The sequence below is a fragment of the Pseudonaja textilis genome, chromosome 3 (genome assembly GCF_049901715.1).
Source record: "Pseudonaja textilis isolate UNSWEBS1 chromosome 3, rPseTex1.2, whole genome shotgun sequence".
Taxonomy (NCBI): domain Eukaryota; kingdom Metazoa; phylum Chordata; class Lepidosauria; order Squamata; family Elapidae; genus Pseudonaja; species Pseudonaja textilis.
The window spans coordinates 183,380,556-183,524,734 of record NC_141992.1 but is presented as its reverse complement, the minus strand read 5'-3'; the positions used below and the strand labels follow the sequence as shown (position 1 = coordinate 183,524,734).

Sequence of the window (144,179 nt, the reverse complement as noted above, 5' to 3'; positions counted from 1 at the left end):
GACTTGTCTACTTTAACTCCCAAAAATCCTGACTGAAGAATTCTGGGAGTTGAAGTCCACAAGTCTTAAAGTTGCCAAGTTTGGAGATCCCTGGTCTAGATCAGTGTAGCGCATGTTGGCGAGGGAATACTGAGAGTTGACATCCACCCATCTTAAAGTTCCCAAAGTTGAGAAACACCAGTTTGGACTGTTATTCACCCTGGCATCTCTACATTTGGGAGCAGCAAAGGAAAGAAATGACAATGCAGTCATTATGCAGAATTTCCCTTTTATCTATCTATGGATCTCAATGAAGAGGGGAAGAAGCTGCATGTTGGAAGCAAGTAAGAAGCCCCAAACTCTGCAGGCTTCTAGCTTTTCAGCAGGAAAACTAGATTTGCAAACTTTGTGTTGCGTGATAGCCATGCTGGAAATAAATTGGCTTAGCTAGTGAACAGAGCTGAGGTTGTAGGATCAGAGAGTGTGCTGTTCATCCTGGAGCCATGCCAACATTTTCTGTGATGAAGCCATATAACTTTCAGAGTTCCTAGCTAATTCTGAGAGCAAGAAAACAATAGATTTGAATGCCTACAGTTGGGAAAAAAATGATACAAGCAAAAGGATTCCTTGTGAAGATTTTATTCTTAAGAATGTCAAAGCTAAATGATCCCGAGGCTATTAATTTTTAAAACAAACAGATTCATTATTTCAAAAATGTAGTGCTTCATCTGTGCAGCGAGTATGATTATACGTGTGACAGCTAGAATATATTTACTAGGTTATTGCTGTAAGGCTTATGAAGGACTGTAAATATGGCAATTATTAAAAAAACAAAGCAGTAAAATTCTAGTTGTTTCTAAATCTTTTTTCTTCCTAGGTGACTCTCTGAATTGAAATTTAGATGCTATCACAGTTGAGTTGTACTTATTATTATTTAAAATCAGACTTAGACAAAATCTGATATGAACCTACCAAATGAAATGCTTCAAGGTGTGAATTAATTTCCAGTCTTGGATGCTACAGAGAAACTTCAATGGAAGGCTGTGTTCCAGGATGGTCTGTAGGTCAGACACCCCTTTCCAGAGTTTGTTTCTCAACAAAAATGCCAACATTCAGCCCTTCAATCAATAAAAGTTAGGAATATAGCTTCCTGTATCCACAACACTTTCTTCAAATGGAAAAAAAAAATGGTGCCACCCACAATTGAGAGATGCTCTAAATTCTTTTGAATCATCAGCCTTTCCTCTGTAGCTCTCAATCTACTTAGCCTGGTGATGGTGAATCTATGACAGGCCTGCCACATGTGACACACATCATGTCATTTTTGATGATATGCCTATAAGTTGTTGGAAGATTTATCCTTCTGGGTTCAGTTCCAAGTGGGGAAAAAGACACTGGGAACATAGAGGCTGTTTGGAAGGTTTAAGGGTGGATGAGACCACGTGGTTTGGAGCTCCAATGAAGGAAGGATGATCACATGCTTCAAGGTGAAGGAAGAGATCAAGAAGAAAGAGGAGGGCTGAAAGTGCCTGGTTTTATACCCTCTGTTGGGATTTGAATTTGAGCTTATATTCTGATTGGTTGTCAGACTCCCATGCAGGGGCAACTCTGTAGGCTGTCCTCAGTCCTAGGCTTGGTTGAGCCTTGCTAGATGATAATGTAATGAAAGGGCTTTTGGCAATTCCTATAGCTCTACCTGGAGATCTTTGTGATGTAAAATATTCTCTTCCAGGCCTTAATGGCCCACCCATTAACAAAAATGTGTGTGTGGGGGTGAGCTTCTGCTTCTGTGGTGAGTTTCTGCTTCTGCGTTTCTACTTCTCTTTTTAGGAGAAATATTCTGCCATTTTAGTATTTCCAAGGATATTTCATTTTTCTAGGAGATGGGTGGGTTGTAACTTCCAACGAAGTCACATGAGAATGTGATTATATGTGTGACAGTATATTCTCATGTGGTTCTGGACTCTTCGGAAGTCATACAAGCAGCCCTGATCTCACACAGTCTCTGGACCCCCCCCAAATTGTCATAAGAACATTCTTGCACAATTTTTGGAGGCAACAAGGCTGCACAAGGTGTGATCCCATGTGCCCTTTGGAACCTCTGAAAGTCATGCAGGGGGGCCCAGCTCTCGTGCAGCCTCTAAAACCTCCTAAAATCACACAAGAATGTTCTTGCACCATTTTTGAAAGCTCCAGAGGCAGCACAAGAATATGGCGTGGTCTCTGGATCCTCTGGAAGTCATGCAAGAGATTGGCAGGGGTTGCCAACCTTTTGGACCTCAGGGATCACCAAACTCATAATTTTAAATCCTGTGGCCCAGAGACCCTGGGAAAATCCCAAAAAAGTCTGCAGGAAAATCCCCCATCCCGTTTTCCTACCAATCGATTGCTCTTTATTTGGGATCACAAGATATTGTCCCCAGCTCCGTTCTCAGGGGGAGGGAGAGAGAAAGAGACTTTTGGCTTCATGAAAGGAAAGCAGCAGAAGCAGCACAAGTCTTTCTTTCTCTCCCCCAAACTCCGCCAGATGTCTTTGCCAGCACAGCCTCTTGGAGCAGGATGCCTTGCAGTGTCCCAAAGACTCAATTCTGGTGGAGTTTGGGAGAGAGAAAGAAAGAGTTTTGCTGCTTTCCTTGAGTGCAGCCAAAAGCAGAAGAAGGAAGAAGTGGAAAGAAGCAGCCCAGTGGCCAGGCCAGGCACGTGGGACAAGTGGGGCAAGTCCCCCCTGTTATGTCCTGAGGACTCTAGGAGTTCTCACTCAGGTCCATTCACTTTGCGGGGGCGTTTTCCCCTTCACCCATTGGTTGGTCCTCCCCAGCAGCCAGCTATAAAAGCAGGCTGCGGGGTCCAACCAGTTGCTGATCGCTGCGAGCCAGTTCCAGGCGTGGCAAGCACGGTCAGCCCTTTATTGTTATAATAAAGTATTGTTGCACTCATGCTCTGGTTCAGCCTCTCTTTTCCCAAACTTAACACTGGCGACGAGGATGGGATGGCTACCAGAAGCACCATGCAACCGCTGAGTCACTAGCCGCCGATCCGCAGCCAGAGAGAGCGATCGGCCGGCGATAAGAGCAACGCTGATCCGCAGCCAGAGAGAGCGGTCAGCAAGCAAAAAGAGCAAACAAAAAGAGCGAACGCTGTTCCGCCGACAGAGAAAGCGGCCAGCAAGCAATAGAAGCGAACACTGATCCGCAGCCAGAGAGAGCGGTCAGATCGAAAGTTAGAAGCGTCTGTAGCCGCTTGTTAGCCCAGCTACAGGGAAAGTGAAGCGCTGCGAGCCGCAGCCGCTCATTGTTTAGGCGCGAAATTCAAACGGCTGTCATTTGAATTTCAAACCTAAAAGGCACAGCACAGCGCTGTAGTCAAGTCACTGACGCCCACACAGGCGCGAATTTAAATGCCACCAACGGCTGACGGCCAAACGTGGCTAACCCAGAGAGAGAGAGAGGATTGCAAAAAGCCTCTCCAGAGCTGAAATCACTTGCCTGCCACAGGCACTAGAACATTTTCCTGCTGCCCCAGAGAGATTTTTTCCACAGGTTGTTCTACCGGTCCCATCACCATGAACTCCAATCCAGTCTTCCCAGCATTCAAACCGGATGAGGAGAAGTGGGAATCATACAAGAACCGTTTTAACCATTATATCGATGCAATTGGGCTTGCTGATGCTGGAGAACATCGGAAAAATCGTATTTCCTGATCTACTGTGGAGCCATCGTCTTCGATACTGCCACAGCCCTCGTGGCTCCACGTGAGTTGAAAACGTTCCTTGGTCAGAGCTACTTGAAATCCTCACTAACCACTATTCTCCCAGGCCCTCACAGATTGCCAGGAGATTCACCTTCCGTATGAGGAAGCAAGCGGACAAGGAAACCATTAATCAGTATATGGCCGCTCTCAGAACAGCAGCATTGCATTGTGGGTTTGGAACCTACCTGGAGGACATGCTCCTCGATCAACTAGTCTGCGGGGTCAAGGACCTACACCTTCAAAGGCGCCTCCTCGCGAAAAAAGACCTCAATCTCGCACAAGCAGTCGAGGAGGCCTTAGCAGCAGAATTGGCAGCGCACTCAGCCACCGAAATCCATGGCCCGACTGCCAAGCTGACATTAATCCCAGTCCACTCCGAGGAGGTGGTAGCAGAGGAATCCCTGAGTGATGAAAACGATGTCCACCGCCTCTCAAACGACAGACGGCCGCAGGTAGGAGCCAAACAAGAAAACATCGGTCCACCCAAGCACATCACCCTGTGCCTAGCCTGTGGTGGATCTCATCTGAGGGCCACCTGCAAGTTTAAAGGAGCCACCTGCAATAACTGCCATAAAAGGGGGCACATCGCGAGAGTCTGCCAAGCTCCCCAAGGCTCAACACAAAGGCACCCCCCCGTCTCACACTCGGGGCCGCAGAGGCAAGTATTGAACTGTCGCACACATCACCGTGCCAAACACACTTGCCACACTGTTAGTAAAATCTCTCTCTCCGTTTACTTAGAAGGTAAACCGTGCCGCATGGAGGTTGACACAGGGTCAGCGCTCTCAATTATCTCGTGGAACACCCTCAAGAGGCTCCAGCCCAGCCTATCTACTAGCCGGCTCCAGAAGTGCCAGTTTAGCCTGAAGGACTACCAAGGGAGGACCATTCCTGTGATCGGCAGAGGCAAGTTCCTTGTCAGTTTTAAAGATTTTAAAGGTCACCTACCTCTAGTGGTAGTTAACGGCAATCTCCCTACCTTATTGGGGCTCGATTGGTTTCCCCATCTCGGCCTAGGGCTAACAGGAGTCCATGCTGTCTCAACCTCAGACACTGACTCCTTATTCGCTGATTACTCAGATGTATTCAGCGAGGAGCTGGGGTGTTATAACGGTACCCCAATATCGTTCTCAGTCGACCCCCAGGCAGTCCCAATCAGGCTAAAACCGCGTAGGGTCCCATTCGCTATTCGGCCAAAACTAGATGCTGAATTGGATAAACTATTAAAACAAGGGGTCATTGAGCCAACAGATTTCGCCAAATGGGAGACGCCCATTGTCACACCCCCTCAAAAAAGACGGTAGCCTGAGAATTTGCTCGGACTACAAGACCACAATCAATAAGTTTCTACAAGTTAGCGCTTACCTAGTGCCCGTCATTCAGCATTTATTACACACTTTTGAACCTGGCAGCATTTTTGCCAAATTGGACATGTCTCAAGCGTATCAACAGTTCCCTGTTGACAACCAAACAGCGGAACTCCAGACCATTGTCACTCACAGGGGTGCTTTCAGATGCAAGTGTCTCCAATTTGGCGTAAGTGTTGCCCCAGGTATCTTTCAATCCCTCATGGAGCGGATTTTACAGGGCCTCCCTGGAGTAGTACCCTACTTCGACGACATCTTGGTCTCGGCCAGGGACAGACCCCAACTCTTCCAGAGAGTTCGAGCAGTGTTAGAGAGGTTCAGACAGCATGGCCTCAAATTGAAAAAAAGAAAAATGCGCCATTGCCACTAGACAGGTGGACTTTCTGGGTTATAAAATTGACGCCTCAGGCATTCACCCCCTGGAGTCCAAGGTTAAGGCAATTCACGAGGCACCCACTCCAACCTCCAAAACGGAACTACAGGCCTTCTTGGGGCTATTAAACTTTTACGCGTCTTTCTTGCCCCATAAAGCATCAGTAGCTGAACCCCTACACAGATTACTGGATAAAAAGTCACCTTGGCACTGGGGGCACAAAGAAGACCATGCTTTTCACGCCGTGAAATCACTACTCACGTCAGAGGCGGTACTTATTCAATTCGACCCAAACCTTCCTTTAGTGCTGGCAGCAGACACACACCCCTTTGGAATTGGGGCAGTATTAAGCCACAGGCTTCCCAATGGCGCCGAGGCTCCCATTGCCTTTTTCTCCAGAACGCTCTCCGCAACAGAGCGTAATTACAGCCAGATCGATAAGGAAGCTCTAGCAGCTGTTGCAGCAGTGAAAAAATTTCACGAATTTCTTTTTGGCCATTTCTTCGAGCTGGTCACAGACCACAAGCCCCTCCTGGGTCTACTAGCTGGGGACAAACAGACCCCTCAAGTCCTTTCCCCTAGGATGACGAGATGGACCCTCTTCCTAGCAGCCTACTCCTACAGACTCATACACCGGCCAGGTAAAACATTGTCCCACGCTGACGCTCTCAGCCGCTGTCCCTTGCCGGCCCCGGCTGAAGACCCTGCGCCTGTCCACGCTATTTTCGAGGTAACACAATTGGACCTCCCCATCACTGCCCTTGACATTGCTGCTAAAACCAAGGCAGACCAAACGCTCGCCCAGGTGCTCGACTGGGTGAGGAGGGGGTGGCCGGGTGGCAATGTTGAAAACAAATTCTCACCTTTCAAGACCCGCATGCAGGAACTGTCCAGTTTGCAGGGCTGTCTACTGTGGGGCACTCGAGTGGTCATCCCGACCTTACTGCGTACCCGAGTCCTGGAGGCGTTGCACGAGGGACACCCTGGCATCGTGAGAATGAAGGCGTTAGCACGCAGCTACGTATGGTGGCCGGGCCTCGACGAGGACATCGCTAGATGGGTAAGCTCCTGCAACCCCTGCCAGGAATCCCGTCCAGCTCCTCCTATTGCCACCCCTACTAAATGGGAGAGCGCCAGCGCTCCGTGGTCCAGAATTCACATCGACCTGGCCGGCCCCTTGCATGGGAAGATGTTCCTAGTGGTCGTGGATGCCTATTCTAAATGGATTGACGTTGCACAGCTATCCACGACCACCACACAAGCAATCACCAACGTGTTAACACGCCTGTTTGTTACACACGGGCTACCCGACTCCATTGTCTCCGACAATGGCCTGCAGTTCGCATCAAACGAGTTCAGCCGTTTCGCTGCCAACCTGGGTATCCGCCACATTTTCACAGCCCCATTTCATCCTGCCAGTAACGGATTGGCTGAAAGGGCCGTCAGGACCACTAAAGAAGCCCTGGCTAGGTTCAGTAAGGATGACTGGCACCACAAACTCTCCCGTTTCCTGATGAGCCAGCATTCAACTCCATGTTCAGTCACCAACAAGTCCCCAGCTGAGCTCCTGATGGGTAGGCACCTGAGGACTGTATTGGACAGACTTCATCCACAATACTGCCCTGACTCTCCCCTCGCTTCCACATCGGGGGTTAGACATTTTATATTACAGGAGCCAGTATTCGCGAGGAACTTCACCGGTGACCCCCTGTGGATCCCGGGCGAGATCGTGGCCATCACCGGACCAAGGTCGTATCGGGTCAGACTAGAGGACGGCCGGGTCTGGAGAAGGCACCTGGACCAGCTGCGTAGGCGCCTCAGCACCCACACTAGCAGGGACCCAGAATCACAAAGCGATGGGGGGTCTCAGCATCAACCCCACATCCACATCCTTCCGGGCGACCAGTACACACCAACAGTCATTCCGGAAAGCCCGAGCACGGACAGCGGCGCCCTGACGGTGGACCAGCCCGATCCAGTCTACGAGAGCACGTCCCCAGTGACCAACCCTACGAGTCCCGGGCCTGCCCGAACCGAGGGGCACGTTGGTGACACTTACCCGGCTCTGCCTTCCCAGACAGACTCTGAACGGACAGTCAGCGTTCCAGAGCTGCGCCGTTCCAGGCGCCAACATAAACCTCCTGCCTACCTCAAAGACTATGCGTGTTCGCATCTGGGGGGAAGGGGTGTTATGTCCTGAGGACTCTAGGAGTTCTCACTCAGGTCCATTCACTTTGCGGGGGCGTTTTCCCCTTCACCCATTGGTTGGTCCTCCCCAGCAGCCAGCTATAAAAGCAGGCTGCGGGGTCCAACCAGTTGCTGATCGCTGCGAGCCAGTTCCAGGCGTGGCAAGCACGGTCAGCCCTTTATTGTTATAATAAAGTATTGTTGCACTCATGCTCTGGTTCAGCCTCTCTTTTCCCAAACTTAACACCCCCGCTGCCCTTTCTCTCCTCCCCTCACTACCTTGTGTTGTTTGCAATGCAAGCGACACAAGCCTTGTGTTCCGCACAGCCTGGATTAATTGTTTTGGGGGGTGCTTTGGGGGTGACATTTCTCTGTGGACCACCACAATTTTCTCAGGACCACCAGTGGTCCCCGGCCCACTGATTGTCAACCACTGTTCTAGAGCCTCCAAAAAGCAGGAGAAAACAGTTTGTAGTTTCTCACACTTTTCAGAGGCTGTAATGTCATGTGAGAGCATTGTGCAAAGTTCTTAGGCCCCATGCAACTTGGAGCTGCTTTGAATAGGCATTTTTAGAGATAAAGACAAATAGCAAAATACTTACAATTATGTAAGAATTTATTTATTACCTATCAGCAGAGTCAAGTTAGACATTCTATGAATTTTTGACATGCCAAACCCAGAAAGGTCGCCATAGCAGGAGCCAAGATGGAAGCATGCAAGACACACATAAAAACAGCCTGATTGCTCCATCTTGGTCTCCATCTTAATATTTTCAACTATTCCATGCAGACATCCCCGCCCTTTACTAATTGCAACCCCCAACCAAAAACTTAATTATGTGTTTTAGATCTAGAGATCATCTGACTTCAAAATGATCCGGGTTGGCTTACTTCTACAGAAGAACAATAAAAGAATTAGCATCAAAACAAAGGAAACCCCATGTGCCTGGACATCATAACCTCTCTAACAAAATCATCAACACAAATATTGGTTTATCAGATTTAGAGACTGTCTGCCCTGGACTTTAGATTGCAGACTGGCCGGAATGGGTCAGAGAGAAGATAGAAAAGAAAGGTAGAACAAGATCTGACCACAACTCCTCTTTGGCTTTCTCTGTCCATAAACTATAAGGTCAATTTACTCTACTGAGTTGATCCCAGGTGGGGATGATGCGTGTTTAGGCAAATATTTGGGGATCCTAAGTTGGAAAAATCAGCTTTAAAGTGATTTATACCTTTTGGCAGGCATCCATTTCCCTCTGGGGATTATGTATGTACGTATTTGCTTTGTGGCAATTTGTCACATGAAAGAAAGCAGGTTCTTGCTTGAATGTTTTATGTCACTGGATAATAAGCATCCTGCTTTATTGATCTTCCCAAAGAAATTCAGTTAAAGCTGGAATGCAACACACCCTTTCATGGAAGTAAATCTCAGCAAATCGAAGAGGCACTACTTGTGAGTTAATTTCATTATGTTTCGAGAGAGAGAGAAATCTTTTTTCAGTCAACTCTGCTAAGAAACTAGCTAATAAAATGATTGTAACTCCCCCCTCCCTTTCTCTGTAGAAATATAGAATAGTTTTTCAAAATTTATTTAAGAACAAAACCTAACCAAAAAGAAGGCAGCATTCATTCATGATTAAATAATATATTTGTCTCAACTTTCAGGATTCAAAGTAGAATTCAATTTGTTGACCTTCATTAGACAGAAATCAAATAGTAATGCATTAGAAACCTAGCCATGGATGTGAGTTATATAAGTAAACCTTAGTAGAAATTAGAAAACTGATCTGTGATTCTTAAGTTCCCAAGATGGAAATTCTTTTCCACCCAGGACTATGTAATCAGCATCTGGGCTACAAAGCTCTTCATTCATTGTTAGATGTCTATGGAGATTCTCACTCATCCAGGTCATAGTTGCCTCAAATGTGCCTTTTTTTTCCCAAAAGACAACTGGACTGTTAGAGGAGGAGAAGGAGGACCATTGTAGAACTATCTCCTGTCTACAAGGCAGTCATTTCAGCAGTTCCAAAAAGATTTCCCTATCTTTTCTTTTATGTATACGGAGAGCATTTGCACCAAGACAAATTCCTTATGTGTCCAATCACACTTGGCCAATAAAGAATTCCTATTCTATTCTATTCTTTTGCACTTTGATCCAAGTAACCTTGAGGCACAGAAAGGGCTAGGATTCTACCGGTTCTGACCAGTTCTATAGAACCCCTTGTTAACTTTCTAAGCAATTCTGATAGTTAGAAGAAATCTCCTTTTGTTTTTATCCACCTTATTACATTCTTGGCAATATGACTAGACTTACTGTCTTCAAAGGAGATTTTTCTTTTTACTTTCTTAAAGGGGAAGGGTTATTTTAAGCTTTTTACACTGCTGTTGGGAGGAGATACTCCCCTGGATATACTTCCTGCCATGTGTAACAGTCGGCACTTTGAAGAAATAATTGAATAACCGGAAAGGAGCTTTTAATGACGCTAAACAAACTGTTGTAAGTCAAGGACTACCTGTATTGTAGAACTGTGTTAAAACTATTTATTGATATGTACTGTACATGGGTCTGAAATCAATATTTAAGACTTGTATTAATTTGAGGATTCTTTGTGTTTGCTTATTTAAGATTCAGATTCTATACCTTTAGAAAAACAACTAATATCAACATAGAAAGAGAGAATGAAAAAGAGCTTTTATTTTGGCTGTCTTATTAGTAGATTCCTTGAATTATTTATGTTGAACATGCCCGGCACTGCAAACAATCAATGCAAGTCATTTCAGCAAGTTTTATCCAAATAAATCTTCAGCAAGGATTTTTTAGCTAATAGCCTGCATAACAACAGGCATAGTTGCAAAACTTTTGGCTTCATTTTCATAACTCTACAGAAAGAGAATTATACATTTCTACTTCATTCTTGCGAATGCTGGCTGTCCTCAAATGGAAAAAAAAAAAACCTTATGCCTACCATTCAAAATACTGACTAATTCAAAATAACTTGTTTTTAAATGGATCTATTCATTCAATATAAGGGACGCGGTGGCTCAGTGGGTAAAATGTTGGACTTGTTGATCGAAAGGTCGGCAGGTCAGCAGTTTGAATCCTTAGTGCCGCGTAATGGGGTAAGCTCCCATTACTTGTCCCAGCTTCTGCCAACCTAGCGGTTCGAAAGCATGTAAAAATGCAAGTAGAAAAATTGGGACCGCTTTAGTGGAAAAATAACAGTGTTCTGTGTACCTTTGGTGTTTAGTCCTGCCAGCCACATGACCACGGAGATGTCTTCGGACAGCGCTGGCTCTCAGCTTTGAAACGGAGATGAGTACCGCCCCCTAGAGTCAGGAACAACTAGCACATATGTGTGAGGGGAACCTTTCCTTTACCTTTTATTCATCCAATTTTTACTGTTTTGCTTAACATCCTAACCTTTGGGAAAGGGTTAACAAAAGCACCAGAAATGGCTCCTTTTCTGGCTATTGTAAATTTCACTTCAGAACCTAGCTCTTCCCAGAGACTTGAAAATTACTGAAACAGTTTATAGCAAACCTTTGCAACCTTAAGGACCAGAACTGGTGATGTGCCAAGGCTTTGAAACCCACTTTTAATTTAATTTGTTTCATTTATTAAAATGTATGTATACATCCACCCATTTCAAATCTAGCAAATTTAATCCTAGCAAATTTGTTTCACTCAGAAGCAGATTACCAACTTGAATATCCAGACCTTACTGTTTCCCCATTGACGATCATGGAAGAATGAACAAACAATTGTAACTTTTTTCTTTCATACCTGGATGGCATTTATAGCCTCTTTTGATGGAGCCTCACTAATGCAGACCAAGAAAAAATGGAAATCTTCTGTTGGTATGAGTCTGTGACTCTGCATGCAAATAATTTTTATGTTAGAAAATACATATTAGAAAAAGAATCTGCCTATAACAGGTGAAACCTGGCAAATTCAAACAAAGGAAATCAAAAGTTTGTGCATAGGACCAACATTTCTAATTTGAAGGTATTTAAAAAAAGATTTGCTTCCCTGATGTTTAATGGGCAATTTATATGAACATGACATTTATCTTTGAGGTGTCATGACAGAATTTTGCAAAATGTCAGAGAGATATACAGATTGTGTGCAAAACCTTTGATTTTTTTTTTAGAGGGAGGAATAAACGAACTCCACTTTTGTGCTCCTATACGCATTCAGGTCTAGAGATAAATGTTTTGATTACATTGAATAAATACATAGTGCACCTATGCATACAGGTAATCCTTGAGATGCAACCACAATTGCGAACAGAATTTCCATTGCTAAGCAAGGTGGTTATTTAAGTGCGTTGTGCTTGATTTTATGATTTTTTTTGGCCCTTTTGTTATGTGAATCACTGCAGCTCTTAAAAGAATCATCTGATCTTAACTAAATCTATTTTTTCCCATTAGCTTTGTTTGTCCCAGGGGTGGGATTCTGACCCGTCCTATAGAACCTCTTCTTAAATTTCTAAGCAGAAGAAATCTTTTTTTTCCCCCACCCTTATTACATTCTTGGCAGTATGCCGAGACTTACTGTCTCCAAAGGAGTTTTTTTTTGTTTCTTGATACTTTCTTAAAGGGGAAAGGTTGTTTTAAGCTTTTTACACTGCTGTTGGGAGGAAATACTCCCCTGGGCATGCAATGATCAGCACTAGTTTGAAGAAATAATTGAACAATGAAGCAGAGTTGGGGAAAGAAGCTTTTTAATGACAAGGAACTAAGATGAGTGACATTCAGCAAGGTTTCTTGGCTAGCTAGAAAGACTGACACTCAAATGTGAGTTTACATACCCTTTCTGAGTTTTGGTCTAAAACTGGTTTTTGGTGAAGTTTAATTCTGTGGTTGATGACGTTTAATCCTGCATTTATTGATAGGATAATTTTTCCTATTCAGCTTTGTTTGGAAGGAAAAAGATTAATCTCTGTTCCTGAAAGAAACTGGGTTGAGAAAGCTAGCTAGTTCCTGTGTCTATTTGTTCTGGTAATTGGTTTAACAGGCAACAGCTACTGTTGTGATTTAATTATTTGTATTGTGTTTGAATTTTTTCCTGCCTCATGGTTTCTTTTTCTATCTGGGGAGGGGAGTCTTCCTTCACTGCTTTAGTGGTATCTGGCACTGTCCTTTTGGGGTGTACTTCCAAGAAGCAGGATGCAAGCTTGGCACTGATTTTTTACTGCCTTTCCTGGGGGCATGTGACATTTACTTAAATCTAGATGATTTCCTTAGGATATCTTGTGAGGTGAATGAGACCAGCTGGTATCTTTAAGTGATGTAAATGGATCTAAGGATTGCTTTTCCTGGGTGTGCTCTTTCTGGAGAGCTTAAATGATCTCTGGGTTTCACTTTATGTGCAAGAGTTGACTGATGATAGTTATCACTGCATTTTAACTATTTTAATTCCTCAAGGTGCCTGATTTGGCACCCTGCCTGATTTGTAACTCCAGCATTCAGGTATTTTTAATCTAATGATTGGTATTTAGGGTAGCTTTTTGCAAGCAAAGAAGCTTTTTGTATTTTTGTACAGGTAATCTTTGACTTAACAGTTCATTTAGTGACCATTCAAAGTTACAATGGCACTATGACTTATGACCGTTTTTCACACTTACGACCATTGCAGCATCCCCACTGTCATGAGAGGAGAAGTGCATCTTGACGTGAGTGATGTCAAGTTGGCCACACCCACCCAGTCACATGACCACCAAGCCACGCCAACTAAGCCACACCTACCGTTTGTTAAAAAATTTAAATCCCACACCTGATTTGTCTCCTCTTCCTATTTTGCTTTCCAAGACAAAAATAAGTCCAGAAGTGAAGGCATGGAAAGAAGCTGCGAGAGGGAAGGAAAGAAATAAGTAAGTAATTGAAAAATCTCCATTTGGAACTGTCTGTATAAAACATATATTATGTATACAGATAGTCCTTGACTTACAGCAGTTCATTTGGTGACTGTTCAAAATTATAACAGCACTGAAAAATGTGATTTATGACCAGGGGTGGAATTATCCCGGTGTAGCAAACAGTTTGCTAATTGCACGCTTTGTGCACAGCGTGCACAGGTATCGCAATTACTTACATTCAATGTTACTTCAGGGAAATAACATAGCTGAGGCATGGCGATCCGCTCTGCCACGTGAATCAGCTCAGCAAATATAGGTGAGTACAGCGCAGGGGCAGGCAGGCAGGTCCACATGATTGTCGGATAGAACCGGTTTGGAGCCAGCTGATCATCCCAGCTAGGAGTTAGCCCGAACCGGTCCAAACTGGGAGAACCCCATCCCTGCTTTTGACTGTTTTTCACTGAAAAATGTGACTGATGACTGGTTGAGACCTTTGCAGCATCTTTATGATCATGTGATCAATATTTGGATGCTTGGAAACTGATTCATATTTTTAAAGGTTTTGTATTTATTTTAACACAAACATTAACACAACCTTTAATAATTAATTAATAATTAATCTCTAATATACAAGAAGTTAATATTGAAACAAGTACTTGGGTGGACCACAATCCAGTATGGATTAAATGGCAAGGACAAAGAAAACGATCTAGATGAACTTTGAATAATACAATAGTGAAAGAAAAAGAATTTACACAAAAGATGGAAAAAGAATTGGCTTTTTTCTTCAAAGAAAATAACAAGGAGGACACCTCACTAGAAAACATATGGGATACTATTAAGGCCTATGCCAGGACTGATAATAGACTGTTATGTCTCCTCTTGGAAATTCAAACGAACAAACAGAAAGCAGCTGTTTCACAATCAAATCAAACTGAAGGAAATAACAAGATAACGGCTGGCAGAAACTGTTAGGACTCCCCTTCGAAATTCAAACAAACAGAGAGCTCTTTGCAGTAACGTCCTCATTCAAAATAGTCATTTTGTTCCTGGCGAAAGGCACCAGCTCAGCTGTGTCCTTTTATACCCATTAAGGCAACGTGCTAATTAACTGGCTTGCCCTTCAGATTAACGTTTCCTGGTTCTGACGTCAATCCACGATCTAACAGTCATCAGAGTCAAAACTCCCAACAGGACCGATCCTTCCAATCACAACACTAGACTATATGAGAAAAAGAAATATAATAAAAAGACGAATGCGACAGATATTAGAGGAATACTACAAGAAACATGAAGGGGACTTACAAAGATATCCACAAAAAAAGGATATCAAAAAAGCAAATGGACGTAGTTAAATACAAAATGGAGTTGATGGAATAAGAATAGTTAGCTCAAAAAATTAGGAGTGCCAAAATGAAAATGCAAATAAACCGGGTAGATGGTTGGCGTATAAATTGAAAAAAGGGAGAGAAATGAAAAAGATAATACAATTAATAGATGATCAAGGAAAGATCTGTAATGGAAATGATGAAAAGAAAAAGATAGTACAGAAATATTATGAAAAATTATACAAGCAGGAGAATATTGATGAAGAAAAAGTTAAACAATATTTGCAAAGAACTGAGCTACCCCAAATACCTGAAGATATCAAAATAGAAGGGAAAATAACAATGATGGAATTAACTGAGGCATTAAAGAGACAAAATACTGGAAAGGCACCAGGCCCAGATGGGTTACCAGCAGAATTTTACAAGACTCTACAGGAATCTCTAAGTATCCTAATGCTTGAAGTGATAAATGAAGTCTTGTCAAAAAACTAAAATACCCAATTCATAGACAGAGGCTTATATTACTCTCATACCAAAAGAGGACCCTGACCTACAACAAATTATAAACTTTAAACCTATCTCCCTGCAGAAACTGGTTCATATTTATAGCCGTTGCTGTGTCCCAAGATCCTGTAATCATCATTTGCAATCCTCTGACAAGAAAAATCAATAGGGAAGCCAGCTTCACTTAACAACCGGGTTACTAACTTATCAACTGAAGTGATTCACTGAGCAACAGTGGCAAGAAAGGTTGTAAAATGGGGCAAAACTCAACAAATGTCTCACTTAACAAAAGAAATGTTGTGCTCAACTGTGGTCATAAGTCAAGGACTACCCTATAGTTTGTTAAGCTGAGGATACTGTATATATTACATATCACATTGAAATAGAAAATAACTGTATGTATATTTGGAAACTTCCTTTTTTCACCCTTCGATGCCTTCATGCATCTTGTCCTATCTAACTCCCCTAAGCTTAATTTTAAATAATTGATAGGAGCTTAATTAGGCACTCAAGTGAGTGAAGATCAGATCTATATTTTCTACACCTAAGGCTACTTCTTAGGTATATCCATAGCAGAAAAAGAAATACACTGGTGTGTATTTAGCCGGCGTGAGGCTTTCAGCCATCATTCTTGTATATTCAGATGCTGAACAGAAGAATGATCCTGTAGAGCTATCTGACCCAGATGTTCTTCTAAAATCTTTTAAAGGTAAAAGTAGAGTTTAAGTCTGATTATTTTCAAAAGAACAAGTGAACCTCTGGAAAGAAGGGGTTTTTGTTTTCCTGACCTTTCCAATTGCGTTAGATGTGCCTATACATTTTAATCAGTATCAGATGAGCTGCAGAAGGACCATGCTGAAGCCCCTGGAATCCATCCCATCCACTTGCCGGAGAAGTCAGCAGACACAAAATACAAAGCAGCCACTCGAGTGAACTTTGCAAGCTGTAACACATCTGGATGCATTAGTGCTGCCTGGTTTCTGAAATATGTCCAATGTTATTAAAAGCAGTACGATTTTATGCTTCCAGGGTATGTCAGTGTACTGATAACCACAATTCTCGCAAGCCTCATAATCATTTTTCATTTTGGATGGTAAAGAAAGTACCATTTACATATTATCCAAAGGTTAGTGACAGCACTATGTGCTAGTTTTTCCCTCAGATTTAATCATATCTGGAATCTGCAGCATGTAGGATGCCAGCAGCCTGCAGATGAAATGCTGTTGTTTCACATCCTTATTTCTGCTACCTGCCAGAAGTGTGTGTGTGAGAGAGCTAATTTAATTTAAAAGGTTTATCTGCAGACATATTTCACTGTTTTACATATGATGAATGGAACCATTTGCCTTCTGGCTTCCTTTTGTTGAAGTTTCTGAGTAAAAAAAAAAAATCCACTGGGATAACATGAATCAAAGGCTGGGTACAAAAATCATTCAGTCCATTAGTATAAAAGGATGTGGAGAAGACTTAACAAATTACCCATTTTGTAAGCAATACACTATTTAAAAAAGAAAACAAAAAACAGTAATTCCAGGACCTCTTCCCCTTCATGCAGGGGTGGGATTCTACCAGTTTGCACCTATTCGCTAGAACCGGTTGTTAACATTCTAAGCAGTTCAGAGAACCAGTTGTTAGAAGAAATTATTGGCCTAATCCTGTAAGGAAGGCAGGAAGGAAACATTCTGGTGTTGCTTACAGAAACTGCCTTTCTGTTAACCCTTATTACATTCTTGGCAGGACTAGACTTCCTGTCTCAGGAACAACTCTGGGTTTTTTTTTTCCCCCTCCTTTGCTGGTACCTTGCTTATGTGGAGTGACCATTTAAAGTTACAATGGCACTGAAAAAAGTGACTTATGTCCATTTACGACTGTTGCAGCATCCTCACAGTCATGAGAGGCCAGGCAAGGAGATGCTTGCCTTGATGTGATATTGAGTTAGCCACACCCAGCCAATAACATGACCACCAAGCCATGTCCATCCAGTCACAAAACCACCAAGCCACACCCACCACCTAAGCCATACCCACAGAACCGGTTGTTAAAATTTTTGAATCCCACCCCTGCCTTCATGGAATGTGCTTAAATTAGAGGTTAGACTATGAGTACTGATAATGTGCGAGGGGAACCTTTACCTTTTTACTGATGATATTACCTAGTTTGATAATGAAATGTCTGCAAGGAACTACCAAGCTAAACTGTCTTGCTTAGCAGCAGACGTTTGGCCTCAATTGTGGTTGTAAGTGGAGGACTACCTGTATTTTAGATTGACAAGCTGTCAAATTATTATTTTTTTAAATGAGTAATTACCTTTTGCTTTCCTCTTTGCTTCACTTCTTCTTGCCCACTGCTACTCAATTCTCTGGCCTGGAGTATGGCAGAACATCCCCACTCTTCAACTTTTAGGCTAGAAGTTTCTTCTCTCCCTCCCTCTCTCCCTCTCCCTCCCTCCCACCTCTCTCTCCTTACTTCTGTGCAGAAATGAACTTCGTTAATACTTCGTCTTTCCCAGAGTGTGGCAGACAGAGTCTTGTGTATGGGCATGCATGGAGCTTAGAGAGAATATTGAGCTTGACATTGCAATGAGATAGTAGGAAATCTGTGATGAATTTGCTTGCAGGTTTTAAGAAGGAAAAAACCAGCTGTGGCATATAAATTTTTTTTACATAAAATGTTTTACCAATGGCATATCCCACCATCAAAATTAGCAAAAAGGTACCCAAAATTATCCCCTAAATACTGGAAATGCAACAAAGAAATCGGAACATACTACCACATATGGTGGAAATGTGAAAAAGTCCAAATATATTGGCTGAAAATCAGAAACTGGTTAGAAGTGATGTGTAAAATTAAAATAGAGTTCAGACCCAAAATTTTTCTATTGGGAATCAATGTGGGGAAATATAATAAAGAGATAATATACCTAATAGTTCATGTCACCACTGCTGCGAGATTAGCTCTTGCCCAAAGATGGAAAGGAAATGATGTGCCAGAAGAGATGGAAATAATTAGAAAAATTTGGTCATGTGCTGAAATGGATAGAGTAACTCGAGAATTAAAAGATAAGACTGAATCTGACTATTACAAAATTTGGGAGAAGTTTTACTACTGGTTTACAATAGAAAGGAGTAATTGTATTAACGATGATTAACATTTATGTACTTAGGTAAATTTGTATTTTTTGTTATGTATGCACCATGTTCATTGTTTTTAAATGTTTTTCTGTTTGTTATTCATTAATAAAATTAAATTTTTTAAAAAGTGATCACCAATACAAGCAGTGGTGGGATTCAAAAAATTTTTGCCACTGGTTCTATGGGCATAGCTTGGTGGGCGTGGCAGGGGAAGGATACTGTAAAATCTCCAATCAGAGGTGGTATTTGCTGGTTCTCCGAACTACTCAAATTTTCTGCTCTGTCAGAATCTGCTGAATACCACCTGTGGATACAAGCCATTTTTCTGAAATGGGTGTAATTTTTTGCATACAGACAAAATAGATCTACAGAGGACACTATAACCATCACTCTTCACACTGCTCTGACTCTTCTAGAATAGCAGGGGGTTATGTGAGGATGCTTTTTGTGGATTTTAGTTCTGCGTTTAACACAATTCTTCCACATAGACTAGTGTCTAAACTTCTGGACCTTGGGCTTTCTAATTCAATCTGCCTTTGGATTATGGATTTTCTGTCTGGCCACTCACAGAGGGTCAGATTAGGTAATCATACCTCTTCAGACCTTATTCTTAACACTGGTACACTGCAGGGTTGCGTGTTGAGTCCCTTACTCTATACTATTTATGTGCATGACTGCATTCCCACTCATGCTAGTAATACTATTGCTAAATTTTCAGATGATACAACAGTGGTGGGACTTATCTCCAGGGGGGATGAGTCTACCTACTGAGATGAGGTGGACAGGTTGCTTTCATGGTGTGGAGACAACAACTTGGTCCTCAACACCATTAAGACCAAGGAGCTTATAGTGGATTATAGAAGGAATAGATCAGACATCCAGCCCTTGCTTATCAATGGAGACTGAATGGAGCAAGTGACCAGTTTTAAGTTTCTGGGTATTACCCTAAAAAAGGACCTGACCTGGGGTGCCCACATTGCAGCCTTGGTCAAAAGGGCCCAGCAGAGATTATACTACCTGGGACTTTTCAGAAAATAACTGAATAAAAAACTGCTGGTGATCTACCGCTGCACCATAGAGAGCATTTTAACATACTGCACCTCTGTATGTTTTGCCAATTGCACAGTGGCAGATAGGAAAGCACTCCAGAGGGTTAATGTCATTGCCCAGAAGATCATTGGTTGCCCTCTCCCTTCTTTTGGAAAAGCTTTATAGCTCCCGCTGCCTTAAGAACGTTCAGAACATTCTCAAAGATCCATATAATCATGGGCACCCTTTTTTTGAACTATTACCATCTGGCAGATGGTACAGAATAATAAAAACAAGGACAAATAGGCTGAAAAACAGCTTCTATCCCAGGGCAGTAGCTCTTTTGAATTTTGCTGTATGATGCAGTGTTGGTGTGGGGTCAGGGGTTTCCGGTTCAATGTGTAAAGGGTGAAGGATGTTTGTTTGTGTTTATTTTCATAGTCAGGGTCATGATGTGCACTGAAGATGGTGTTTGATTTCATTGTACGAGGTGACAATAAAATAATCTAAACTAAATTTATTTACTGCAAATAAGTCAAATGATATTGTTGCTATTATTTTTAACAGCTTTCTAAGTTATCCTCCCATCTTTCCTAAGATCAAATTTGGGATGGCTCTTTAGGCCACTCTAAAAGCAGTGACCACATTTGAAAGATGATGCAAACACTTCATTTTTCTTTCAGCTGAAACTCCTGGGGAGACATCAAATTCTTTTGAATACATCATTCCCCCAACTGAGTTAAGCAGAAATCTTATTAATCCTCAATGAACATTTTGTTATGAGACTGAACTTAAATATGCAATCCAATCTTCATTTTTTTTTCTGAATTAGTAAAAGGATGCATTTTGGAGTCTAGATTTGGTCTCCTAAACAGTTTATTAGTCTGGATTTCCAAAGAAGCTTAGGTCTTTTGATTCTAGAGCTGCTGACATATCAATTTCATTTCTCAGCCTCTGAATTTCCATATTTAAATCCAGCAGAGTTTTGGCAAGTTTCCGGTTCTGGAACTTCATCTCAAGCTACAAAGAAACAAAAGACAGTAACTGCTTTCAACAGATGATCACCATCCAGAACAGCTTAATTAGAAGCAGAAATCAGCCTTGCTTCTGTTTCTGGTCAAAATTTAGTCCTGAAACATTTGTAAGCAAACTTATATCAAAGAACATTCAGGCAAGCACAGAATGTATTTTTCACACAGCACTATAAACCAGAATAAATTGTTTCAGATTCCACATGTAAGGGGAGGGCTTCGCAATGCTTTATAGCCCTCTCTAAGTTTACAGAATCAGCATATTGCCCCCAACAATCTGGGTCCTCATTTTATCGACCTGGGAAGGATGGAAGGCTGCTGGGTCAACCTTGAGCCAATGAGAATCGAACTACAGAACTGCAGGCAGCCAGCAAGCAGCAGAAATAGCCCGCAGTATTGCATTCTAACCACTGTGCCCTGGATAACATTGCAGAACGCTCTGGTGAGGGCTAGTTTGCCTCCTATGGTGCACTTTAGATAGCGCGCAAGCGTGAACAGAATGGATTGGCAATTATTGGCAGCCAAGCAACTACTTTGTATTAATACTGTACTCTCCTGGCTAATGTAACACTGCCGTATGCTAAGTAAATAATAATACTTATGCATCTCAAGTGGTTCTGATCCAGATTTTGAGCACCTTTGATTTCAAAGGTGGCTGAGAACCATTGGTGACCAGCTAACAAAATGGTGAAATAATTGATGATTATAGAACTGTCTTTGCTTCATTCATGGAACTCTAGCATACTACCCAGAATATTTTGGAACCAAACCAGTCTCTGAGAACAAAGAATGAAACACAAGAAAAATAAGGCATAATTTGGCATTTTAAAAGACATTTGAAAGTGCTTTGATTCAAGCGTGAGTAAAAGATTAAACTGGTTGTTTGGAAACTGGGTGATATTTCAAGTAGAAGTAAAAACATGGTCTGTCAAGGAGCTAGGTAAGATAAAAAAAACTTGGCAATATCTAGATGTGTTTTAACAATGATGCCAATTAGTTGGTAAACACACCACTGCTTCTCTAGCATTGTCTTTGTTGTATTTTTAAAAAAATGGCATCAGAAGAATGTATAGATTTTTCCCAAACCAGAGATCATTCTGAGGAGTTATAATTGCAATTTATATTTTGACTTGATAACACAGCAGGAAGAAATACCATTATCAATCTTGTTTCAGACACCTGAATATGACCATAATAATATAATCTCAAAATGATTTCAGTTTAATACGCCAACTTAGAACCCAAACAGGGAACCGTACACTGCTACAAAGTCAAACCTGGGTGAAACTTAATTGTCTTCCCCACATAACTCATGTACTTTTTAATCACAGCAGCTTCTTCTGTGCATCACATCAATATATTTCTTTCATGATTTGACTCCACTTCTCTCTGAATGATTTTTTTTCCAGTGGATCAGACAGCTCTAAGAGATCCTGTTTCTAACCACCCAAGATTCTTTGTGTCCCTCTTCCCTCGTTATATTTTTCTTGTTTTGTTAGGTTTTTGGGGTGGGTGGGGTGGGGGAAGTGAATTGACAAGCATGGATGCTGATAATGATATAAAGGCTTCATATCATCATCATCATCATCATCATCATCATGGATAAGGCAGCAAGGAGAAGAGCAAGTAACTTCATCCTTTGGCCAAAAAGGGTTATTGTTTCATCGCTGGTGTTAATTTTCTTTCCCCATCCTTTAGTTACAACAGAAGGAGGGACCATACGATTTGTACAATGCTTAGAAAAGGTTCAGAAGTTTGTAAGAACAAAACAAGTATAATGGACAACTTAGGGCTACAGTTCACCCCCTTCATATTCCCAAAGGAGGGTGTCTCTTGCCCATATCACTTACCAATTCTATGCGAAGCCAGGCTATGCCCTTCTCCATGTGGCCCCAGTGTAGATGCTGAGTGGGCACAGCTCTTCTGCCACGGCCCGTATCTTCAACAGGTCTAGACAACACAGGAGTAATTGCTACCCCTGTCATCTGCCCTTGGAAAGCTTGGAGCAGCCTCTGTTTTATGTCCTCCAGCAAAAAGCTGGAGAACATATCTTCATTCTCTTCTGGCTTCATTGAGCAAGGGTGGGATGGAAAGAAGTGGTGTGGCGCAGCCAAGCTTCAAGAGATCTCTGCCAGCCTCTCTCCCACACTCTCCCTTGTGCTTATTGTTTCCTAGCCTTGAGCCGCTCTGGCTCTTATGTACAGAAAGCCCATCCTCTTCTCCCCTCCCCTTCTTGTATATCATTCCAAAGAAAGTGGGAGAGAAGTGGGGGGTAGACTGGGGTAAAGAGCAAAATGTCTCCCTCTGGGAATCAATCTCTCTTCTTTCTTTCTTTCTTTCTCTCTCCCTCCCCACCTCTTTCATTCATGCTGCATTGGAAGGAAAGAAACAATCTAGGCCTTTCATTCCTGCAGTGCAATGATACAATTTATTCTTCTTGGATGGATTAGTCTCATTTCCATCTTGCATTTCAGCCAGCTCATCTGCATACTTTACCATAACTGTAGTCATAACACAGCAAGGTAATTCTCAGATCAAACCTGCTCAAACCCAAGGAAAAATCCATACACCAGTAAATACAAAATTAGTTTGCCCAAATCTAATTTTCAACAGTTTGGTCTTTGAACACCCAGAGAAAATGGAAAATTCTGAGTTCTGAGACCTAGACATTCAAGTTTCCTTAGAGTGAAATATTTCCATCGAAGTTCATCTGTAAACCATGTGTTCTTAATTTCCAAAACAATGTCATTCATAATTAAAACTATTGTATATATATCGACACTTTTGTGGTAGCGATCCTGTCTTTGGCAAGTTAGAAATCACATCAATTTAGAAGCATGCTCGGCATTTAGATACCACAAATCTGGGTGCAGAATACTTTATGCCACAAAGTCAATGGGGCTTTGAAGTCTGGATCTAATTTGACATCCCTTCCCTTAATCCAGATTCATGCACATATATGTATCTGTATCAAGCCAATTTGATTGGGTGATTAAGCATACTTGGTTTTTAAAGAAAGTGAATTGGAGAAAAAAACGTACATTTTTGAACTGTCTCCTATTTGCAAAAACAAGTAAACAAGACTATATGCATGCCCTGTCTCCTCCATGTTTTAAAATAGACCAAATTGTAATACCCCCCCACCAACGTCCTGCAGTTTACAACTTAGAAGACCATAAAATAAAACTGTAGGAACTGGTCATACTCTTTGCCTATTTTCAAGGGCACCCACAGATAAACTGGAATTAATGTAAAAGCTGATAAGCACACAAGCTCAATTATTATGCAACCAACCAAGGCTGAGAATGAAAGGTCAAACCTTACAAGACAAGGATGCAAGATTTTTTATTGTGGAAATGACCTGAAGATAATGTATCAGACTTTAAATTGGAAGAAAAGAAGGGAACAAATTGTAGCAGCTCTTCAGAAAATCTTTATTAAGGTGGGGTGGGTTCTTTTTTCTTCTTTCAGCTGGTGGTGGGTTTATCTTGCTTTTGCTGTGCGTGAGAGGGAAAAGGAAGTCAGAAACTTGTGTAACGTTTCTACTGAATGGCTCTTTTTTTTTAAAAAAAAAGGCTAGACAAAGTGAAGATTGAATCACACCTATCTCTCCACCCAGAATCTTTCAGCTCTACTGGATTATAATGTCCATCATTTGCCATGATAGGTATTGTATTCCAACAATATTTTAAGGGCCCCTGGTTGACCAAGGCTGGATTTGTATTTATTTTGAAATATCTTTTTTATAAATTTTATTTGTACATTTTTCTTTAACATAAATTAAAGATTAACATTAATAAACTGTGTATTGTCTGGGTCAATTTACTTGCACATATCAATAACAGTAACAATATTTACTTGTATACGGTGGTATTCTTCTAACTTCTAATTTCTACCTTCATTGTCTAAACATTTTTAAAACAAATCCCATGTTAAAAATATTCTGTATCTTCTTTATCCTTTATCTTTAAGGTTAATATTTAATGTGAAATATTGAGTTGGCCTTATGCGAAGCTTTTCATATATTCAGTTTTTCTAGGACTCTGGACTTCATTTTTGTTATCTGCTATGGCGTGTCAAAAGATCTGTGTAAAGGGTTCCGCATGATCGTTTACAGAAGATTCATTTAGCTCCAGCCTATCAGTTACATATCGCAAGAAAATAAAAAATCTACAGAGTTTATAAAGCTTTTGGTTGTGTTAAGAGATAAATTTAAAAATAGTTGGTATAATTTCAAAAGATGGAAGTGTTAAGTGAGAAGTTAGGGAAGAATACTGACTTTTTATGATTTTGCTTTGGATGTACCTGATTGCACCAAACATGGCACAAACATCCCCGGGCAAATATTTCTTTCTGCCCTGAGATTCACATCACTTAATATCCAGACTGATGGTTGAGAGGTGTTTAAATCATCTTTAGTTGTACCAGTATCATAAGAATATGTTCAGCCTTATTCTGACACCATCCAGCATAAGTACAAACAGGTTGTCAAGGACCTAGAATTTGATTGCATTCATCCGTGCCAGTGATGGGATTCAATTTTTTTACTACTGGTTCTGTGGGCGTGGCTTGGTGGGCATGGCAGGAAAAGGATACTGTAGAATCCCCATTCCCTCCCCACTCCTGGGAGAAGGATACTGCAAAATCCCCATTTCCTCCCCACCTCACTAACCTGCTTTCCAGCTCCGTTCTCCTGTGCAGGGCAACCACAGAAGACCCAGCCAATCAGCTGGGACTCGAGAGACAGAGAATAGATGGGGGTGGGGCTAGTCAGAGGTGAGATTTGCCAGTTCTCCAAACTACTCAAAATTTCTGCTACTGGTTCTCCAGAACTGGTCAGAACCTGCTGAATAGCACCTCTGATTGGTGCCACTGTACCTTGGAAAAGTGCTAGCCAAGTGGGGATTCCCATGGGACTATGGAGCCTGTTAAATGGTTGCACTGTGTATACATTTTGATTGCACCACTCTATATGTTTTGTTATTGTAGTTTTTTTAAATTTTAGAATCAGAATCAGAAGAGCTGAAAAGATCTAGTTACAGCTCCCTCCTCAAGCAGGATATCCTATAGCATTTCAGACAAGTGACTGTCCAGTCTCTTCTTCAAAACCTCCAGTGATGATCCACCCATAATGTCTGAAGGCAAGCTGTTCCAGTGGTTAATTGTCCTCACTGTTTGGAAGTTTCCAGGTTGCTTCTCTCCTTGATTACTTTCCGCCCATTATTTCTTTTTTTAAAATATTTTTTTTAATTTTTAAAACAAACATAGACAAACAAAACATAAAAACATCAAGCCATCTTCCATATATATACATACAGTGTGCCGGATGGTTTACAAATTGTTTTGTGCTTCCATTTCGTAGTCTTCAATTACAACCACATTGTATATAATCTTGTATTTTCAATCAAATATTAAATACATTAATAACATTATTAATCAATCATTTGACTATACTTTTATTCATTCATGCTTTACGAAAAAATCATATTTACTTAATTTGTTTCATAACAGTTCATATTATCATCCCAAATCTATCCTAGAATCATTTTGTAAATATAATAAGAAAAAAATACATCTTTATATATTTAGTATTTTCTAAAAGTATACATATTTCATTACTATATTTTATTGTCTAACCATTGACAGAATAGACCCCAAATTTTATAAAATTGTTTATCCTCTTGTTCTCTAATTTCAAATGTCAATCTACTCATTTCAGCACATTCCAATATTTTCTTAATGATTTCCTCCTGTGATGGTGTTTTCTCATTTTTCCAGTTTTTAGCAAATACAATCCTAGCTGCTGTTAATACATTTACAATCAGGTATTTCAAGTCTTTACTATATATTTCAAGTAAAATTCCCAATAAAAATATCTCTGGTTTCAAATCTATATGTTTTTTTTTGTCATTTTTTCCAACCACGTGTGGATTTTAGTATTTTTTAGCATCTGCACAAGTCCATCACATATGGTAATATGAGCCAGGTATCTGATGACATTTCCAACATTTTTCGGATTTATTCTTGAACATTCTTGCTATTCTTGTCAGGGGAAAATGCCACCTGTAAAACATCTTATACAAATTTTCTTTATATGCTGTTGACATTGTCATTTTTTAATTTTGAGACCACAATTTTGGCCATTTCTCAAGATCAATCCCATATCCAAAATTCTTCCCCCAAGCAATCGTAGTTTCTTTAACTTGTTCTTCTTCTAGTTTAATTTCCAATAAATATCCATACAATTTTTTAATCACCTTTTCATCAGTACCTGTCAAAATCTTATCTAAATCTGTCAATTTATCATAGAAACTTTGTTTTAGAATCTTTATCATACCTTGAATGTATTTGCGCATATGAAAACCAATTCATCTTTATACCTTGTTCCTCTAGCTTTTGTATAGATTTAAGTTCACCCCTTCCATTCAATATTTCACCATATCTAACTATTCTTTTTATCTATTATAGGATAAGAAAATGCTTCAATAGTTGATAGCCATACTGAAATTTTCAAATAACATTGTCTTTTAATCTTCTCCGTTTAACCACAGAGACTCCCGTATGTCTTCTAAAGTACCCGTTTTAGTTCCTTTATACCATGAAAAAGCATGCCATCCCAACAACAGATCATGTCCTTCTAATGTCAACAATCTAGTATTTCTTAGTGTTATCCATTCCTTAACCCACATCAAATTTATAGCTTGATAATACAACTCCCAATTAGGCAAACCAAATCCTCCTCTTGTTCTAGCATCTTACAAGTTTTAACTTTATTCTCGCTTTCTTACCTTGCCATATATATTTCAACACAATTTTATTTAAATCTTCAAAGTAGTCTTTTCCAAGCCTAATTGGAATTGTTTGAAACAAATATAAAATTCTGGGTAATATATTCATCTTGATTGTTGATATTCTTCCTATTAATGACAGTTGTAAATTTTTCCATTTCTCCAAATCTAGCACTATCTGCTGTTTAAGTTTGATATAATTGTTCTCTTTTAGTGTACTGCATCTTGCTGTCAAGTATATCCCCAAGTACTTGATCTTATTCGTGACCTGAATTTTCAATAGGTCTGCCAGTTCTTCCTTTTGTCTTGATAGCATATTCTTTGTCAAGATCGCCCATTATTTCTTGTCTTGCCCTCTGGAAAATAAATTGACCTACTCCTCTTTGTGCCAGCCTCTCAAATATTGGAATACCGCTAGCATGTCCCCCACAATCCTTTTTTTCTCTAGGCTAGCCAAACCTAAAACCTGCAACTGTTCTTCATGTTTTAATTTCCAGGCCTTTAATCATCATAGTTGCTCTTTTTTCCATTTGTTTCCCAAAGTCTTAACATCTTTTTTGTAATGTGGTGATCAAAACTGGATGCAGTATTCCAGGAGAGATCTTACTAATACTTCACGTGATTTTAAATTGGTTTCATGCTTCTATTTTGTGATTATTTGTTTCTGTTCTAATTGTGTATGCCACCGAGAGTTATAAATTTTATGTGTGTGCCCAATAGCTAAGTTGCAAGAAGTCCTGGGATCTCAGAACCAGTGTGGAGTACTATCAAGGTTGGGGATGTTGTGGCGATTGTGTGGAAGATGTGGAAGGGGTGCTGCAGAACAAGCATGCTAAGGAGTACAAGATCCCTGAGAGAAAAAGCAGCAGGCATGGTTTGCAATCTTCCCTGGTGGCTTCTGCATTGACTTGACATATAGGAAGCCACCAGGAAAGGTTGCAAATGACAATCACATGACCCTGGGATGCTATAACTGTGAACTGGTTGCCAAATGCTTGGATCACAATCACATGACCATGGGGTTATTGTTACAGCCAGAACTTTGAGGACTGATAAGTAGCATTTGTTCAGAGCAATGTCAACAGTTACTGAATGAGTGGTTATTAACCAAGGACTACCTGTGTGTGTGAACACACACAAAAATATGTCCACATCCCTGGCTAGAATAGCTCTAACAATACCACAAACATTTTTATACATTCCTTCATAAACACATGGAACCAACAATGGTAAATCACATTAAATATTCCCTTTAAACTCCCCTATGCTCTACTTTGTACATATATTACATTTAGCAAACTTACACTCAAAGAAACATTCTATAACTAAAGTTGAATCATTATTCAAATCTATGTTGCTCCATCATTCCACCAACCATCCTTTATTCATTTTATTAGCATAATTGCAGCATTTGTTAGCATTCTACCAGGCAATAAATTTTGTTCCAAGCACTCTTCCATATTCTCATTTCTTATCCCCACATTTTATACATCAAATTTAGAGGCAAGCTATTTTAGAATCTGTTCCTGGTGTTCCAAATGTTACCATGGAAATTGTGATCATAATCATACTGTTTTTGTTTCTTGTTGTAATGTATAAATTTTCATTAAGGTCAGATTTATTTGTTTTGGATCCCATGTCCTTAGACAATGGCTAGCAAAGCAAAAATATGAAAATTAATTGTAATCTATTGTTAGATGTATTCTCATTAGGATGTTGAGTGCTTATGGATATTAGTTCATTAAAGATTTGCAATGAATCAGAAAATTCATCTGTTGGCATTGAAAATGCTTATGAAATTAAGTTTGGTACTGAAATTAATTGGGAGCTATGAATGAAGAGATATTAATAAGCTAAATCTGAGTTTCATTTTCTACAATAGATATCAGCAATGTTACACTATGGATATATTTTCATCTTATTAGATTAGCAAAGGACTGTGAGACCCAGGATAAATCTCTCCAAAGTTAAACAATATGGGCTGCAGCTGAGAAAACTCTTTAAAATTCTAAATCGCTGCTTTTGATTGTAGAGTGGAATTGTATTAAATGTCTCAACTGCAATCCACATTATTTAATTGGTACAGCATAATTGTACAACTGGTTATTCATTGTATATTTCCTAGATTATACACAATACTATTATATATTAATACTATGATCATTTTATAAATTCCATTTTACTAAGAAATTTTACAGTAATAAAGCTGAGTAATAACTAAGAATGCTTCATCTTACGGGTCTCAAATATCTTTAAATATTTTTGTTGCAATGGATACCAGTTTTATTGTGCTGGATGCATCTAAATAACTGTCATAAGATCTTTTGTGTTTTTGAACAGTTAGCCTTGGAAGCAACTACAGAAGGAAACTTACATCATACACAGGGGGTTTAGCAAGTTAGTGTCTGCATGTGTGTAACACATTACACCCAATATCAGCCTAAATTAAAACAGGTGAGCCAGTCCAAATACCGGCAACTTCCTCCTGACTAAAATGGACATTTTTTAAAATGAAAGTACTTTTCTGATTACCTATTTAATTAAGGGCAAATGTAAGCATCTGCATTCTCTCCATTCAACATTAATATCCCGCCCCCACTTGTCAGATGTACTGCAGTCCCAAGTAATCTCCATTGCAGTAAGTTTATGGAACTGCTTTTTCCAAAAGGCAACTGGACTTTTTTTTCTTTGAAAACATTTCGCTTCTCATCCAAGAAACTTCTTCAGTTCTAGCTTCTTGGATGAAAAGTGAAACTTTTTCAAAGAACCCCCCCCCCCAAAAAAACAACAACAACAACAACTGGAAAAAGCACTTCTGTACAACCATGATCTTGATGATTGAGAATCTCCATAAACTTTATTGGAGGTTTCGATCATAATTATCCTCGATTCAGAAGCAGAAAAAACAGAATGAGGCAACCTACTGGGAAACACAGCCCAGGCACCTCATATTAGAAATTAGTATCATTCATCATAAGCACTTCAAACAATTGCTTATTTAGCTACAGATTTCGCAGTTGTTTATTGAATAACAAAAGCTTCAACTTTTAAATCCACAAGCAACTTTGCAATCCTGCGCAAATATGTCTGAAAATAATTTCATTCAACTTATTGTATTTGGCTAGGTTGCTTTATTAGCCTCGTACAAACCTGCACGCCCCGTAATGAAATGTTTAATGCAAAATATTTTTCTAATGCAAAAATCCCGTGCTTTTTTCTTGCTTCCAGGGAACACGGAACACAGTAACAATAAAAAAATATATGTTATATTTGCGAATATCCGCGAATTCTCTCCACACAACACCCCCCTCCCCGCGGCAAGCAATTATAAGCATCACGGGACTCAACAACTCCAACTCTCGCCCGCTCGCGTGCCGCTTTACGAGAGCGCTAGTTCCGCCCATGACTGACGGCCCTTGCTCCATTCTCAGCCAATCCGACGCCGAAAGCATTTTCTCTTCTTTTTCATTGGCCAGCGTCGATCCTGCGACTGGTGCGTGCTGCCTATGCCTTGTGTGTGGCTTCTCCCGCCCCACCCTCCACCCGTCTTCGAGCAGGAGAACGTGCACGCCCTGACGCCGGCGCAGGCGCACCACGGCCCATCTACCTCCTCTTCCTTTTTTTTTTTTTTTTAACGATAAACATCCTGCCGAATTTTGAACGGCTGGTTTGGGCGGCAGGAAGAGGAACGGCCGCCATCTTGTTTGTTTGAGTGGCTCGGAGGCAAGGGGGGTGGGAGAATCCGCGGGCGGGAGGTAGCGGCCTCGGCGGTTCTCCGAGGCGCTTGGAGCCCCGTTCCTCAGGCAGCTACGCAGGACTCGAGGTGAGAGCTGGAAGGGCTGGGGATGGGTGGGAAGAGAACGTGGGGGGGCGGGGGGGCGCAGCTCCCATAGCAGCCGGAGCGAGGCTAGGCCTCGACCTGGGTCTAATTGTGCTCCCCCCCACTCCGGGCTCCTGCTCACTGCGAAAAGGTTGAGGGGAGAACGGCTCTTTAATGGCTTTTGACCGGAGCTTGAGAGGGAGGTCCCCCTGCTTCGGGAGCTGGGCTTTTCTTTGCCCTCTGGTGGTTTTTTTAAGCCTCTCTGTTCCGGGACTTCGCCTGCTTTCGAAATAAAGCGATGGCTGACCGAGAAAAGGCTGCTTTATCCTTAAGCTTTAACTCTTCCTTAAAAACGAAACTGGAATGACACCCCTGCGCCCCCCAAAAAAAGAGAACTTGTGAAATTAAGACTGTAGTTTGAGGAGAGCCTCCTGAAATGTTTCTCCCAGTTATTCTTTTGCCCCAGGAAATCCATTGTTTCCCCGCGATTGCAGGCTTCAAAAGCGAAAGCCTGGGGAATCCCGTGCGCGATCAAGGAGCCTTTCCCGGCTCATGTTGTGTCAGTTTATTTGCATGTGTGAATGCCCTCGGGATCCTGCGGAAAAGCTCTTTGAGTTGTGTGTTAAGTTGCAAGACGAAATTGACCTCTCCGGGAGGGTTGGGTTATTTTCTGGTGTTTCACTTAGGAGACTTTAACCCCTTTAATTTAAATTAACTAATTTCGTTGTATACATGATGTACAATGACAATAAAGGCTTTGAACATTGTTTTTTTTTTTAAAAAGGATTGACTCGTTCTTTGACGGATGTAGAGCATTCAAAGGAGGGCTAAGAGTCCTTTGACTAACTTTTGGTTTGGGCTACTGCTCGGGAAATTGAAATAAATATTCGGGCTTGGCTTAGTACCCTATAAAACTGAGCCTTGAAGCCTAGTTTCTTAAGGGGTGGATTTGTTTGGAGAGCAACTTGTCAGAGAAACCCTCAGGGTGTAGGGGAGTCGTGTCAAGTTGGTATCTTGTGTCAGGAATGCGTTTGGAAAAGTTGAGCTCCACTCCGAGATTTTGTAGACATGAAAGCATTAGGGGTAAAAGTGGTATAAATAGACTTGAAAAGGACAAATTTTACATGGAGTTTAATGGCTGAGGAAGTAGAACATGAAAGGTGTCAACTGCTGCAGTGGAGACAGGCATTTAACAAGACAGTTATGGCCCTAGAGAAAGCCCTCTTTACTGTCATTGCCAAATAAAAATGTGCATGCTTTAGTTTAGAGAACAGGATGATTCTCCCAAATTATTAAGAGACATTGAATGAGTCAACATGATAGGGATTAAGATGGTGAATGTGCACTGAGGAAAGCAAGGTTCAACTCCTTCCATAGCCTCTAGTAGTTTCTGTTTGGTGACATCTTTTAGAGGTGAAAAAAGAGGATGGAGTCCTGTTTACTGGCTTGAGTTTCTGGAGAGAAGGGAAGATACAAATAAATGAAGTGAGAGACTCTTAAATGTACCCTGTCTGCTTTGGCCTTTGCAGTCGTCTAGCTTTCTAGGAACATGGTTATAGAGGTAGATCATTAACACAAGTATAGCACAAATGCAGTATGCGCTCTAGTCAGTAGCCTAGCTGCAGTAGTCTGTATCCATTATAGCTTCCAGACTATTTCCAAGGGTATCTCAATCAAATGCATAAATTGCAGCCAGTAAGCTGGCTAGGAATCTAGTTTGACTTCTACACTGTTCAAGGTTGGTCCTAGTATTAAAAGAATCATCTATGACTATGTCTTCAAGAAAGAAGATGGGCTTAGGAGCACCTCCAAACTAGAGGTGAACCCCACTTTTACAATCTAGGGGGAAAAGTAATTGATAACTTCATTGGCAAACCTCTTCCTCTAAAGGTAGAAAATAATGAAAGATAAACACTTACAGTTAGGCTACAGTTAGTTAAATTGTATTATCTGTGGACTTCTGAGCCCAGTATCACACATAGTATTCCAAAGAAAATTTATTTGGTGAGCCTTCATGAATCCCTTTAAACAACCTCTTGGGTTTTAGAATGTATTAATTGTGGAGAGAATTATTTAAAAAATCCAGGCTTCTGTTTGAATATATGTACATGCTCACCTTTCTTTTCTGTGCATGTATTCTATCTTATGTAAAAGAATACAAGCGGAATAAATAACTAGAAGCCATCCTTTTAAGAAATAATTTCTTTGCCCAGTGAAATATAGTACTCTATTTGCTTTAGTTCTGCCAACAAATTCAGAAATTCTCCAGGGAATTTCAGTAACTTGGAATTATAAAAGTACAGTCCAATACTGCCCATGTGTAAGTGAGATACTTTTTCAGGTAATGAAGGCTAAATTCTATCTGTTCATGCTTCCGTGGAATATATATATAAAAATGCTGCAGAGACCACAGTGGCATCTTATCATTTGCCCAACATGTTACCATCTTACTAGGATTCATTACCAATTTAAACTTTGTACAGGTAGTCCTCAATTTACAACAGTTCATTTAGTGACTGTTCAAAGTTACATTATTGAAAAAAGTGACTTATGACTGTTTTTTACACTTATGATCATTGCAGCATCCACATGTTTAAAATTCAGATGCTTGACAACTGATTCATATTTATGATGGTTACAATGTCCAAGTGATCACCTTTTGCAGCCTTCTGATGAGCAAAGCCAATGGGCAAACCAGTTTCACTTAAGAACCTTGTTACTGATTTACCACCTGCAGTTATTCCCTTAAGAACTGTGGCAAGAAAAGTCATAAAATGGGACAAAAATCACTTAACAAATGTTTCACTTAGCAACATAAATTCTGGGCTCAATTGTGGTCATAAGTTGAGGACTACCTGTACTGTATTTATTTATTCCATAACAGATAAGCCGAGGTGAATGACATCTCTCTCTTAATGATTTCATCTGTTTCAGATAGATACTAACCAGCACTAAAGTCAGGATAATATATTGAGGTATCTATGTCAGACTGACCAGGAGATCAATTTACAAATTTCCAATGCTCTTTGGAAGCTGTCTGCAAATAGGAGAAGACCATAGTGCTGTCCCAATTGTTTAGGAATATTTACAACAAGAAAAAATGGTTTATAGGTTTCTCACTTAACTGTTGCCATTTAAACTACTAGGAAGAAAATGGATTAGAATTTCTTAAGTGCTTTGCAAGTTTTTCAAAACAGTCTCTGAGGACTGAAAACCTTTCTGGAATAGCTAATACTAATCCTTATATGATTTGAAGGAGCTCTGTTAAGTATAAATATTTGCAGATGCAGTGAAGGTAGTAATGTTCTGCTGTCTTCACTGCTGTGCAGAGAGTGTGATTATCTATTGTAACATGTGCACAGCCAGCTTTGCTGGTAGTTTTATATCCATCATCTGATCTGATTCACTACTTAAAGGTCTTTGGAAAGCCAGGAGAGAGAATGGTTTGTTCATCTTTTCATGCTTCACTATTCTAAAATCACCTAGTTTACCTGTTGAAAATTCTCAGTACAGAATTCATCAAATTCTCTTGAGTTTCCAACACTATACGACTTTATTATTGTGAAATCGCTTTGACCAGTAAATTGGCTCATATCCAGAGTACCTGTTTCTCCTTTGAGCAGACAAGGATATTCCTGCTGTTAGTCAGACAGTTTCTAATTGTACTAGCCTCAAGACCCAAAGCCTAAGCATAAATTATTAAAATCACCCAGAACAATTGTATTCAAATCTTGGTTTGAGGGTAGACTGGGCAATTGTGTCCTATTGTCCCAGTGAAGTAATGTTATTTAGCATTTAAAAATGCAAATATTGTCAATAAGGCTGTACAGAATCAGTTCTGTGCTCAAACTGTTTTAACCTTTTGGAGACTTTTTGACTTTGAAACAGTTATGTTTAAAACACTTTCAAAATGATCAAAGACATATCAAGATCACAAAACAACATTTCTGAGGTGGTTTATACTACTGGACACCAGTGACTGGACTACTGGACACCAATGAGCCTGCTTGGTGCTGTCAGAGACAAGCAAGCAATGTCAATAAGAACTGCCTTCAACTCCCATGGAAATAGAATAATTATAATAAATGTTAATCTTGTATTAAATAGTTACCTGTTTTGATTTGTTAATATTACCAAGGTAGTGTTAATACATAGAATCCAATGAGAAACTGATCCTATGGAAGATAGATGAGGAAGAAAGTGGGATTTAAAAAGATAATTGGATAAGATCAAAGAAGAAAGAAACCCTAAAACAATTTGTCAGGGTATTCACTATAATACTTAAGAGGGAATGTGGAAATAGTGGTTGTTGCATTGGCCATGTTGAATGAATGGAATCAGTCAGTGCTTCATAAAGGCCCAAATTGAATGGCAACATGTTTCCATTTTAGTCTCATATTTGGTAGTGTGAAGTTGAACTGAAATAAAGAGATTGTCTGCCAGAGTTTCATGTCTTAGAAGCCAGAATCAGGGAGGGAGAATTTTTGGAGAGGTGCAGCAAAGTAGAAAATGCAATGGTGTGAAATGAATATACCATGTAACAGTAACATAGGTGGGACACATGTGGCAAATACACTTTAGGTCTGGATTTTGCCTTGAAGCAGGTGAGAGAGAATCGGTTTGTCAGGGACATTTTAATCAGTCACCTCTCATCCTTGTGAGTATGAAATTGATCTGTGCCAACAATCTCCCCAGGGAAGATGCACCAATTAACAGAAGCACAGAAACAAGGGGAAGTGGCTGTTCTTTGAGAAACAACCAATCTTGTTTCTCGATAGGATTATGCTTCTTTGCAAAGAACAGATCTGCAATCTTAGATATCCCTAGATGTGTGGCTTTTTCTAGAAGAGCAGGTGGAAACCATTCATAGGGGTTTTGACTGATGATAGTCGTACTCTTGTTATCTATCAATTGGATAATTATATAGTACATATAGCTGACCTTGAAGGCCACCTGGAAACTTCAGCTTGTGCTTAATGAAGCTGCTGTTCTGCTTATGAGTTGGACCTTTTACAATCACAGTATGCATCTTTTTCTAAGTTCAAAATAGAATATCTTTTAAAAGTATCCACATTAGTATGGTCATATGTAGTGGGCACCTTATTTTTAGTGATTCCCTTTGAATGATCAGAGTGGCTCTCTTAATATATTCTAAGGATGTTGGGGGATAAAAGGGGTCCTGAAGCCTTTGAGCTGTCTGGATCCAGACTTGGTGGCTTTTATTCCTCTGGCCTGTGGCAGGCAGATTATGGTAGTTGAGAAGGCCATGGTTAAGTGTGAATGAGAATGTGTGTGTGAATGGGAGAGAAAGAGCAAATAAATACGTTGTAGCCAGTAAAGGTTTGCTGTTATTTTAGATTCTTTGGGTCTCCATGTGTTCTAAAGAACATGTTGTACCTCAGTGTTTGGCTGGAAATGATTTGAGTGTGGCTGTTTGCCAGGGCTGTGAGTGGGTGAGACCATAAGCCAAACCTGAGCATGCATTTAATACCTACCTATATTATGTATGAAATATTTTACTAGAATTACTGTGCATTTCTGTGACATGTTGTACTTTTTTTAACAGGTTCTGCATAGAGTGTTGGCACAATGTTTTATGCTCACTTTGTCCTGAGCAAACGAGGGCCGCTAGCTAAAATATGGCTGGCGGCCCATTGGGACAAAAAGCTAACCAAAGCCCATGTGTTTGAATGCAATTTGGAAAGTAGCGTAGAGAGCATCATCTCACCTAAGGTATACTTTTTATGATTACATTTTGTGGTATATGAGAAATTGGTATAAAAACATACATTCATCCAAATGGTGCATTACTGAATTATTTTGTCAGTATTATCACTATATAAATCCAGGATTTAGTTGGGAATTGTAAACAAATGCCTATATTTGAGTGTTTGGACTAAGATATGAATGAAACAGTGTATTGCTGTTTATCTCCTTCCTACATTGAGAAATTACATTGCACCGACAATGAGTACCATTATGTTACCATGGTTAGATGTTGTATGGTTTCCTATGCAGATTTTAACAGACATACATAAAGCAAGAAACTGACTTGTTTTATTTTATTTTTAGAACTCTGAGAATAAAGCTCCATATTGAATCACATATGGTGTTAACAATTTTTACTAAATAAAGCATGATCTAGAATAATAGAAACTGACTTCTTTAATAGTAGTTATTATAAGTCACCTCATTATTTTCTGAAATCTTCAGTAAAGGATTGGGGTGAATATATAAAGTTTGTACTTTTAGATTATGCTAAAATTAATAAGTAAGCAATAAAAGAGACCATCCATCCTCCCGCCCACATAAAGTTTTCTTAACTTTTTCTTTGATGCAGTTTTGTTTAACTTTATTTCTCTGTGAAGCAGATTACCAATATTGATTTATTTGCATGGGTTAAAAGTTTCTGAAACAGCCAGTAAATTTATATAATTATTATATAAAAATTCTTGCCAAAGATCACCAACAATATGGTCAATGCAGTCTCTGTGCTATGGTCAGGCTTGAATCTTGACTGAAAGAGGTCCACTTTCCATGTTCCTTCAGAGCAGTAAACCTTCTCAATAACATTTTATATCTCTGATTTATATTGTTTGATATCTCTGCTCTATAAGGAAGGAACAATGCCATTTTTATGGATCTTTGTTAGTGTTTTGAAAGGCTCTGAAGCCTGGCTATTTCCCCAGTCATTTGGCTCAGGAGATTAAGTGAATTCTGCTAGTAATGTGGGGAGTGGTCTAACCAGGTTTAAATCATCCTGCAGTATATACTGCAATGGTGATTTTAATCTGTACGCTGCCCAGAGTCAATGGTTTAAATTTATTTAAACTATTTAAAGGGATGGACACCTCTTTAAATAGTTTAAATAAATTTATGTTTCGAAAGCTGGTTTGGAGTAGTGGTTTAAGGTGCTGGCCTAACAATCAAGAGACAGTTCTAGCCATCTCTTGGACATGAAAGCTGGCTGGGTAACTGGGCCAGTTGCTTTCTCTTCCAGATGTGTTGTGGGCAGAATAGACCCACAACACATCTGGAACAGAAAGTGACTCTTCCAGATATTAACAGTGTTGGCCTCCTTGAAGTGGGTGTGAAAAATAAAAAAAAATAATATTGATAGACAACTAAATAAATTTTAATTTAAAGTCATTTCATAGTTTTCAATATGTCTGATGTTGCAAAGTGCTTATTTGATAAATTGAATGGCAATAAAAGAAATTACATGTTTTAAGTTACAACTTTAAATAGGATATGAGGATTTAAGGAATTACCTAATTTGTTTCTCAATTACAATTATAAATAATTTTTCAGGTGAAGATGGCGCTTCGAACTTCAGGACACCTTTTATTGGGAGTTGTTAGAATCTATCACAGGAAAGCTAAATACCTCCTTGCAGATTGTAATGAGGCATTCATTAAGATTAAGATGGCTTTCCGTCCAGGTATTTGATGCATATTTTTTTATACAGCTGTCACTAGTTCATAAACAGTATAATTTTGTTTACTTTACAGTGTTTTAAATATAACAGAATATGTACCCCCCCCCCCCAATTATTTTGACTGTTACAATGACAGTTGTAATATGATTGGACCTAACTGGGCCTTAACAATTATTTTGGAATAGTTGTGCTTAATGTGGTTTCTTTGAATCCAATTTGATATTGCCATGTAAAGTTAGGGTGTTCAATTTCTAATCTTTAAAATCAGTTTTATCACCAAGTACACTCTAGGTACAATGCCTGAATCCTATACTACTTCATTGAATGGTTTATTGTGAAAACATATGCTGCAGTTAATGTGATCTTAAGAGTACCAAGGTATTTTCTTTAAAAATGTTACCTTAAGAGCATGTAATTTTTTTTTAGGTGTGGTTGATTTGCCTGAGGAAAATAGAGAAGCTGCTTACAATGCTATCACTTTGCCTGAAGAATTTCATGATTTTGATCAACCTTTGCCAGATTTAGAGTAAGCATTTATTTTCTGATTCTAAGATAATTATCCATTCCACTGATTAGAAAAAAGGTTGTTTCTGCTCTTTTGAAAGATAGACTGTAATAATACACCTGTGTGAGTTTTGTAATCTGTGTGGATTTTAAAATATTAAGCCATATTTCTTTTTCATGACTTTATTTAACTGAAGATTAATATCTAGTTTTCATCTGGAAAGTTTTCTAATTTGAAATCTTTATGTGTTTTGAAAGTGATATCGATGTGGCTCAACAATTTAGTTTGAACCAAAGCAGAGTGGAAGAAATTACAATGCGAGAAGAAGTGGGAAACATCAGCATACTTCAGGAAAATGATTTTGGTAAAGCATGCATGTTTTAAATAAGATTTATGCTTAGTTTCTTATATTTTCACAAAAACACTTGATATAGATGTTATGATGTATAGGTAAGTCCTTGACTTAGACCAATCGTTTAGTGATCAGTAGAGTTACACAGACTTACCTGAGGGGTATCTACAACCTAAATTTGAAGTTGCAATGATTTGGGGGGGAGGGGTTGCACAGTCACAGGACCATACTTTGGGTGCTTGGCAGCTGGACCACATTTACGACCATTTGCAGTATCCCACATCACGCGATCACATTTACTTCCAGTTTTCTACAAAACTGGTTGATAGTAAACCATGGTTTCCTTAATGACTGCAGTGGAAAAGTTGTAAAAGCTTTATGACCAAGCTCCATTATGCTTATAACACAAGGACTACCTGTACAAATAAAAATAATACCTCGGTATTTTAATAAATCATAAATGAATACAGCTTTTTTTTCTCCTTGATTTGAGGAATGCTTATAAAGTGCTGAGGATCTTGAACAATTAAACTTCACAGTGAAAGTTCATTTAATGGCCTATTTCTGGGAGCAGCATTTGATTATTCCTGAATGTTCATTAAATACAAAAAATGACATTACAACAATTACCTTTAATGCCATCATTATGCATATGAGGCAAAACATGCCATTAGCATCAATATACTTCAGTTATATAATGTTGTTACTCAAATGTGTAAATCAATATAAATGTTGGGATTTGCATATTTATACTTTATGTAAATAGTGTTAAACATATTTGTCATAAAGTTAAGATAAAATTGCCTTGCAAACTTTATGACAGACAGACAATTTCACATGCTCAAATGAAAATTTACTCTTATCAGATTTGAAATCTCCTACATAGAGATCTATTAAGTTGAGGTTTAAGAGTTTATTCCAGCGGAAACTGCATACAGTATTCATTTGATCAATTTTTTCTATTCACAAGTAATGTTTGTATCTCTTTATAGTCAATGTAATTGTATGAAAATAATATATTTAAAGCATTCATTCTCTATTTTTAATCTAAAATTTCACAAAGCAAGAAGATATAATTAAAAGCAGTGGTCAGGGTCTTGTTAATGTGTTTAATGATCCATCTGTTTTTAAAACAATCCATAAATATAGTGCCTCACCAAGCATGGGCAATTTTCATTATTCTGCATCTTTTAAGGAGTTACTAATCAATGAGCTTATTACAGAATCTCTGCAATAAGGTTTTAATCAGAATCTAAAGTGATAAATTCACAATGTTACAATCTTTCTCTGGAAACAAAAGCTTGCACATCTTCCAAATATGCATATTCTAATGGCAATATCAGTGTTCTCATAATTGTGCATTAGAAGTAATCTATTATTTCATAAGCACGGGTTGGAGAAAAAAATTCAGTGTCAATATGAATAATTTATTAACCTTGGGAATATATTTTATAAGACTACTACATTAGTGAAACCACTGGAATAAAGAATATTTATGAAACATGAGTAATGAACTGAAGAAGATAATATCTTAAATATTGAATGTTGCAATTCATAAAAAATATTATGTATACTAATTAAAAATTAGAGCAACATAATGTTGCATTTAAAATAATATAGAACAGGTAATTGAAGATACCTGTTGTTTTTTTCCTCTTAATTTTAAAGGAGACTTTGGCATGGATGATCGTGAAATGATGAGAGAAGGTAGTGCTTTTCCAGATGACATGCTGGTAAGCTCTAGTACTTCAAACCTTCTGCTGGAGCCAGAGCAGAGCACCAGTCATCTTAATGAAAAATCTAATCACTTGGAATATGAAGACCAATACAAGGATGATTTTGGAGAGGGAAATGATGGTGGAATCCTGGGTATGTAATCAATTTGTATCTTGCCATAAAGCACCTCTTCCAAGGTCATGGTTAATTTGAACCATAAGCCAACAGATGTAGGTTGAAGTTAGTCATTGACTACCTGTACAGTAATGGCTATGAATTTAGTAAAAAGGTTCTAACTAAAGATGTAGGATTTTTTTCTCACGGGGCAACATAGCTTTTTACATCTATATCAATAAAGGCAACTATGGCAAGTGGGACTGTTGGAACTACTGTCATAAGTTGATGTATCATGTGACATCATACTTTACCAGTGTCACTTAGCCATGGAGTTCATAGTCCCAATTGCCATTAGTAAGTGAGAACTATCTGTAAGGAGGAGGACTTCTTTTTTTAAACAAATTTTATTCAGTTTTTCACATTAAAAACAAAAATCTCTTTTTGTGGACAACATATTTCCGGATCATCACCTTTACATACAAATATGACAGCAATTATATGCATACTTAATTCTATTATTACCTTTTCCATTCCAAATTTTCAGTAAGGAGAGAAACAAACACATTCTAGTCTCATTAATCTTAATTGAAACATCTTTTTGTTTCATTTCAATTATTTCAAATATAATCCTTTAATATTTATTTTAAAAATAAAAATAAACAATATGTGTTTGCCTAATAATAATAATGATAATAAAAAAGTTACCAATGTCTCTCCTTGCTTTTAATAGTCTATATTAACTTATTAATTTAGTTGGTTCTTTAGTCTGTCATATTCCCTTTCCATTAGACATTCTTTTTATAAATTCTAGATTAATACAAATTTTAACACTAAAAACAAAACAAAACCTATAGGTTTCCCCCCTTTTACTGTTTTGAGTGTGACACCTCAATGATTAAAATATACCTTTATTTCCTCATCTTGATTCCCAATAAACCATTATTTTTAAGAAGTTACAATAATAATCATTACATCTTTTCATTTGGATTCTGCAGCATATTTCCCCCCTTTGATTTTTAATAAGAGTTATCAGTATCTATATTACCCTATTTTCTAAATATTTTTAATTGCAGAAATATTCTTATTACCCCTTGTCACCCTGCAGAATCCTCTTTTTAATTATCTCTGAAAAAACAATTTCTTTCCAACATTTTACTATTTCCGTATTTCTTTATTTCATGCACCTGTTTCTTACTGCTTTTCCTCCCTCTCTTTTCCCATTATCTTTTTTCATTCCAGTTTATATCCCTCTCTTAATATCTTTCTTTCCCCTTTTCTGCTGGGTCTTTCTGCCTTTCCTGACTTCACAGGTATTCCCCCTTTTGATTGCCTTCTTAAATTTCAACTTTTTAACCTTCCTCCTCTCCCCACTTCTTTGTAGTGTTCTTTGTGTTAATTGTCTATTTAAAGTTTCTTCTCCTTGAATTGACGACGACTCCTCTGAAGCTCTTTCTTGTTCTTCAATTGCCATTTCCATTTTTTCTAACACAGAGCAAAGTGATTCGCCTCTTTCCTGTAGTAATTCTCTCATATTTTTAAGTTCCATTTTTAATTCCCAAAGAGATATCATTACACACTCTTATATTTTATGATTGTTAAAGTCCACAAAAAAACAACAACACACTTTTATTTTCCTTCTTTCTTCTTTCAATTTTCTAAAGTTCTCAGTTATTCCAGCCGAGGGTCTATTTCAAAAACATCAATCAATCCCACAGTCAGTCTTTCCTTGCTTTTTCTTTATTCTGGTTCTGCTTTTACTGTCTAAGATTCTTACTTTGTTTCAATATTTCTTTAATGTTATATCCACACAAGTTCATTCAGAAACAGGATGCTTTCCCTTTTGTTTGAGCTCATGTTTTTATCAAAAGGTGGCACTCTCCATAATACAAAGTCTTCACCTTTCCCCCCTATTTTTTTATTTAGGGTTTTTCGAACCTCAATATTCCAGCACAGTCCAGTCTCCAATTTGTAAACTTTATTATTATTATTTTTTGACAATCTTAAGTCCAGCTTTATTTTATGCCTGTTTATTCCCAAAATATTTTAGTCCAATTTAGTTAAATCTTTAGTTCCAGCTTCTTCCTTTCCCGGTTCGAAGCCCCGCTTAGCTGTCAAAAATATTTTCTTTTTTTTTCCCCCTGTCCCTTTGTAATTTTGCCGCTCACTTTTCTTTTCTTAAAAATTCCATGTTACCTTAACCCCAGGGTACTTTTGTTTAGTTGTATTGCCCAGTTGTCCTGGTTCAGATGTTATCCACCTCTTTCTTCCCTCCTGCACAAATCTTAATCCAGCTGAGTCCTCCTCTTCGGGGTGGCCATTTTAAACCACCGCTGCAGTCGTCTTCGGAGGAAGGAGGACTTTTTATGTTTCCCCTGACATTCCCAGGTCTCCATATAAGATACGCAGGGACATGCTCTTATATAGCCATTTAAACTTCTTTCAGTATTAATTTGTCATAATAGAATACCTACTAACCACTACCTGTCTATCACCAATTGTATGTATAAATGTTTTTTATATTCATTGTAAAACAAAAATCACCCATCCTCTTTGATATGTATTCATTCTTCTGCATTGAATATGAATGAAAATATTTTGGCTTAAACTACATATTTCAAACAAATAGACCCATTTCCATGAAGAATGAACAAGGGAGAAACCACACTTCCACCAAACCTAACAGGAAAAGCCTATTATGTATAAATAAGCAGCAAACTCCACACTCACTTGCTCTGAAGTTATCTAGTTGTGTAATGTAATGTCTACAAATAAGCTCAGAGAGCACCAAGAACTTCATGGTTGTTGATAGTCTGTTGAAAAAGTTCCATTTTTTAATGCTGTTGTAGCAAAGATAGTCTTATATTTTGATAAAATATTTATGCTTCTAACCTTAATTTCTTGATTTGTTGTTTCAGTTGACAAACTTCTCAGCAACACTGAAGAAGGAATATTCGATGACCCACCTGCGCTTTCAGAAGTGGGAGTAATGTTGCCGGAGCAACCGCCCCATGATGATATGGATGATGATGATAATGCCTCAAGTGAATATTTAAATAGTTGTATTTTGTTTTTGAAAAAGCTCTGAATGATAGCATTTCATGGATGGAATGGCATACTTGACAGACTTACATTTTCTATATCATTAATATTGTGGCAGTAATTGCTAAAGGACTATAGGCAAGACAAAATCAATCAAGGCTGAGTGATTAAAAGTTGGTACCTTCCTAGGCAGGGATTAATTTCCCTCTTTTTCTCCCATCTTGATTGATTTTCATGACCAATATTTCATTAGTGAAAAATGGTACTTGCCAATTGCTCCCCTTTCCTTAGTCACCATCCTAGCCCCAGTCACATTTCTTCCTATTATTGCCTAGCCTATGCACGTTTCAACAGCATGTGAATATGGGGAACAATGTGATATCAGAACAAATGGTGTGTTTGTGAAGCATTTTGCTTATAATTTAAACCATCCCATATTTGTAGAGGCTGAGTCAACCTTGAGCCTAGTGAGATTCGAACTGCCAACTTGCAGGCACCCGGCAGTCAGCAGAAGTAGCCTGCAATGCTGCATTCTAATCACTAAGCCACCATGACTCATTTTAGTCAGGAAGGACCAAGAGAGGGACTCTAACCCATGGAAGATCATTTTGGTGGCTCTGACTTGTATTTTATATTGTGGCTCTAAAATACTTTCAAAAACTTACTTCATTCTCTAATTCACAGTGGGAGGACCAGATAGCCCAGACTCTGCAGATCCAGTGGAACCCTTGCCAACCATGACTGATCAGACAACACTGGTTCCAAATGAAGAAGAAGCATTTGCTTTAGAGCCCATTGATATCACTGGTAAATTTTAATTGTTTGGTTTATGTAATATGCCTACTATTGGCACTGCTATTGCCTTTTTACCACAGGAAAATCTTCAGCTTTTCTGATGGCTTAATTTTCATAAAAGATCAGCCTTTGTGTTTTAAGTAGATCCACCTGTAAAAGTAAATCATGTATATGTGCACACATAGAACCTTCTTGTGGCTTTATATTTGATATTATTTAATCACTTGATAGTGATAGAGCTTTAATTTTTTTCTGTTTTTAATTCGTCTTATGCCATATCCATCATCAGACGTTGACTATCATGTTGGCGATCCTACATGATCAACAACGTCCGATGATGGATATGGCACAAGAAGAATTATAAATAGAAAACTTCAAAGCTCTATCACTACCAAATGATTAAATATATATTTTTAAATTAAAGATATTTTTAATTTGTAATTGCAATTAAGTAGTAAAGATGATACTTGATATCTGATGACAAAATAACTACAATTAATGAGGAAAGTATTAAGTAAGGTTCCAGGATATTGTCTCACACACACTGGCCAGCTTTCACCTTCCACATAAGCTCAGTATTGAAGGAAAGCTTGTAACATAAATTGCAACTTGGTACATCTCAGTTATACTTTAACTGAGATTGATTGAATAGATTGTCAGCAGATCTATAAATCTTTTCTAGCCATTGATAAATTGGGGGGTAATAGAGTCTAATCAGCATTGGCTGATTAGCATTTGCTTTCATGGCCAAGGTCATGGGTTCCTGGTCTCTTGCTTTCTAGCCTTAGCCACTAGACCAAATGCTATTTTAAAACTGCATCTGGAAATTGTTTAAAATAAAAAGATTGCTTGTGAAGTAGTAAAACCTTTTAATTACAGTCCTCTCTGGTCCATATTGTTCCAGTTAGATGCACATTTTATAATGTTCTTTACATCATTATAAAGGACTTGTGGTCTTCTTGATTTCAAGAATACAGTGTGCTTTTCTGAATATATGATTTCCCACTTCAAGATTAATTCTACTCTTGGGTGACTTGTAGGGATAATCTCATTCCCAAGGTTGTAGTTCTATTTTTTAAATGTAATTTTAGTAAGAGTTTTTTTTCCACAAGTAGAAAATAAATTGAAAAAAGTTTGAGCTTGTAGTTCTTTAGATGGTCTCACTGAAGCTTCTAACAAATATGTTACATAGTCTAACCATAATTGTGGGAGTATATTCTTTTCTGAATATTATAACACAATCATTCTTAAGTTAAAAACATTTTAAGCAGATTGTTCCTTTGTATATAAATTGTAACATAGTTGTAAAATAAACTAAAATAATACTGTAATTTAATTATCAATAAGCACATTGTTGTAATATCCAGTGTCTAATACATTTCCCCCTAAATAGTTAAAGAAACCAAAGCAAAGAGGAAGAGAAAGCTGATTGTAGACAGTGTGAAAGAATTGGACAGCAAGACCATCAGAGCCCAACTAAGTGATTATTCTGACATTGTCACCACACTGGATTTGGCACCTCCTACTAAGAAATTAATGATGTGGAAAGAGACTGGAGGTGTTGAAAAACTTTTCTCTCTTCCCGCTCAACCTCTTTGGAATAACAGGCTGCTGAAGGTGAGTTGAATTAAATGTTGGAAAATTTATAATGAATAGTTATTGCAAATAATCTTAAATTGTTACCAATTTAGTGGTAAATTGGTAAACCAGAGGTGTCAAACTCTATTTCATTGAGGGCTGTATCAGATGGGTTTGGTCTGGGGGGGATAGAGGGCGTGGCCAGGTTGGATGTGGCCAGCTCAATGTCAGTAGTATTAGGCGCTCCTGTGACGGTCGGACCTCTGTTTTCACTGGGAGAGGGTTGCAGGAGACCACAGCTGAAAAAGGAGCTGGGGTGGGGGCATGTGACCCTCTCAAGCTCCGTTTTCACTGGCAGATGCACTGTGGGCTGGTTCTTCACTGTTTCCATATCTGGACTGCGGTCCTTGAGTTTGACACCCCTGTGGTAAACCATTCTTTACCAATTTAGTGTAAATAGTGGTATAATGAATAGTTATTGCAAATAATCGTAAACTATCCTTTACTACTTTGGTCACCTAAGATATGTCAGAACAGCAATTCCTAGAACTGCCCCAAAAGTATAAGAAGGTTTGGACCACATCAGTTTGGGATAGGCTGCCAGAAATGAGGCATTGTTCTTCTTCACATTTATAGAATGTGAAATCTCTAAGGACTGTTACCAGTTTACATGAAAGAGAGAGGTGAGCAATATATACAAAACAAAGGGATAGAAATGAAAAATCCATAAATTAATGAAAACACAGAATAAAATAAAATTAAACTAAACGAGACTCAAACTAGGTTGAAGGCTGAAATGCCCTCCTAAGTTCCAGCTGGATTCTCCCTGGAAAGCCATACCAAAAGACTGGCACAGCTAATAAAAAGCTATACCAAACCTCAGTGCCCCTCAGCTTCCTAAAGTGAGGCATCTCTAATCTATAGTAATTAACTTCATATAGGTGCATGTGAGCCTATTACTCATTTTAGTATGTAGATGGATATAGTCTGATGCTAGACTAACTTTGAACAGCCTGAATTAGATAATGAAGCAGTGTTTCTCAATTAAAAATATAATTTACTTCTTTTTTTTAATTTGAAGCTTTTTACTCGCTGTCTTACACCTCTTGTACCAGAAGATCTTAGAAAGAGGAGGAAAGGTGGGGAAGCTGATAATCTGGATGAATTCCTTAAAGATTTTGAGAATCCAGAAGTACCCCGAGAAGACCAGCAACGCAACGTTATAGGTTTGTGTCTTTAATAGCTTGGTTTTTGACTGTTCAGTAAATGCATTTAAAAAGCTATGCAGCTTAATGTTCAAATTGTGTACTTCATGTGCATTGCTAAGAAGAATTTGTTTTTTTGTCAAGATAGAAAGGATTGCCAGCATTGAGAAAAATAGTAACACGTCCATGTTTATTTTGCAATAGATGAACCCATTTTAGAAGAGCCGAGTCGCCTGCAGGAATCCATGATGGAAGGCAGTAGGACCAATTTAGATGAATCAGTCATGCCACCACCTCCACCTCAGACAGGTGTAAAGCGAAAGGCTGTACAAGTGGAACCAGAACCTGTTCTCCCTGTGAGTAAAAGAACGTATTTGATATATAGATACATTGCTGAATAATAAAGGATAATGCTTATCTCTGTAATGACTTCAGAGCAATACCAAATGTCATAAGGAAATGACATAGGTCCATTTGGGGGTCATTTATCCAATTTCCAGTAGTGTAAACTGGCACAAGTAGATAACATTTCAGCAGTTTCACTGGTTATTGCTTATCCTTTCATTGATTAATATTCCTGATAATCAGAAAAAAACAACAAAAACATATCACTTTATAGTGCCTTGCTCGGTGGTTTTAACAAAATATCAGGGTATATTAGTATATTATATTCTGTTTAACTGATTTTAAGTAAATGCTGTTTTAAGTACATGCTCTCCTTGGCAATATCAAATTTTCTTCCCCAATGAAATTGAACATTAGGGAGGATGCAAGGAAAATTCTTGAACATATTTTAATAAATGGATATATCTACTCTAGATATTAATATAAAGGAAATAGGTTATATGTGAGGGTTTTGAAAAACCATGTTTTTAAATAAGGTGTTACTAAGACTGGTTTTAATCATTAAACTCGAATGTTTCTCTCATCAGCCCCAACCATTACAACAGATAGAAATGCCCCCAGTGGAATTGCCTCCAGAAGAACCCCAGAATATATGTCAACTAATTCCAGAACTAGAGCTTTTGCCTGAAAAAGAAAAAGAAAAAGAGAAGGAAAAGGAGGAGGAAGAGGAGGAGGAGGTAAGTATTGATCTATAGTAGTCAATAATCTCTTAGTGACTTTATGGTTCAAGTACTGCAATGAACACTATGTGAGGCTGCCTTTGAGACCCACTCAGAAGCTTCAACTGGTCCTGAATGCAGTGATGGATGGATGGAAGGAAGGAGATTGAGACATTGTTGGATACTCTGTAATAATTCAGTGTCTCTACATACTTTTTGGTTACAAAATATTGTACTAATTTATTTTTTCATTAGACTTTAACAATTCATGAAAATGATCTTGTTCATGAATGTTATTTTTCCATATTGCTTTCATGAATATAAAAGATAACATTTCAAAATTTATTCAATTGCATTTATAGGAAGTGTTTAAACTGTTATAGTTGTGGGCACTTCTCTGTAAGTACCTTGTTAGCTAATATTTTTCTAATAGCCTTTCCTGTTTCTGTACTCAGATTTAATATATAGGGACTTGTTTTGTCCACCATGAAAGACTGATTTACATCTTTGAGTTTGCAGTTAAGTTCAAGAGTGTATTATCTGCTACTCATTAATCCTATCTATATTCAGGATTTCACTACTTTCTACATTGACTCTGTCTAAACAATTTGGTATTCACAACCTGTATAATTTTTCCTGAGCCTGGGCATATGGACTTCAACACCCAGAAATCTGACCAAGGCACACTTGTTTGGGAATTCTGGGAATTTTTAGTTGTCCAGAATATGTAAGCTGGAGAAAACTGATTTATATTAAATTCAGAATTTTTGAATGAAAACGTGAATCCCTTGTAGTTGCATTTACTAATTGCTGCTCTCACTCACTTTGGAAGAGGTTTTTTTTTTTTAACCTTGAGCTTCCCATAGTGGCCAGTCAATTGTATGTAATGAGCAAGTTAGGTGAACATAAGAACCACAAAATTCCTACTTTTGTAGTATCCTTATGTAACTTCCTGGGGGAAATGTTCTTTTTTTCTAATCTTGAGCATTGTTTTAAGACAGAAATTTAATTTGAGTCTGTTCTTCAATGCAATTCATTTCAGGAGGAAGATGGTACTGGAGGTGACCAGGATCAGGAGGAACGACGATGGAACAAGAGAACACAACAGATGCTTCATGGTCTTCAGGTATTAATTCATTTTTGATAATGTGTGAGAGGTACTTATTGACTATCATTTGTCTGCTAATGAACTTATATTTTTCTTCTGTGGCTAACAAGATGCTTTCAGGCAGCCCATAACAAAACACAGAGACATTAACCCTTACTGGGGCTCTGTTTTGAACACATGGAACTCTGGATATAGTTAGAAAAACTGGTCTGAAACCCCGAAGGGCCACTGCTGAGGTAGATAAACCAATAATTGGATTTTAAAAATTCCTTGTGTGTCCCCTGCAGTAATTATTGTAGGAAATTTAATATGAAGAAGTAATCCCTAATTAAGTCAGGAACACAAATCTCTCTGATTTTAGACATTTTTAAATCAATCAATTCAGACTGCCCAGATACTTGGCAACAGTGATTGGCAGCTACTTGGATTCAGAGTGGAAAAGTGTTTCAGGGGCTTATATGTAGATTTAGTATTGTGCTGGTATCTCCTTAAAAAGCCATGGCTGCACATCTTTACTCATTAAGGCTCCAGTGAGGATTTTCTTATATTTTTCTGTATTGAACTTGTGAATGCCTCTTACGTGGAAGTAGCATTGTTTATCCTAATTTGAGAGTGTGTTTGGTTCTAGTGTGTTTTTCTTAATTCAATAAAGGTTTTCACAATCTCTTTCACTAAATGTCTTTCACTAAATATCTTTGTCTCCTGAAAATCTAAGCCAGGGGTGTCCCACCTTGGCAACTTTAAGACCTGTGGCCTTCAACTCCCAGAATTCCCCACCCAGCTATGTTGATTGGGAAGTTGAAGTGCACAGGTCTTAAAATAGCCAATGTTGGACTCCTCAATCTAAGCTTTGCGGGCTGTAACTGGGTGCAGGAACTCTTCCAGTAATAAACATAAATTCTCTTGTGATTGCTTGGCATTAGCAAACATTTAGAATGAGAGTTAGAAATTATAATGGTTAACTATTTTGTATTTTCAGAGAGCCCTTGCCAAGACTGGAGCAAAATCTATCAGTTTGCTTGAGTTGTGTCGGAATACAAACCGCAAACAAGCAGCAGCAAAATTCTACAGTTTTTTGGTACTGAAAAAGCAACAAGCTATCGAGTTGACACAGGAAGAACCATATAGTGATATCATTGCAAGTCCTGGTCCCAGATTCCATATTATTTGAATAGTTGGCTTACTGTATAGTTAGCATCATTAGTTCTCACATTGTACTATGTGCAGGACCCATAAGGGAAGAAATTTAGATTTCATTGTCAATGTACAGTAATTGATTTTTTTGTGTCTGGGGAAGGGTTTCTATTTTACCACTTTTGCATTTCTAGTAACTTTTCTGCACTGGATGACTTGAATTCCAGCACAGAGATGAGAAAATACTCAAGGATCTTCATGAAAAGTTTTTTTTAAAAAAAAAACCTAGTTCAAAGCAGTTTTGTGCAATAATGGTAAATCTAACTAGGACTAATAATTTTTTTTCCAATATATTAATAAACCAGAATATTATTTTAATTAACACCAGAAGACCCAATAATGGCCAACTTTTTATTTCATGACTGATTTGCCAAATAGACCTAACATTCTGAGCTTTTTTCCCCTGTGTGAGTTATTTTTGCCTGCCCTTTGTTTGCATCAGTGTTGGTCATCTTCCTACTACCAAATGGTGGTTTTTGGAGCTGCCATGGTGAATGTCAGTGCCTAGTAGTCAGGAGTCCTTGCTGTGCCATGTTTTCTATAGAGTAATTGAAGCAGCTCTAGGACTTAAATGCAAATGGGTACCCATAGGGAAAAAAGTGGGTTTTTTTAAAAAAATTTGGGGCTTCATGTGCAAAACATTTCTGGTAGTAGATGTTACATTCCTTTTCAGAGTGGTCCACCCCTGGCATCAGGTAGCTGTGAGGGCAGGTTAGTTTGATGAAGCTTTTCCTCACTTGAAATTAAACCTCTTTAAGCATTTACCTTTCTTAGGAGATTGTATGTACATGAAATGTCATACATTTAGATTATAAGTAATTTGGTTTTTGGAAAGTGATAACTAGGTGGGTCTCGAGTCTGAGCAAGATAAAATTGTATAAATTAATAATTATGTGGGATAGCATTGGGCCTAAAAAGACAGCAGGCTTCAGATGTATATTTTAGAAGCAGGTAAACTTGCATTTATTAAAAGTAATCTTGTTGTGTAATAAGTATTAATAGACCTGGCTACCTTTACAGCTTTTGTAATGGGATGTTTTCCAATAATGGACACTGAATAGCTTTTCAAACAACCCCATTTGGTTTTTTACTATTTTTTTAAAATAAAGACTTTATTATTATAACTAGAATCAGGCCAAACCAGAAATCATGTGAATGTGGATGGATAGATGTTAACATTTCTTAGCAAAATTTAAAAAAAATTAAAGGTTCTGATTTTAAATGTTGGCACTTTTGTGAAATGATTAAACGTTTGAGACTGAGATTCAGTATATGCCCAAGTGTAAAATTATGTGAATGTTTTAAAATTTGCGGTGTTTAATAACGCTTGAGAAATGATAATTGTATAAAATAGCTACTGCAACTTTATTTTTGACATGATGTGCCTGTACAACCATGATTTTCTCCCTTTGTACAAAGAGACATTGTAGATAACCTGAATGTTTGATTATAGAGAAGGTCATTAGTTTCTTGTTAAAGATTGTTAGTCCATTTTTGTTACTTTTCAAGGTTAATATTCTTGAAAATAGTTGCTGTTATGTATAACTTTTCTAATAAAAATTGTGTTAAGCCATTATATAGTGCCAGTTTCTCTAGTATTTGGTTATATTGTGGGAAGTAATCTCCATATTAGCTAATAAGCAGTTAAAAGTGTTCTGAAAAGCTAAGTTATCAAGGCATATATGCTGGAAGCAACACAATACATTAATTAGACAAATGAACTTTAGCAAAATTCAAGCAAAAATTATCAGAATGGGGAGCCTATATGTTTCCTGGTGTTCCTAAACTACAGCCCAAAATCATGTTGATTGGGAATCCTATGCAATGTAGCCCAATATCTGGAAGTCCATAAGTACTCCACCTCAGATTATAATGGAAATAAAACAAAGAATTTGCTATCACTATGATAACCTATAATTTAGAAATCAAATTTGACGGTATATTAAAAGCACAATGCATTAATTTGCACATACAGAAGGATAGCAGCTTTATTTATTTCAGTCTTTGCGGATAGGAGCCTATCAGCATGGCCCATCTTGCCTTGGGAATTTTTGTTCACTCTTGCAAAAGTGCTCCAAATCTGTCAGATTGGTAGGGCATCTCCTGTGCATAGTCCTCTTCAGGTCATCCCAAGATTTTCAATTGGATCAGATGCAGACTCATTCCAAAACTTTGATCTTTTTCAAAACAAGCCAATCTTTTGTTGGTTTGGAGGCATGCTTTGAATTGCCATGTTCAAAGCTTAAATTCCTCTTTAGTATTTTAAGCAGAGGACTGAAGGTTTTATGCCAAAACTAACTGATATTTGGAGCTGTTCATAATTCCCACCTTGACTGAAACTCCAGTTTCAGCTAAAGAAAGCAAGCCCCAAAAGATAATGTTGCTACCAACAAGTTTTACTGTGGGTGAACTTTTGGTGATGTGTAGCGGTGTTTTTGTGTTAAATGTATGAATTACGGCCAAAGAGTTTAAACTTGGTTTCATTAGACAACATATTTTCCCACATGCTTTTGTCAGATTTGATGTAGGGTTTTGCAAAATTTAGCCTGGCTTGGATGTTCATCTTTGTAAGAAAAGATTTCCAGCTAGCTACCCTACCACATAGCTGAGATATGAAAAATATAATCCAGATAACAGATAATCAGAGTTGGAAGGGACCTTGTAGTCATCTAGTCCAACCCCCTGCCCAAGCAGGATACCCTACACCAGTGGCCCCCAACCTTTTTTGTGCCACGGCCCGGTACCGGCATCACAAAATGATCCGCGGCCCGGTACCAGCATCAGCATGCATGACAAGGCAAGGCGAGCCGAGCGACCGGCCGGCCAGCCATCCCCCACTTCTCCCCACCACCTTCAATTCCTCCTTTGTACCTTTGTCGATGGGCTTCGCTTTGGGACAGCTTCAGGACGGTCGCTCGGCTCGCCTTGCCTTGGGTGCTGAAAGAATCCTCGCGCCTTAGTTTCGTTTGAAGCCCCCCCGCTTCGATGAAACTAAGGCGCGAGGATTCCTTCAGGACCCAAACGCCGCTTTCCAACCGGAAAAGCTCACCTGGAAGCACTTTCTCGTCAAACAAGATGGTGGCGCCCAGCAAACCGGTGGCCCGGTAGGAAATGTTCAAATTCCCCCCCCCTCCCCCATTTCGCATGTTTTAAACTAGGCCTAAATTTGGGGGGAGGGGCTTAATTTCATTTTATGCCTAGAAAACATGCTGGGTCTTCCTATTTGGGGGTGTGTGTATTGTTGGAGAAACATGGTATATATATTTCAACTGCCATTTTAAAAGATGTACACAATTTCTTTGAAATGAGATGCCATAAACATTGTGAAGAGTTCTTTCCACTTATGGCACCAGCATGAAAACTATTATTTTTTTAGAAAACAAAGTATGATTTATTTTTCAAACAGAATTAACTACATATCCAAAATCTGCAAAATAGAAATGCACATCAACTATTCAGAATAATGTTAGGCTTTCATATCTTGGACAGCTACAGTCATAGTGTCTGATTTCCTTTTACTGCGCTTCCGTTTTCCCTTTTTCTTCGATGTGGAAGACTGTTGGGATTCTTCAGATTTTCTCTTTTTCTTCAGACAGCTGAGAGGATTTGGCCCAGCAGCCCTTTTCCGCTTTCTTCTTTTGGGTTCTGAAGTTTTCACAAGACCTTTTTTCTCTTTCAGAAATGTAATGGTCTGTTTGTGGTGCTCCGGAATAAGCTGGTTTATGTGCATTGCTTGTACTGAATCCAAAGATTTGGCAGAAGGCTTGTCCAGAACCATTGTATTCTGAATTATAAATAGCAGAGGGATTCCAGGCCTTTTCTTTATTTTTGTGGCCAGGTGCTGGTCCTATTTTTTAAAGTAAAACACAAAACAAAGAGTCTGTTGCAAGATGTAGGTGAGTGCAGACTACACAATACAGTTCACAGAACAATAAAAAAACTCTAATTATATTCCCTCAGCCCATGATTTGCTAAAATGTAATTAAACTTTTTGAAATATATAATTAGCCTAATATTGTAAGTGTAACAGCTGTAAAGTTAGCTATCACTGTATGTAAAGGTAACACAAGTAGGACAGAAAATTATCTTAACAATTAAAGATAAGTAGTTAGGAAGTAGTGAATTCACTGCAAGAGGATTTTTTTCTTGAAATCTGAAAAAAGTCTAATGACACAGTTATTCAAGGTTATGTATAAGAAAATGAATATTTTTAGTGCAGGTCATAGATAGGACATTTTATTCACATATGTTCAGGTTAAAATAAATTTACCTGTGTAGCTATAAAATAATGATGTGGATTACCATCCTCAACCATGGACAATAGGCAGTCTGAACCACTCACTGGATTTTTTAAATGAGAGCAGTTGCGAAGTTGAAATCTCTGTGCAATTAGTTTTGCACCATACAACTGTTTCCCCAAGCATTCCAATTCTTTTAACACACATCTAAAAGAGAAATATGGTAAGAAAAAGAAGCACAAAACTTTATTTTGTATTTTTAAGAAGCCTAATTACACAAGTCTACATCTACAAACAAATCTGCTCATAAATGGCAGATGCCAATATCTTTTTGGAATTCAGGTGGAATCCAACTAATTCCAAGTAAAACATCCAAATCATGACGCACGATTGTGGGGATGCCACAACTGCAAGGCTTGGCGATAAATCTTGTTCAACATCACTGTAACTTTGAATAGTTGCTGAACAAGTGATCATTAAGCAATGACTACCTCTATTTCTTATACTTAAGATGGGATGGAATTTCTTAAAATATATACGGAGGAAGTTAAATATATTCCCAAGAAATTAAATCCTTATGTATCCACTGAGGCAGAAATACATCAAGAAATGAAAAAAAAATCAAATATGATTTCATTATGTTATCTATTTCATCTGCTTTTGGTTTCTTTTATTGTTTATACATGTTTTTTATTCTTGGATTATGAACTTCCTAGAGTTTGATTTAAGATGAGTAGCATGTAAATATTTAAAAAAAGAACATGTACCAATGAACACTATTTGGATTTACAAGTTGCTCAAGCCCAGTGGATGTCAAGTAATTGATATGAAATGAAAGTGTTACATAGTATGTAGCACAGTAACATAAAATGGATACTATCCATTGATCACTGGGTGACTTTGGGCCAATCACCCTCTTTCAACCCAAAATATCTCACAGGATTGTTAGGAACAAAGCATTTTGTTCTGAGGAAAATGGGAGCAAGGGAGTGTTTACATCAGCTTGAGCCCCTAAATGGAGGCATACTGCATATGCAATAAAAACATTCAAAGTATCACCCACTCCCAATATGCCTCACAATGTAGGATGGAGCAGTAAGAAATAATTGAGCAGAGACTTCCATGTGATGGTGAGGATGGGTAGATGTCAAAACAGACAAGATGGAAGTAGCGTCAAGAAGCAAGTCCCATTGGTTTGCACAACTTGCATCCTGATAATGCTTCCACATGCTTGCTTGAGATTTATCCTTAACATAGGCACCTTTGCTATTAACATCTAAGTTGAGGACTATCTGTAATCCAAACGACCCTCCCCAAACGGGACTGGCGCTGAATCAGCGCATGATTCCCACCCCACCCCCCACCCTTTCGCTGCCTCACAGGGACTTCTGAGAGTGGCCCCCCACGTCATTAACCGTTGCCGGCAACTACTGTCCTGCCCCTGCCGCGCGGATCTCTCCCATCAGCCAATCCCAGGCCACGCTGCTTGAAAGAGAGCTCGCGCGGTCCTACCGGCCGGCCATCTACCTACCCAAGGAACAGAGCGCGCCTGCGCAGTTTTACATCGCCTCTCGCGCTCCCGTCAGTTCTCCCTGGCAGCCAATCGAGGCGCGCTCCCCTCAACTCTCTCCCCCCCCCCTCACCGCGTCGTGCAGAGTGTCGTGGCTCCGGCCAGGTAACCCGGCAACTGCTCGCGTATCTGGATCTTGTTGCGCAGCGCAGCCTGGCAGAAGGTGCCGTCCAGCAGCACCTGGAAAGGTTCTCGGAAACCAAAATTGTGCTTGTAGAAGCCCATGTTCTTCTTGGCATGCTTCTGCCGGGTGACCTTCATAACAGAAGCCGAAGGAGAGTACAGAACAACACCTCACGAAAGCAGGCAGCTACTTCTCTTCCTTTAATCGGAAGTTTGGTTGGTTCGTTTAACGGAAGAAGAGACCTCTCTGACGCATGCGCAGTGTGTTCCTGCCTGAAACACGTGGGCAATAATTCTGAAAACAAGATCCAGGCTGCCAACATTCGGATTGAAGCTGCTGGGCGCAGAAAGTTGTAAAGTGCTCATTTAAAAAATCAGCAATGCAGTTCATATTCAATAAAATAAATGTTTAAAAAGTGTAGCTTTCTGTTGGTAATATAAGCAGGGCAATTATTCATTCTGTTGTACGTTATTGCCGCAGGCAATTGGGAGCAGATACATTATCTAAAACTGGGCTATTAAGTTGGCTCTGACATTGCAAAGCTAACAGTGATATCCGTTAGATTCATTTCTGAATGCCTCCCTTCTTGCAGCAAAAGCAAATCTTGTGCACTTCCAAAACGAATAAAATAATTATAGCCATGCTAGAAGAGAATTCGGGGACTTGCAATCTCAATATACGGAGAAGGACCAAATTTGCTGTGTGTGGGATTTAAAGGGCTTGAAGTTTTTCCTTAGTTCATAATCACTTTTAAAAGGCTCAGAGGACTGCTGGTCGAATGAACTACCGGAATTGTGTAAAGGAAACGTCGTACTCGATCCAAATCGATTGATTGGAGCGCCATTAAGGGATTTTTCCACTCTTAGCGACCCACATAGGCAAGATTTTCTCGCATCCTGCACTGAATAACATTACCCATTTGTGAGGCGCAGCCCGATCATATCGCGTCTTTTACTGAGAAATCAGCACGGGCCCTCCTATCCAAAGGCCGGTTTAAACTGACTTTTGGGCTTCTTGCAAGCGGAACCTTATGTTCCAGGGTCGTGTTTCCAGTCCGTTACCCGGACAATACAGCGCGGCGCAACGAACCCCCTCCCCCCCGCCTTTTCCCTTCCCGGACGGTGTGCTCGCTGCTTCTTTTCGCCATGGCGTCTCGTAAGGAAGGAAGCGGAGCCGGTCCTTCCGCAGTCGTTAGCGGGAAAGCCAAAGGCAAACCGGGTCCGGGGGACTCGGCGGTGAAGCAAGTACAGATCGACGGGCTGGTGAGCGAAAGGAGAATCCTGGCAGGGATGGAGATGGGCTAGTCGATTGTTTTTTTTCCCCAGCCATCCGCTTCAGCATCCTGCTTCGGTAGCCCCATTTAACTCTGGTGAATAGGCAACAAGAGCCCTTCTTTACACACGGTTCCTTGAGAGAGGGAGGAAGGGAGAGAGAGAGAAAGAGAGGAAGGGAGAGAGAGGGAGAGACAGAGAGAGAAAGCGGGAGGGAGAGAGATGAAATAAAAAAGAGGGCTGTGAAAATATCTACAGACCCCTCACATCCTGGACATAAATTGTTTCAACTTCTGCCCTCGAAACCAGGCTATAGGGCACTGCACACCAGAACAACTAGACACAAGGACAGTTTTCCCTGAATACCATCACTCTGGTAAATAACTAATTCCCACAATGCTGTCAAACTATTTACTAAGACTATTACTATTATTCTTCTCATCCTTCCTAGTACCTATCTCTTCCCACTTATGACTATAACCATGTTGCTTGTATCTCTACCATTTATATTGTTTTATTTGTCTCCTAATATGATTTGATTGCTTATTAGTAACCTATGACTATCACTAAGTGTTGTATTTTATGATTCTTGATGAATGTATTTTATTTTTTCTTTATGTATACTTTATGTATACATACGCACCAAAGACAAATTCCTTGTGTGTCCAATCACACTTGGCCAATAAAGAATTATATCTATGTGACAATCCAGTACTTGCTTAAACTGCAGAATTCAGCCATTGCACCAAGACTATAAATGCGGTGTGCTTGTTTAATGTTGTAGCCGTGTGAAGAAGATCGGTTGGTTATTAAACTTGGTCTGCGCAACACAGAACAGTCCCAAAGGTGTCCCAGAAAATTATTGCTGAGATCCCACAACTTTCAGATTTTATAAAAGCCCATTTCCATTTCTTCCAAAAGCTTACAATCAGGAAATGTAAATAACTGTATTTGTTTGATTATAACCTTTCATTTATTTAAAAATTCAGGAGAGGGTATATGAGGATATGTATGGAGATTCTCAGTCATCCACATCATAGTTGTCCCAAAGGTGCTTTTTCAAGAGGCAACTCGACTTTCTGGAAGGCATTTCGCTTCTCATCCAGGAAGCTTCTTCAGCCCTGACTGGATGGTGGGGAATGGAAGGATTTAGACTCCGTGCAGGCATCAAAGTCCACATTTTTGACAGAGGGGACCATCAATTTGAAAGAGGAGTCAAAGGGTCCGTCTATGTCAAAATTGAACAGCCTTCTCTCAACAGAAGGGGAGAGATATGACATCATCTATCTCCAGTCTACAACACATTCTTTTGTGAGTAGTTGGGGCCACCTGGAAGTTTATCTTTAGAAGCTTTTTGGATGAGAAGTGAAACGTCTTCAAAGAAAAAGAAGAAAGTCCAGTTGCCTCTTGAATTAAAGCACCTTTGGGATAACCATGACCTGGATGACTGAGAATCGCCATAGGCATTTAACATAGAGCAGCATTTTTCAACCGTTGATGACTTTAAGGTGGGCGGACTTCAACTCCCAGAATTCCCCAGCCAGTGGCAAGTGATGTGTGAACTCAGTTATAATTTACTTGGCAAACTAGGATAAAACATATCTTCTCATGAAGTCAGGCAAAAGATTTATAAAATTATAGAAGAGACCTTGGAGGTCGTCTAGTCTAATTCCATGCCCAAGACAGGTGTCCTTATACCATCTCTGTAAATAACATAACACTTAGACTTATATACCACTTCACAGTGCTTTACAGCCCTCTCAAATTTACAGTGTCAGCATATTACCCCCCAAAATACATTTTACTGACCTTAGAAGGCTGAGTCAACCTTCAGCTGATGAGACAGGAACTGCTGAACTGTTGGCAGTCAGCAGAATTAGCTTGCAATACTGCATTCTAACCACTTCACCTCCCTGGCTTAAATGGATGTCCAATATTTTCTTGAAAACCTCCAGTGATGGAGCACCTATCAACACCTGGAGACAAACTGTAAAAAGCTGTTCCATTAAGCTGTTGCTTGATGGTTTTCACTATCAAGAAATTCCTCTTTATTTGCAGTTTGGATCTCCCTCTGACAAGTTTTCATCAATTGCTTCTTGTCCTAACTTCAGGTTCTATGGAGTAGAAATCATTGTCCTTTTCCCTGTGGCAGCCCTTGGAAAGTCTTCTCTTCATTAAGCTAAGACATACCCAGTCCTTGACTGTTCTTCACATAATTTAGCTTCCAGGCCCATGTGATTGCAGATTGGGGCCCAGTAATCAGTATGTCGAATCGGTGTCATAAATTATGTTTTCAGGGTCCATTGTATCTTTGAATGGTTGGTAAACAACCAGTCATAAGCCAAGGACCTACCTGTACTGATTAGACTGATGAAGTAATGCTCTCTTGTCAATGATAAACAGTTTTAGTGGTCAGGACATAACAGACAGAATCTTTCAGGGCGAGATCTCTAGATGGTTTTCTACATTATTTCCCCACAAGTGACTTGAGCACTTTTTAGAGTCATCAAGCTATCATTGTGCTAAAAAAAACCCAGAAATACTGAGAACAGATTTTAAATCACATCAGTGATGGCTGGATTGTGCTATGAAGATGCTGTGGTCATTAGTGTTCAAACTGCCATAGTTGGCATGCACATTGTTGTAACATTGAAGGCAGTTCAGCAGGTTGTAAAGGCCTATTTGTCTACATTTGCCTTATATCGGATGAGAATCTTGGATTATTGTATGGGGGATGATTATAGGTTATAATGATTGATTTGATTCTAAACTTAATCTCCTTTTATTATAGCTCATCATACTTGTCTATTTAACTGTACTTTTATGGTGCATTACTGTAAAATATTGCTTTGCGTATATATAAGCTGCCATTAGCATTTGACTCTAAAAAGCAGCCTATAAATATTTTAGATAGATTACTGCAGCATATTCATGTTTCATTGAAACACTGATTTTGTGTTGGACGTGAACTAAATCTTAAGATGTGTGTTCTTCAGCCTTTATGATGATATTTATTTGCTTGAGTTAATAAACGAAGAGAAATCCTTTTGTTGTGGGGAATTTAAAATTTAGAGCAGAAATCCCCAATCCCTGTGTCCCAGACAGGTATTGGTCTATGGTCCATTGTGAACTGGGCTATGCAAGTGGTGGGTGAATCTTCATTTGTGTGAATTTTCATTTGCACATGTGTGGGATCTGGGTTGTGCGTAAAACTATCTCCCGACAATCCAGTCCATGGAACTAGAAGATTAGGGACTGCTGATTTAGAGGACATCTAGACTGGGGAATCCTGGTTTAGGACCATATAGGAAAGAGAGTTGAAGATAGAAATTAAAAAGACATGCTGCTTCATCGTAACACAATATTTTGGCAACTATTTCAAAGTTTAGGCTGCTGTTAGGTTTAAAGAAAAATAGATGGGATACTCATATTTAAGATTCATAAAGTGTATGCTTCAGATACAGTCACTTGCTTTTATTCCCCTTCAGACCAATAATTTCCAAAGATCAAATATGTGTATCAGATTTATTATTCCTGTGTTCAGGCTCTCATCTCTAAATTTAAAATGAAATTCAGCTAGAGTCCATTTGAAAAATGGCTTGTGGAAGAATGGTAAGGTAAACTTATGTCACTTAGGTGACTTTTTGAAATAGTTACATATGGAGCTCCTGGGAACCTGGAGAGTCATGTTTTAATGGGCATGAATACTGAATCTGGCATTTCAGGAGTATAAGAGATAGCAGCTACTGATGGCTGAAATTCTAATTCTTCCTTATTCCTGAAATATTGCGTGTATCTTCATTAGATGGTAAAGCAGAAGCTTGGTGACTCGAAGAGATATCAGTACTAATGCTTATGTCTCTTGGGTGATATAATTGCTCTATCTTGGCAGTTTTGGATATCAGTTATACTTTTTACTCAGACTTTTTCAACCTTGGGAAGTTTAAGATATATGAACTTCAACTCTCAAAATTTCTAAAGCCTTTCTGAGGAATTCTGGGATTTGTAGTCAATACATCTTAAAGTTCTCAAGGTTGAGAAACACTACTTTTAACTTATTGCTGAATTTTTTAGCCCAGCAATAAGTTAAAAGTACTGTTTCTAATTGAAGAAACTCAGTTTCTTCTAAAAAAAAAAGCCAATCGGTCATGTGATAAAATTTCAGATGCTTGGCAACTGGCATGTATTAATGACAGTTGCAATGTCCTGCAACAAGCAAAGTCAATGCGGAAGCCAGATTCAATTAACAACCGTGTTACTAACTTAAGAACTGCAGTGATTCATTTAACAACTGTGGCAAGAAAGATCGTAAAATGGGGCAAAATTCATTTAACAACTGTCTCACTTAGCAACAGAGGTTTGGGGCTCGATTGTGGTCATAAGTCAAGGGTTACCTGTATAGATATTCTGAAAACTATAGGTTGCTCAGGTGGGTTGTATGCATCCCTCAGCTTTGTGATAAAAAGACTTTTTGTTGTAAACTATTTTTCCTCCAGATATACGCAAAGTTACTTTATGATGGAAGGTCTCTGTTCCAAGAGAGGAATGTCATGTTTTGTCCTAAGAAGTTCTGATCTGGTGGTGAAACTATTAGTAGTTCAGTGCTACCGATAAGTTATCAATTTTGACAACCTGTCAAGTTATCCGAACCACCATGTGGAAAATAGGCTAGAGTTGTCTGACAATGGCCTATTTGTCAGCTTAATTTAAGGCACATTCTTAAGGTTAAAATGGTGGAGTGCGATAATTGCATATTCAACCAGTAGTTAGAAATATCCCAGTACGGTAAATATTTGTTAGATATTTTAAACAGCAATGCAAAAGAAGTACACATTCTGAACTCTACTAACTCAAAGTAACAAATTAAAAAAAGCAGTCAAAAAAGATTTTCTAGTTCAACTGGAAGTTCTTCATCCCACTGTTCTGACTCAACCTCCCACTAAACGTGTTGCTGGGACTGATTGGGACTATAAGTGAGAGCTATAACTGGTTTCTTAGAAAGGTGAACCACTCTCCATCACTGGATGGCTTCAGACAGAGCCTGAAAGTCATGTGTGTGTTGTTAATCTGAATAGCTGCTGGGCGGGGGGTGGGGGTGGGGGTAGAGAGCATAGGGCTTGAAGACCTGATAGCTCTTTCCAGCTAAGTGATTCTATGATTGCAGAAATCTCTGGTGGCTTCCATCTGGTGGCATCAGGTCAGACAAAGCTGCTATTACCTTGTTCATTTTGATGACTGTGTAGATAATGATACTGAATACTCATTTTCGTAGCAGCTCAAAGAACTAATTTCCCAGGGCTCAGGTTCCAGAAACATTTCTGTAAGGGGCCTTCACAGTTTCTGTAAGGATTACTCTTGCACTATGACGGTGACTTTTCTCATTTTCTCATCTTAAAGTTAAAAAAAATGTCATCTTTGCCTATTAAAATCTACAAGAGATTGCTTAATGAAACAACTTCTCTTTTATGATTAGTCAAGCAGAAACTTTGTCTCTGAATTGCTGGAGTAAAAACTTTGTGATTGGGTTATTTTGGAATGCTTCTCTCATCCCGATCGATTTTGGGTCTTTCTGAGCCTAAATTCCATTTAGATAACATGTTGATTTTTTTAACCTATGTAGACCATTCCCCCAAACCATGTTTGTGTGTAAAAAGCAAAATCTCTCCCCATAGATGTTAGTAGGTGAACTGATACTAGAGTTCCTCTTAATATCAATTTTGGAAGTGCTGGAGTATTTGCTATCTCTTATCTACTAGGTCCACTGGATGATGTTGATTGGACTGTACCAGGTTGACTACTCTAAATGTACAAAATGACAAATTTGAATGGATGTTTGCCAAATAGCACTTCAGTGGACTAAGGGGAGGGGTGTGGGAAGGTTTGCAGAAATGGAAATAAATATTTAAAAAAAAAACTTCGGAAAGAAAAGTCTAAGGGAAACCTGTTAAAAGCCATCAGGTGAATGGATGCTGTTTGAATAAAGAATGCTCTTTGATTATTCTGAATGGATGAAAAATGGAAAACAGAATGCTTTGGACATCACTTAGCTCTTGAGTAGGAATGTTTAGCAGCAGCAGATTTATTTCCAGTTTCCACGTTAGAGTTTTTTTCCTTTTTAATAATAATGTTAAATTTTTTTATTCTAATAAAAAATAAAAAATAAAGAGAAGCTGCAATAAAGGAATACAAAAACAATAGAAAAGAAACAACAAATAAGATAATAAAGAAAAAGAAAAGAAATATATGAATAAATTATTCATCACAAATATAAACAATTTTAATAACTTATCAACTTCTCTGAAAATATACCAATTTCTTTCCATATCCCATCTCTTATTTATAAACAAATCTATGAAATATTGTCATTTCTATCCTGGTATCAGCAAAAATTACCAGAAATATATCTATTTTGACCTTGATCAAATAAGCTAATTTTATATTTTTTTCCTTTTACTTCTAATTTTTAGTCTCTTCAAATATCGTCGTTGAACTTGTTTTCATTTTTTAATATTTTCTCATGACATTTTTTCAAAAATTTAACAGGCATCTGTTGTAAAGCCAATATAGGAAATTTTTGGCTTGTTATCTAGTTACTAAGATCTTTTGTATGTCCAGTGTAACATATTTTTCCATGATAGTTTTGACCTTGTCAAGTGGAACATGTTCTTCTATCATATCTTTTAAATACAATCCATCTATACAGGCATACACTATTAAAATTAACTTCTGGGTTCATTATTGAAAAATATCTTTTAATATGCCCAGTTTTAAACTATTTTGCTTTGTACTATAATTGTAAGTCAAGTTTAAAGTTTCTTCTTTTTTAATTGTAATCTTTAGTTCCCTCTAGTGCCCAATTTTTTAAAATCTTTTTCCTGTTTTTTAAATAATTCAAATTAAAAGCATTTTCCCATGGGAAAGATTCTTTATAATTAATTCCAAAATCTTATTTCAAATTTATCTGTACCCCTTAGTTCATTTGTAGCTTTCTAAAATCAGAGTTTTAAAGACCCTTCTGCTGTTATTCATAGGTGGATAGATGGATAGATGTGTGTGTGTCTACCTGCCTATATACACACACAAGCATTACATACATATTTGTAGTTAAAACTTCAGCAAGGATTGAAGAAAACTCACCTGATGTTGTAAACCTGTTCAGCCAAAAGTTTCTAATCGCTAAAAGGCAGTTAACAAGCAATTTTCAAAAGTGATTAGAAAATAATATGTGAAAACCTAGTGTACTTTTAATGGTGCCATCCATAGTTTGAGCAAGGCAGTTATTCCTTTGTCTTCTAGAGCTCTAAATCAACAGAGAAAACTATCTTGTGATGTCCTCATGAGAAGCAGCTGTATCGAACATTTGTGGGTGATCTCAAATTCTCTCCTTGTCCAGAGAGGAATTATTGAAGAACTGATGTACTTGCTGGCTCTTCATGCCGCTGTTGTTGTCATTTCTGTTTTTCACTGAGCTGTCCTCGGTCCACCATTACTTCCCCAGAAATGCCCTAGCAATTTTTTTCCAATACATATATGCAGAGATAAGTTCATCTGATGCCATAGCAACATTTCTGTGGTCTTTAAACACTAATTACATTTGGTTTTTTGGTTTTCCATGTGAATAAAAGACTGTTACTGGCCTGTTTGATAAGAGGTTGTTTTACCCATGAATAAATGTCTTATTGCTACTTGTGAAGGCTGGGTCAGAACAGGATGTAATGTTCAATTCATACCTAAACAAGGGTTGTTGGCTTTTCCTGAAACAGTTATTGGAAAACAGACTGTTAGATGAACTAGGCCTCCCATCTGAAATGAAATTGTCCTGATTTCACATGTATATTTCAGGTGGTGCTGAAGATCATCAAGCATTATCACGAAGAAGGCCAAGGCAACGAAGTGGTTCAGGGTGTGTTACTAGGCTTGGTGGTGGATGACAGACTTGAAATCACCAACTGCTTCCCATTCCCTCAGCATACAGAAGACGATGCTGACTTTGATGAAGGTAAATCGTTGAAGATAACCTGTGTACAAAAATAGTAAACAGTTCCTTGCCTTGTAAATGCCAGGTCTCGTGGCCAATGGCACATTTCTTTCTCCCCGTAATATTGTTGCTGAACTGTACCTATATATCTGGTCATCGATCGTAATAAAAGGATTTTGACCTGATAGGTCCAGTTATATACAGATAATTATTGTGATTCCCTACTCCGAGAATGTAGCGTTCAGACTGAATTCTTGGAGCCCATTTTTAGCTAATCCGTTCTCTACAGGTAATCCTTGAGTTACGAATGGAGCCTGCCAATTACATTTGTAACTGGAGGATTCCTTGGAATGAATCACGTTAAATGAACATGCCTGCCTTCGCCCATGCATTTACTAATTGTTTGCACGGGTCATTAAGTGCATGAGGTATCTCAAGATGGGGAAGAGCGTGGGTGGGTGGGCTAGTGAGTCTGACCACCCAAGGCTTCCCCCAACTCACATATCTCATGCTTCTCCCCCCCCTCCCCCAAATCCTGCCTGACTGGATCCACTTATCTTTTGAAGATCTTGAATGAACTGTCTCCCCTCCCTCCAGCCTCTCTGCCACGGTTTCACCTTGTACAAAAGCTTACCGAAGCCTAGAGGGAGATTGCATCCCTCTGGGCTCCAGTCATCTTTGCAAAAAGCCCTTCCAGCCAGAAACGGAGCCGTGCTAAAAATGGAGCCGGGTAGAGACTTGGCAGCGGTTCTTTTTGATGTGGCTCTTGTTTTGGCAACAAGGGCTTTTTGCAAAGACGATCAGAGCCCAGAGGGAGATTGTATCTCTGTAGGCTCTGATTGTCTTTGCAAAAAAGCTTTTGCTGGCGAGAATGGAGCCCTGGAGGAACGCACCCCTGCAGGCTTTGTCAAGGAAATGGCAAATGGAAGGAAGGCCTGAAGAACTGGAGCCTTCCCTCCATTTTTCAAAGCCTTTTGTCACATATCTTGTTCAGGCCTCAATTTGCAGAGAACAGAGGCCTCTAAAATAGTGCAAGATCATGCAAGGGGGTATGTTGTAACTTCAGACGGTCGCTAAGTGAACTGTTGTAACTCGATTACCTGTATTGAGACTTGACTTTCTTCGCAGGTCTGAGAATGAAACATGTAGAAGAATCCAGTAATTTTCTTGGGTGGTAGTGCTGTTGTTTTGGTCCTTTCTAAACAGGTTTCTTTTTCCTTTTGAGCAGTCCCTTTCAATTCCTCTCAGCAGTGATCTTATTTCATTGCTTTAGGTGAGAAACCAACTGCTTGATTAGCACCCATTTTCTATTACAGAAAATGAGTAAAGGTCTTACAATATTACGTATAGACTGATGAGTCATGACACTGGCATATTTGCTGTTGGTGTTATTAACTCCTAGGGTTGCTAGCAGCTTTTAGTCTAATTTTACCAGCTTTCTGGAAGTGATCCACTTGGATTTCTGGCAGGAACATTTTTTCCTCATCTCTGAAAAACCTGGCTGAGTTTTCTTTGACAAGCAAAGAAAAAGGAATAATGATCAAGTAAGGGATCTGCGGTTATGTTAACTTTGCTTTGGCAATATAATGCAGGAAGATTCTAGGATTCAGCCTAACATGAGCTCTACTGAAGAAGATTGAAAAGCCACCAATTGCTAGAAGAGATATGTGGCAGGGAAATTTAATAAACCTCTCAGAATCCTGCCAAGTTCTGTTGAGATTTGCAAATCTCTCCTCCCTCTCTCTCCCATAGCTCTTCAAAACATCAGTAGTGGTGGATGGACCTGATCACTTGTGGGTACAAATACTTTATGGTGATAATTCGATAATTGAAATTCCATGTGTGTGCGACTCAGGCTACCCTTTAAAGAAAGGATTGTGAAGTTCGAATCTAAATGGAGATCAATCTTTACAAGGGAAAACCTCTACCATTTGGTATTTTATTTTAGGCACTATAGTGTCAAAGCTAAATATCTTTTAGAAATGATTATTGACACAAAACATCTAATTATACTCTGTGAATGCAATCCAGTTCAAACAAGGCAACTTGACATGATTATTTAAGGTAATACTTCCAATTTCAATACTTCAGAAGAGTCCTAGAAGAAATTGCATTTGCAGCTTTTCTCCTTAAAAAAATGTCCTGAGACTGTCTGTGAGCAGTTGGAAATCACTGGAAAAAGTTGACACTTTTATTTTCAGAATGTAAATATTTATATAATAATCCCTGTAAGAAACATTTTTATGGCACTTAAACTCAGCCTCCTTGTTCAGCTATAACCCAGAATGGCATCCACCTAATGATAGTATCCACACTGCAATTTTGCAGCATAAATAAAATTTCCAGCAACAACACGAACATGTTAAAATTATGATAGCATGTCTATTTGAGGAAAAGGAATCCTTCAACTTTTATCAAGAACAGTTGAAAACTCTAGTCCTTCTAAAGATGTCATAGCCATACTTTTGTTACTCTCTGAATCCAATATTTTTCTTTTTTCCAAAAAAGGAGAAATTTCTTTGTCTGATTTCAATCTATGGGTGATGAAACCCATTTTTTGGCCTGCAAAGGCTGCAGAGGCTTCCCTCAAGCCTCTGGGAGACTGAAAAAGGCCTCAAATGTTTAAAATCAGCTGTGAGGCACACTGAGGTAAATTTGCCTGGGGCTTGCGTGCCCACACAGATGGCTGTGCGTATCACCTGTGGTATGCGTGCCATAGGTTCGCCATCATGAATCTAGATCATATATTTTTTTACCTATTTTTGTGAATGTGCAATACTTATTTCATCTTCCTTCCAGTTTTGTCACATATGTAGGCTTTTATGAATATGTATATTTCCAAGCAGCCTGCATCTGTACCACAGATTTTGCCATGAAATGGGAAAAACGTAGCTAAGAACAGGCGCTCATAGAATGATTTGACTAAAACTTGAGGGACACCTGACTAGAAAGTGTAGTGAATGCTTCCCTGCCAACAGTGGTGGGCTGCTGCCGGTTTCCACCGGCTCGCCCGTGCTGGTAGTTATGACCACTGGCTGGGCCTGCCTTGGTGCTATCCTGTCCTATATATCTTGTTCGCTCTCCCCACCCACACAGCCCATCGGCTTTCTGCGCCTCGCCCGCTCTACTTACCACAGCTGCCGCATGCAGGAAATCCCTGTGTTTTTGCAGCTGCGCACACTCACATTTTTGGCGAATGTATGCCAAAAATTCAGAAAATATCCATCTTGGCTGCTGTCGTATCCACACATATATACACAGACAAAAAGAGACCTCTTCTCCAGACTCTCATCTGGATGCCTTTTTCTGGACCCTCTAAAAGCCATGCAAGAAAGCCAAGCATTCCTGTGCGATTTTCAAAGGCTCCAGTGGGCTTCTCCAGAAATTGCACAAAAGGACCCTGCTCTTGCGGAGTTCCTGGAATCTCTGGAAATCACACAAAAGTTCTCTCACAATTTTCAGAGTCCTAGTGGATGATCATTTAAATATGAGCCAGTAATGTGCTGCAGCTGCCCAAAAAGCCAACACAGTTCTAGGCTGCATAAACAGAGGGATGGAATCAAGATCACGTGAAGTGTTAATACCACTTTATAATGCCTGGGTAAGGCCACACTTGGAGAACTGCATCCAGTTTTAGTTGCCACGATGTAAAAAAGATGTTGAAACTCTAGAAAGAGTACAGAGAAGAGCAAAAAGATGATCAAGGGACTGGAGGCTAAAACATATAAAGAATGGTTGCTGGAATTAGGTATGTCTATTTTGATGAAAAGAAGGACCAGGGTTGACATGATAGCAGTATTCCAATATTTGAGGGGCTGCCACAACGAAGAGCTACTCTCCAAAGCACCTGAGGGCAGGACAAGAAGCAATGGGTGGAAACTAATCAAGGAGAGAAGCAATTTAGAACTAAGGAGAAATTTCCTGACAGTTAGATCTATCAGTGGAACACATTTGCCTCCAGAAGTTGTAAATGCTCCAACACTGGAAGTTTTTAAGAAGAGATTGGATAACCATTTGTTTGAAATGTTATAGGGTTTCCTGCCTAAGCAGGAGGGTTGGATTAGAAGACCTCCAAGATTTCTTCCAACTCTGTTATTCTATTCTATTTTAGAAGGTCCACATGTCAGCAAAAAAGACATGACTTGTCACAATATTTTGTCCCACAAAGTAATGTGTCATCGAGCAAAAGGGAGAGAAGGAAACCAACTATGGAAGTGAAGGCTACAAACCAGAATGGAAGAGGAAGCATACTGGATAGGATTAAAAGTGCAGGCTAAAGAGCCAAACCAATCTTAGGCAATTCTTGGAATTCTGTTTTTTTTTTTTAAACTCTATTACATTTTTTGGAACCCAGAGACAGTTATAAGCTCCAAACAAATGGATAATAACTCTGGATGAAAGATTTTTTTTTAAAAAAAAAATGAGATTTATGTTACTCCTTTTATACATTTCATAGCTGGACTATTGGAAATGAGAGGGAACTGAGGGAAGTTCCAGACAAGTGGATTGAATTAAATTGAGGTTAATAATGACATGGTATTTCTAAAAATCACTGAGGCAGTGATGAAAAGGGAGAAAGAATCTGAGGGATGCCTCGATGTTGATGAAATCCATTGTCTATTTTAGAATGGGGGCACTTCAGGATTCACCTTGGCTTTCTACCAAGGATGATTTGTGAATTTCCCGGCTGACATTGTGATTTAATTGTTAGGATTGCATTTGAATTCATCCACCATTCGTTATCCTTGTGCAGTACCTTAAAACAAGACTTTTGAATACATTTCATAAATCAAACAACGATCAGTGAGGTATATTTTGATCACCGGTATATGTCTCATGCCTACCCATTTTTTTGAGCAACAATAGATCAGGTAATACCAATAGACCTACATAATGTATACATGAACAACTGTGTATATATCACAACTGTGCTTCTTGGTTACACTAAAGTATTAAGAGGTGATGGATGATTCATGAGGATATAAATGTTTGTTCTGAATCCCCTTTAGGGAGGAAGCTGAAATCACTGCCAAAATCACAATTAAAAAAAAAAAACTCCAAACAAGCTATATGACAGTATGAAAAATGAGCTCATAAAATGAAGTTTCTGCCATACCACTATCCCCAAAAAGGGGAATGCAATAAGCGGCAGCAAAGATCACGGGATATAAATTTCAATTAGCAAAATTATGTCAATAAATACTTTGTGTTGTACTGTTATTGATTCAGTGTTGATTAATTCCCCACCAGATTGCAATGCAATCTTCAATTCCAAGCCAAACTTCAGTTCTTGGAATTAACAGTTCCAACAGAAGGAGTTAGATTGATGGAACGTAGAACAAAGTATCATCATTTTAGTCTCCACGCACCCCAAATGCCACTTAATTTGTAACTTCAGGCATTGTCTTACACGATTCATTTGACAATCAGCCCCACTGTAGATAGTACTTCCTTTTAAGTAGATATACATGGAATTTCTGTGTCAGATAAGTGGTGAAATGATGATTTCAAAAACCAGTGATCCATTTAGCAACTCCTGGCATTGAATAACTACTATCCTATAAATGCTGTGCATATTCATGTTCTGTACAAGACATACTTTATTCATGGAGGACAGGCCTCTCAACAATTACTTAGCCACGATAATAGAGGGCAGCTCCCAGGATCAAAGGCCTGTTGAGCCTGTTATCTGCCCTAACCTCTGGCCCTGTTGGTAAGTTTGAAGAGGCATTTTCATGTGTGCCTGTCCATTCTCTCACATTGTTCTAGAAAAGAATTTCAGCACTGTATGAGATCTTCCTGCCTTTTTAAAACTTGTTCCCCTAGCTCTCAAACAAAAGTGGTGCTTAATAGATTCTGCAGGCAGGCTCTTCTGAACAAGCATACATGTTATGCCACAGTAATTTGGATGTCTTATTGCTGATTCTTTGTGCCTCTTCTTGGAAGTGATTGATGGGTCATATTCATTTTCACATCTGTTGTACGGTATTGCTTAGACAGACGGAGATATTCTTGTCATCTCCTTGTCTATGAATTGGGAAGAGAAGGACTTATTGGAGAAGTGACTGTAACTTACTGATGAGGCAAAGGCCTAACATGATAAAGATGTCATCTATTTAAAAAAAGGTCAAGTAGAAGATATTGCAAACAATTGGAAAGCCAAATAATAATAGGCAAGATGAACAGTGGTGTTGCAGATTTGAGACCATTTCAGCACACCTGAAGCCAGTTACGGGGTTGAAATATGCTGGAAATGGTATGAAATGACTCATCAAAATCAAGATAGTTTGCTCATCAATAGGCAATAGGGATTGGTTATATAACTAACATGATATTAGCTGGCACGTAATGTTCCTTTCCTTCGATCCAGTAACGTTAAACCTGAATATAAGAAGATTGCAAGATATATCCTGCTTGGTTCTTTTTCTTCTTCTTCAGTCTCTACAAGTAAAGAATTCAGTTGCAGTCCTTAAGGAACAAAGATACATTTCTCACTTTTTAAAAAATGCATAAGTTTACCTAATCTGAATTACTTCAAAAAGAGTAGACAATAAATCAGGAATAAATTGTCATTTGATTTTCTAGTTGTTCCTTCAGGCTGGAAAAGGTTTCAAGTAGAATTATTTTCTCATGTCCTTCTGTTAGATTTACTTCTATGAATTGGGCTCATTTGCTACACACCTTTTACTTGATGAGGTACAAAACAAATCTGTTTCAGGTAATTAAGCAAGGCTGTAGCAGAATTATAATAAACACTGAGATTGGGTACAGTATTATTATTATTTAAGTGAGATAGTTATTGAAATATCCATTAGGGGGCATTGTTAGCCAGCTTAAAAGCAATTACTTTTCATTTATGCTGTTAACCATGAAGTAAGGCATTGGGAAGGAAGAGGAAGCTATTTTCATTTGTTAAAGTTCAGACATGTTTTATGTTATCACCTTCAGTGAATAGTATAATAAGCCCATTGTATTAAGTTCAGATCAACAATTTATTGTCAGTCCCTTCAAGTAGATTCCTCTAGTTTTAAATGAAATGAGCCTTATTGATTGGGATGTATTTCTGCTGATTTCAGTATCAAATTCAAGGAGATGTTCTCTTTTCAGTGAGATGAAAGCTGTGCTTCAAAAGAATCATTTCCCCCCACTAATATTTACACAAAAGACGAATGGTTTAGAGCCTGTGCACATGTAGACAAAATACAGTGTAAATTTGTCTGGAAAACTGTTTTGATGATTCAAGAGAGAATTGGTTGAAAGTTTACATTTCAGTCAATTGACTTTGATTTCCAATTCTCCTTGGAAAAAGCTGTATCCATGCATAAGTGGGTGGTTCAAGTTGACTTTTTAATTTAGTATGTCAAGTTGACTCGGAGAATTGGATTAAATCATCTTCAAGTTTTAATCTTGCAATGTTAACCTTAATAGGATATCACAGAGACATTTCTGCCCTTACTTCCATTTCTTGATTGCTGATTTATATCTTATTACATATCAGTTTTTGTAATGGAGAAGTTACAGGATTTCTGAATCATTCAGAAAACCTTGTTTGGATCTTATTAGTGCCCGTACACTTCCTTTTATAAAATTAATAAATTATCAATATTTCAAATAATTCATTATTTTTGCCTTCTTTATCTCTTTGGTAGGTTACAGTGCCTATGATCTCCTGTCAGCTTTGCTACCTATATAATAACATTTGGGATGAATAGTGGTAATTCTATCAAGTTATTCACTATGGGGGGGAGACAAGTTCATGTTATGAGGAGACCAATAGTAACATTACATTTTATTACGAGATGGTATCTCTGAAATAACTTCAAAATTATCTTTCAACATTTAATCCCCAGTGTTCTCTATTAGACTGTGTTGGAAACATCGTTGGGTTTTCAGTTTTCTCCTTCTTAGACTGCATGTGTTTTCCGAAGTTTGTTTCAGAATATTGCCAAAATATGTAAAGGGTGTTTAAGCTATAGTAAAAATATCTTCATAAACTGAAATCTTAAAGTAAGAAATTGTGTCTTTTAAATGCAGTTTGTTCATATCCTAGAGTTTGAAAATATTGCAGTCAGGGTGACAAGCTTCAGAATTTTGTTCCCTTTTTTTCCTTTACCATTGTTTCTAAGCTCAATAACAGTTTGCTCTTGAGGAGAGTTTAAAAGCAATTTGACATGGCATAAAAATTCCAGTTTTTTTCTTTTAATGCTTTAATGCAAACATCATGGGATGTGGTACATTATGTATATAATTAAATCCTTTTAGGACTCATCTTTAACAGCTGTAATGCATAACATTATCCTAATTAATCTTTTTACATTGTTAGCCTATTTATGAACATTGTCTTTAAAAGTTTGCATGACAATAAACATCTATTTTTTCTTGATTTAAAGTTTTATATATAACCCACATATTTTTTTTAGTCAAGAGTTTTTTGCTGTGCTCAGTTTAATTTTCATGATTCAATTTATTTTCTTCTGATTTTTCCCTCCCTCTTAATCTGTCTTATTTCTTTACAAGTATTTAATTTCCAGGTCACATTTCATTGTACAAATCCATTCTCTAATACTTCGTTTAAAGTAAGAGGAAAGGTTATTATTTATAGAATATACTTATTTCTGTTAATAGTATTACAACTGATTTCTGTTAATTTGATTACTGTGTTATATGCTAAGAAACACCTTGATTCTTGAAAAAGGAAAAAAGAAGAATTTCTTTATTATGAATTTAGGCTACTGGATACACCTAAAATAATTATGAATTGTGGGTATTCTTTAGGTAACTGAGAAGAATCATGGAATGTTATGCTGCCTCTTTTTAATGAGGCTGCTAAAATATAATGACATTTGTTTTAGGCAAGTGAATGAATGTCCTTCTTGAATGATTTGAGAAGAAAAGCTAAACATTATTGTTGCCCTGCGAATGGTTATTTGCTTGTGCCAACCTTATTTTTGATCTGTTTTCTTCATCTTCATTGTAATATATGCTTATTTTTCCTCTAATAATAGTCTGTAAATTTTCCCATAGTAGCCCATATGTCCTAACTAAGTTACTACCTTTTTATTACTCAGTTACATGAAAGACAGTGGTATACTCTATGATATGCTGTACAGAAAGCTCAAAACAGAAAATGCGCACATTTTATAACTTATGAGACAAGTAGGTATTTAACAATCTTTTGATTTCCTTTGGCATAAAATGTTAATTCAAACCATCACCAACTCTTAATGGCTGTTGTTTGTGTGGGGAAAATAATGTGCTATTAATTTTTATTTTATTTTATTTTTTTAAATACTAAATTGAAAAAAGATGTCTCCCCAGAGGGGGGGAAAAAGTACAAGAGTGGAAAATTTAATTTTTCTTTTTCAAGAATGATGTAGGCAGGAATCAGATGTAGGTATTCTATATACGTATGATGATTTTTAAAAAATACTAATTTGTTAGAGTGCGTTGAACTAAAGTTTAAATATTTGTGGTAATAAATGTGCTGAATGTTCCATTTGTAAGTTATTCTGATAAGATGTGGAAAAAGCCTTAACCAAAGATTATATACATTAAAACCCTTTTAGCCTGGACAGCTGAGAAAACTTTTAAATTGAAGTATGAGGAATAAAGCTAAAATCTGATATTTGAAAAGTAGAATTAAGAGCTTTACTTTTAACTTCATTTGTTTTTGAGTTGTGCGTATGTTGTGAATTTTTATATAGGTGATATTTATTTAAAAAGTAGGAACATTAAAATATTACTTTCATTGTAAAAACACAGTTTAAGTGCCTTGATTTTTTTATATAAAGCAGTAAAGTTTAATTGTTTTCTTTCATAAAGTATTTTTCCCCCAAAATTAAGATGTATATCAAGTGTTTAAAATTAATTTGTATGAAATACCCAGTTTTTAAGTGAAATTCTTTTTTAATTTAATATATTAAAAAGAAATAAAATGTAGCATCATTAGAATACAATTTTCAAAAGTTGAAAATCCAAGATTTTTTTGTTGCTGCTGTTACTTCAACAGTAAATGTCCTAGAAAAAAATAAGGTATATAACAAGGGTAACAATGAATTCTAAATGGCCATTTTTTTGCACATAGAACAAATCTCTATTTCATGACTGACAAAAAGTAATTGTCAGTCAGAATATAAAATAATTTTAAAGAAGTTGAAACTAATTTTGTACCAGTTTAACATAAATTTACTCTGAAATCAGTTGGACCAAGTCTAAATTAAGTAATTGTTTTCATTGCTGAAAATATTCAGTCTTTTCTCCATTTATTTCTAACAGCTGATTGTTTTTAGTTTGATTTAGTTTTGCTTTTGTACTTGCTTGGAACACTTTCTTGGAGTGCCAAGCAGTTTTATTAGACTTAATGTTCTGTACTGCCTCAGTTGTTAAGTGAATTTTCCTTCATTGTTACAGATACTCCCAAGCTCTCTGATAAAAAGCAATCTCTTATTGTTGTTTTCCTTATATTCTTTCTCCCAACACCTCTGAACCTTTTCTTTCATTCCTATAATTTGACTGTCACCTCAAATTTAGCTATTGTAATGAATTGATCCAGATCTTTATTTACCTTTTTTTATTTACCTCCTTGGAGGAAGTCCAAGATTTTAAAAATGTAATAAATGTAAGACTAGCAAGGCTTGGTAGAAAGTTTGAATATCCATCAAACAAAGTATTTTCTGCTTGTTGATTGCTTGGCATCAATTTTTTAAGAAGTAAAATTGTTTTACCTAGATTCAAGGTAAAATTCCTATTAAAACTTCCTATTAATATACACACATTCTCCTTTTTTGTGTATGTGAAACCTTCCAAGTTTATTGCAGTTGTATCTTCATGGGTGCTTCTGAAACTATCAGGATAATATATTTTGATAAACAAGAACTTTATTATATGCAATAATGCGAGTGCTTAAGCCAACTTTTTCATAATTAGTTTACTTAACTTCTACAAATACAGTCAGCATGGCCAAAAGCTGGAACTGTCCTCATTCTGGGAGTTATAATCAGACATTCAGGTTGAACAGTTAAACACTGATTTATTAAACACTGATTTATTTAGTGCATTTAAATATCTCCAAAAATGACATAAAGAGACTCTCAAAGAATAATCACAATAAAATCACATTTGGATTTAGGAATAAAAATTATATGGCAACCATAAAGAATTGTCCAAGGGTTCAGTTTCTATTTAGATCTCTTCAAAATTAGTTAACTACTGATCAGCTGGATCTCATGCAGCATATGATGGAAGCAATCTTTAAATATTGTAAAGTTTATGGGAAATGAAATAGAGCGTACCAAAAGCCCACAGATGAGATGCATTTAGTTTCTACCCCCCCAAAAAAATAGATGGAGAAAATGTATAGGTATTTGTCTCTTGTGTGCTTATTTTATTTAAAGCTGACAAAACGGTGCATTTGAAATTAGGTGCTAAGGGATATAATTTTCTTAGGATTTTACACTGGAGTACATAAAACAAAAATGTGCTTTGTTTCAAACTGAAAATAAAACTTTGCAGTCTAGAAGGTCCACTTCTGTCTGCCTGCAGCTTGGCTGAAATTAAAAGAAAAACACACCATGTTGGAGTATATTGGTCAGGGGAAACAGTAGGATCTAGAAGCAGCTTTAGGGGAGAATCTTTTGAAAGCAGCAAAGAGATACGGAAAATATTGTTTCGAGACATTTAGTGACTGGCCATATTTTTGCCATCCCCATCAGGTAGACCTAACCCCTGCACTTAGGGCAAACATATGCCCAGAGGACATAGGTGTTCATGTTGGAAAGGAACAGTGATGAGAGAAAGGCTGGCTTTGAGCTCTCACATGAGACACTGTACTTCTGATTGATTATCTCCCCACCCCCACCCCAAGGCATGACATGTCCTGGCAGAAAATATTAAATTAATCCCAGTCAGTCTGTTAAAAGGTTTAACATGTTTTAAAATAAACCTCTTCTAAATCTATTTGCTATGGCTAAACTTAGCCTTGCAGACAATCAGGGACATAATACATCTCTCCCTTTATCCAGAATTTAAAGGCTAATTGGCAGATTGTTACACCCACCTCTTTGTTTGACTGACAAGTTCTCCTTTGCATCTTGATTTTGCAGCCCACCTAGCATTTTTTGTTTCTGTCTGTCTGTCTGTTTGTCTATCTGTCTGTCTGTCTCCCCCATCTATCTAGCTAGATAGCTATCTAGCTAACTATCTAGCTATCTAGCTATCTAATCTAACTAGCATCTTTCCCCCCAAATAAGACCCCTTTTTGCTGTCAGAAGCCTTCAGGGCCTTCTTCTTCTGCAGCCGGCAAGGCTTTACTGAAGGCATTTACAGCCGATAACAGAGCTCCAGATCGATCCAGAGCTCTACTGTCAGCTGCAGAGGCCTTCAGCAAAGCCTTGCCGGTTTTGCTGGATGCAGAAGAAATGGGCCGGCAAGGCAGGTATCAGGGTGTGCGAGGCCTGACTGCAACAGTCTGAAGGCAAGTAATAGGGCAGCTCCACCCCCCTCATCCCCACCCCATGTTAGTTTTTACCCGTGCACCCTGGAGTGTGTGGGGTTTTAATTAGGGCTTATTTTGGGGGTAGGGCTTATATTGGGTGCACATATAAAAATCAAACTAAGACTTACTTTTCAGGGTAGGTCGTATCTATCTCCCACCTTTACTGTTTTTAACAATAACTCAAGATGGCACCACATACCTAATTCTCCTTCCTCCTCCTATTTTCCCTACAACAACAACCCTGTGAGATGGGTTAGGCTGAGAGAGAGTGACTACCCTAAGGTCACCCCAGTCTTGGCTAAGTTGGGATTTGAACTCACTGACTTCTGGTTTCTAGCCTGAAGCCTACACCGAACTGGCTCCACTGTGAAAAGTAATTGGGCTTGCAATGGCAGGTGTCCCCTCATTTTTACCTCAGTTTTATCAGTACGTGGTGAGGGAGAAATCGCCCTTATCTGAGGGGAAGTGTATGTAAAAGTCAACACCTGCTGTTTTTATTGGACATTTATTTCCCATATTATAAGGTGGGCAGCAGAGAAAAGGATTCATGAGGGATTCGTATCAGTCACAGGCACCAGATGAAAAATGCCTTAGAATGCAGCAACCTGTATAATGCTAGAAAGCTAATTGTGATCTACATAATAGGTACATCGCATTTGGATCATGACTTTGGATCACCCTGCAGTTTAATAGCTGCTTCAGCCACTACTCGTTCAGGTTGCTGTCCTCGAGAGCAGATACCTTGTGACGTGTCCACAACAATGGCTATCTTGGAAGGAACACAGTTAATGTCCAAAGTAGCTCTTCAGATTGAAATGTGCTTGGTGTCCTTCTCCCACTGAACCATGTTTGCAGTGGTTGTGGATAGCCTTGATAAGTCTTCAGGTGCAAGTTTGAAGTAGCTCCCATATCATGCTCCTCTTAGGCCTATAGCATACCTAATCTGCGGGTTGGATGTACTTTACTGGCACATCTAGGTCAGCATTACTACAATGGGGCATGGATTTAGGTTCAGGAGAGGGTATCTCATCCTTCAGTCCTCAGTCCATGGATTGTTAACAGAGGGGAATGGACCATCTGCCTGAAGCCTCACCTATAATTTATTGTGGGGGGTGGAGGTAGCACGCAGTAGATATTTGTTGTATCGTACACCATGATGGTTCCTAATCCTACATTATTGGTCGATATGCATCACTCGGAGCCATATGAATTGACAGATATAAAGAAACAAATGCTTGCTTGCTTTCCTATTTAATAAAATCTACTATTGCCCATCTTGGCAGTCTTTCTCCAATGGCATCCAGAATGAATCTCACGATGCTACAATAAAAATTGTGCATTGTGAGTTTCATTGCAATAATCAGTGTGCAATAGAGATAGAATTATTAGTCTATCTTATGAGACTGGATGGAGGTATAGGAGATCAAGGACACAAGGAAAAGTACCACCAAGGTAATGATTGGGCAAGTATGACTTGAGCTCTTCCAAGAAACTAATTTGAGTAAACATACCCTCCATAAATTACACAAAGATAAAGTGAGGAGTTGGGGGGAAGCACATTCAGATTCAGAAGATTGTGTTACTATGACTGTTAACAATACGTTTTAGACCATCTGGCATTAGTCTGTTTAATTTGGTCCATTTTATCGGACTACAGCGACCCAAGCAGAAGTATTCCAAAGATAATACCAGTTGCTAGAAGCAAGATTGCTAACACTCAGTGCCACTGAACACAAACTAGGACACCACAACGCTTCCACCAAGAACAAGTTATATTTCAATACATATCGGAAAAATAATGGCCCCATCTTGGTCTGTGTACAGAACTAAACATCTGAATTGTGTATTTTGGACCAGGCACAGACCAATTAAAGCTAACTGTGCACACCTCTAGGATTTTGGGGAAGGAGAAATTTAGTTAAAAAGACAAAAACCTTAATTAGCCAAGCATGGCAATCAAGGAAATAGCTTTGATATGATTTCCAAAGACTCTATGTTTTTGTGTGGTTCTTTTTTTTAATACAACTCTTAACTTTTTGGAACAAGCTCTTTGGGACAGGAGGGAATGTGGCTCATAGCTTTCTTTCTTTGTTTTAAATAAAATGAACTGTCACATAATATCTGTAAGTTCTTTGTACTCTATCAGCAAGTACCTACATTACAAAATACAGCAATAATTGCCATTTATCAATTTATTCCAAATAGCAATCAATTTATTCCACTTGCAATCTTTCTTAAAAAAAACATAAACCCACCTACCTTCTCTTTTGCTCTTTTCACTGCCCACACTTCATTGGATGGGGTGGCACTACCCCAAATAGACCCTGTGCGTAATCTAGGGGTTTTCCTGGACTCATGACTCCTACTCTAAGAGCAGGTGGCGGTTGTGGCTAGGAGGGCCTTTGCACCACTGCGGGTTGTGCACCAGTTACACCCTTTCCTGGACCAACGATCCCTACTCACAGTCACTCATGCCCTTGTCACTTCCCATCTTGATTATTGCAACGTGCTGTATATGGGGCTGCCCTTGAAGAGCATCCGGAAGCTCCAGTTGGTACAAAATGCAGCGGCCCACATGATTTTGTGCAGACCCCGGTGTGCACATGTGTCAACTCTCCTGCAGGAGCTGCATTGGTTACCGATTTGTTTCTGGGTGCAATTCAAGGTGCTGGATGTCACCTTTAAAGCCCTTCATGGCTTGGGACAGGGTTGTCTGAGGGTACATCTCTTGCCGGTCACATCTACCGACCCATCAGAGAGGGGAGGCAGGGAATGTTGTGGGTTCCATCCCCGAGGGAGATATACCTGGTGGGAGCCAGAAGAAGGGCCTTCTCCGTGGTGGCTCCCACCTGCTGGAATATCATTCCCCCAGAGATTAGAATGGACCCCACTCTAGCCCTCTTTCGAAAGGCACTGAAGACCTGGTTTTGCCAACAGGCCTGGGGAACCCAGAGTGGGATGGAGCCCATCAATTTGCTAGTATGATTTGCTGTCGTCAGGGTGGGGGGTGGAAGTTGCGGGGTGGTGGTGATTTTTTTCTTCATTTTTTCCAGATTTTGTTCTGTTGTACTTTATTAATTTGATTCTTTTTGTTAGTTTTTATTTTTTTATATTTATTTTTCATTTTAAATATGGTTTTACATTGTGTAAGCCCCAAGTCACCACGGGCGAATAGATGGCAATATAAATTAAAAAAATAAGTAAATCGTGTCCAAGGCAGAAATTTTGTGTTATTATTGTTGCAAAAGATGGCAGAACCTGGCAAATCCTTGCACAACTCCATTTAGCTGTTCATTTAGCTTGTCAGTGATATTGTTTAAAGCGAGGCCAACAAGTAGAAATGCATTATACATAAATGAGGCAGTAGTTGAATGTGTTTGGATAAGAAACAGAATCAGATAATGCAGGTAAATGCCAGTATTGATTCTGGTTAATAGAACGTTGGAGGTAAATCAAATACCAGCAAATACAGCCTACACAGAGAGTGTAAAATTGGCAGGACGATTCTTGACCTGGCAGCTTGCCGATAAGGCTTTGAGTATCCCCTAATGGTTTAAGCATGCAATTTTTGATGTTATCGGGTTTATTCTAACTAGCTTTTTTCTTTGTCCAAGTCTGAGTTTGATTTTATTAACATAGGCTAGTAGGAAAATACGCTAGTAGGAAAAAAATATTTATCTGTGACTTCTGAGGCAGGGGAATCTCAAAACTTGGTTCTTAAATTCCTACATGCCAATAACCATGTTTGCTTTTTGTTTTGTCTCTCTGGGTATGTAGAGTCAATTTTAATTGCACTGTCATGAGCATCCTTCTCAGTTGCCTTAATACAGCTTTCCCTCACTTGTCCTTCATTTTGGTGAATGTGTTAATACAGTTCGAACACATTCTGCTTTGCTCAGCAAGTGTGGTTTCGGTTCTGTGCATTGTTACCTCATATGGCACAGTGGGGTTTAACTCTAAACAAACATGCTTAAGGTTGTGCTGTAAATCATGCACAGCCAAGGGTATGGCCTTGTTAGTCTGTTGCTGCAGCAGTGAGAGAGTTTTATTGCACCTGGAAGACCAGCAGATTTATTTATTGCACAAGGATTTCTGAATCACAGTCTGATTCATCAAATGCATGAAATGTAGACTGGAGAAAGGAGTATGTGTTTTTACAAACACACACACACACACACACACAATGGTAGAGGCAAGGGGTAGAGCCAGGGACTCTAAAGATAGGTGTACTTCAAGCAATGAGTATAGCTTGTACAGTCTGAAACAGGGTCACAGGCCATGTAGAGAGTTCTGCTAAGGGTACATAACTGTGAATGGAGCTTTCCTTTATTCCTCCTACCCCAACATGTTGCGTTTAAACAACCTGAAATTAAGGAGAAACTTCCTAACAGTGAGAGCAATTAACCAGTGGAACAGCTTGCCTTTCATCACTGGAGGCCTTTAAGAAGAGACTGGACAGCCACTTTTCTGAAATGGTATGGAGTCTCCCACTTGATCAGGGTTTAGACTAGAAGACCTCCAAAGTCCCTTTCAGCTCTATTCTGATTAAAAGAATAAGGGAAAGAGACAGTATGTTCGCTTTCTCTTCTCTACTCGTGTCCAAACCTTCTAATTGTCAAGCTGAAAGGGAATTTAGCGGCTATTAACCCAACACTTCTGGTATGCGTTAAACATTTTTCATGAAGGAGTTAGTCCGTTAATTGCTGCCCATTTAATGAGTGAGAAATGGGTATTAATTCTAATTAATTTTAACTCAGGTAATTGAGGGTTGAAATCAGCCGTTGTAATTTCTTTGCTGAGGTCTGCCTTCTTGAAATCGGTGACTTTGGTGTCCAAAGGAATGAAAAGCTAGTTCCCTCTTATTATTATTATTATTTAGATTTTGCTGTTTTTAAGTCTTACCCATAGCTATGCTGATTCTGAAATGTATAGAGGAGGTTAGGCCAAACGAAGGCTTTAAAAATGAAAATCCACTTTATTAATGTTTTCTTCTTAAAAAAATATTTCAATTAAATTTTTCAGTATCAGTGTAGAATCTTTGTTGCATGACCCAATCAGGCTGTGCCATTTCAAATTATATTTTGACAAAAGCATCCTGTTTAACTTTCTACTTTAGCTATTGTGAACCTATAAAGTTTGTGGATATATAAGAGAAGTGTAAGAGTTGGGAAAGGCTGATGTTAAAATAGATTGTCTTAAAGTTGTGATATTTAATATTTAGGTGTAAATATTAAATATCACAACTCTATGATTTTTCTTTCTTTTTTCTAAAAAAAAAAGTTGGTATCATTTTCAACCATCATTTAATATACCCTGGGGATACTGATGCACTTTATATACTCATTGGCATGAATGCCCATTCAAGTGAAATTTTTCAAAATCTCCATGCGGGTTTTGGCCTCCTGACTCTGGTGCCAGCTGTTATCAACTGTGATTTTGCAGCAGGATGTGCTAAAGTGTGAAACATAATTGTATAAATATGCTTGGGGTGTTGGCTATAAGAGATTTTTGGATGAATTATTAATGCTGCAAAATTTTTGTTTTTAAAAATGCTATTGCAGGTACGGTACACTGTATATAAAGGAAACTGGATTCATACAGGAGAAGGCTACACCTTACTTCTAAAATGTTTTCATGTAGTTTTCAAAGATGAACAGAATATCTAAGAGGATTTTGTCCTGGAAACTGAGACTAAAAGGTGGCCAGTTTGCAAACCTTTGAACAATCCTATTGCTTTCTGGGATTTGTTTCTAGCGGCAATATAGTGAGAGAAGTTGGAACAAAACGAGAGAATTTTTCTGAGCAAGTAGATGTGTTGTAAGGAATCTGTTTGGACGCTGGGTGCCACTCCTGACACTCTAAGCCAGACTGAAAGCTGCTCTTTTACAACCGCTAGCACAAAAAAAACCAACAACCTTGAAAATGGCAGCCTTGTTATTTGGATGACTTTGGAAATGGTTCATCCGTGGGTGCAGTGCCATGCATGATTGGAAAAAATAATAATAAACCACAAAATCCCAGAAGGGGGTAATTGGATCAGTTGACTTACATGTCTTGGCAGTCTATTTTATTTTGTTTTTCAGTTTCCAGATTTTTGATAGCTCTTCAAATTTTATCTCACTACTTCTTTCTTATATGCTGCAAAATATCCATGTGGAATTGTTCAGGTGCATTGGAACTTTAAGAAAAACCATTTTGAGGGGGAGTGAGGAGGCCCCATAAGGTATCCACTGGTTATGGGACCTGAAAATGATGATTACACTTAACTGTGGGGGGAAAACACATTTATAAAGTTGTGGTTTACGAGGAATGTTGGCAGCTAAGCAATGTCCCTGAAAGGCCCACATCCCAGTGTCTTCTCCATCAAATCTTGCATCCTTAAATCACTACAGGTTTCTGTAGAACAGAAATAAGAGGTGAAAGCATTTGATTTGAATTTCCTGTCTACTAGCATTTGTAAGCATTGGAAGGAGAATGAAGATAGAATAACTGGCCCGATTGGCAGAATCTTGCATGTTGTTTTCTCCAAAAGTCACTGCATGTTGTATTTTGTCACTGCAAAATACAACATAAGAGAAAGTGATTTTTTTTGTTTGGAGTTATTATCAAACAACAGTGGTTATGTAGCTCCATACTGAACATCTATTGTACTATTAATGAAGGCAAATGTATGTGTCCCGGGATAATGTTACAGGATCTAACATTCCACACCCTGCCAGAGAAAAGTTCCCTGAGAATGGGCTCCAGTATGAGTCCGAAAGCTCGGAAGACAAAACCTTTGGTCCTGGTTACCAGCCCAGATTGGATCCTGAATCTACTGTACTATCCTCAGATCAGTGGTGGGATTAATTTTTTTTTATTATCGGTTCTGTGGGCGTGGCTTGGTGAGCATGGCAGGGGAAGGAGACTGCAAAATCCCCATTCCCTCCCCACCCCACTAACCTGCTTTCCAGCTCTGTTCTCCTGTGCAGGCAACCAAAGAAGGCCCAGCCAATCAGCTGGGACTTGGGAGGTGGAGAATAGATGGGAGCAGGGCCAGTCAGAGGTGGGATTTGCCAGTTCTCCGAACTACTCAAAAATTTCCACTACCGGTTCTCCAGAACTGGTCAGAACCTGCTGAATACCTCCTCTGTCTAAGTTGGAAGTAAAGAAAAATGCCCCCATCCCTTTGTATAGTTGTGGTGCTTTTAGTGATGAATGGCACACAGAGTTGATAAGTATGTATACATTTATAGTTAGACAATCATTGATTTACATCCATATTATGTAGAAATTTGTTTGATTAGTTGATTATGGACCATCAAGCTGATGGTCTTAAGCGATTTTTCTGGTTCTTTTGGAATATTCTCATCACCACTTTAACCGAGTCCACTCACCTTGCTGGAATGTTCCTCTGCTCTTTTCTTCCATTTTTCCCAGTTTAGGGCTTTCTCCAGAGAGCTAGGTCTTTTATTTGATATGTTCAAAATATGACAATTTGAGCTTGGTCATTTGTGCTTGTCATGAGAACTCTGTGTTGATTTGCTCAGTTATCCATTTTATAGAGATAGACATGTTAGTTCATCCCTGAAACCTATGACTGCTGTAATATTTTAATGTGAATTATTTATGCAGCTTTAAAAATACCTATTGATCGTTTTGATGAGAAGTATAGGGAAGTGTGATTTTTAAAGGGTTTCTGCAAACAAATCAAAGTGTGCTTCCCTGGATTCGAATTTTTATAGCCCCAAATTAATTTGGCGGTTATCTAAAATGGAAAAGTTAATGAAAGGGGTGGGGGAAATGAATACAACACACCACCTTTATCTGGAATTCATAGAACAAGTCTTGCAAAAAAAATCCTATTTTTGTGCGGCTTTTGGGATGGGATATGTGGGAAGAGAAATACATCAACCCACACAAAATTCTGGTAAGTTTGAATCATCTGGAAGCTGCTAAGAAACTAGTTTAGTCCTATGTTAATAGTGAATAAAGCAAACTCTCAGTGGTTTCTGTGGTTTTGCCAGCAGTGGCAAAAGGTTTTACTTCTAAAATAGAATTTTTTTCCCCCTTTACATTTTTCCTGGACAAAGCTGATTTATCAAAGAGCTTCAGAAAACACATGTAGGGTTATAACTGGAGGAATTAATAGCAGAGACCTCCTCCTGCTGACACCAGGCAATCTATTAAACTGAGCAATTGAGGTAATGAGGACCATATATGATAAGCCAGAACCACCTGGGTTTTATTAAGCTGCCTTCTGCTTTGATCACAATATTATTTCAAGACTTGTTTGTGTTAAACTACTACAATTCCCTGTCATTCTTGTGATTTAGACCTTAGCTTAATATAATTCAACAGAGGCCCACGAGAGGAAAAAGTAATATTTTAGAGCCAGTGTATGTTCTGATGAAGGGTGAGATCAGCAGTAGAGCTAACCCCAAAATAAACCAAGTGGTTAAGACAGGCAGATTTTATAGTAATGTACATGGTGTTGAGCATTGACTCAGATCTTGTAGAGCCAGGGCCACAAAGCAATTCTGAGCACTGCCCCCAGGGGCTGCTCTCCCCCCAAATCTGGGTGTCGACTTCTAACTTTGAATACACAGAAATTATTAATGCAAAACTGGCAAATAATGCTTTCACCTCATTAATGTAATTTCATCATAAATGAAATCTAGTATTTTTTTTCTTCTTCTAGCTGTATTTATTTTGGAATGCAGTTCCATACATACTACTATTCAAAAGGCAACTTCAGCTTTCATCCTGGAAAGTTTTGCGCATCTCTGGCATCGAGGTTGAAAAGATACGACATTTTTTGCGCATTTCCAGCTATACTAGAAGTTCTTGTAATTTCCTGCTCATGGGTGACATGTGTACTTTAGTAGGTTAGTGGCTTGCCCATTTGAATTCAAAGCTCTTTTTATATTGCAAAATTAGCAATTCACTTGTGAGCTCAACGTTCTGCCGTCGCATCCACATGAAACTGCTGGGTGAGAACATTTGTCAGTTTTGGTCTGGTATTAGTATGATGATGGTGCACACTTTGGTGCACTCCTGGTTGACCCTGGGTCAGCCATGTGACACTTGAAGGCTTGACCTGGAGGCTTTTGTAGGCTTGGAGGGGAAAGAACAGACTAAGGCCTAATCCTGAGAAGACCAAATGGCTTTGCTTGTATGTTTGCTGCACTGGTTTGAGGGATATTCTATATTTAGTCCTCAATGGAATTGCACTTCTGCATCCAAGTCTGGTGTGTAATCTGGGGATCACAGCTCCTGCTGGAAGTGCAAGGGACAGCAGTGGCCAAGACAGTCTGTGCATGTGTATATCTGATGTGTGAGTTGCATAGTTCCTTGACTAAGGGGCTTTTTGGATAGTTATTCAAGCCTTTATCATCTTGTGGTTGGATATTGTGTTATGCTCTGTACTCTACATGGACTTCCTTTGAAGACAATCCTTGGAAGAAAAAATGGTCTGGAATTTAGTAGTGTGGGCGGTGATGGGCTTGTTTCAGTATGCGCACATGTCCAGCTGTTTCATGAGCTGCACTGGTTACCATTCGGCTTCCAGATGTAATTCAAGATGCTTAAAACCCTTGATGACATTGGCTTGAGAGACAATCTGTCTTCAGATAATCTTGCAGTATTGCTTAAGTGACTAGATCAGGTTGCTGGGAATTGTAATTAATTAACATTGAGGCTATAGGCTTTATACAGGTTGCAGATTATTTTCAGTATTGATTTTCTTGCCAAAAAAAGTTTGGTGGTTGTGAGTCAGGAGTGTCAAACTAGCAACCTATGGCCCAGATGCATCACATTTGGGCCACATCCACCCCAGCTCCGGGAAGGGGAAAAACATCGTGATATGTCATATGACGGCAACCTGATGCCACAAATTTGACATCCGTGTTATAGGTGATACATGCAACTTCAAAAGCACACTCCCATTTATTTCTGGAAGATGGTGAGTGGGAGGTTAACAATAATTTTGATGGATCATTCCATGCCCCATCTTTTCCAACATTTTGTTTCTTACAATCTGGCCAACCATATTATCTCTGGGTGCTTGCAAGCTGGAAACAGACATATCCCTCTCATACTGTTGATCCCCTACACCTGGCATTTAGAAGTATGCTGATTCCAACCTGATGCAAGTCCTCAAAAGAAATAGCTCTTGATAGGCCTGTTCTTCATTTATTTGTCTGATCCACTTTTAAAAGTATATGGATCTTCTCAGTGAAGCCAGCATGTACAGACTAATTAACACATGTTACACTTTAAGAATAAGTGTGGAGAGAACTCTTTTTCTTGATTCTGTCCTAGGACCAGCTTTGCTACTGAAGAAACAGGTACACATTATGATCCAGGTATGTTTGCCCAGGTATTTCTAGAGTGGGCTAATCAAGGAAGTCATGCATGCTTTGTTATTATGAAGTTGGACTACTTCAACATGTCTGATGTGAAAATGCCCATGAAGAGCATCCAAAACTTAACTTTAGCAATAGACTTTGTAAGTACAGTTTACTGACAGGAGTCCTGCCATAAAATTGCATTCTAGTGAGTATCTTCGATGATGTAAGGTGCAGATAATCTCCTAATAAGAAATGCATTTGAGCACTTAGCTGATTTTGTTTTATTATGGAAAAATAATAATCTTGTGAAACAGACCTTTGCTGCTCTTATGTATCTGTGATATTGGCTGTGTTCTCATTTGGGAGGTGCTGTATATATTCATTGCAATTTTACTGGAACAATTCAAACTGAGTAAAAACTAATCCTCATTTTTCCCAATATTTTAAAAATAAATGGTATACCAAATCTTTTGCTTGAGTTTCTAATCTAAGTCGAGCAAACATTGACACTTTGCAGTTGGAGTGTGTTGTCTATTCACCATTAAATTTTAACTTTTAACTTAGAATTGCTATAAAATTTCAGGACCAGAGTAAGGAGAAATTAATGGAAAGTTTGTTAAACATCTTAAAAACTTGAAAAAATGGGTTAATGATTGGGTTAAATCATTTAATTTGATCATCCTTCCTGAAATGAGTTGTCTTTTGTTTCTTATCATGCAGTGTTGTACTGTAGATCAGGTTGCAAAGGATAATCATCAGGTTGTGTATTCAAGTGACTAGTTTTTCATTTGGGGCTGTGTGGTTGTTTTCTTATGATCTGTTCTTAGCACAATGTGATATGTAGTTAACTTGCCAGTGAAAATCCTTTTCTAAATGTCACATGTTAGAATAAAAAAAATGAGACCAGATGTAGTACTAGAACTAAGTTGGAATCAACGCTAGAATGGAAAAATAGCCTACATAGATTATTAGCTTCTGGATTTTTGAAACATTCAAAGAACTTAGGAAATTCAGGGCCAAATTTGGCAGAGTCTGGTCTTTTCTTTGATGCTGGAGAGACATGGAGTTTTTTTCACTACTATTTTTCTAGTTTCTATTCTACTTCGAGCAGAGGACGATGTTTTCCCAAAGACTGGGGCTGGCCTTCCAAATCTGTGAAATGTGTTGCAACAGCATATGTTTGAAACTTGGATTTGGGAAGAGAAATCATGTTATTATTATTCTTGATGCAGGGGAAAAGTGACATTCCCTGGGAGAATTAAGCAGACTTCTAAGCCACGAAAGACCATCAAAATAGACAAATATCTTCCCTGTCCAAATGAGGTTTCTATTTGGGAAGTAATGAGTTGGTCCCTTCTGTTATGTTTGACTCGCATTCATTTTTCATTACTAAAATGGTACTGATGCATCTCATTTTGAGTGCTCAGTTAATTTGTCACAGAAGATAACTGACTGCTAGCCATAAAATTTGTTTTATTGCCGATACATTTAAACACTTCTGATTAACTTTTATTGAGGTCATTTTATTAAATTTAATGCCTTGGATACCACATTGAGTAAAGAATTAGCTGCTTCTGATTTCTGTGGGCACATTTAAATGTTAATAGAAGAGGAGAATGATAAGGCCACCCCCTCAGTTTTGAAAAGCAGCATGCCACAATAAAGTGGAACTTACTAGCTTCTCCACTTTGATATTCCCCAGGCCTATTGGATTCTACTTCCTGGGTTATTAAATTCTGTTCCCTCAGATTGTTAAATAAAACTACCGCATCGAAAAGAGACTGCTGTCAGGAGCTAATAACCTTTTAAATGGGTCCTATGGTAGGCCTTAATCTACTCAAAAATATTTTTAAAATGTAAGAAATAATGGCAGCAGGTGCTTTTCTTTGGCAGTTATACATATTTGAGGGTGACAGACAGCCCTAAAGGCTTCTTGGTAAAAAGACGTGGCAGAGAAGAGATGCTGATCTGTAGAGCTTTGAGACATCTGTGTTAAATGTAGGAAATCAGGAGTCTAGGCAGTTCAGATGAATATATAGGTTTATTGCAACAGCTTAAACTCTGTACAAGAATCTGAACTGCTAAGAGTAAATGCAAATTGGTGGTGGATAAGAGTCAATAGAACTCAAGGTGGGCTGGACTTAGATCTCTTGTGGGCATGAAGGGACTTGAGACTGATGACACATTTGATCCTTCTGTCAGGCTCAGCCTGATCATCTCTTACAGTCTGGTTCAAAAACAATAGGATTTGAGGGAGGTCAGCATGCCAACAGCTAGATGTCCTTTGCGCCTCCCTCTGTCAGTGATGTTATGACATTGCTACAAAGAAAAGTCCTTGCCTTTTTTTCCCATGACCCTTTTCTCTACCATACCCCAGTCAATTGTCATTCAGAGATTGGGAAGACAACGTCTTCTGAATGAAGAAAGACAGCCCTGAGATAAGAAGGAGCAATTGCTTCCAGACTTCCTTTGGCATACAAAGAAAGGGACAGTCTGTCTTCATGCCATCACTGAGTAGCAAGCAGGGTCTAAGGAAACAATCTTTTTTTCTTTCTTATCCTTTTTTGAGCTATAGGAGAGGGAGACTTTGGGGAGATTCTCAGGCCATATTTGGTGCAGGGCTATTGGGGGAGGAGGTCTCTGAATCACAAGTAATACTTCTGTTTCCAGAAAATAAATACACCCAAAAGAAGTAGTGGTAAGAAAGTGATATATGTTTTACTGCTCACAATATTGCAAATTACATTACATTTTCCTTAGGCCCAGATTAAACAGGCCCAGATTTTCATTCCTCTATTACAGGGTCCTATTTATGCCAAATTTATTTGGGGGCAATTTATTTCAGCATCAAGTAAATGTTTTTTGTTTGGGAGGAAGGCTTTAAAGAGTCTTTTGGTCTTCTCTGTGCACCTGGTGAAATTGAAACTTGGGAAGAAATGGTTCTTGAGGTAATCAGCAATAATTGGATTCCATCCCTGGGTGGTTTCCTGGGTTGTTTTTCTAGGAATATAAGCAGAAGTTTAGGTGTCCAGACTGGTTGATATAGGAGGCCTTACAGGTGAAAATGAAGGTAAGCAGTCATAAATCAGTAGAACCAGATGGCATTGATCCAACTTAATAAAGAACAAAAGAAGTAAAAGTAGCTGAATTGCTAACGATGTCTAATTTATTACTGAGAAAGCCAATATGCCAGAGTTCTGAAAAATGGTGGCTTGTCTTGTAGTCTCTTGAGAATAAATGTGGTAGGAAAAATAGACTGGTAGCCCTTGATTTGACTCAAGGGGAAATAGCAGATAATTTTACAAAACTGAAACATGTTTATGTCTAAAAGGCATACCAGAGAAAGTGTGTGTATGATTCCATTTGAGGTTTTAAGAGGGATTTGGACATGATATACAACAAGGAAAAAAATCTTAAAATTAAGATAGTTTGGTTATATTAGTAGGAAGTGGATCAAGGAATTACTTTAGATATTATCTTGCTTTAGGAACTGAGAATTTGATATGTTTTTGGTGCAGTGTGTGGTTGTGTTTTAGATAGAAAATGAAAATGAAATATTATATTGATGTCTTGTAAATCCCATGTGCATGTAAAACGACCTTGAACACTTTTCCACCTATCTGACTCTGAAGATTTAGTTTCCATTAAAAAAATCATCTTAGTTTCTAATATTAAGGATGAAATTATAGGCAAATGGATATGTGAGTTGGCTTTTTAAATTCATTTTAGTCCCTTCTTAAAATTAATCTGAAAGCAAGGATTATAGTTCTCTCTTCAACATAAACAATTCTGAAAATTCAAATTGTGTGAGTTTATAGATTATCCTTATGAATGTAACCTCCTTGCTTGACTGCAGGTCGATCCTAATGCACACTTCCCAGAGGGAGAAATGTGCAGCTTCTTATAGAGAATGAGATTAACCTCACTATTCTACCTGATGGGAGATTTAAAAAAAAAAAAATAAGTGGAGGAAAACTCCACAAAGACATGAAAGAGGAGCTGAATTCTCTAGATCAGGGGTGTCAAACTCAAGGGCCATGGGCCAAATTCAGCCCATCGGGTGCTTAGATCTGGCCCTCAGGACCGACCTGGAAACAGCGAAGGACTGGCCTGTGGTGCCTCTGCCAGTGAAAACATGTGGCCCTCCTGAGGTTGTTTTCGCTGGCAGAGGGTTGCAGGAGGCTGTCGCAACCAAAAACAGAACTCAGGAGCCCCTTTTCGCTGGCAGAATGCTTGGCTCACCACAGACGCCCCGACATGAGTGATGTTGAGCTGGCCATACCCACCCAGGCCACGCCCATCCTGGCTCCCTGAAATCAACAACCCTGATGCGGCTCTCAATGAAATCGAGTTTGTCGCCCCTGCTCTAGATGCTACAAGACCAAGATGTAGGTAGGTGGGTAGTTAGATTTCTTCCTTCTGCATTTTGATCTTTTTCCGGAATACTACCACTGGTTATGAGAGCCCTATCACTCTTGCATACCAAGGTTGATGGATGGCTACCAGGTGAAGAATCTCTGGAAGAGAGATAGTGGCAGTAGGATAAAATTTGGAGGCAGAAGCAGAGACCTGGAGGGCTTCTGGGAGATAGGTGTGGAATCTCCTGTCTTCTACAGGTGGTCCTTGACTTAAACAGTCCCTTCAAGGTAGAACGGCACTGAAAAACATAACTTATGATTGTTTTCTTTTTCACACTTATGACATCCTCACTGTCATGTGATCAAAATTCAGGTGCTTGGCAAGTAACTCATATTTATGACAGTTGCAGTGTCCTAGGGTCATGATCACCTTTTTGAACTTCTGTCTAGCAAAGTCGATGGGGAATCCATATTCACTTAACTGTGTTACTAACTGAATAAGTGCAGTGATTCACTTAGCAACTGTGACAAGAAAGGTCATAAAAGGGGGTAAAATTCACTTAACAAATGTCTCATTTAGCAACAGAAATTTTGGGCTCAGTTGTGGTCATAAGTCAGGGACTGCCTGTACTTTGCAGGCTCAACTATCCAGTACAATGACTAACCTGTGGCTCAACATCTTGCCCAAACCATTTCCATAATTTTTTTTGCAGTTAAAATGAACATCAATTGAATGTGAATTGGAATCTGAATAATCTAGTTTTGTTGTGTTGACAGGGATTTTGTCTGCTGGCTAAATGCATTGACTTTGTACAACTGTACCAGATGCATTGACTTTGTATCAACTGTAGAATTGAAACCTACTCATATATCCCTTAATATACAAGAGGGCTGTACTGCATCTTCCTAGTCAAGTACATCATCCAAACCATGCACATACTGTCAATTTGTTCAATTAATTGCTTTTCCATTTGTAATGTGTACCTGGATTGAAAGCCCTTTTTAGTACATATTTTATGGTGACTTGATTTGATTCTGGGTGCACTGTAGATATGTTTTAATCTGGTTCTTCAGAGCAAAGGAATAAACAGGGAAAGATTAATTCGTTTTTATTTGAGAAGACATTGCCTGTTCCAATCTTCATAGTTAGAAACCCCCATCTGCACCTCCTATTTTGACTCTGCCTTGATCTCCCTTGACTGTAACCTCTTGAAATTGAGAAATATGTTTTGAGTTGCGAACAACCTTTGCAGAGAAATTAAACGCAGCAGCAGTTGTAATGTTCTAGATTATGTTTTGCCAGATGTTTAATTTTTCTCTAGGTTAGCATCCTACTTTGCTACTCATGTTAAGTGGCGTGGGAGGAAGAGAGAATACAAAGCACACTGATATTTGCAGATAAGTAAAATGCTCCCCTTTGTGTGCCCAATGCACATTAAAAAATGACCATATTTATTACTTTATAAGCATGTCTGGTGAGTAGCTGTATAAATTGGTTTTGAAAAATAAGTATTATTGCAAAAAATATGTTGAATGATACACAAACAAAAGTGCCCTGCCTTACGCTTACTTAGTTCAATTTTGTCCCTAATGGAGTTTCTTGGTAGCCTTTCTTTTATACTACCATCTACTTCCCTCTCTGCTCTATTAATGCATTTTGGCAACTTTTGGTCTAACTGTTTCTGATACTATCTGCACACACCATAAATCAGAATGATTAGATTTCTTTTATTTTTGAAACCTAAATTTATTTTATTTATTCAGCTACATATTTTAGCTATTCTTCATTCAGTGATAGCAAAAGAGATCCTTTCCTCTTTTGAGAGGGTATCATGATGACATCGTAACCCTGTTCCCACTTAACTAATTCAGCCATCTAATTGCCACTGGCTCAGTCACATCAGTCATATAGCAATAGAAATAACATTTAGGCTTGTATACCATTCCAGCACTCTCTTGTAAAATTATTTGATTATTGCTCCCAACAATCTGGATCCTCATTTTACCGACTTCAAAAGCTTGGAAGGCTGACTCAACCTTGAACCCCATCATGATCAAACTCCAGGCTTTGGGCAGAGTTTATCTGCAATATTGCAATTTAACCTCTGCGCCATCAGGGCTCACTTATTGGTTGTCCAGCAAGTCACCCTCACACTAGCAGGGATAAGAGCTGCGATTTGAGGAAATACGGAATATGCACCCACTTCTAGGAAGTGTTTATTAGCTCGTGAATTCTTGAACTAGGAGAAAGCTGACATGGCTTCCTGGCATTTCTAGCCATTTGTCCCATCAGCTAAGCAGACAGTAAGAGGCGCCAGCAGCCATTTGATGTTTGGGAGATGTATCCTATACTATCTGGGTTTGGCAGTAAGTTCAGGTTTAGATGTTTCTACAATATGACCAACATGGTAAAGTTATCCCTCTTCATAATTGGGCAATTTGGGACTTATTTAATCCCCAGAACATAGATTAACTTTCTTGTTGTTTCCATAATATATGGAAACCCCATCAGCAATTGAGCCTGCTGTGGGAACAGTATTACTGGCTCCATTTGGATATACCTATTTCAGCTTAATAACTCACCTCTTCTAAAGAAAACTGGTTAACTGAAAACGTCTTACATGTTCTTTGCTGATTTAAAATTTGTCTGTACTGCTTGTCACATATAATATCCGAGAAGGAAAAAGGGGAAGACTAAGGTCAGGCAAAGAGTTTGCACCCAACTCTATTCATTAAGCTGAGGTAGGCATGCCCAAATTGGTTTTTCATCATATTCCACTCCTTTTTCAAAAGAGTTCAGAGTATCTTTCATTGGACTATTCCCGGCTGTTCACACAACCACTCTTTAACATAGTACAGCCGGTGCATGAGGGCAAGCAGAAAAAAAAATCAAAGCTCAGCAGGGAAATTGAGCTCAGGATTTTCCAAGCTCTTATACAACATTCAAATTAGACTTATCACTACTTGGGAAATAGATGGTGCTGTGAAATAATACTGGCTTGAGAGTGGGCATGGTGCTCTTATGGGACTTTAACTGCAAAAAAGTCTAAAGAACTCATGAAATTGATCCAAATGACACCTCAAAAATGATGCACAGCTATGAGACTGCAATGATGTTGCTTTTGTCATTGAAGCATAGGAATTTGCCACAAACCTAAGAACTGTGTCCACATGTATAATATAGGTATCGCTCAACTCACAACTATTGGGGTTCAGTGTAAAGATGAAAGAAGAAAGTTCAGCAATAAGCCTTAGACTTGCCAATGAAGGGGTATCCAACCTTGGCAAGTTTGTGGACTTCAACTCTCAGAATTCTTCAGATGTATTGTTGGAACATCTGAAAGACCAAGTTGTGGATAGATCTTCCTGGGAGAAAGAAAGACTCCCATGCAGTCATTAGGAGTTGGTACTGACTGAATGTCACATCATCATCATCATGAATTCCTATCTAGGAGTGATTGATAAGCATCTGGCATGTTGAAATAAGCCAGGTCATGTTTTGATTTTTTTCTTTTTTTGAACAGGTGTCCTAAGGCATTTGGACAGCAACATCAAGTGTGTTTCTTGAGATGAAAAATGTATTGTACTGCAGCGTGGTGTTTTTCTTGTTTCTAATCTTCAGGTGACTGCCAAGTCTGTGTGGACATAGTTCTCTTCTTAAGTCTGTTGCAAATTTCTATGCTTGAAAGACAGAAGCAACATCCTTGCAGTCGTCTGAGTTGTCTTCTGGATCAATTTCATTTTTTACTTATTATGGGAGTATTAAACTGTAGACGTTCTTCCATAATATGAAGAATCATTCTTTGTTTAACTAAAGGATATTGTTTGAACAGGCTAAAGAGAAAGCTTATTTTACAGTATTAATGATCAAAGGTAGCAAAACAAGTGCTTTTCTCAATGGTTGGCAAATTAAATTAAGCCAGATAAATCTTGTGCTCCTCCAAATTGTTATGTTTTTTCTGGATAGAAGTCTCCGTGGCTTTTGGATTATATCCTGTGGAATATGTATAACCACCATTTCAAGTAGATCTGGTTAGCTGCCATCTCATAACCCCTCTTCAGAAGTCAGTGTTACGTGTTCCCAGGAGTTTATGCCATGCATATTTCCAGTGATGTATTAAAATCTTATCAAGTGTTCTAAATGAAATGAGTCCCCTTATTCCCATTTTGGTTATAACATATTTTGTAATTTGATGTGGAATATTTACAAGCTGTTGTGGTTGTTGTTGAAGATACTAGTCTGCAATTCTGAACAAACTTAGTGGCGGCAGGATAATAGAGTTGGCAAACTAGATTTTAGCTTTATTTTGGAAAAAAAAAGGTTTTAAGTTATTTATATATATATATAATTATTTTTCTATCTGAAGTTGGAGTAATATGGCAAGCTTACAACTTGTGGTCACTTTTTAAAAAAAAACAAAGTTCCTTGAAAAGGTATAATGATTAGAGGCTGTCCTATTATATTTGACAGATTGTAGGAGAGTTACTCCTTTGCTTAATTTTGTCCCTGTTAATATCAATAGGATGGAGAGTGATTAATTTCTGCAGCATGGTGCTCTGGCACATTTTAAAACATACATAGAGCTAAAATTTCCCCCATAGAAATTTTTTTTAGTGTGAAATACATAATATGCTTCATTTGTCTATTATTTTGAAAATACTAGTGGTAGTTTCAACTTTATCATGAGATGTAGTGTTAATAAACCACAACCAGTCATAGTTCTGTGATAAATCAGGATGCTTGAGGATTTAATCCAATCCACAGTTCAAATCAACCCAAGCTCATCTGCACCCTCAGACAAATCTATGAATGGGAACTTAATAATTGTTTGGATTTTATGTGTCTCCAAATTTTGTGATGTAATTTTTGGCATGGAAAATCTACTAAAGAGTGTACAAAATATACATTTAGAGTAAAATATGCTTAGAAATGTGTACTTTGAGATAAAATATATTTAGAAATGTGTAATTTGTGGTTACAAATGCTAAATGGTTTTTTTTATGAGGATTGGAAGAAAATGAGATGAACATAGAAAAAATAGGACCATGTGTAGAAGAGAAATGGAAATAGTCTGATTAGTCCATCTTTCCTAGAAACTGAGCAACCAAATGTTACCCAAATGATTGTTACCCAAATGATTGTTATTGCTCCATAATAAATAAAAAGTATTAAGGCCTCTCTTAATTAGTGTTTGGATGACAGGGCAACCTTAATATGGTTAGCCATGAATGTGATTCCAAACAAAAGCCATAAACAGAACACGCTATGGGTTTCTTGTCTTCTTCTAGCCAGAATATTATTTCCTCACCTATTTGGCTAATGTAGCAAATTCAAAGAATGAATTGATGGTTTGTATCAAGACCACCAAGAAGGAGAATAATCTCAGATGCATTCACAGCTAGACTACAACCAATGCTTGTAATTTATATGTAGACAGCATACAAAAAGGCTTCTGACTGTCTCTCTACAGACACCCTCCTCCTTCTCTTCCTCCTCTTCATCTTCCTCCTCTTCTTCCTTCTCCTTTTTCTCCTCCTCTTCCTCCTCCACCATTAAAAGGTAAGGGTTTCCGCTTTCCAGTCATATCCAACTCCATGGGGCAGTGCTCATCTCTGTTTCTTAGCTGAGGGAGTCAGCGTTGTCCAAAGATATTTGTATAGTCATGTGGCCAGTATGATTATAGACTGAGGCATACGAAATGCTGTTCCCTTCCCACCGAAGTGGTACCTATTTATCTACTTGCATTTGCATGCTTTTGAGATGCTAGGTGGGCAGAAACAGGGCAAATAAAGGGAGCTCACCCTATCGCACAGCACTTGGTTCTTGCACCTGGGCTGTCAGCATTCCAGCTAAAAGCTCAGCATCTTTAACTGCTGAGCCATCCCACCCCACCTTTGTTAAAATTATAACACAAATATAACAAACCTGGAGGGAACAATGTGTAGTACTGTTGTACAGGATTTTAAAGATGTCTAGAAGTTTGACACAAAAAGAAAGACTGCCTTTCTTCTGAGTTGAAACTCCGGTGATAATTTTTGGATAACCTCACACCCCTAAAGCACAACATCAAGGAGAAGACCCACATTTCCAAGAGAGGGTCAAATAGAAATTTCATCGATTAATAAAAATGTGTGGACCTTAGTTTGACAAATTGTACAGAGTACTATACAACTAGCTAAGAATTTGAAATCTGGCACATTCAGTACACTAGCCTTCTAAAATATCTGTTAGCCTATGGTGCCTCACAAGCATATTAATCATCTGTGATGTGCTGAGAGGCTAAGTCATTGGTTAAAAAAATATTTCTTACCATTACCACATCCTTTGACTAAAATAAATAGCCAAGCAAACTATGGCTGTTTGAAAAATTTCAAAATATATTTCCTCCTCCCCTTCTTCCCATTTTTTATAAGAACAAATTCAAAAAAATAGAAATATCTGGGGTAGGGAAGACATATATATATATATATATTTTATCCTTTGAAATGAATGGAATATCTTACAAGAAAAGACTACATGTTCAAAACATAATCTAAGAACAATATAAGGTATTAATTATATTTGGTATGGTTTGTAGCCAGGATAATTAGAACAGTTATGTAAAAGTATAGGGAAGGAACCAGTTTTCATGCCTTATATACTTCAGTGGAATGCATTCTCCTGAATTCAGTGAAGCTTATTTTGTAAGTAGGCATATGTGTATGCACTACATTTTAAGGCTGCAGCTGTGTGGACTTTACATATAAGTAAATTCCACTAGCCCGAGTTTTGTTTTTGAGGAATTGTACTCTTAAGTATGCCAAATGATATTATAAATTGTGTTTTTTCAACTGGTGAAGCAAAACAGTGATATATTTACTTTTTTAGTTACTTGATTTATATCAAACTTTCTGTTCAACCAGAGTCCCAAATTAAGTTAGGATTCAAATACCTGTTATGTATATTTCACATGCACAGAATATCAACTTTTCCTTTGAAAAATCCCAAGAGATAGGAACCCCACTACTTCCATGTGCCCAGAAGTTTTTAATCTCTATACCAGGGAGGGAGTGCTATATGATCCCATATGGCTTTATCCAATTCCCATATTGATTGTAATATCAGAATTAGGCATCCCTCTCTGCTCTTAGCTTGTAAACTCTAAAAATTGAAGGATCAAATCTGGAGCAAATTTGGGTCTGTAGGCCACTCTCAAAATGAATTAAACAACTAACAATAAACCACCCTTGATTTCCCCTTCCACTTTTATGATTTTGTAAATGCCTTCCTTTTTCTTCCTGGTGTTTTCCCATCCAGGTGGTACCTTAGTACTCAACTGCTTTGAAACTCATCAAATTTGATACTTAACACATTTTGATATGAAAATTTTGCCCCGATACTCATCATTTGTTTGATAGTCAACACATAAGCTAGAATTTGTTGGTGTCGGCTACCTTGTGACTCACTACAATTATTCCTTATGGAAAAATATTATTCGGTACTTACCCTTTTTGGTACTCATCGTGCCTCTTGGAACCTATTAAGGATGAGTACTGAGGTACCACTCTATGTGCAGGGTTCTCCCCCTTTTTCCCCCCAGATAAATCGAATGTTGATCCATTGGTTGGCCCAAAGTCACCCAGATGGCTTTCATGGGACTAGAATTCACAATATCCTGGTTTCTAGCTTGGTGCCTTAACCATTAGAATAAACTAGCTCCCTTGTGAAATATCTGTATGTAAAATACACATTAAATCAAAAGTTTAAAAGAACTTTCTAGTTCTTCTACTGCAGGCTGCTTCATAAACTTTTTTCATTATGGGTCTATATTTAATGTAGTTAACTTTCTGCATATTTTACAACACAAAAAATCTTGTCTTGATTTGTACTCTGGAAACAGTTAACAATAATTCAATTAGCTTTTTGGAAGCTTACGTGTGTGTATATGTGTATGCAAAGATTATATAAAAATGTATTAATTCTCTCCGTTCTGTGTCTGGATCCTGTTTATGTCAGCAAGAAGCTGATGGCCTGTGCCACACATTCTTGTTTCTGTTGTAAACTTACTTATTTAAATGATAGAAGGACATTCCACTTTGAAAGTAGACTCAGAAACCATTGGAGAAGAACTGAGTCAGAATAATGAAATTTGCTCCATTCTGTTCAAGGCATGTTGCTGAATGTAAAGCCAACAAATATGCTGGAAAGAGAAGATCACACAATCCCCCATCTTCTTCCCACTCTGCTACTTTTTATAAGGTTGCCATAGAACAGGGGTGTCAAACTTGATTTCATTGAGGGCCATATCAAAGTTGTGTTTGACCTTGGGGGGCCAGGGTGGATGTTGCCAAGGTGGCCATGGTCAGTTTGACATCACTCATATCGGGGGAGGGGTCCCTGAGCACTACCAGCAAAAACGAGCTCCCAAGCTCAGTTTTCGGCTGGGATGGCCTCTTGCAATCCTCTGCCAGCGAAAACAGAGCTTAGAAGGGCCACAGGTGACCCTCCCAGGCTCCGTTTTTGGCCACAACAGCATCCTTCATCCCTCTGCCAGCAAAAATGGAACTCGGGGTTGTGTGCAGCCCTCCTGAGCGCCATTTTCGATGGCAGAGGCATTGCGGGCCAGTCTTTCGCTGTTTTCAGGGTGGCTCCATGGGCCAGATCTAAGCACCCAGCAGGGCTGGATTCGGCCCAGCAGGCTGGATTTGGACCTTGAGTTTTAAGACTCCTATCACAGAATGTGGATCAAGATACTTACAAACTATCCTGAATTTTAAGTCACCATCCAGGTTGAGGAAAAGTAGAAATATAGCATTGGGAGAATGGTTACAGGTTGAAATCCTTTCCTAGTGAAGGAGAATATTTGCAGCTCAAGGTTGAAATGAAGGCTCCTTGGTGCTCTCTAAGCTTGGTTTCATTACCCAAACAAGGTAACATCATCAGTGCTATTGGTTAATGAAATGTCTACAAGAAAACAACCAAGCTCAGAGAGCACCAAGGTCCCCTCAAATCCTTTTCTGTATTCAGTAATATACAGAACGTTTCTTGTTACTTCTTCACATTATTTCACTTTTTAAAAAATAAATCAGGGATTGAGAGTCTGCATATTGTTTTGAAATGAAATTCCTATTTTGAAACTATCACCGTCTTTCTTCCCCTAAAGAACATAAAAGTTTTAATACAGTGCTATCATACAGGTTTATTGTAAGATGTATTTAGGTAATATATATGTATGAACATCTCTTGTAATAAGTAGCAAGCTACCAAAAGCATCTTGCTGGCCAATCTGGGACATAGGAGGCCAAACTAAATAGGCCTTTTCTGCAATACAGCAAGATTCTTTTGTTCAGTTCAGAAAGCATGCTATAAATAATTACATATTATCTGAATTACAGTTTGATTGACTAGAAATGGGCTTAAGTAAGCATGGGCAATAATAGAGGTCATTTAAGCACAATTTCACTTTGGAAGGAATTATAACTGCAATCAGTAGTGTATCCAAATAGGATTTCCTAAATAGATGTTTTATTAACTGTGGTTGGGAAAGACTGATTTAAAGCCATATTAGCAGATCTGGGGCCCTGCTATTGCAAAGACCAAGAGATAAACCTTGTCTTAGGGAAAAAGGGAATTAATCTTTTTTTTTCCCCCTGGAGGAACCAGGACAGATTGGGCTAGGCTAAAACAGCTGCAAAATAATGGGGAAGGATAAAAACAGTGAAAATATGGCTTATATTTTAGAACCTCACTGTAGATCTTATAATTTTATATTGTAAATTGATAAGAGAGGCATGAAATTGTAGTGACAAGGGACTCCCAATATCTTCGAGAGTCAAATTTTGCTAAGCATAGTTCTTTCATAAAATTGTTGATATGTCTTGCTCACAGTTTTCTGTTTCAGAGAGTGCAGAACAACATAGAAAGATCAGCTGTACTTGACATGAACCAAAAGAAAAGAGTTAGTCAAATTTAAATGTTCTATTAGCACACACACAAGGAAAAAATATTTAGTCAATATAGTAGGAACACTGGGAGCATGTCATATAATATTAGACTTTGTGATTTTAAGGCGAAGTGAGTTTTTGTATAGTCAAAAGTCTGGCCAAATTCTTCCATATTAACTTTGTGACATCCTGGAGAACAAGTCAAGTCCCATATTACTGGAGAAGAGGATATTATGTTTGTTAAAAATCAATAGTGGGGAGGATAAAGAATCCAGAGAACTGTTGATCAGTCATTTTGGCATCAATATTTAAGAAATTTGAGAGAGACTATAAAGCAATTGATCTGTAACCATTTTGAAAACAAAGCAAAGCAATTGACAAAAGTACCTTGTAGCATTCTGATTAGCAAGCTAGTTACACAGTTGGATGGCATGAGAAGTTAATAGTTACTTAGCTGGATTTAAAATCATGTTTATATTCAAAGAGTCAGTACAAATAGTTCAAACTAAAACAAATTATTGAGGGGCAAACTATTCAATTTTTGTTCTTATACTGTTCGGATTTTTAAAAGAGATTTGAATGAAAAGATGAAGGGGATACTTACTAGATTTCTGAACGACACATAATTGGACAAGGAAAATGCCTTAGAAGATTGATATTACACTCAAGGCAATCCTAACCAGTCTTCATAGTTTAGATAATTGATATGGTATTTGAGAGAAATAGTTACTAGATTCACTGAAAAATAACAGATGTACAGTTTGCAGAATGGGGAATATTTAGTTTAGTAATAGTACTTGTGAAAAAGTGATATTTGAAGAGTTGAATGGAGCAGCCTAACCTTCCAGTTCTTCAGGCAATTGGAATAAATGCCTTATTCAAAGGTTGGATAATCTTCCCATCAACTCTGGCAATGGACTTTCCTGAAAGAAGTAGACATTGTTTCCGTTTACCTGCTGCCTTTACTTGAACATACCAGAGAACCTGGGACTTCCTGTAGGCAAAGCTTTGCCTGCTTCACTAATCCCTCCTTTTTAGAATCACAAGTTTCAAAACTAGAATCCATTGTGGTTGTCTCTCCACATTAAGCCAACAGAGAATCATTTGAAAATCTGAAAAGATTTTGGCTTCAAAGAATTCAAGGCCTCTGCTTGGTGTGTGTGAGCTTGGCAACCTCAAGAGATTCCTCTGATCCGAAAAGGACAGCAGATTCTCCCAGCCTTATTTCACTAGGGCATCCTTCAGAAATGGCTGAGATTCAGATGTAAACTTATCCTACAGAATGCTTATTGTCACTCTCTTTTTTTTCTCTCTCTCCAGTTCAGTATCAAATGGAAATGATGCGTAGTCTTCGCCATGTCAATATTGACCATCTCCATGTCGGCTGGTATCAGTCCACGTACTACGGCTCCTTTGTTACCCGCGCTCTCCTGGATTCCCAGTTCAGTTACCAGCACGCCATAGAGGAATCTGTCGTTCTCATTTACGGTTAGCATGTGTGGCTTTCTGTATTATTCCTTCCATCACCACCACCGCCACCAACACCCCAATTCCTCAATATTATTATATACATCGCCGATCAGCTCCCTGCCCCAAGAGCTGGCTTGGCAGACCTTTGGCAAGTAAATACCAACTCTGTGTCTGCAGCAGCCTCAGCAGCAGCAAAGTCTAGACAGAGTTTCCTTCTTTTTGTTTATTTTTCTTGCTATCAGAGCCCTGATGTGTATGTTTTGGAATGCCAGAGGAGCTGCTTCATTTTGATTCCTCCCAATTCCCATCCCTCATAGAAGGGGCTAGTGGAGCTACACCAGATGTCTTACCCAGCTTGCTGGAACGTCTGGCTCGGCATAAGACTGACCAATCGTAAAGCAGATTGCCAAGTATTTCTCTTCTCTCTCCCCCCCCCCCCTTCCCAATTTTTATGTATCTGATAGAAGCATACAAAACCTGGACTGTTTTGTTGCACGAAGATTTACCCCTCCCACTCCCTTTGCTGCTGATTTCTTTTTTTTTTTTTTCTAGTGGCGACGTTTCCTAAGTTCTCCAGACCAGATGTTCTGTGCTGTATCAGAACCATAGGCAGTTTAACAGCTTTATAGCTGTCCCCTCCCTGAACACTCACAGTTTTGCCATATCTGGCAAGCTCACATATAGTTTCCAGCTGAGAAGTAAATGTAACGTTCTGAGTGTCTGTCAGAAAAAGTACTAATGAATGCGATCAATCTTACAAGCTGCCCCTAAATTGTTTCAGTATGTTAACAATTGGATTACAGTAAAGAACAAGTTGTTAAAGTATATACTTATTCTGGCTGGAAATATTGCATCATCAGGTCCTGATGAATTTTCCACTTGTTTTACTCTACTTGGGTTTTCATTTTATCACTGATCGCTAAAGGTTTTTTTTTTTTGCTGGGTTTGGTTATAGACAACCAGCATAAATATATTTTTGTTTGATTTTTTTTTAAATTGCTGTTTGGCAAGTCTGCCTCATCTGTTATCTCACCACAGACGTTAAGCGCCTTTCTCCTAAAGACTACATATTTTTTCCTTTTTAAAATTCATATGTTTTTCCATCCTTACATGCTCATCAACATGTTAAGTATGTACACATTCAAAAAAAAATTGAAGGCAACTGGAAAAATTTACCTATGTGTTGTTGTTTTTTTAAAAAAATATTGAGTCTGCATACTGTGTTGCATCATGTACCTCCCTTGAGTCTTAAATGTGGTAAAAGGTAATGCTGTTGATTAGAGTGTGGATCCTGAGTCTGGCTTATTTGCATTGGGGAAGATTTAAAAAAAAAACCATTCGTAAAGCTCATTTTTCTAGTATTATTTTAGAAATTTGATTCCCGCTTTCTCTTTTCCCTTTCTGTGTTGATTCCCAATTTGTTTCTGGAACTATTTAAAATATTGGCTGTCACGTTTTGAAACTCTAGTCCAAAAAGGGGTAACTATGGGAATACATGTGGTTTTCCAGGCATTTAAGATTGCACCTATGAAATACAGCATTTAAATACAGCAGTACACCAATGAAATACAGCAGCAAAATGGGCAATTTTTGACGATAAGAATTTTCTTTGTCTCTTTTTCTCATTTCAAAAATAAGAATAGGAAGCCCTTCAGTTTTGCTTCTTGTGCCCACATCTGAGGTTCTGAAATCATGGAACCAGTTATTTTAAGAGAACTTTCACTCCAATATTTACCATTCAATCCCAGGCAAAGGGGAGGACAGGAATTTTAAGAAGCTAAATTTTAATGCACCTCATTCTGTGGAATTATCTTCCCCAAAACATGCTTGTTTCTCAGTTATCATCTATCCTTTTTGTTACATTGTCTTTGTCAGGATTCCGGCAGTTACCCCAATTAAATCATGAGTCTCGAGCCAAACTTCCAAAACTTCAAAAGGATTTATTGGGAGTTAACATGTCTGGCACTGCCTGGGTGTAGCCGACTCTGAGGCACATAATTCATTGTCACCCTTAACCCTGGTTTTCCCCCAACCCCTGGGTACATAATCTCCAATGAGACACATCCATAGCCAAGAGTCATCAATCGTGTTCTCCAGTTAGAATTGTGCACGTATGGAATGCATTTTCGATTTCCAAGCTGCCACACTACTCCCCCCTCCCTTTCTGTTGGCAACTCTAAAAAACTATAGAAATATTTTATGAGTTGACAGTCCTCATGTTGGAAGCACCAAGGTGCTTCCAGGATTACCAGGTGACATCTCATTGCCTGGAGGACGACCAGATGTGGGCTCCTTTCATGTCTCCAGCAGGAGCTGGAGCAAAGGATGGGAGCTTACTCCATCCCATGTGTTCTGACCCAACCCAGTTACCAGCAAGAAAATCTCAAACAAACCATTCTAAATAACTAATAAATTTATTACTAATCTCTATATAGAAATGGAATTAAATCAATAAGATTTTTCCACTATTGTATATTATTTAGAAATTAAATCATTATTTTTTTCTTTTAGAATCTGTTTTCATCATTGCATAATATTTTGATATTCAACCATAAAAATTAAAGGTTTTAATAATGCCAATACTACTACTAATAATAATACATGCAATTTGTGTTTCTTTACTCTGCAAATTGTGGTTTCATAGACGTATGAAAACAATACTGACATTTTTTTCCTGATAATTAAAAGACATACAAAAAAATAGCCAACATGATTCGCTCAGATGAGATTTCATTGTTTTCCTTTTTTTCTCTCTCAGATCCTATAAAAACTGGTCAGGGCTATCTCTCCCTAAAAGCCTATCGTCTGACACCTAAATTGATGGAAGTTTGCAAAGAGAAGGATTTTTCTCCAGAAGCGTAAGTGCAAGAGGAAATTCTGGATGTGGGTGGCAGATGGACCAGAGGCATAAAATAGTCAAATCGTTTGCGGTGAAACTCTGTAAAACGTACATAGGTATAATATATGTGCTTTCCTGGGCTGACTATCTGCCGCGTGCAATTTGGCAGTTCAAATCCCACCAGGCTCAAGGTTGACTCAGCCTTCCCTCCTTCCGAGGTGGGTAAAATGAGGATCCAGATTGTTAGGGGCAGTAGCCTGACTCTGTAAACTGCTTAGTGAGGGCTGTAAAGCACTATAAAGCGGTATATAAGTCTAAGTGCTATTGCTAAGTGCTATTCCGAGTAGCTGCAAGTATTGAGAGCCTTCTCAACTGATAGGGTAAAGAAGTAAAATTTGCTTCACCAAGGAAAGATTTGTTTCGCCTATCATTCCAGACAGAGGACAAGCTCTTAAGGCAAATGAAATTGAGCAGAACAGACGGAAAATGTAAAACTTCAATTCTTCACATAAAAAATGTGAAGATCAAGAATCCTGGTTTTAGTTGTTTACTGTGTGTGTGTGTGTGTGTGTGTGTGTGTGTGTGTGTGTGTAATTAAAATTTTTAGATATAAAGATATAAAGTGCCTTCTGATATTCTTCACAGCAAATTTATTTTAACCTCTCTCTCTTTCTGTCTCTCAAGCTTTATCATATTACTCTTCTTTTTATAATCTATCCTGTCTAATTATCAAAACCATAATTCACAATTTCAATTTTTTTAATGTTTTCAATGCAAAAAGTACACAAGAGGCTTCTTATCATCAGTAAATGTAGGTAATATCTTTTCTGTAATCAATGAAGTCAATTTATCCTTTTCAGGAAAAGCTGTCAAATTCACCAATTATTCTTCCATTCTGGATAGTGTCAAATCTTTCCATCTTTACATATAATAATCTCACCACAATAATCTTATATTCCATGGCTTTCCTATTGAAAAAGGGCCTTTTTTATTTCTGCATATAATGGTCCCTGTTCTTTTTTTTACTTACCCTTGCATATTATGGTCCCTATTCTAATTTTTAACAAAACTAGGAGTTTTAGGCCTAGGAGTTTGAAGACCACAATCTAGACTGTATCCTTGAGTATCTATGGGCTAATTTATACAATGTGCTTAAAATTATTGAATACAACACAATAGTCTGGGGTCACACATCAAAATAAAAAAGAGATTTATAACCTGATCTGATCTAAAGGTGACAATCATTTTTTTTAAAGGTTTTCTATGGGCTAACTCCAGAAAGCATTAAATTGACCCATCTCATTTATTTTGTGAGTTTTAGTTTTTTGTGCCTTTTGAGTCAGGACTCTTGGCAACTTCCTGGACTAGTCCTACAGTTTTCTTGATTCCTTCAAAATTTTAGAAATGGTTTACCATTTGCTTAGAGCTGAGACAGAATGATTGGCCCAAGATCACCCAGATGGCTTCATGCCTAAGAAAGGAATCTACAGTCTCTTGGTTTGTAGCACAGTGCCTTCACCACTACACCAAACTAGCTCTTTGATTTTGTTTTATCTTTTTATTAAAATTAAATGTATGTAGCAGTATTGTATGGTAGCAGCATCAGGCTAGTTTTATTTTGACTTCTTCAGAAGGTAGGCAAGTCACACCTAGTTAATAGTGGGATGATAGAGTTTCAGGAAAATTTTAGGAATATGAAATAAGAAAGTGAAGACAAATTACTACTTTATTTTTTTTTCCCGTTAATGACCCTGTACTGTAATCCCTGGCATCAGGGTGGAGTTGTGGCGACTGAATGGAGCTGAGTGTTTACTGGCCAGATGCTCTTCCTGACGCCTACAGTGAATCCACAGCAGAGATTTTCCCTTTGCACCCAGAGAGAGAAATATCTGCCACTACCTAGGATCAAACTCACAGCCTCCTGATTGTGAGGCAAGAACTCCACCTCTAGGCCACCATGCTATTTACAAGTTACGACTGTATAACTGCATGAAATGATGCCTTGAAGTCATTGGGAGTTGAGACTTGAATTTATAATATAATTACTCCCTGGCTTAACGTTTCCTGTTGATATCACATTATTGGTTACACTTTTAGAACATGCTTTAGAGGTCTATAAAGGCTGTATGCTTTTACATGAGGTAATGCACCTCTGAATTAAATTGTAAACCCTATTTTGAAAACCAACATGACCAAGTTAGAATAATACCCCAAACGAACAATAGTATGCTTAGCTGGGTATGTAAATCCAGTCTCTTATTTTGAAAATACTGAAACTACTATTTTATAGCCTTATCTCTTATGTAGTCTTCAAAATGAAGGAATTGCCTTCCATTTTCAGTAAATTGTTTCTGTGGGTACCAGAGCAAAAAAACCAAGTATCTTTTAAATGACAAGAATTGCCGCACTTGTTCTAGTTGCAGAACAAAACTGTCCTAATGCTACATTTGGGGCAAATATTGATTGGCCTTTTACAGCCATGGCTCTGTAAATCTGTTGTATCCAAACTAGTGGGATTTTCTCTGAATGTCTTTTAAAGTGTGTTTCATCTTGATTTGCCATGACACAGCTTTTGACATGAACATTAACAAAATTGAGTTGAACTCTAGTCCAGAGCAATGATAGAATTTTCCCCCTAAATTGCTTGAGCCCAAAGCACTGTTTCTCCTCCGATCATCTCTAATCAACCAAGGGCACCTTATTACATAGATCGATCATGTTCATGATTCAAGAATAAGAAGAGCGGAGGTCCAGGGGACCTAGAAAACATTGAATATATTTAGTATAAGAACAGATGTTTTAAGATTGTATAATCTGGCAGATCCTCATTGTTTAAAAGGATCTTGGACCAAAAAAACCCCAAAGATTGTCCTGTCCTCAAGATGTATGAGCAATTTTGCATTGTGATTCATTACAGCAGGTGGCAATTCTGAGAATTCAGATGCAGTATATCTATTGTGTACCAGCAGGACAAAGCTGCTCTAGATAATCACTCCAAAGCCTGCTAGTTGACTTAAGCAGATTTTTAATTAGGATCTCCTGTGCTAGGTGACATGCCATTTTGAAGTCTTGTTCCTTTAAAAATAACTTTCAGTGTACCTTATAAGGTCATGACAGATGAAGGTATATAAAAGTCCTAATTGTGCGTATAAGGCTCTCTAGATTATGATGAAATTACTAACAAGTACGCAACTGAGGATAGATCTAAGCAATTGTAGAGAATAAGTTAATCATAGCACACATATCTGTCTAAGGGACATGTTTAGCTGGACACGTTCTCCATTTCTTCCTGTGTTTTATATCCACAAGTATCAAATAATTAAAGAGAACTTTAGAATGCCAGAATGTATGGTTCACATAACTTGATTAGCAGCTTGTTCTTTGAAGATCCAATTGAAGGATAAAGTTTAAGTAGGAGGTCAAAATTGTGACATCTCCATCTGTAGAAGGTGTTGATACACTCCTCATGCTAGATGGTAGTTAGAGGAAAAGATCAGGGTACTCATTGGACTACATTTGATTAGTGACATAAATATAAAGGTTTAAAGGTTTCCCTGTCTAATTGTTACTGATTTTAAGGGGGCAGTGCTCATCTCCAGATGTCTGAGAGACATTTCCAACATCATGTGGCCAGCATGAAAATATGGAACGCAATAATCCTCCAAAGCAGTAACTATTTATCCAGTTGCATTTGCATGCTTTCAAACTGCTATCAAATAAATTCTGGATTTCACAAGCTATTTGCTAGGGTTTCCATCAGTGGTTTTTCCTATAACATTTTTTGTAGCAAGATTAACAAAGTTTTGGAGGAAAGAAATTGCAGATGGCATGGTTTCTTTCTAAAATTGCAGACTAAAAAAGAAAAGCTTTCTCCAAATGATCTTTTCTTTCCTCTTTTGCCATTTGCTTTTTTTTTAAATCTTCAGCTTTTCAATTTTGTTAAAAAAATAAAAATAAATCCCTGGGTGATGCTCAGACTAGGAAAGAAGGTGACAGTCTGTTGGGTTTGGAGGTGTTCAGGGTGCTGTGTAAATATTTATTTCACAATGTGGAGGATGAAGTGTTGGTTCCACCTTTTGAAAAACTGCAAAAATCATCAGCTAGTATTTGAGAAGGGGAAATATATTAAGATAGTAAGCAGCAAGAATAATAATTGGGTTTCCTTGTAAAACTAAAAGATCCCTTTGAAAGTTTGAGCAAATAAAAACAAGGAGGAAAAAATAGTCACTTTTAAAATCCAAAGCTGCATCTTAACAGCAAAGGATAAGAAACAGGAAGAACAAAAATGTAGTTTTTTGCCCTGATTTCTGTGGAAAGGGGAAACTGTGTTGGATCCCATGCTTGCAAATTCAGTGTGTATGGGATTTATTTTTCAATATTTTTATTAAGATAAGAATGTTTTATTTTTCCCTCTCATGGGTAGCTCGTGTACCCTAATGTAGGACACTGATTGAAAAGAGAAGAACTTTGAAGAATGCCCTTCTATAATTTAACATAGATGGGCTGAAGCCTGTAGGAGTAGTCCTCAATTTATGACCACAATTGAGCCCCAAATGTATGTTGTTAAGTGAAATATTTGTTAAATGAGTTTTGCCTCATTTTATGACTTTTCTCACCACGTTTGTTAAGTGAATTGCTGAAGTTCTTAAATTAGTAACATAGTTGTTAAGTGAACCTGGTTTCCCCATTGACTTTTCCTGTCAGAAGGTCACAAAGGGGGATCACATGACTGCGGGACACTGCAACCATCATAAATGTGAGTCAGTTGTCAAGCATCCGAATGTAAACCATGTTACCATGGGGATGCTGCAATGGTCATAAGTGTGAAAAATGGTCACGAGCCACTTGTTTCAGTGCCATTGTAACTTTGAATGGTCACTAAATTAACTGTTGTAAGTTGAGAACTACCTGTATTTTTCTGGGCGGGGGGAATGCTCAAAATGTAGTTCAACCCCATCTAAAAACTATTCTTATCCCTTTCAGACAATGAATAATTAACATGGTAAGCACTTATTAGAAACAACGATTCTTCTCTATAATGGTATAATGCAGGGAGGGGTGTCAAACTCAAGGTCTGTGGGCTGGATGTGGCCCACGATATGGTCGGATCTGGCCCGCAGTAGGAGCCAGCCCATGTAGCTTTGGCCCAGTGTACCCAGTGAGAAGAGGAAACTTTGGTCCAGCGCTTCGGCCCGGTCTACCCAGTGAGAAGAGGAAACATGCCAGAAGTTTGGGGAGTGGCATCAAGCTGGACTTGCCCATCCAGTTGGCCACGCCCACATGGCCTCCGAGGTCAACCAAAGCCCTGATGTGTCCCTCTATGAAATTGAGTTTAAAACCCCTGGTGTAATGAGACAACTTGTCCTTATGCATTATCAATGTTGACATCTTCTCGGGCTCAACTTCTCCAAATATGGCTGATTCAATTTCTAGAAATTCTAGTCAATGTGGCTGCTGATTCTATTAACAGCATTTTCACAAGTCAGAGTTCTAACACTTCTGGAGGACTTCAGTTTGGAGAAGATTGGATTAAGAGAAAGGTTTCCCTGCTCTTCCCCAGTGGAGGAACTTAAAGTTAGAATTGTGCAACTAGATGCCCAACAGAACTTTCCAGTACCCACCCACATTTCTCTCTCTCTCTCTCTCTCTCTCTCTCTCTCCCTCCCTCCCTCCCTCCCTCCCTCTCTCTCCCTCTCCCCCACTCTCTCTCTCTCTTGCAAATAGTTCTTCAAGAGGGCTTAGAACAACTTAAATACTCTGCCCACCCACCCACCCACCCACCCATAGAACTTGAGTGCCAGGGTTTTTTAAATTGGATTGTGGCTACAAAGAACAGACGTGTGGAAGCCTGTAGTTTTAAATTATAAATGAAAATATGCTAAAAAACAATAAAGGACCATAATGGTACTCTGTAGTGTACTGACATTAAAAATCCAAGAGTCCCATTCTGTATTGATCTAATTCCCAGAATAGATGATATCATAATATGGTTGCCTGGTTTTGATTTAGCATGTCCAGTCATTATGGTTTGTAAATAGTAATTTATAGTTTACCATGTCATTGAACCCAGCCAGTATGGGTTACTTTAAGACTAGAATGTTGCATGAATTTAGCCAATATTCTTTTGTCAAAGGACAAGTGCCAGGATTATGCCTCTATTTTTTTATATACTGATTTGAAACATGTAGGACTTCCAAAAAATTACTGTTATAGTATTTTCCCCATGCAGTCTCTAATGCATAAATAATTATTTAAAAGTAACTGGCGTAGCAAACTTGCCGGGAGAAAGGCCAAGTTCGAATTTGTGCTCTGAAAAGCGCTCTCTCTCTCCCTCTCCCCCCCTCTCTCTCTCCTCTCTCTCTCTCTCTCTCTCTCTCTCTCTCTCTGTGTGTGTGTGTGTGTGTAGGTCGAGATGCTTTTTGCACAGAAGCAAACCAATGGTATATTTGGCAACAGTGGAGTTCTTTACAAAAGGAATTCAGAAATAAAGGCTGCACCAATGTTGTGGAATTTTTAAGGCATGGGGGTATAATTTTTTTGTGTGTTTGTGTATACACACATACATATACATACTGTGCTTCCCCCAAAATACAACCTACTCAGAAAGTAAGTCCTAGCTTGATTTTTACACGTGCGCCCAATATAAGGCCTACCCCCCCCAAAATAAGCCCTAATTAAAACCTCGCCTACTCCTGGATGGGTAAAAATTAAGGTAGGGTGGAGATGGGGTGATGGAGCTGTCCTACTACTTACCTTTGGATAGTTGCAGCCAGGCCTCGCACACCTTGGCCCAGTTGCATAAAATCAATCTGGAGCTCTGTTATTGGCTGCCGAAGTCTTCAGGAAAGCCTTGTTGGCCTTGCCAGATGAAGAAATGCTTGAAGGCCTCTGACAGGAAAAAAAAAAAGAGGCCACGGGTGACGCGTGCAAGTGAAGTGAGTCAGTGGATGACATTCCTCCTCCCTTCCCCCCAAAATAAAACCTGGTGCCTTTTTGGGTGGCAAAAAAATAAGTCAGGGTTGTATTTTCAGGAAAACACCGTACAGACACACACACACACGCACACACGCACACACACACACACACACACATGATACATGATATAGATATAGTATGTGTATGTGTGTGTGTGTGTGTGTCTTCTATTCAGTTTTTGATTCCTGCCTGTACTGGTCCCTGAAGTTTTATTGGCAATGTTTTTTGGAAGTGGTTTCCCATTGCCTCCTCCTTGGAGTTGAGAGAGAGTGATTTGCCCAAGGTCTGGCCTAAGGAAGAATTAAAATTCACAGTCTCCCAGTTTCTAGCCTAAAGTCTTGACCACTATTCCAAACTGGCTCTAGTTTACTGTTGACCATATTGACAGTGACTGTCACCTCCAGCATGCTAAAGACACCAATGTTTCTGTATATTGTTAGGATGACTTAGTGACAGATATGCTGCTTGTCCTCCAATTATTATTCTTTTTGTAAGAGAACATAGTTAAGCTTAAAAGGAACGCCAAAGTTCTCCGGATCTTGATATCATACTCTTCACACTTGTAACCCAAGTCTGTTTACATTGGTCTGTTTTCCCCTTAAAAAATGTTACAAGTTCTTGGAATAAATCAGGTTTTTCTTCCAAGCTCTTTGTCTTCCATGTCTTCCAAAAATGTATCTTCCATGATTGGAATTATGGAGCAGTGTAGTCTCTGCCATGAGAAGCTGAGACTATTGTTGTTGTTTTTTTCTGGAGTAACTGTAAGAAATATATATGCACTTTTCATTTCAGGTTGAAAAAAGCAGGAATTGCCTTTGAAAACATGTTTGAGGAAGTCCCCATTAACATCAGAAACTCCTACCTGATCAATGTTCTTCTTTGGGAGCTGGAAAAGAAGTCAGCAGTTGTAAACAGGCATGAATTGCTCAGCCTTGCAAGCAAGTAAGTGCTGGTTTGAACTCAAAATGCAGTGTGTGCTTTTAGACTTTAGTTGAAATCATTGTAGAAATGAGAAGACGAATCATTTCAGAAATGTCATCATTTTGAATTAGTATGAAATTGACAGAAAATATAGGCTAGCTAGATGCTTGGAGAATTTCACCAGGTTATTGCAAAAAGAGAGGCATTTGGACTACGTTTTCCATCAGTTTCATACTAACTCAGAGAAAGAATTGTCATGCAATTTTTCCAGAGCATAGCATATTGGCAGAACCCAATTTGATTTCAGTTTGATTTAAAAGATATGGGTAACACATCAGTTAGGATTTTCAAGTTCAAGATGGCTTTTGTATCTGAAAGAATTATGCACGAAATGATTCAATTTACATCAAATTGCGGTTTCTCTATTTTCCATTTATATTAATTGTGCCTCTCTATCCTTTTCAATACATTTATTTTCCTTCAGATTGACCCAGATTGCTTCAATGTTTGTCCTACCATTTCTGTAACAGAATGGTTAAAATACTTTTTTTTTTAAATCTCAGGCTTTCAAATCAGCTTCTGTGTAAGAGATCTTTTCACTGAGAATACTTTCTGTGCCTTTTTTATATTCCTAAAAACAAGATTTGAAGAATATCCTTTGGCAATTTTCTACAACTTTATGTGTCTATATATGATGGACTTCCAATTAGATAATCACTCAAACAACCTGGTATTGGATGCGCTAACTATGGATTATGAAAATGTCCAATAGATATAGAGGTCACTAGTGTGAGGAAAACTGTTTTACAGAAGAACTTGAATATTATATAATTGACACTCACAAAAGACCCCAATATTATAAACATGTAGGTTACCCTGAGTTCCATTCTAGCACAGTAATGGCTGTACCTGTAAATTCTTATATAATACCTCTTTAAATTATCAGTCAATAATCATAATTATTTCTAGATTTAAACATGCATAAATTACCATTTCAAATCAGCTCTTAATCTAACTTAACATCCTGATTATTTGGGATACCACTGCAGTGTGTTTGTGTGTGTGTGTGTCTGTATGTATGTATGGTATTCAGCTTTGTTCGGGTATTTTCCCACGTCATTATAGTTGTGCTTTTCTGTATTGTGTTTGTCAGATGAACACAATACAGAAGCCTGATGATGGCAGATGAGATTCTGCTGAAATGTTGCTACAACTTTAAAAGCACAACTACAATGACGTGGGAAAATACCTGAACAAAGCTGAATGCCATATATATATATTCATTCATTCATTCATTCATTCATTCAATGTATCAGTATTTTAAATTTGTCCAATAACGTGTTCTCTTCAGTTGCATATACATTAGCCTATATTTTAAAAATAGCATAATCCATTGAAACTATAAGTAACGTAAGAAACAGACATATTAAAAACACGCCACAAAATTAAGTCCCAATTTGTCTGTGAAATCTAATATTCTGAATTGCAAATATAAATGAGTCAGTACTGGAAAAGTCTGTCTCAGAAGGTTTTTTACCCCAAATCATAGCTCCTCTAAGTGTAAAAACTTTGTGTCTTGTAGTACCCATTGTGGGATCCTTGTTGCTCTCTGATCTTGTTCATTTTCTTGCAAGCGTCTCATTACCCAAACTAGGTAACATCATCAATGCTGAGGATGTTACGGACTTTGGGTGATGAAACATGCGCAAGAAAACAGCCAAGCTCAGAGAAGAAGCACCATGGACTCCTCATTTCAACCCTGAGCTACAAACATTCTTCATTAGCACCCACTGTATTTTGTTCTAAGAAGACTTCCTTTGGAAAGGCCTATAATGTTGCATAATCTCTTTGACACTTTATTTTAAAAACAGTACTAATTGTTGAGCATGTTTGCCTTGAATAATGAACTGAAGGGGATCCATGGATTGCGTCTTTGCTGCTAGGCCATTGTGGTTGGGGCTGATCGGATTGTGAGTCCAACTTCATGCAGAGTTCAATTTCATACATTACTGTTCCAGCTCACCATAATCCACCCAGAGTCTTATCTCTTTTGTTAAGCAAATAAACAGCCATTAAAAATGGGAAACATTATCAAAGAAATTGATGTTTTGAGTACATGGGAATTTCCCTTTTAGTGAAGGTTTGCATCCTCATGAGATTAAAATTATTATTAGGAAATCCATTCTTAGGCAATGTCACAAATTCTCAAGTGATTGAACAGGAAATTGACACAAATTACTTCTGTGTAAAAACAATGAGAACTTGACAAGGGTTATTTTGTGTATCTTTCTCATTTTCACTGCCCAAAAACATTCAGCTCCCAGTTCAGCAACCTTAACCTAGAATGAAGTCAACACCAAGTTAAGAATTTCCATAATGATTTCAGCAGGACAGATGTAATCATGTTCTTCAGTTTATCAACCTTTTTTTTCAGTCTGGTTCTTACATTTTTAACATCTAATGTTAAAAAATTCTGCTTGCTTTAATTTTTTTTCAAATCCTAGTGGAAGCACAAATTGAAATGATATAAAATAGTTAATGCTAATAATACAAAATAGAATCTTGATTAAGTTGTTTTGGTTTTGAAACATTTTGTTCATTTAGTTTCTTCATTCCCTGCTAGATAACTATTTTCAAATAGGAGGGAGGGAGGGGAACTCAATGGGGAAACTGGCAGAAAGTTTCCTCTGCTCCCACTGCTTTTTCTCCACCTGTTATCATTCTTTTTACATATATCCTACCTTTGATATTTTTATATAATAATTCAAAGTTGTGAATATACCTAATATTCTTTTCTTCTCCTATTTTCCCCACAAGAACAACCCGGTTAGTTGGGTTGGGCTGAGAATGACTGGTCAAAGTCACCCAGCCATTTTTTCATGCCTAAGGTGGAACTAGAACTCACAATCTCCCAGTTTCTAGCCTGGTGCCTTAACCACTAGACATAAGGCAGTAAGTGTCTCTGAAACGGTGATCCGCTGGGGCACAGATTGTCTAGTATGAACAGTGCCTTTGTGCATCTATGGACAACAGTCTGGGATGTGTCATATTAGAGACATGTCTTCATAACATTAACAAGGTAGTGATGATTTAATGTTTGTACCGGTTTCTGAGCCCAATAATTATTGTACTGTATTAGCTAGAATAGAGATTTACCATTTTAGTAATATGAGACTTCCTTTCATTCTCAACTCCTACTCATTACAGCAAGAGATATATAGACAATAGGTATCATCTCAGTCAACTTTAAAAAAATAGAGACATGTTGTGATTTCCTAAGCAGATTCAGCTCAATTTGACCAGATACTGTTGTCTTTCTAAAGAATAGCTGCATGTCTTCATCGGAGTATCTCCTTGTCTATTTAGTAATCATCTTAGCAAAACCCTACAACTATTGATGGACCGAGTGGATGAAATGAGTCAAGATATTGTAAAATACAACACCTACCTAAGGAACACCAGCAAGCAGCAACAGCAAAAACACCAAGTAAGATTTTTGGGATTGGCCACCTATCAAAATGTTTGAGAGTGAATCAGTTCATGATAGGATTTTAACAGTAAGATTCAAATTGGCAGGATATTATTATTATTATTATCGTTATTATTATCGTTATTATTATCATTATTATATCACCTAAATATACAAGCCAGTTTAGAAAACCGTTCTTTCTGTCCTTGGCATTTATCGGTATAAATCTGCAGAGGCAAATTTATGAAATGATTTTAACGATTGAAAACCTGATTTGAAGGGGGTGAAGGGAAACCCGGGAAGGTTACCTAGTAGTTCTTGCTCAACTTCTAATGGCTTGTAGCTGGGTTTTATGCACCATTGCTGGCCCTGCTCATTTTATTTAGCTCTACAGTTGAATGCAAGCACAAGCAATTTTGAGGGGAACATTACCTGTTTGATATGAAGTGTAAAAATACATTTTATGGATGTCTTTTTCCCCTTTGTGTTCCCTTTCCTTCTCTGCTTCTACCTGCCACCTTCCCATTTCTTCTCCCTTTTCATTCTCTTTGACATACAAAGCTCTTATTCACTCATATTTTCTAAATCTGGATGCATTTTGTGTTCTTCTATCAAGCAGCAAAACCTCACCAGACATTTCTTGATTCACTGGCCAGAAGTGTAACAAAACCTGTACTGTTGAAGCTTTAAATGTTTGCCATTTGAGTAAGGAGGATGGGCAAGACAGAGAATAAAATCTGCTATTTTGCCTGTCTATGTACCTCATAATAATACGCAACTCTCTAAAAAATGAAAATATTGGGAATATTTGCAGACTGCCTTCTCTCTTTTACTAATCTCAAACTGTATTGGAAGTGAAGCTACATTCATTTTAAATTAATGTTACGACCTACCCACTCTGCTCTTCTTTTTCTCCTTGTACCCTTTCTGATTTTGTACTTGAAAAGCAGAAATAGTAAATCAAAAGTTGAAATTGGCCACTGTCTTAACATAGCTTCTGCTAAAGACATAGCTCCATCATATCATAAACTTAAGATAATGGATGAGGTTTCCACAAATCAACTAAGCCAATCCATCTACTCTCCAAGCATTAATGTGCGAATACAGCATGAGGCCTTTGACAGATTTACTTATGCATGTTGTACAAATCAGATGTTTAGTCACTATGGCTATTGAGATATGAAGATCTTGGAGAACTTAATGAAGAGCAAGAGTGGACACTCAAAGTGACAACATTTTGATGGAGTAGGCAGGATGTGATGCCAAGTGTTTGGGATTGCATCACATACTATGCTAAGCCCACTTTAGAACACAGGCTATAATTTTGATGTTTTCTGCCTCAAAGTGGCCTTTCAAACTATGTCAGTTTCTCTTAAGAAGAAATTATTTGCCAGACAATTCAGTTTAAGGTTTGGAATCTTCCCACATTCTCCCCTTTTAAGTCTGAGGCCATCCATTTTTCTAGGAGCAATTAAAGATCTGTGGGTCACAGTAGGGCTTGTAATAGTGGCTTTAGGTTGCACAGTATAAAAAGGAGATGGGTGGATTGAAGTATATTTTGCCTTCCTATTTTGCCTTCTCAATATAACTTTGCATTTTGAAAACCAGATGTGCTGTATAAAATATAATATCACCTTTGTTGAACTCAGGATCCTTGTAGGCCAGAAATAAAGAGATTACAGGTAGTCTTCTCTTGTTGACCTTTCGTTCAATGACAGTCTAAAGTGCTGAAAAAAAAAAACCTTTTTTGACAGTGCTGAAAAAAACAACAACTTTACAGCCCATTTACAACCAGTGCAGTACCCCTTAGTCATGTAATTGCCATTACAATCAGTATGCATTTTCCTGTGCCTGATCTGTGTGTCTCCCACCCTCCTTGCAAACCAGAGATTGGAGAGAAAGGGATAGCAAGAAACCAAGCTGCCTGTTCTTCTGAAGATCAAAAGCATTAAGACGGCAATGGAAGCCTGTGGCTGGGAACCATAGGCGCACTACGCAAACAGCTTACAGTACTTTCTTGAAATCTTTTTCTCTCCAGCTGTGTGAGGGCATGGCTGGGAAGAAGCAAGTGATTTTTGTAGGAATCTCTCCTTTGTCTAGCCTTTTTCCTGCCATTAGGCAAACACAACCACTTACTTTTGATATGTAGAAAAGCAAACAGTTTACTCTCTTGAAATCCCTCTCCAATCTCTCTGCTTTGTAAGGGTAGGGGGAGAGGTCAGGCAAAGGAGAGATTGCATACAGAAATTCCTTGTGTTCTCCTCCCCCCCCACTTCCCCAGGCAGAGTAGAAAGATTGGAGGCAAAGGTATTTCAAGAGAGTAAGCAGTTTGCAAAGTATATCTTCCAGCCTGGGCTGCTGGCATAATTGCATTGCTTTCAGCATGTACAAGAAAGTAAGCAGACACTCAGGTATTCCCAAGGATAGGCATTTGCTTAAGAGGCAAACAAATAATGAAGTTGTGAGACTGAGTGCAGTGGTTTTGTCTCTTTCCAGATTGAAAGCCCACTCCTGGTCACATGATCTCCCATTTAGTACCTGCTTTATTAGCAGCAGAACAGCCAGGCCCAGATAGGGTAAACTGCATGAGGACCACCTATATATTGAATGTTCCAGGATCCTTATATTGAAGATTACTTATTTAAAGCATGACTCAAGATTGGAAAGTGGGGGGATTGATATAATTTGTATACAGCTTCTAAAAAGCTCCAGACAGTATACAGATCAAATTAGCCATGTAAAAAATAACTTTCAGAAAAACCATGAACCTATCATATATACCCATCTGGTCCCAGTAATTCCACTTCAGCTTCAAAAGACCTTTGGAAAAGCCAAGTTCTAACATGAATCAAGAAAGCTATCACAGTCAGGGCCAATCTTAGGTCAGATATCAAGCTTCTAAAGAGGCATTTGTATGAATCAATTGTCTTCTCATTCAAGACAATATTATCCACTTAAGATAAAATCCCCAAATTATTGTTGTATTGAATGTTCTCCCACACATTCCCATTATGGGGCTGCAGTGGACAAATCACAATGGAAAGGAGGAAATTGTATTGATCGTAGAATTCATTGAGGTGAAAGGGCAGCTCAAACACAGTTCCTGGACCTCTTGGAGATTTCCAAGGGCTTAGCTACATCACAAATCATTCTGTATTTGGTCTAGATCAGCCTCGTAACTTAGTTTAAGCTACACCAAGAACCTTCCTTCAGATGATTTCCAATAAATTGCCTTTGGATCAATGCATCCATTGAACTATTGTATCTCTTTAGTACCAGCAGAGACGTCAGCAGGAAAACCTACAGCGTCAGAGTAGAGGAGAACCTCCCCTTCCTGAGGAAGACTTGAACAAACTCTTCAAGCCGCCACAGCCTCCTGCCAGGATGGACTCCCTTTTGATTGCAGGTAATGATCCAGAGGGAAAAATTCATCATTTTTTATACCTCTACTGCTTCTTTTCAGCGTGATGCGAAAGCAAGTAAAATAAAAGCCTCCTGGATGGCCCTGTTTTGGTTTCGCTGCCATGTTAACCTTTACTTCAATAAGTGGCAAATTCAGATTTCCTGATGTTTTTCTGGAATTATGGAAAAAAGGACAGAGGCCAAGGCAAAAAAGCAAAAAAATATATACACTATGAAGTGAAGACACAGTGGAAAGGAAGTGTTGACAATGATTTTGTCCACTCCAACACCCACCAAATTCCCAGAACTCCCAATTAACCTGCTGGCTGGGAATTCTGGAAATTATAGTTTAACGTATTGGGAAGGCACCATGTTGAGAGAAGACTGGAATAGAGAAATGTTTTTGTGGTCTGAAATAGTGCAAATGCTTGAAACCATGGTTAAAAAAAATCCTGGTATTCCTCTTTTTTGGTTCCTTGTACCTTGATAATTCAGGGGCCAAAGATCATGTGTGGATTACAAAATTTCAAATATAATTTAATATTCCCTGAAAATGGAGCTCTTCAAATCATTTTAGATCAGGGATGTCAAACTTGATTTCATTGAGGGCGACATCAGGGTTATGTTTGACCTTGGGGGAGGGCTGGGGAGCATGGCCAGGGTGGGTGTGGCCAGCATGATGTCACTTGTGTTGAGTGCCTGTGGTGGCCCAAGTGCTCTGCCAGCAAAAATGGATTCCCAAGCTCTGTTTTTGGCTGCAACGGCCTCCAGCAACCCTCTGCCAGCAAAAACAGAGCTCGGGAGGGCCGCATGTGGCCCTCGCGAGCTCCGTTTTCACTGGCAGAGGCACCACAGGCCGGTCCTTCTCTATTTCCAGGGCAGCCCTGTGGGCCACATCTAAGTACCTCATGGGCCGGATTCGGCCCCGGGCCTTGAGTTTGACACCCCTGTTTTAGATAGATAGGATACTATAAAATATGTGGAACTGTATAAATTTTAGCCTCCGAAAATAACTATGCCTTGAATTCTGATCATTCTCCAGCAACAAAGTCTTTTTAAGGGAAAACCCCCAGTTAAACTATTTTTCACTTATCTTTCCATTCACTTTTGCTTTATACTTCAGTTAGGAGAAAGGACAACTGATTTATATTTCTACAGCCCTCAGCCATTTTTTTTTCTTTTTAGAAGTCTGGGGGTAAAAACTAAAAGCCTTCACTTTTTTAATTCATGCAGAATTAAGTTGTGGATCAAAGCTGAAATGTGGTTGGTTTTGTCTCTCAAGCGTTTTAAAAACTTTTTGAAGTGGAAGTGGAAATGAAAATGTATTGGTCTGTTAAGCAATTTTAATTTTGATAATCTGGCTTTGTTTTTCTGCTCTTCCTGATTAGTAGAGGAAATAAATTATAAAAACAAACTATGTACAAAAAGAGTGGGCCAGGGGCAAGGTGACACTTTTTTGATTTGTGTAGCACTTCAGACAAACCCTTCACAGACTGCTGACTTGATTGCTAATAACATGAGGTAGCTAACAAAAACATGACCTATAAAATGTCAGCTAGCTGAGGAAAGCAGCTTTGTTAGAGATAGAACGTGTGTGTGTGTGTGTGTGTGTGTGTGTGTTAACATACTCACTACTGTAGTACTGTTTCTATTCTTATTTTTAGACCTATTTTCCCAGTTATTTCACATTTATTAAGTTATTTCACTTTATAGGGTTTGTCTGTCATAAATTTTCAGAAGTGGATTTGTGAAAGAAAAAAAAAAAACCTTCTACAAATTAGTTTGAGTCATATAAGCCAGGAATAATATGCAAGTTCCTAAAACTAAAAAGGAATTCACTAAATGTTGTGCTGATAACATGGCCTGAATGACTAAACCTATTTTTATTTTTGTATCATTCAGAATGCAAAAGCAAATCAACTTTCCCAATTTAATCAGAAGAATGAAAATGTCATTCCATATTTGTTCAGATAAGGCCTTTTTCAAAGCAATTTGGGGGAAGCTGTTGATAATTGGGTCAATTTTTCAAATCCGATCAAGAATTCAAGTCAGATTTTGCCTTCTTAGAGGTGGGAAAAAGGAAAGACTATATAAACCCATTGGGCAGGAGAAACGCACCCCATATATCAACATAACTTTGTCCTGACAATCTGCAAGCTAATGTCACACTGAAATCGGATTTTGTAACTTTGGGGAGTCTGAGAAGCTATTCTTGGTGAGGTCCAGTACCTAAGTAAAATGGATTTACAGTTTGTCCTCGACTTACAATCATTTGTTTAGCAACTATTTGAATTTAGAATGGCGCTGAAAAAAAGTGATTTACTGTATGACCAGTCTCAAACTTTTGACATTCACAACATCCCCACAGATCAGAATTTGGGAGCTTGGCAACCAGCATGTATTTATGATGGTTGCAACATCCTGGAGTCATGTGATCGCTATTTGCAGCCTTCCCAGCCAGCTTCTCACAAGCAAAATTAACAAGGGAAGGTGGATTCACTTAATAACCAGGTGATCCACTTAACAACCATGACAAAAAGGATCATAAAATTGGGTGTGATTCACTTGCTTAGTTGTGAAAATTCCATCCCAGTTATGGATGTAAGTTAAAGACGACTTAAGCGTGGCTCAAACTCATCTTGCTTGCATGATGACTCTTTCTTTAATAAATTCCCCATTCTGTCCCACAAAACTTTACAATTTGCTAGCAACATTTGGAGGGATACTAAAAAACGAAGCCTTTTTCGGAGTAAAAATGCTTCAGATTATATACTTTAGTGTCAAAGAGTAACAAAATGGCTAGGTTCACACAACTCACTAGATTCTGTTATTAGGTAGCTGGAAATTCAGTGCATTGTGGTAACCTGGCTGTTTTAAGTAGTATGAATTGTGTGTGAATCAGTCATATTATCAAATTGAACCAATATGAATTAATTCAGTTATATACAGTTTACTTATTTGGGCATGGTGTATTGTATGAGCTGTGATCAACGTGAAGAAAATGGAGTCAGAAACTATGTTTTGGATTGGAAGTTTTATATTAAAATATCTGTCTGATTGTTCATTAAAGTATTTTTTTTTCTCTCTCTTCCCATCTCTTTTCTTTGTAGGTCAAATTAATAATTATAGCCGGAACATCAAGGAATTCACAGCCCAGAATCTGGGCAAGCTTTTCTTGGCTCAGGCACTTCAAGAACACAACAATTAGGAAAGAAAATAAAGTGCTTTTTTTTTCTTGCCTACCAAAAGTGCAGACGTTTGGAATCGCACCACATTTTTAACTTTCATTCCACATTGTAAAATGAACCGTGAATTAAACTCTTACGTGTTTTGAGTAGAATTATTCTTCTTCTAACAGAAAAAAAAGCATAATAAAAGATGTAAAACTTTTTAGCATGTGCTTATTGACTGCCAGACAGCTATCTCTAGATTGTTATTTTCAGATGCCAAGTTTCACATGAGTGTTTGATAGAACAGATCAATCCTTCATAAGACCTTAAATTGCCATTTCAAATGAGGTGGAAAAAGGCTTCTCTATGTAGAGAAATTTTATTTTTAAATACACAAAATGCAGAGCCTCTAGAAAGAATTATTCTGCTGAGGCTGAATCCCATTTCTCAAGTTGCCTTTTAAAAACCCATAGAAAAACTGCCCTAAAATGGCTGGGTGGACCTATATTTTCCCATAGCAATGGACAGGGACAAATCCATTGTACTACCAAGGAAGTCCTTCTTCTGTCTCGTGTATACTTTGAAATTATTTCAAATTGTTAATGGAAGATGATTGGTTGCTTTGATACCAAATAGTTCTAATCTACAGATAATGCAATTGCATTATCATTCTGAACTTAGGATCATGTTTGAGTTTCTTCTGAGATGGGAGCTTTTGAATAAATGTGGTGGTTCACGCTTAGCACTTTTGCCAACTCTTCCCTAAAACTATTTTTAAAAACATGACTCAGATAAATGGCAGAAGGGCACTGAACATCTGAGAATCTCTCCTTGGGACTAGACTTAGAGGTACCTAACTCGCTCGTACACTTCAGCAAAAGTTCCAGTTCTATCAGGAAAAAATTAAAATATGTTTCCAATTGCATCACAGGCAGTCCTCGACTTATGACCAAAGTTGAGCCCAAAGTTTCCATTGCTAAGCGATACTGTTCTTAAGTGAGTTTTGCCTCATTTTACAACCTTTCTTGCCACAGTTGTTAAGTGAATCACTGCTGTTGTTAAATTAGTCACAGAAGTTATTAAGTGAATATGACTTCCCCATTGATTTTGCTTGTCAGAAGATCGCAAAAGGGGATCAGGAAACCCTGGGACACTGCAACCATCATAAACACATCTTCATCATCATTGTCATTTAACAACCCCATAATCCCTTGTGGAGTGGAGTCTGAGCAATTGAATAGAGCTAGCAGTATGTTTTACTGGCCAGATGCCCTTCCTGTTGCCAGTGCGGAGTTTTGTTCAGCAGATACATTCTCATTGTGTTCAAAGAGAAATATTTGCCTCTACCTAGGATCAGCCTCCTGATTGTGAGCCAAGAACTCCACCACTAGGCCACCGCACCACTCCAACCATAATAAACACATGTCAGTGACCAATTGTCCAATGTTTGATCATGTGACCATGGGGATACTGCAATGGTTGTGTGAAAAAACAATCATACTTCGCTTTTCAGGGCTGTTGTAATTTTGAACGGTCACTAAACCAATAGTTGTAAGTTGAGGACTCTTGGTATTTTCTAGGAGGACAGATGCCTTTAAATTGGGAAATTAAGTGAATTACATTTAGCTGAAAACGTGAAAATTATCCAGGGGGCGACCACGGTTTGACTGAAAAGAGAGATTGTTGAGGAGGGGTGGAGTTTTAAGATGAAATTACAAGTGTGTGGAATCCAAGTTATCAAGATGGAAACATTTGCCTCCCTCTTTCTCCTCAGCCTCTACTTTAGACATTGGTCACACTATGTAAATGAATATGCAGATGGTTTGCAAACCTCAGGCATTTGGCAAGTCTACCCAGCCATGATATTTGCAAGCGCATGATGGTCTTTTTGTGAATTACTCCTATAATCTCTATACTTAAAACTCTTGTATCCTGTAGCACCAGTTCAAGTACCACATTATACAGAAAAGCATGTCTAGCAATCTTGTACTCACTTGCTTTTTATCTAGCAAGGACTAAAAACATGTATTGTGGTAGCAAAACTGATCTAGTGTCAGAATGGAGAGATTTCATTTTGACTTTAAAAGTTCCTTTGCTTTTGAGGCCCCATTGCAAGAAACCATTATACGGGTAGATCTCAGTAGCTCTAATGGAGTTTGCTCATTACAGTTGTAAGTTATGACAGTCATAAAGCAAGTCACCCATGCGACTGACATGATTTTACTACCTTTTTCATGGCGGTCATTAAGTGAACACCCCAGTTAAACCCATTGTTTGCTATAAGGCAAATCCATTGTTTGCTGTAAAGCTGGAAATAAACACTGGTTTTCTTTTTTTTTTAATGTCATAAATCATGGTTATGTCACCACAGGACGCTGCAAATGTCCATAAATGTGGACCAGTTACTGAGTACCTAAAATGTGGTAATGTGACCATGGGGGCGATTGGCCAGCTATCAGAACTTGGGAATCAGATTGTAAATACCTTTTGGAGAGTCTGTTGTAACTTTGCACAATCACTAAGCGGCCAGTTGTAAGTTGAGGACTACCTATATATCACATAGATAATATGAAATTAGCATGCATCCTGCTCCAACTTAAAATTCTTGCAGCCTACATATGCAGTCCATATATGAACAAAATGTCTCCTGGGCTGAATTTTGGTATTATGCATTGAGGTTCTCAATGTTATTACAGCTCCGTAACATATTGATAAGCTTCCCATCTATCTTATTGTAATTTATTTAGCATAGCAGGGAGATTGCTAAGATGCATGTAGTCTTCAGGTGTATTGTTGGCATACTATGCAATGACTGGTAGGTGTTAATTAAGTCCCCATAGGTAGTCACAGGCTATTTTTAGGGATTGTGTAACAAACAGCCTTCTACAAGTGCACAGCACCTGAAATGTATTATGCCAATATTTATATAAGTTACCAAATACCAAGATCATTGGGTTACCTAGGTAAAAATAGAAGGGTATACACGTTACCCTAGCCTTTCAAAAGCCCAAAGTACTAACTTGGTTTTCGGCATTGGGGCAATTAAATACATTTTGGTCGGCTTTATAGATAGTTGGGAATAGAAATCTCATCCATTGAAATCTCATCCATTGAATCCATTGAAACCTTAAGCAGCTCAGCCTAATGTTAACAGAACCACCCTTCTCTTAGCGAGGGAAACGTTAATTTGAAAGTCAAATGCATCAGATGGAGTTTGAGAGGTTGCACATTAATAAAGAACTTGGAAGTAGGGCCCGTTGAAATGTCAAAATACACATTTGTAGTTCAAACATTTGTCTTGAGATGGCAAATTTCAAGCTAATATCCTTTCACTTTGTTTTAGTCAACCATTATGTTTTAATCTTTGTTTGTTTTACTTGACACAATGATGTGCCTTTAATATCATCGCAAAGAACCTATTGGATTATTTTTTTCCACATTTAACTTCTGTAATTGCTTGGCCAGCCCTAAAGAATTCACTTTATTGCTTGGTGCCTTCTGCTAAGGTTTCCTCCTATTTTGACTGGTGCTATGCCAGGTAGCCATAAATCTTGACCTTCATCTTTTTTTCCCCTAAAATTTATATTGGAGAATAGCTTGGCTCCCTCTTCTTTGTGACAACCTCTGAGATATTGGAACACTGCTATCATGTCACCCCCTAGTCCTTCTTTTTATTAAACTAGACATATCCAATTCCAGAAATTGTTCGTTATATGTTTTAGCCTCCAGTCTCCTAATCATCTTTGTTGCTCTTCTCTGCACTCTTTCTAGAGTCTCAACATCTTTTTTTACATCATGACCAAAACTGGACGCAGTATTCCAAGTGTAGCCTTACCCAGGCATCATAAAGTGATATTAACACTTCATGTGATCTTGATTCTATCCCTTTCTTAATGCAGCCTAGAACTGTGTTGTCTTTTGGGGCAGCTGTAGCACACTGCTGGCTCACATTTAAGTGATTGTCTATTAGGACTCCAAGATACCTTTCACAGTTATTATTATTGTGAGTTGCCACCTATTGTTTCTTGTCCTGCCTTCCGTTGCTTTGGTAAACAGGCTGACTCTCTCTTCTTTATGGTAGCCCCTCAAATATTGGAACACTGCTATCGTGTCACCCCAGGTTCTTCTCTTCTTTAGACTAGACATACCTAGTTCCCTCAATCACTCATCATAAGTTTCAACCTCCAGGCTCCTACTCATCTTTATTCTCTGCACTCTTTCCAGAGTCTCAACATCCTTTTTATATTGTGGCAACCAAAACTGGATGCAATAGCTCAAGTGATGACTTTAATCCATTCTTTCTGTAAAGAAGATGATGTTGTATTTCAGCTTCTCTGCAGTGTAGTGAAATGCTGAACCTTTATAAGGGTGGTAATTAATAGCACTTAGACTAAGGATGGGGGGAGAAGCAGGAGAATGATACTCCGCCATTGAACGATTTGGTGGCTTCCCAGTCATTTCAAAGGGGAAATTAGAAGTTTGTGATGCTTGATGCTCAGCTATCTTTCAGCCCTGATACTGTAAATTGGGGGCTGACCTAATGGAAGCCATTTATATTAGCTGGTCAAGCTATGATGAGATAAGATTGACCGCATTTGGAAGAATTGTGAAAGCAGGGGGGACACTTATTAGTGAAGAATTCTAGCTTCGGCACAAATGGAATCATGAATTACCAGATCATGGAGGCTGAAGGCCCTCTCCCCATGAAACAAGTCATCAGTCTTTAATGAGGTTATAACCCTGGATTTATTAGACTCATTTCACACAGAGGACTTTTAGGTGCATAACTTCCATTATCTCTAATAGGATGTGCACAATTAAAGTCCTACATGCAGTGCAAGAGATGAGAATTTATCCCTTGGGAGAAGAAACAGTTGAACCTCAAGCAACTTTAATGGCCAGCTCAGCTGAACATTGTGAGCATACATGCCAAATACGAAGTTGTGAAGTGTTATCAGCTTTTGTTGTGATGCTAAGAAAATGCAGAGGTAATGAAAAGAGATTTTCCTAGTTTGTAAGCTTCTTTTATAAATCAGAACCCATTGATGCCATGAAGTCCAGCATTTTACAATTTATGTAAACAAATTTAAAATAAAAAAAATGCCTACCAAAATTCACATATTGGACTATATATGTGCCTCAAATGGACTCTTTAGGAGGAATGTACACCAAAATGCACATGACTGCTTGGGATTTTTTATCTTTTAAAAGCAAACTGTTTGGGATAAAACTGGGCTGTTATATGGTTTATGTATTACTGTGAACATGGAAAAATATATGGTACAATTGAAATAAATTGAAATATGGAATAATTGAAAATAAAATTTTCCAGATTCTGAAAAATAGTTTGTAATTAAACAAATAAATGTGTTTCCAATAAAAAAATTAAATAACAAAGACATGTTAGCTACTATTAAAAAATGGACTCAGAAATACTGACAATTATATGCAGCAAAACTGTTTTTAGAGAGAAAATGTATAACAGAAATATGTCCATTAGAGTAGATCTACAATGTGTGTATTTTTAAGGAAGTAGAGAAGAAGAAGAAAAATATCTCATGTTAGGAAAAAGTTCTTGCCAAATTGTATTTATTAGCAAAAATGGGTACCATATTTGGAATTTTTGGAACATGTGAGGTGACTCTAAACAAATGGTAGTTGGAGAAGGGTTTGTCCATTCATGAAATGTCAAAGAAACATAACCTGTTACAACATACTGATTTACCAGAACACACACTTTGATAAGAAAGTTTTGAATAAATCGATCCATCATTTTTATTATTTACAAAAGCAAATGTGTAAGAGAAGGGCAGGCTGAGGTGTAAGGGGGGATTAAATGTGTCATTAGTTTGGAATAATTATGTTGCCATAAGAGACTTCTGAATTCTGTTGACCCTTATTTAGTGCCAATTTAGCCTTGACTGTTAGTTGACTAGATTATTGTAGGCAGCAATAATGCACTCTTCTATGCTTATAACTTAACAAATACCCTTGAGGTATTTGTGTCTGATAGTGTGTGTGTGTGTGTGTGTGTGTGTGTGTGTGTGTGTGTATTTAAAGAAGTGTAAAATAACCTGTGGGATGAAGAAGCTTGGTATCATCAAGCGAAGTATTTGCAGGTACTTGGAAGAGCCTAGGAATATAAGACTACATTTATTATTATTATTATTATTATTATTATTATTATTATTATTATTATTATTATTATTATATTTTTATCCTATCTTTATGTTTAAATTAAATATAGAATGTGGAATGAGTATAATGTTCTCTTCATAAATATTATGCATTTAATTTTTCCATCAGTACTTGGTAAGGCCAACTACTTCATCCCTCCCCTATAACTATCCTGCCAAAAATGTACCAGCTGTAAGGGAAACATAGACTACTAAAGTACTAAGTATTATATAACTTTAGATATTGCATTGCAAACTCTGAAGAACAGTAACTTCTAATATACGAATGATACAGTAGAAAATGAGGATTCTAGTGCATAAAATTGGCTCCTTTTAGCAATATTAGAAATTTCATTCTTATGAAACAGGAAACCAGAGGGATTTATAAATTCTTAAATATATATTTAACATTTCTGTCAGATTATATTAGTGGTGTTTTAAATTAATAAGCGCATCTAATTTCAGAGTCAAGACCAAAATTCCAGTCTTTACATTCTTCCATTTAAATGAGAATACCATATGGTATTATGTTTGTTTAAGAAAGGGAACAAATTATGTAAAATCTTATCAAGGTTTATGGGTGGATATTTTTAGCTAAATTATGTTAGCAAAAATTCAACTTCCTTGCAAAAGGAATGAAAGGATATAATGATTCTGTTCTCCATACTTTGGAATTTTGCCTTATTGATGAACATTTTGATCCAGGTTAAAATGGAGGATCAAATTGGGATCACTGTGAAACCTTCTTTCTTCTCTCCCTCTTTTCACTTCCAAGTAAAATTTCAGATGACCCCAACTTGTTTTAAACCACTTACATTTCTGCAAATTGTTCAAGCTTAATGCTATCTATGTTACTTTACAATGCCCGCTTCTGATCCCATGACTTGATGTTGGCTTGTTTCCAGCAAAACCATAGATTATTGGCTTTGGAAAATATCATATAGGGTTGTAGATATACAATGGAACCCACAACCACTAACTCCTACTAGTGCCATTAGAAAAAGGGAAGGAAGCAGAACACATTATATTGAGGCTGATCATTCTTATAACTGTATGTCAGATAAATCATGGTTTGATGCAGCTTTCCCTTATCTGTATGCTTCACATGTGTTGAATTCTAACTTCTATCACTCCAAAGGCACATAGGCACAAAAGCAACTTCAGGAACTTGGATTTGTTATCTTCGTGTTTGTCATGCAAGAAAGAGATTATAGTTAAGCATCCCATACAAGAAAAAAATCCTAGGAAAAGTTGCAGGAGAGAGTCTTCTTAAGTCTTTGAATTAGGAAGATGGGCAACCAAATTTTTTCAATCATCCCATCCTCAAAAAATATTCTAATTATTGAAATGTTAGTGTGACATTCTAAAGTACACCATTATCAAGAACAAGAAGAAGAGGAGCAATTAGAGAGGCTTCCAATGGAAAGATTTGCAACAAAAACCACCACTATTGTTAGAAATGTTTAAGTTCTCCGAACAATCAAATCATGAGATGTGTGGCAAATAAATGTAATAATAATAATATTAGCCTCTGCAAAAAGACTGTAGAAACAGTGGACCATCTGTCTATGGAGATTCTCAGTCATTCAGGCCACATAGCACCCCAGACTTAATAACTGTCAATAAAAAAGATTAAAAAAGTCCGGATAGTGGACATGGCAGTACCTGAAGATAACAGAATATAAGGGAAAAAACTGGAGGGGATAATAAAATATGAAGACCTGCGAAGAGAAATATAAGGACTGTAGCAAAATAAAGCAAAGATAGTGCCAATAGTAATATGCACCTTGGGTGCATTCCCAAAGCATCATGAACACCATTGGCATTGACAAAATCACCATCAGTCCATGGAAAAAGCCATCTTTTCTCAGGACAAATGACATTTTGTGACATTACCTTTAAGACATGAAATAATAACACCTGCCTATCTCAGGTCCTTGGGAAGAACTTAATAGGTGCACACAGGGGTGAGATTCAGTTTTTTTATCAACCGGTTCTGTGGGCATGGCTTAGTTGGTGGGTGTGGCTTGGTGGTCATGTGACTGGATGGGCATGGCCAACTCGACATCACTCATGTCAAGGGCGCTTCTCCTTGCCTGGCTCTCATGACAGTGAGGATGCTGCAATGGTCATAAGTGTGAAAAATGGTCATAAGTCACTTTTTTCAGTGCCATTGTAACTTTGAATGGTCACCATATGAACTGTTGTAAGTCAAGGATTACCTGTACCAAAATACAAAAAGCTTCTTTGCTTGCAAAAAGCTGCCCTAAATACCAATCGTTAAATTAAAAATACCTACAAGCCAGAGTTACAAATCAGGCAGGGTGCCAAAGCACCTTGAGGAATGAAAATACAATAGTTAAAATGCAGTGATAATATCAAGCAGCCAACTTGTTCATAAAGTGAAACCCTTTAGCAGAGAGGTCATTTAAGCTCTCCAGAAAAAGCACACTCAGGAAAAGCAATCCTTAGATCCATTTGCACCACCTAAAGCTGGTCTTACTCACCTCACAGGATATCCTAAGGAAATCATCCAGAATTAAGGAAAGGTCACATGCCCCCCAGAAAGGCAATTAAAAAAAAATCAGTGCCAAGCTTGCATCCTGCCTCTTGGAAGTATATCCCAAAAGAACAGTGCCAGATAGTACTAAAGCAGTGAGGAAGACCCCCTCCCCAGATAGGAAAAGAAACCATGAGGCAGAAAAAAATTAAAACACTATACAAATAATTAAACCACAACAGTAGCTGTTGCTTGTTGAAGCTGAATAGGGAAAATTATCCCATCAATAAACACAGGATTAAACTTCACCAAGCACAGAATTAACCTTCACCAAAAACCAGTTTTAGACTAAAACTCAGAGAGAGTATGTAAACTCACGTATGAATGTCAATTTTTCTAGCTAGCCAAGAAGTCTTGCTGAATGTCACTCATCTTGGTTCCCTGTCACTAAAAGCTTTGCTTCATTATTCAATTATTTCTTCAAAGTGCTGATTGTCCAGGGAAGTATTTCCTCCCAACAGCAGTGTAAAAATCTTAAAACAATCCTTCCCCTTTAAGAAAGCCAAGCCCCAAAGCTCCAGAGACAGTAAGTCTAGCCATTCTGCCAAGAATGTAATAAGGATGGAATAAAAACAAAAGGAGATTGCTTCTAACTACCGGTTCTCCGAACTGCTTAGAAAGTTAACAAAGGGTTCTATAAAACTGGATAGAACCGGTAGAATCCCACCCCTGGGTGCACAAATATTCCAAGTTCAGACTGAAAACCTGGCTGACAGTATAACAAACCATAATAGCAATAGACCTTAGACTTATGTACTGCTTCACAGTGCTTTACAGTCCTCACTAAGTGGTTTACAGAGTCAGCCTCTTGCCTGCAACAATCTGGGCCCTCATTTTACTAACCTTGGAAGGATGGAAGGCTGAGTCAACCTTGACCCTGGTGAGATTCGAACTGCCAAATTGCAGGCTGCTAGCAGAAGTAGCCTGCAGCACTGCATTCTAACCATGCGCTACCATAAAGTAAGGTTAAATCACTGACAAGGTCAATTGAAATAAAACTCTCAAATACCCTAAGAATAAAATAGTCTAACAGAAGAAGACTTCTGAGAAATGATAAGGCAGCTGTCTATGGAGATTCTCAGTCATCCAGGTCATGGTTGTTCCAAAGGTGCTTTTTCAAGGGGCAATGGGACTTTCTGGTTTTTCTTTAGAGACACTTCACTTCTCATTCAAGAACAGCTGAAGAAGCTTCTTGGGTAAGAAGCAAAATGTCTTCAAAGAAAAACCAGAAAGTCCAATTGCCTCTTGAAAAAAGCATCTTTGTGATAAGGCAGATATTGCCAAAATAGTGACCTAAACAGAACTTGCAATGGCTTTAAAGGTAAAGGTAAAGGTTCCCCTTGCACAGACATGCTAATCGTTTCCGGCTCTAGGGGGCGGTACTCATCTCCGTTGCAAAACCAAAGAGCCAGTGCTGTTCAAAGACGTCTCCGTGGTCATGTGGCCGGCATGATTAAATGCTGAAGGTGCATGGAACGCTTTTACCTTCCCACCAAAGTGTTCCCTATTTTTCTACTTGCATTTTTACATACTTTCGAACTGCTGGGGTAGCAGAAGCTGGGACAAGTGATGGGAGCTCACTCCATTATGCGGTGCTGGAGATTTGAACTGCCAACCTTTCTGATCGACAAGCTCAGCATCTTAGCTACTGAGTCACCTTGTCCCTAAAACGGCTTTAAAAGATGAGATAAATCCATGGAACAAGAAACTATCAAGGGTTAGCTCTAATTGCTGTATACTACTTTGGTACAGTATATCACGGGAGTCATGACTGTACTTTCCAGGTGCAGGGGAATAACAGCAGTGGCAGGCAGGACTTGTGGAACTTCTGGTTAGCCCTTTTGGGAAACAAGTTGTCGAGCTGAACATTATTCTTCCATCTGCTCTAGCCGAGTGCTCCTTGTGTCTTTATGCACTTGTATGGCCTGAGTGAGCCCCAGAGTCTAAACTGGGACAGGTTGGATCATTTCCAATTCAGGCTGATTGCCAGCTGTTACAAAGCAGCTTTCCAGTCCTGCTTACATATTTGATATTACAGGGTAAAAGCACCATTTTCACAGCTAGGCAAACACTAGCTCTTTTTTTTAAAAAAAAAAATCACAATAAAAAAATCCTGCTTCTTATGAGCAGAGCTGGGGTATGTAAGCCATCAAGACCAACATATGCCTTATGATGACATTTAGCTGATTATAACAGTCTAGACATAAACTGGCGATCTCAGTAATGTTTCAGCCTGGTCAGAAATGCCTTTTTAAATTTACAGCTGACGGAGATAGCGAACAGAGACCACCTGTATTCCCTGGTGGAATTCTAGAGGGAGGAAGTGGTCTCGAGTCAGGCAGGGTCTCTTAAAAAATGAAGGCTCTAAAAGGAACAACAGCTCGCCTATGTGATTATTCCCACCCCCATCCACCCCTGTAAAGATTTCAGTAGGTTTCCCAAATGGTCTGGTAATTTTTCAATCATTCCGAGCTGTTACTTTTAATAAAGCAAGGGCTCTGGCAGTGGATTTGGCTTACAACCTCAATGGGACAATTTTAGAACAGCTCGGAATAAATAGCAGCCAGCCAGCCAGACGGTGGTGAAACATACCTGTGGCCAAAGGAGACGGGAAGCCGGCATTGGGCCGATGGTGGCATTGTGGCATTGATGGGCACTTGGGTGGGGCGGGCATCTGACAGAAGCAACATTGCTCTCTGTTTGTTAGTTCAAGCTGAAGGGGGACAGCCCTGTCCAAGCTGGGAAGTAGAGACACTTTGTATTTGTCCTTTCTTACAGATATTTTTTTTTTTTAAAAAGGGCATTGCATTAAAAAAAAAACATGTGATGTTATAATGCTAATTCAGGTGAAAGTGGGTTGTTGTTGTTTTTTCTGTTTAAAGCCAGATGGCGGAACAAATTTTGCTGTGGTTGGCTATCTGTCAGGACTCCAACAAATCCACCCCCATTCAAATCATAAGCCTCTAGCTTCATCTCAGAGAAAAGAAAATTGATTTATTAGAAGTGAACATGTTGGTGTTAGCTGGATGCAGCCAATATTAAAATACATCATTCATTTCCCCATTGACCCTGGACTTCCTGCCACCCCCTGGATGTGTATTCTCCCATGGGACACATCCATCCCCAAGAGTCATCAATCATGCTCTCCAGTAATATTCTATCGCTCCGACAACTTTGGGCTGCCAGGATGATTATCTAGGCACTTAACGAATGCACTGTTTTCCCCCACTTCTTTTTTCTGGTAGCTAAAGAAAACCAAAGGAGTATCTTTTGAGTTGACATTATCTATGACAAGTAAGAAATCCCTCCAGGCAGCAAAGTTTTGCAGTGTTGATTTGTTTTCTTCCTGTGACTATTTTAATTTCATTTATAGGTAGTCCTTGACTTATGACCACAATTGAGCTCAAAACTTCTGCTGTTAAGTGAGACATTTGTGGGTTTTTAAAAAATGTTTTTATTTTTATTAAATATAGAAAGAGCAAAAAAATTTCTGTGTTTATGTAAACAGTGTGTTGCAATGAATTTGAGCAATCCTCCTCCTCATTATAACAAGCATTCATAATATTAGTATTAATCGTATAATAAGTGAGACATTTGTTAAGGAGTTTTACAACCTTTTACAACCTTTCTTGCCTCTGTTGCTAAGCTAATCACTGCAGTTGATCAGATAAATACCCTGGTTGTTGAGTGAACCTGTCTTCCCCATTGACTTTGCTTGTCAAAATCTCACAAAAGACCCACACATCTGGATTTTGATCACATGTCCATACGAATGCTGCAAAGGTCGTCACTGTGAAAAACGGTCATAAGTCATTTTCCCCCAGTGCCGCTGTAACTTTGAACGGTCACTAAATGAACTGTTGTAAGTCAAGGACTAGCTGTACTTAAAGGATTGATGGAATATCCCTCTGCAGTAGTCTTGGCAAGGAAACAGGAAGATCACAATGGCAGGCATTATCGGTAGTTCAGTTTTTGCCTTTTTCTAAGGATCCCTAGGAAGAGGGGTGGTTTTTGTGTGTGTGTGTGTGTGTGTGTGTGTGTGTGTGTACACGCGCAACCACACACTGAATCAACATTTTCATTGCATTCTTGGCCACCATCATAAGATCCCCTATTTGGACAGGAATGATGCAATCAGACTTTGACCACATTGTGGTACAACAGCTGATCACTGAGTTTTTGTTGTTTCACATTTAAACATATTATATAAATATAAATTATATAAATATTGCAAGCTGGCCAGAGTCCCCAGAAATGAAGCAGCAGAGGAACAGAAAGAATAAGGAAATAAATATTTGTCAAGTGGGAAGAGAGCTGTTCAATATACAGTTCCATATCACTGATGGCCTGGATCTGCGTTTGATGTTTTGATGTCTACTTTAACAAGAGTCCACTTTGTCCAAACTACCTTTAAAGTGACACACTATTTTTTGTGACACACTTGCCATATGGCTGTCCTTCTTGCATGCTTAAATGTGAGGATGACTCTTTAAGGATGACTCTCTAAAGATGACCCACTGGTTATCTTTAATCTCTTCTTCTGATACTTTGCAAATTGTTTAGCACTGTTCTCACAATTCCTTTGTGTGTGTGTGGGGGGGGGGGGTTGTGTTTGACTCTTTGAACAATTTCATCAACATAGCATCACCACAAGGAACACTTCTTGTAGAGCTATACTAGGCCCAAGTTAGAGCAGGTTCATTTGGCATTTTGAGAGCATCTCATAGACCTTTGTAGAACAAGACCCAAACATGCTCTCAAATAAGAAAAATGTGCCTTCTACAAAATGGCTGAAATAGGGGGTTTGGACAGAGAGAAAACATTACTAAAAGTCAATAGTAAGGTAGGTTCTTTGCTACCCTCTCTTTTCTCCATTCTCCTGATGCTCTTTACTGCTCTCCCTTCTTTTTCTAGTGGATGTTTTCTACTTTCCAAACATACCACATGACCCATCATTTTTATTTTCTAATAATCCTTATGGAGCCTATATTAAGCTCAAAACTATTTTAATAAATAAAAAATTAGGAACCAGGGCTGGGATTTGTAGTACTTTAGGTATCTCTCTCTTTTTCTTTCTTTCTCCCATTCTCTCTCTCTCTCTCTCTCTCTCTCTCTCTCTCTCTCTCTTTCTTTCTTTCTTTCTTTCTTCCTTCCTTTCTTTCTTTCTCTTTCCTCCTTTCCATTCTCTCTCTTTTTCTTTCTCTCTCTTTTTCTTTCCACAAGTCTGGTATTCTCAATTTCCCATTAAAAATGAATCAGGGACAGTCCTCTTAACTTTCTAGCTCAAATAAGGTAACCTAGATGTCATTACAATAACCATGACAGCAGAGGTGGGCTGCACTTATGTTAACAACTGGTTCACTGGTTGTGACCATGCCCAACAAGTTTGCGGCTGAAACTCAGTTTCAAGCATGCAGCTAATCTACTCAGGTAGCTCCAATGAGTACAGCAGGTATGGCGTGGACAGGGAATGAACCAGAAAGTTAGTTATATATGGAAAGGATAGCAGAGGGGTGCATGGGAGGGCCCAGCCAGTGATCACAACTATTGGTTTGCCCGAACCGGTCCTACCAGGCAGCGGCCCACCACTGCATGATAGTCAATACATATTTTCCTGGGTTTTTTTTCTTCCTCCCTTTCCTTGCAGAGCAGAAAGTTTGCAGAAAAACAGAGTGCAACAAAAAGATGTTTGCTCTTCTACATATTAAAAGATAACGTGATTGAGCTGTAAGCCTAGATCTTTGGGTATATGTGAACAACTTAGAGTACTCTCTTCAAATATCGTTCTCTCCAATCTCTCCAATCTCTCCAATATGAGAGGGGATGGGAAAAATTAAGTGTTCTGCAGACAGTCTCTTCTTTGAGCAGAAAAATTGGAGAGGAAGACATTTCAAGAGAGTAAGCTATTTGCTCTTTTACACATGAAAAGCAACACAATCACATTGGCAGCAGGAAAGGCTCAGGCAAATGAGAACTAACTTCATTTTGATTAATTTGTTAGCTAACTAAAGAGAACCTCTCCTCTTTGGCTAGCTAACAAACAAATTAATCAACAGAAAAGCTATTTTATTCTTTTTAGCAAGCGAGGAAAAAAAAGTGAAAAAAATGAACCATTTTGCCTTTTTTTTTTTTAAGCAAGAAGGCATGCAGATTAAACATTTGTTTTTTGTTTCTAGGGTTTCTTTAAGCAGTTCATCATTACAATAAAATATACCACAGTGTATACTAGCTGGACTCCAAAGAGAGGAAGAATAAAAAGAGCCATCTTGCTTATTGGACTCCTTGCTTTGGAATGTTACATATTAAAGCAATTATTAAAAGCTCGGCTCAACAGGGGGATCAGAGCAAGGGGGAAAAAAAATCAATGTAAGGAGAATAGCCCTTGATCAGGAAAGAGAAATAACCAAGGGTAAATTAGGTACAGCTGGAAAGAGTATAAGAAATAGATTGATTCCACTAGGATTCCTTCCCTCCATTTTTGGTCTTTACAAATTATAGCAGTTATGAAAACTAGCACTTCTTAATTCCTCCCAGCACATCAGGTTTTAATCCTCCTACTTACCAGCCAATGTATACAGAGCCATAAAGCTGTGGCACAGGTTGCTTCACACTTCCTTGCTTCTAGCTAATGGGAATAAAACACAGTGGTTATAATGATTAAATATCACAAGTTGGTGCGGAGGAGAAATATTTATGTTGTTTTGATTTTTTAAAAAAGGGGAAAAAAAGGAATTGCGCAAAAATACCATTCCTTATGGTACCTTCAATACACCTGGGAGAGTTTGTATTGTAAAACAGCCCAGTTTAGATTAAGGTTACAATCTTAACCAAATCACTGAAAGATTGAGAAGAGGCATTTACGCAACGCGTTACGCTTGGTTTGTTCCTTTGGTTTGTTTAGGGATTTGTATCCTCTGTGATTTGAACCCAGTCCAGTCGATTAGTTTTGGTTCAGAGTACAGGGCAAAAAGTTGATTCCATAAGCAGGTTATGTATCATGTGAACAGAGCCTACATGAAGAGAAAAATGATTAGATCCATTATTTATTCACTAATAGTAGAACAAGGCTTTTGCAACAGGATGTAGCTGTTTCCCCACTAGCTTCATTAGCATGGCTAGGACATAACTGGCAATTGTTCTTTTTAGGTACTAGTAGGTTTAGGTATTAATGGAGAGGAAGAAAGCAAAAATGAGCACAATGGCAATAACTCTGAATTAGAAGCATGTACAGCAATGAAACAATCTCCTCTACTGTCATCGAGCTTTTGTATTGCAGCAGTATCCTTTCAAATAGTTTAGACCAGGGGTGTCAAACTCACATTGTCATGGCATATTGTCATATGACGTATCAGCACTTTTCCCCCTTTGCTAAACCGTGCATGGCCCAGGGGTCAAATTCAAATTCTTTCCCTACCAGCTCTGTGGGCGTGGCTTGGTGGGCGTGGCTTGGTGGGACTCGGTCTCTAAAAGGAAGAAGGTGTGCAGGCATGGGTGGGGACAACCGATTCAAATCATCCCTCCCACCTCTCCAGAGGTGGTGCGAGGTGGTTGAATTTTACTCCTGGCATGACCATGGCCAGTGCATGACACATCTGGCTTGTGGGCCAGGAGTTTGACAGCCCTGGTTTAGACAAACTGTGGAAGTAAGGCAATCAGTCCTGGTAGAACATGAAGTTCCAGGGTCACAAGGAGTCCTGAAATCTCATTGTTGCTTTGACACATCATGCAGATTTTCTGTGGGACACTGCAACCATCATAAATAAGAACCAGTGGCCAAGCATCCAAAATTTGATAAAATGACCATGGGGATGCTGCAATGGGTGTATGAAAGTATGAAAAGTACAAAAGCTGGTCATAAGTTACTTTTTTCAATGCCATTGTTAACTTTCAATGGTCACTAAATGAATGGCTATAAGTCACGGACTATCTATATCAGTGGTTCCCAAACTTTTTCAGTCCACTGCCCCCTTGGTGCTACAAACTCATCCTCGGTGCCCCCCACCCAGGGGTGGGATTCAAATTTCTGTGGGCGTGGCCTAATTTGAGGGTATGGCTTGCTGGTCTGGGTGCCTGGGTGGGCATGACTTGCTGGTCATGTGACTGGGTGGGTGTGGCCAGCTGACTGGCAAACCAAATACAAGTAGTCTTCACTTAATGGCTGGCTGTTTAGCAAGTGTTCTAATTTATGACTGGCCTCCCCGGAGCTACTTGACCTGTTTTTAGAGTTTTGACAGCCATGCACACACATACACACACATGCTCCCTTCTACCCTTGCTGGAGTAGGTCATTGGACTAGAATTGGCAAAGCATCTCTGATTAGATTCTAGTAGTGAATAAAATCTAATCAGAGATGCTTTACCAATTCTTGTTGATTTGTTTTATTTTTATTTCTTTATTTTATGTTGCTGAATTGCATTGACATGCGTGTCCCTTCGTGTGCACAACCCAGAAGCTTTTGTGATTCTTTGCAGCAAAAATTACTAACCTCTGGCTTTGCTCGACTTTTCAAATGTGCCGCCACTGCCACGTTTTAGGTGCCAGCCCCTCAGGTCCACCCAACTGAGCCCACTGCACTGGAGGGACCTGCTCAAGCAAGTCCGAGCAGAGCTGTGCACCAAGTCAGTGGGGTGAGCCTGAGAGAGGGAAAGAGAGAGAGAGAGAGAAAGAGACAAGGAAGAAAAGAGAAAAGGGAAAGAAAGAAAAAGGGATAGACAAAGAGGTGAGGATGGAAGGAAGGGACAGAAAGAAAAAGAAATAAAGAAGGAGGTAGGGAGGAAGGAGAAAGATAATGAGATATCCATCCTAGTCCAATCATCTGCTCCAGCAGGGTTAGAAGGGAGTGTGTGTGTGTGTGTGTGTGTGTGTGTGTGTGTGTGTGTTCTCCTTGTAATTTACCAGTACACTTTGGTTTTGCCTTCTTCAGAATTGGCACTGTAATACATTGGGGAGAAGTAATTTTTTAGGGTGGAGATCTGGTCCAATGGATCCTGTTTAAAGCCTCAACAAAATGTGAGAGCTTCCTGATAGTCTTGACCATGTTTTGTCCACAAAACCTTTAATAGAAGCTAAAGATGTTTCAATGTGTAAAAGGGCCTCAGTCTAAACTAGGTCTCATTTCAATCTGATGTATGTCTCTCTCTCTCTCTCTCTCTCTCTCTCTCCCTCCCTCCCTCCCTCCCTCCCTCCCAGGCTGGCTTTGCTCTACTTTCCTGATGTGTCTGCGAGACCGGTGCTTCGAACATGGATGGATGGATAGATGGATGGATAGAGAGAGAGAGAGTGACAGAGACAGAGAGAGACAGGTAGGTAGGTAGGTAGATAGGTAGATAGATAGATAGACAGACAGACAGACAGATAGATAGATAGATCTAGGTAGGTAGGCAGGCAGGCAGGCAGGAAGACAGACAGACAGACCTTTGGATGGATGGATGGATGGATGGATAGGTAGGTAGATAGATAGATATGTAGGTAGGTAGGTAGATATGTAGACAGACAGACAGACAGACAGACAGACAGACAGATAGATAGATAGATAGATAGATCTAGGTAGGCAGGCAGGCAGGAAGACAGACAGACAGACCTTTGGATGGATGGATGGATGGATAGGTAGGTAGGTAGATAGATATGTAGGTAGGTAAATAAGTAGATAG

General features: G+C 38.4%; 4 protein-coding genes and 1 long non-coding RNA gene across 6 annotated transcripts; 2 read left to right on the top strand and 3 right to left on the bottom strand.

Annotated features, from left to right (window-relative positions):
• Positions 1-20,042: 20,042 nt before the first annotated feature.
• On the bottom strand, positions 20,043-22,714 carry AARD (alanine and arginine rich domain containing protein). Its single transcript, XM_026703693.2, has 2 exons — positions 22,391-22,714; positions 20,043-20,529 (listed from the first exon to the last, which is right to left on the bottom strand). Exons 1-2 carry the CDS (start codon positions 22,610-22,612, stop codon positions 20,389-20,391), a joined length of 363 nt encoding a protein of 120 aa, XP_026559478.1. The 5' UTR covers positions 22,613-22,714; the 3' UTR covers positions 20,043-20,388.
• Positions 22,715-30,819: 8,105 nt separating this feature from the next.
• RAD21 (RAD21 cohesin complex component) lies at positions 30,820-52,835 on the top strand. Its single transcript, XM_026703583.2, has 14 exons — positions 30,820-31,151; positions 36,715-36,881; positions 38,460-38,589; positions 39,013-39,112; positions 39,349-39,455; positions 41,112-41,312; positions 44,192-44,317; positions 45,000-45,122; positions 46,504-46,727; positions 47,770-47,914; positions 48,098-48,249; positions 48,826-48,975; positions 50,000-50,083; positions 51,045-52,835. The coding sequence occupies exons 2-14, from the start codon at positions 36,738-36,740 to the stop codon at positions 51,234-51,236; spliced, it is 1,878 nt and encodes a 625-aa protein (XP_026559368.1). The 5' UTR covers positions 30,820-31,151; positions 36,715-36,737; the 3' UTR covers positions 51,237-52,835.
• A 1,791-nt stretch (positions 52,836-54,626) lies between these two features.
• Positions 54,627-58,170, bottom strand: UTP23 (UTP23 small subunit processome component). Of its 2 annotated transcripts, none has more exons than XM_026703582.2 (3): positions 57,141-58,170; positions 55,530-55,704; positions 54,627-55,106 (listed from the first exon to the last, which is right to left on the bottom strand). In XM_026703582.2, exons 1-3 carry the CDS (start codon positions 57,326-57,328, stop codon positions 54,726-54,728), a joined length of 744 nt encoding a protein of 247 aa, XP_026559367.1. In that variant the 5' UTR covers positions 57,329-58,170; the 3' UTR covers positions 54,627-54,725. The 2 variants fall into 2 exon arrangements, with proteins under 2 accessions (XP_026559367.1, XP_087787768.1); XM_087931642.1 differs by having other exon boundaries at positions 57,029-57,395.
• A 157-nt stretch (positions 58,171-58,327) lies between these two features.
• EIF3H (eukaryotic translation initiation factor 3 subunit H) lies at positions 58,328-126,011 on the top strand. Its single transcript, XM_026703581.2, has 8 exons — positions 58,328-58,453; positions 66,305-66,461; positions 104,867-105,034; positions 107,775-107,874; positions 115,623-115,772; positions 119,118-119,238; positions 122,494-122,626; positions 125,733-126,011. Exons 1-8 carry the CDS (start codon positions 58,337-58,339, stop codon positions 125,828-125,830), a joined length of 1,044 nt encoding a protein of 347 aa, XP_026559366.1. The 5' UTR covers positions 58,328-58,336; the 3' UTR covers positions 125,831-126,011.
• On the bottom strand, positions 120,860-141,361 carry LOC148126448 (uncharacterized). The gene is made up of 3 exons (XR_015743287.1): positions 141,290-141,361; positions 141,091-141,153; positions 120,860-120,947 (listed from the first exon to the last, which is right to left on the bottom strand). It is a non-coding gene; the product is annotated as an uncharacterized LOC148126448 (long non-coding RNA).
• Positions 141,362-144,179: the final 2,818 nt, after the last annotated feature.

What these genes read in the sequence shown, in the direction of transcription:
- AARD (XM_026703693.2), bottom strand. Translation starts at nt 22,612, where the DNA reads ATGAAGCCAGAAGAGAATGAAGATATGTTCTCCAGCTTTTTGCTGGAG. An exon ending in CCTGGCTTCGCATAGAATTG is followed by an intron (nt 20,530 to 22,390) that starts GTAAGTGATATG and finishes GTTTCTTTGTAG; the next exon opens with CTTGAGATGAAGTTCCAGAA.
- RAD21 (XM_026703583.2), top strand. Translation starts at nt 36,738, where the DNA reads ATGTTTTATGCTCACTTTGTCCTGAGCAAACGAGGGCCGCTAGCTAAA. An exon ending in GGAATAACAGGCTGCTGAAG is followed by an intron (nt 46,728 to 47,769) that starts GTGAGTTGAATT and finishes TTTAATTTGAAG; the next exon opens with CTTTTTACTCGCTGTCTTAC. An exon ending in AGGAGGAAGAGGAGGAGGAG is followed by an intron (nt 48,976 to 49,999) that starts GTAAGTATTGAT and finishes AATTCATTTCAG; the next exon opens with GAGGAAGATGGTACTGGAGG.
- UTP23 (XM_087931642.1), bottom strand. Translation starts at nt 57,306, where the DNA reads ATGCCAAGAAGAACATGGGCTTCTACAAGCACAATTTTGGTTTCCGAG. An exon ending in AGGCGCGCTCTGTTCCTTGG is followed by an intron (nt 55,705 to 57,028) that starts GTAGGTAGATGG and finishes TTTCTCTTTTAG; the next exon opens with ATGTGTGTTAAAAGAATTGG. An exon ending in ATTATTTTATAGCTACACAG is followed by an intron (nt 55,107 to 55,529) that starts GTAAATTTATTT and finishes TTTAAAAAATAG; the next exon opens with GACCAGCACCTGGCCACAAA.
- EIF3H (XM_026703581.2), top strand. Translation starts at nt 58,337, where the DNA reads ATGGCGTCTCGTAAGGAAGGAAGCGGAGCCGGTCCTTCCGCAGTCGTT. An exon ending in AAGTACAGATCGACGGGCTG is followed by an intron (nt 58,454 to 66,304) that starts GTGAGCGAAAGG and finishes TGTATATTTCAG; the next exon opens with GTGGTGCTGAAGATCATCAA. An exon ending in ATCTGTCGTTCTCATTTACG is followed by an intron (nt 105,035 to 107,774) that starts GTTAGCATGTGT and finishes TTTCTCTCTCAG; the next exon opens with ATCCTATAAAAACTGGTCAG.